Source organism: Chelonia mydas, chromosome 19 (genome assembly GCF_015237465.2).
Source record: "Chelonia mydas isolate rCheMyd1 chromosome 19, rCheMyd1.pri.v2, whole genome shotgun sequence".
Lineage (NCBI taxonomy): Eukaryota > Metazoa > Chordata > Testudines > Cheloniidae > Chelonia > Chelonia mydas.
This window is the reverse complement of record NC_051259.2, coordinates 15,660,943-15,786,766: the sequence shown is the minus strand read 5'-3', so window position 1 is coordinate 15,786,766 and position 125,824 is coordinate 15,660,943. Positions and strand designations below refer to the sequence as shown.

At 51.4% G+C, this 125,824-nt stretch overlaps 2 long non-coding RNA genes across 5 annotated transcripts; both read left to right on the top strand.

Moving 5' to 3' along the window:
• The first annotated feature begins 17,397 nt into the window (after positions 1-17,397).
• LOC122463334 lies at positions 17,398-20,844 on the top strand. Its single transcript, XR_006286595.1, has 3 exons — positions 17,398-17,495; positions 18,428-18,652; positions 20,505-20,844. It is a non-coding gene; the product is annotated as an uncharacterized LOC122463334 (long non-coding RNA).
• Positions 20,845-62,477: 41,633 nt separating this feature from the next.
• On the top strand, positions 62,478-125,472 carry LOC114020899. Of its 4 annotated transcripts, none has more exons than XR_006286598.1 (5): positions 106,359-106,549; positions 108,032-108,181; positions 118,135-118,336; positions 120,531-120,682; positions 121,670-125,472. It is a non-coding gene; the product is annotated as an uncharacterized LOC114020899 (long non-coding RNA). The 4 variants fall into 4 exon arrangements; XR_006286597.1 differs by having other exon boundaries at positions 108,024-108,181; XR_005222839.2 differs by lacking the exons at positions 106,359-106,549; positions 108,032-108,181 and adding an exon at positions 62,478-62,654.
• The last annotated feature ends 352 nt before the right edge of the window (positions 125,473-125,824 follow it).

Here is a 125,824-nt window from a genome sequence, read left to right as displayed (position 1 = left end):
GTAGAGGATGCTCCCTGCTCATGGGGTCTCAGCACCCAGGCTCCAGTCCAAGCCCAACCATCAACACTGTGATTTTGTAGCCCTGGAGCCAGAGTCCCGGGAGCCCAAGTCAGCTAGCCCAGGCCAGCCACCTGTGTTTTATTGCAGTGTAGACATACCCTGAGCACCCCCAGGCAGAGATGTTGATAATGTAGGTAACCAAAATTGCTTCCACTAATAAACAGCTCAGTTCCTTAAAATCTAGCCTAAAGCTCTCCTGAGTCTCAGTTTCCCCATTTTACCCATGAGTACAATGGGGAAAATACCTCAGAGAGGTGTTATAAGGCTTAACTGGTTAATGTTTATGAAGTGCTGCTGTTAAGGTGTTTAGGACTATGTCAGTCTTAACTACTGGTGTGTTATGAGTGGGGTTAAAACTCATTGGAACTGGTGGGCGGAAGAGCTGCCTTTCATCCAGAATAAATGTAAGAAGCAATTGAATTCCTTCATGGAATAGGTAGCTGAAATAATAGGGGCCCCTGCCCAAAACAAAGCCATGTGCAAGGCTAAACTAGGAGCCGAGCTAGGCAGCCCAAGGGGGTTCCACTGTGATCTGCTAACAAACGCTGGGGCAGGGGAGTGATTGGATTGGAGCAGTGTGTCTGTGTGTGAGAGAAAGAAAGAGAAGCAGCAAGAAGCAACACAGAAACAGACACCGAGAAGGAGCAGAATGCTAAGGAATAAACAGAAAAAGTGCTGGGAGCATGGCTCATAGAAAAAACCTAGAGAGAAAGCTTTGGGGCTGAGTGCTAGCTGAAAAGAGGCGTGGGACTCTGAACAAAGAAACCATCTTCTGTTTAATTCCTACTGTGCTCAGGAAAACAGGTCTTTGCACATTCTTTGTAAATAAACAAGATTGCATCAGAGAAATACCTGATTCATATCGTCCATTTCTCTTCCTAATGGAAACAACTCGCAAGGCCTCCAAAATTGGCAAACTGTTCCAATCAAAAAGGGGTAACAGTTAGTATGATGATGAGGTTGTTATGTGACCTAGTCAAATGAAGATTTCCACATTCTCCTCCATACTCTTAGGAAAGCAATGAAAGTACATGGAGAAACTCTAGGATGGGGAAACTCTGTAAGAGTTGGTTGTATGACTGATCCATGGAAAACTTCTCCCAAGGTAAGAACAGGCAGAGCCCTAAAGAAATGAGATCGCTGGGGAACAATGTACTCTAGGAAGATGGTTTCCCCATCTCCCTGTACAGTAGAATTAATTTCTTAGATATCCAAATGTGGCCACGATGTGTCCCAATGTAACTAAACAGCTTTAACCACAGAAGTATGGGTTTTCATGTGGCCTCTGCAGCTGAAAAAAAAAATCAGTGAAAAACTATCAATGAACAGCTCTCCTCCATGAATGGCTACAGCCCAGGAGAACATTTCTCTAGCCTGCCAAACAGACGAGGAATGCAATGAAACATCCAAAACTGTATCCTGGGGGACTGGATGAGGAATGTGGAGAACCAGCATGTAAAATGGACACCCTGTGAAATCTCAGGGACCTGTGGATTTTTCATAGGCATTTCCAGAATGGATAAGACCTGAGGTCCATTTAATTCAGCATCTTCTCTCCAACAGTGGCCAGCACCTGATGAAGGCAGAAGAAACGCCACCCGCTGGGTGACTTTGGGAAGTCATGTCCCCACCCTGTGCTTTAGTTTTCCCATCTGTGAAATGGCGCAAATGATACTGATGTCCTTTGTAAAGCGCTTTGAGATCTATGGATAAAAAGTACAGTATCAGAGCTAGGTGTTATTAGTCAGCTGTGGGATAATCAGTCCCCCGTGAAAGTCTCACCCTAGTCGCTATTACACTAGAAATCTGTAAATAATGCACACAAATACAGATACAGCATCTCTTTGGTTATGTTCTGCATAATACTGAGCATAAACTAAACGGCAAATACTGAAGCTTTTTATTTCTATTCTCTTGTTCAGACTGCCAGCCATCAAATAGGTTTGATTGTTGCTATGTCAGCAACTGACCTTCAGAGCGATGTTCATTATTTGTTTTGTGAACAAAGCATTTTATTCACCCGATTATAGACTATACAGACAAACTTTAGACACTCATCTTTTAAATTCTTGGCCTCAGCTTCTAGCTGCCCCTCTTACCCAGTACAAGGGCTTGAAAGGTTTCCATTTAAAAGGGTTTTAAAACCCTATTAAGTGTATTCCATGAAATCAATTCCCTGCAGTCCCTATTATCTGAGGCCTGAAGAAGTGGAACCCACTATATTTATATGGGGGTGTTTTACCCTTTTCCTGCACTGCCTGTGTTCACATTAGCTCTTATGTCAGGTGCAGATGCTAAGAAGGCCCCCATTCAGTGATGATTCCCACTGACAATTGCTTTTTGAGATCTGTCAGTTGTGCAGTTCTCAATCCATTTAACATGTGCTTAATTGATATTGTATCATGCTAACTTTTGTAATTAGAATGTCATGTGGCAGTAATTCAAACACCTTAGAAAAATCTAAGTATGTTACAGCTACACAGTTACATCTATCGGCCGAAACAGTAATCTCAAAGAATGCAATCACGTATGTTTGACAAGACTATTTTCCATAGAACCAGGTTGATGGGCTTTAATTCTTTAACAGTTCTTTGTCTATTTAGGTTGTAAACTCTTCAGGGCAGGGACCATCACTCACTGCCTGTCTATACAGCACCTAGCACAATGGGGCCCTGGTCTTGACTAGGGCCTCTATTGCTACTGCAATTCAAACAGTAATAAGAAGAAGCTAGGGTGGTTTGAAGCCAGAGGTCCTTTGTTAGGGAACTGGGAGCCCTATAAGCAGGTTCCTATTCCCAAGAATCTGGCGCAGTGTCTGCCTTAACTGATACTGGTGAATAATGAGCAGGTGTCAAAACAGGGGTAGGACTGATGGCTTCAGAGAAACCAGGAAGAATGGGGAGGAGAGGCGGATTCTGACAGCGCTAAACCCCTGGAAGCGCTGGGAGAAGAATGCAGACTCTGCTAATGGTGACTAATGAGAGTCACTCCGAGCAAGCTGGAAAACTGCTTTGTGCAAACAAAAACCTAGGAGCTGCAGTGTCCAGAGTTGTCTGATTAACAAAGAAGGAGACTCCAGAGTAATCCGCAAGATGAAATTCATGGAGGGGTAATAAAAAAATCTCACCTGAGGCAACAGATATATCTGAAGGTAAAAGCAGGGTGTTAAATGAGGCAGTATGTCCTACTGGACTGGGACTCTGCCACTGGCCAGCTGGGTGGCCTAGGGCATGTGAAGTCACTGCTCTGTGCCTCAGTTTTCCCACCTGTAAAAAGGGTATAATGATGGTGACCTCCTTTGTAAGGCACTTCGAGACCTACTGATGAAAAGGGCTATAAGCGTAGCATGTCCTGTTGAAATGCTAAACTGCAGCTCCCCCTTGAACTAGAGAGGAGAATCTGTGGCTTAAAAAAAAGTCACAGAGCTTAGAGATGGAAGAGCGATAAATCCTGTCTAGTCCGTGACTCTGCCAAAGCAGCACTGTTCCCTTTTGCACATTTACTTCAGTGCTCTCCACCAAACCAAACAAGATATGTACACAGCCCTTATTGCCTTCCTGCCGAGCATCGCCCAACGTCTATGACAGAGAGGAGGGTTTTACTAACCCCACTGTACAGATAGGAAACTGAGAGACAAAGTAACTTCCCTAAGGTCTCACAGTAACTCAGGGCAAAGTCAGAAATTCAGCTCAGGTCTCCTGCATTGCAAGGCACTGCCTTGCCTGCAAAAGCACCCGTCCTGCAGTCTTATTGAAAAATGGTTCTTCTGCCCCTTCCCTCCAGGCGACCATTCCACGCCCTGACAAATCTCACTGCCTGGGCTGTTTGCATGTTCATTATCTTAACTTTTCCCTTTCTTGGTGCCCCCCCAGCTCCTAGTTACACGCTCTTGCACTAGCCAGAATAACTCTTCTTCTCCCTCGACGTTCACACCCTTCAGGTCTTTGGTGGCTTTTAACATTCCCCACCCGCGCACCTCCTGTAACACCTCATTGCTCAGCCAAGCTAGACATGAATTTCTCCTTATAACCAGTCCCTTCACCACTTCCCCATATAATGTGTGCTGCTTTTCTCTAAACTCCCTCCATCAGAGTCTTCTGGCAGAGAGATGCCCAGACATAACTGATGGCCCCTGTTTGTCTAATTCAGCACTGCTCTGGCAGGAGAGTGCTCCAGCCTGGGGCTCCCTTGACCTTGGTGAGGGGGTTCCCATCTGCCAAAAGGAAACAGCTTAACTGTTACTGTCACCCACTCAGTAACGCTGCATCCCCAGGTGGGTCAGCAGCAGGAGGGATTTTACTTGGGACCTGTGAAATCACAGGGGTGGTGAAAGGGCCCTAAGGGAGTTAGGCACCCCACTGTAATGGAGTTTCAATGGGATTTGAGGTTCCTGACTCCCCTAGGTTCCTTAGGATACTGAAAAATCCCATACTGAAAAAAAAAGAGCCAGATTTTCAAAAGCACTCAGCAGCTCCCACTGGGACACTGAAAGCCCAGCCCTTTAAGTTAGGTGCCTAGAGGGGAGCAGGGGGGTCATTTGCTATGCGGAGGAAAGGGGCAGAAGTTGTCCCCACAACCTTAGTTTGCACCCCCCACCTCCCCATCCCCAACTTTTAAGCTGCGGCCTAAGGCAGCAGATTTCTGAGAACTGCCTCGGGCTGCCGATTTGGCCCAGCTGCCTCAAACCTCTACGTCCTAACCCAGCACCTTAACCGGCAGGCTGTACCGTGGGACATGCACGCACCCTGTTCTGCAGCTTGCAAAAGGAGGGCGTTTTCTCTAACATTCAGCTTAAATTTTCCTTTGTTTGCATCTAGGACAGGGGTCGGTAACCTTTCAGAAGTGGTGTGCTGAATCTTCATTTATTCACTTCAATTTAAGGTTTTGCGTGCCAGTCATACATTTTAACGTTTTGTAGAGGGTCTCTCTCTATAAGTCTATTAAACTATTAAACAAGGTTTTCAAAACATTTAAGAAGCTTCATTTAAAATTAAATTAAAATGCTGATCTTACGCTGCCGGCCCGCTCAGCCCGCTGCCAGCCTGGGGTTCCGTTCACCTAGGCCGGCAGCGGGCTGAGAGGGGCCCTGGCTGGCAAGGGGCCGGCAGCCAGAACCCCAGACTGGCAGCGTTCCCCAAACTGGGGTTCCATCTGGCGGCTCCTGCCAGCCAGGAGGAGGAGGGGGAGGGGCAGGACCCAGCACGTTGGGGGAAGAGGCAGGGGAGGGGGGAGAGGAGGAGGGGCAGGACCCCAGCAGGCTGGGGGAAGAGGCGGGGGAGGGGGGAGAGGAGGAGGGGCAGGACCCCAGTGGGGGAAGAGGCGCGGGAGGGGGAACTTGCCTGCCTTGCAGCAGCAGCCGGCAGGACCAAGCTTCTTCACCCTGCCCCGTGTGCCATTAAACATCGGCTCACGTGCTGTCTTGCCACCCGTGCCGTAGGGTGCCGACCCCGATCTAGGACCATGCTGAACAGCTTCTCTGTCTCCTCACAGGGAGTAAAGTCTTACTCGTGGCGTATGGTGCTACTCGGTGGGTGAAGTACGTCCCTCTGAAGAGGGCCAACACAAGGAACCGCTTAGCGCAATGCCTCCAAAGCGGTGCCTAGGCCTTGTGTGGGCTCTCTGCACAGTGGGGAATTTCATCCTTCGCTGGCCTGATTTTCAGAGGTGCTGAGCGCCCCCAGCTCCATCCAAAGTCAATGGGAGCTGCGGGTGCCCAGGCTATGGGAGTAAGAGTGACAGACTCTGACCCCGAAGCCAGAGGGGACGGGGCAGCTTTCTGCAGGGCTGTGGGGCCTCAAGAACCCTCCCTTTCTGATGCCCCGTTCCCATGTTCCGTTTGCTTTCTGGGAGCGAATTCCTCAGTCAAACAAAGTCTCTGACGCCCAAAATCTGGCTGGCTGGGAAACTGCTCTCAGCTGCAGTGTCTTGTTGCTCATTTACACTCCTCAGGAGTCTGGCTGAGCTCATTACTCACTGTCCAAAGATCTTCAGGTGGTTACTGAGCTAAATTTAAACCCACCAAACTTGCCCTGACTTTCCTGTGCAAAGTCTCTGGAAACTATTCAGGCTCAGGTTTCAGAGTAGCAGCTGTGTTAATCTGAATTCACAAAAAGAACAGGAGGACTTGTGGCACCTTAGAGACTAACCAATTTATTTGAGCATAAGCTTTCTTGAGCTACAGCTCACTTCATCGGATGCATTCAGTGGAAAATACAGTGAGGAGATTTATATACACACAGAACATGAAAAAATGGGTGTTACCATACACACTGTAAGGAGAGTGATCACTTAATGTGAGCCATTACCAGCAGGAGAGCGGGGTGGGGGCGGGGAACCTTTTGTAGTGATAATCAAGGTGGGCCATTTCCAGCAGTTGACAAGAACGTCTGTTCAGGCTCAGGAACCTAAAATGATGCCACTTCTTCAAGGCAAAGGCAGATGAACAAAACAGCCCTGAGTGAAGCCCTGTGAATTGTCCCCAGCTAAGGTGTGCTGGGCTGGTCTCACCTAAAACCCTCTGTCTCCATGCGCCGCCTCTTAGATCTTACAGCTCCCTCGGGGTCCCTTGCTCCTAGTTTATGTGGGTAGGGTGTTAATTCTGAGGGCTTGTCTCCATGGAAGTTGCCACAGTGGCATAGCTCCTCCGCGGCAGCAGCTCTGCCGTAGCAAGACACTAGCTACCCCAACAGCAGGGATTCTCCTGTTGGCGTAGCCTCCTCAAGAGGCAGTAGCTAGGTTGACTGAAGACTCCTACCATCGCCTAGTGCTGTCTGCACGGGGATTTAGGTCGGCATAATTACTCCACTCAGGGGTGTGGATTTTTCACACCATTGACTGAGGTAGTTAAACCAACCTAATTTTCTAGTGTAGACGAGGCCTCAAGTTCCAACTAAATCCAGAAACACTGCAGTTTAGTTCCTTTGAATGAGTCAGTCTTAGCATCTGGAACATCTTTTCACCCTATCATCTCTTTGGAAGACCTCCTCCCCCCTTCCCAGCCCCCTTGTCTCTTCCTCAGCTAGTATCTACGCTTTCACTCTGACACTCGGTTATTTATCCTCTGGGAAGCCCTTTTGCATGCATGTGCTATGAAAGACGTTATGCAAAATGAAGCAGGCTGGGAGAAGGCAAAGGAGCAATATGACTTTGGGAGTGAATAATGACTGTGATGAATTTGCTCTTTGTTAGCCAGTGCACCCAAATCAAAGACGCATGAGATTTTGAGCTGTGCATCCAGAGAAGCCTGGAGGATCTATAGGAACAAGAGTTTCCCTGACAGTACATAAGTCACTAGACAAGAGAGTGAGTCTAGTTCTGGCAAAAGGCACAAGTCCGGTCACAAGAAAAATGCTGAGACAGAGACAGAAGTGTTGAGTGCGGATGAGTTACAAACAAAGACCAGCCAGCCCTTGCCACTGTAAATGGGAGAAAAGGACACAAAGATGCCATGGAGACATGGAAAGGAAAGGGCTGGCCCGAGGCCAAGGAGCTCTTGGAGATATTAGGAAGAGGTCATGGACCAAAGGTGAAAGTGGGAGCGGTATCCAGGCAATGCTACTGGAATGTCTTTCCCTGCAGGCTTGTTGGGGTCTCAATGGAGCAAGCTATCCAAAGAGAGCACATCAATTCCAGGGGGAGGAAGCATTTGCGGGTCCCCTAGAAGAGGGGGCAGTCGTGCAGGGGAGCAGGCACTGGCTCTGCTGGGGGAGTTAAGATGCTGTAGATTTGTAAAGAGAGCAGCTGGTTGTTTTTTTTGCATTTTCATGTTTCTTTCTTCCTACCATAGGGGGCCTGATTCTGGTCTCCCTGACACTAGGGGATCAGCACTGTAACTCCAGGGACCTCAGTGGAGTCACTCCTGATTTACACCAGGGTCAGTGCGATCAGGATCAGGCCCACGTGTAAGTAGCAATGGCTTTGTTGTCAGGCATTGTACACACTCATCCTTTCCCAGCCTGACTGCACCAGCTTTCGGGATGGTCTCTCAGGAGGCCTTGGCATGACTAACTGGCGATGCAGCATCCTAATGGCATAATACTAATTATAGAAGCACTCGCCGCTTGTGAATTCCTTTGGAGGTGGGTTTCCATGGAGCCCCTCTCTGTGCAGGGACAGCTCCCTGTTTTCTGCCCTCTCTTACTCCAAGTACAATAGCAACCCTTTGCCTTGGTTTAGCGCCTGCCCTCCCTGTTCTTCACTACCAGCAAAGAGCCACATTTCACCACGCCACCCCGTTTTAGAGACGGGAAGCTGAAATACTGAGACTTCTCCCTTCCCACCCCGCCCAGGTCAGAGAGGCCATTGGCAGAGCCAGGAACAAAAGCCAGGCATCCTGGCTCCACCTTGTGCCCTAATCACTAGATCAGGGGTTCTCAACTTTCTTCTTTCTGAGGCCCTACCCCCAACATGCTATAAAAACTCCCACAGCCCAGTTGCACCACAACTGTTTCTCTGCATATCCAGTAGATAAAAGCCAGGGCCAGCATTACGGGGCAGCAAGCAGGGCAATTGCCCAGGGCCCCACGCCACAGGGGGCCCCGTGAAGCTAAGTTGCTCAGGCTTCAGCTTCAGCCCTGGGCAGTGAGGCTTAGGCTTCAGCTTTCTGCTCTGGGCCCCACCGAGTCTAAGGCCAGCCCCTCTCTGGTTTATTTTCATGGCCCCCCAGGGGCTCCCTGACCCCTGGTTGAGAACTGTTCCACTAGACCACGTTAAAAACAGTGTTCTGGCTACTGGGTCTCCTTTCTTACCCTTTGTCCTGATCTCCGGTTCATTCCCTGATGTAATGGAGCCACACAGCGATTGACTGCAATTAACTCAAGTTAGCAAACAGTGTGTCAGTGCTGGTCTGGCCACCACACAGACATTTGTTCCAGAACACACGGGTTTTTGCTTTGCTAGGCTGAGTCCGAGGGTAACTAGAGCTAATGTTAGCTATTAACTGGCAATCACCTAGTCTAGCTGCATTAAGTGAGATGGGTATTAGGCCCTATGTGTCTAACAATTGATTACCGACTTGGGATAACCAGTCACCCCTGCCAAATGGGGGCATGCTGCCTGGTGCTGAGAAGGAAAGTAATGACTGAACAATATGGCACATCAGGGAGGGCTCCCAGACACTCTATTCCTCGGGATCAGGGGCCACTGTTGGACATTTTGGCCTTTGAATACATTTAGCCTGCATCCAGCATCAGGCTTGTCCCTGGCTCAGGTCAGGGGTCAGACAGGAGTAAGGAAAGTGGTGGGACTCTACCTAAGAACCACCCATAACCTCACACTGCCCCCACAAACCCAGCTCACCTGGGTGGTTTTGCTAACCTGAGAGGAATTAAATCATTTATAGCAGGAAGGCCTAAGGGGGTAAGGGTCTGTTTCCACTGCAGTGGGGAGCAAGCCTCCCAGCCCGGGGTAGACAGATGCACACTAGTAGTGTGGATGTTCTGGATCAGGCTGGAGCTTGGGCTCTGACACCTACGTGGCCAGGGGGCTGGAGAGCCTGAGCTTCTGCCCAAGCTGGAACATCCATGTTCCTGTTTTTAGAGCACTAGCTCAAATCCCGCTAGCACAAATCTGTCTACCCAGGCTGGGAGACTTGCTTCCGCTGCAGTGGAGACAGACCCTGAAAGGCCCAACTCTCATTGAATTTCATTGGGATTTGGACACCCAGCTCCCTTCAGTCCTTTGAAAATCCCAGCCACCATGGGCATTGTTGACATGATGTGTGAGACTTAACTGGGGGCAATTCTCTGAGCTATTGTTTCAGGCTGTCTGCAGACTCAGGCAGATGGGCCTGCATTGGATCACATGTGGAATGTTTTCTTTGCAGTCATAAGGGCTGGAGGCTTAGGACCTGACGTGCCTCTCATTTACACTGGTGTAAATCAGGAGTAACTCCACTGAAGTCAATTGAGTTGCACTGATGTAAAATCAGTGTGAGTGAGGCTCTGAATTTTGGTTTTGGCTGTTGCAGACGCTGCCGGGAAGGCAGCCCACCAGGTACCAGCTCTCTCCCACACCTGCCTTAGGGGATGCATCAGATCCTCTTAATCCATTTGGCACTTGGCCAGAGCCTTGTTTCCAAAGTAAATCCAGATTTAAGAGGATTTGCCTGGCAATATGTCTGGATTCTAGAACTGCAGGAAACACCCCATCCCTACATACTTCATGTTGCCAAATGCCTCCAGCCAGGCATTGCTGAGAAGGCTCGGGTAATGGACAGGAAAGAGAAAGTGTTGCCTTCAATAGCTTTGGGGAGCATATTGCATAAGTGTCTGAAAGATCTATGTATGCAGCTCAAGGGGAGAGGGCTGCCATAGCTCCGCCAGGAACTAAGAACGGTGGAAGGTGATTCAGGAGAATCACTCAGGTTGTAAACACCTCCGGAGAGGTACCGCCTGGTGGGGTGTGGTGGGTGGGGGGGGGGCCTGCATACACTGGTTCATACTGGATTTTCCAGAGACCAACAGACCTCGAAAGGGCTTTTGGCATAAAAAATCTGGATTTACACTGCTTCAGGGACTTCTTTCTGATCCAGCAAACGGGCAGGGCCTCCAATCCAAGGGACCCACCCTTGCAGAAGGGTTGGAAAGTCTTTGGCCCACTAAGGCCCCATAAGGCTGATGGGTGACCTCTGGTGAGCATTTAACATGCATGTGGGAACTTGTATTGTTTTTATGTTTTCTTAGTGATGCTTTTGCCTTAAGAATAAAGGTGCTTGCTTGGAGGAGCTGGATGGTCATTTGTAACTGCCTGCAATACACGGGTACTAGCCCTTGGAGAGAAAGTAATGTGCAGGAACTGGCCTTTAGGCAACCTGGCTTGCTGGTGATATCACAGCGCAGGCGAGGAGCCACCCTTAACACCCCGCTGCCAGAAGGGAGAGAGACGCAGGTCTCCACCCAAGAGAAGCGATGCCTGGGAGCTGGCAACCTTAACTGGATGCCATCAAAGGACCATGGAGGGGAAATATGGGTGCATTTACCCTGAAACTGACCACCAGTTGGCTGGCCTGCTCTCAGGGAGCTGTCTCCTGCCTGGCTGGTGTCCCAGGCACCGAGGTGCAGGGCAGCTCCAGGTTGTCTGTGTGGAGCTGGAGAGTCATTTCAGGGCCTGCCTTCCTCTGGAGAAGCAGCATAGCTGCAGCTTTGCAGCACATCAACAATTTGCCTGGCACCTGGGATCTGGGAGCGTGCTCTGCTCAGCCGTTGGGCTGCAAAGAGTGCAGCCTGGGAGCTAGGGAGGGGAACTGATGCAGACTTGCCAGACACCCAGCCCAGCTCCTTAGTAGCAGCAGGCTGCTGCATGTGTTCAGAAGGGTGGTGAGGGGAAGGAATCTGGCTGGCTCGGGGGATTAGGAAATGGATACACCGAAACTTCCATCTCTAGGTCATTGCTCTGTATTGGACCTAGGTCAACAGAGGCTGAAAATTGTTGCTATGCTGACTACTCAGTGGTTTGTGGGCCCCAGACTACTGGGCCTTGCTCCAGGACCCGGCAGGCAGGGGCTCAGTTTGCAACACCCAGCTGGTGCTCATTGTCCCCTAGGCAGAAGGGCCAAGGGCTGTGTACACCATGGAGCCTGATCTCCCTCCCCCGGCATCTCTGCAGGGCAGGGCTGATGATACCCATTCCTGCAATATGGAGTATGGGTGATGCTTTCGCTGCTGTTTTCCTGCTCTGGGAATAGACAGAGGATTCCTCCCCAGGGCTGCTAATCCAACACCTTTCAGCAGCAATTAATTCACTGGCAGGGTGCGCACACCCACCCACCCACCCGCACACACACACCCACACACACACCCTACCTCCTCAGCCGTCCAAGTCCTTGGTATGAGAAAAAAGTTGGCTGGAAAGAAACGTCTGTGATAAACGATTCTTTCCTGCTGGAGTCAGTGTGAGAAACAACCCCGTAGGTGTGCAGGAGACTGGACAAGAAGACCTCTCGAGGTCCCTTCCAGTCCTATGATTCTATGATCGTAGGGGACAATGAGCATTCTTTGTAGATTGGATGGAGTTAGAGGGGACACAGCAGGAAGGGAACTTGCGGAAGAGCTGATTTCAGGAGCTATAGGCCAAATCCTACCTTGAGTTAGGCAACAGTAGATTCATAGATTCCCAGGCTAGAAGGAACCATTGTGGTCATCTAGTCTGACCTGTTATGGGCCATAGAACTTCCCCAAAATGACTCCAATTGCAGATCTATTGGGAAAGATCAAAATAAAACATAAGGAAACACGGTAAAGGGCTGGTTGTAAAGAGGATCATATTAGGATTATAGAGACTGATCTGTGCCCCCACACAGAGCATGTATTGGATTACAGTCCATGGGACTATCACCTGCTATCAGTTACAGGATCATGATCCTTACATTACAACAAGGCCAACGTAGGCTAAAATGTTAGTAAAATTTCTATAAGTGTACATTAACTGAGGGTATCACAGAACGTTTCAGAACTGCCATCACTGGAAATATTCAGGGCTGCACGAGGTGACTTTCTTTGTTCATTTAATGATAATAAAGTACTTAATTTCATAATTCAAACTTTTAATGCATCGGCTAACTCTTCCCAACCAAGTTATGTATGGTTCAGCAGGGGAGACTGAATTAGACATGAGAGGCAAAAAAAATTTCAGCTGAATAGAGCCAGTTAAAAAACAACTTATTGGAAAGAATATGTGCTCACCAATGAAAAATAATCCCCCTTATGATCATAGATCTATGACGGCTGTTAAACCCGGGAACGCTTGACGCTGCAGTACAAGCCTGAGCCACACTGTTGACTACATCTAATTTAATGGGGCGTACTGGGCACGACTAATTCACAATGTGCATTATGTGTGTCAGGGAGCCAAATGTTCCATTAGTGTTTTCAACGCTGGTATCTCTCAGGCATTGTAAGATGAGTACAGCGTGCACTTCATCAGCCTGGATACAATTTACTGATTGGGGCAGACATTGCCAAAAAATGGTCCGATCTGAGTCATTTCGCCCCACCCCCACCATTTGTAGAAGACGACGTTAGAACAAAAGGGATGACAAATTGCATTATTGAAATGAAAGTCAGATATGAAGCTCCACAAGAGGTTTAAATGTGAAGGGTTTAGTAAGAGCCTTGCACAAAGTCTGAGGGCTTGTCTACACCGAAAACACCACGGCTGCGCCGCTGCAGTGCGTCCGCGTAGACACTACCTATGTCCCATCGGCGTAGGCAATCCACCCCCCTGACAGGTGCTAGCTAGGTCAATAGAAAAATTCTTCCTTCAATCTAGCCCTGTCTACACGGGGTCACCTTAATTGCACTGCTCAGGGGGGGTGGATTTTTCACACCCCTGCCTGATGTAGTTAAACTGACCTAATTTTCTGGATGGGTGTCATTAATGACCCAGTTAAAGGACTTGGGTGGAGTAGCCAAGCTCCACAGAGGTGCGTCAGAACTGCCTCTGAAAAAGAAGAAAGGCCTTGCAAAGGAAAACGGGACAAACCCTGAGGCCTGCTCTATGCTAGAACATTAGGTTGGCTTAACTGCGTCACTCAGGGGTGTGAAAAATCCATGTGCCTGAGTGGCCTGGTTAAACTGACTGAAGTCCCCGTATAGAGAGTACTAAGGGCTTGGTTACACGTGCAAGTTAGAGCGCATTAAAGCAGCCCCGGGCGCCCTAGCTCACTACCTGTCCACACTGGCAAGGCACGTAGAGCGCTCTGACTCCACGGCTAGAGCGTCCTGGTGCTCCACCTCAGCGAGAGGATTAACACTTGTTATGCCTTGGCTGAAACGCCCGGGCGTCAGTGTGAACGAGGTGTTGCATTACTGTGCTCTGATCAGCTTCCAGGAACGTCCCATAATCCCTTTAAGTCAAGTGGCCACTCTTCTCATTGTTTTGGAATCGCTGCAGGAATGCGGATATGCCCTTTGAAAGCTCCATTTCTGACAGCCGGCTGCTTATCTGCTCTGGGACAAAGCAACCATTACTGTGGAATGCTGTGTGAGAGAGAGAGGCAGGGGGCAAGGAGGGTCTGCTGCTGTCTGAATTTACAAGACAGCATGCTGACTTGCTCTTGGCCTCCCCAAAAACCCACTCTCTCTCCCCCCACATACACACAACACACTCCCTGTCACACTCCACCCCCCCCGCCCATTTGAAAAGCACGTTGTAGCCACTTGCCTGCTGGGATAGCTACCACAATGCACTGCTCTCTGTGGCCATTGCAAGAGCTGCTAATGTGGCCACGCCAGTGCGCTTGTAGCTGTCAGTGTGGACAGATTGCAGTGCTTTCCCTACTGCGTTCTATGAAGGCTGGTTTAACTCAAAGCGCTCTACATCTGCAAGTGTAGCCATGCCCTAAGTCCCCATGTAGGCTAGCTATCACCTCTCAGCGAGGTGGATTACCTACGCCGATGGCAGGATCCCTCCTGCGACATAGATAGTTTCTACGCTGAAATGCTGCAGTGTTTTAAATGTAGACATACCCTGAGTGTAAACATGGTGCCAGTCTTCCAGACCCATAACTCTTAACTTTCTTGCCTTTGCCTTCCCACAGAAAGGTTGCTAAAGTAAATCCAGAGTGACTCCTCCTCAAAGATCCTTTTTCATGACATAGGCAAGTCCAAGGCCCTGCAACCTGATATTATAATGGATGGGCTCCCTGGGTTTCCCAGTTGTCACGGCAACTCCGAGCCCTTGTTGGGAATCAGCTCCATTGCATTCTTTAGCTTCTGCCTTGTCTTGGCTCTGATTCCATCTTGGGGCATCTATTTCACCTACCTGCGCTCAGCTGCCCGCAGCTTGAGCTGTTCTCATCAAACCCCATGGGACAGCTGCCCTCCCACACGGAACCCACCTGAAACCATTGGTCTGCCAAGCCTGAGGACCCCTGCAGCCTGCCGACTCAGCATGCCGAGTAATAGAACCAGAACAAGTTCTACATGGTTTTGAGAGGGACCCAGTTCTGGGCATGCAAATGGGCGGAGGGTGCACAGGTCTTTCCTCTCCCAGGTATCGGTGCAAGGTCAGCCGAATCGTGAGTGTTCATGCCCCTGATCACAGGATGCAGGGGATTGGGGCTTTGTCTTCACTGCACAGAGAGGTGTGTTCATACATTAAGATCACTGACTCAGTGTAAAAGCCTAGTGTAGACAAGTCTCTGTTGTTTTTACCCCTACGTTGCTAGTCCAGGTCGACCACAGGAGCCGGCCACGTGGATGAGCTCAACTAGGTTCATCGAGGTGTAAACTACCTGTGCTTTGTCTCCGCTAGGATTTTACATCCAGCGAGCTATCTTGATTTTAAAAAAACTCCTCTTTTTGCCCTGGAGATGTAGCCTGTTACAGCTGCCAGTGGTGATGTGTAGCGTGTGGGGCGTGGCTGGGTGAGGACACAGCTGTAATACAAAGTGGTGAAATGACTCACCCAAGGCCACAGAGTAAGTCAGTGGCAGAGACATGATGAGAGCTCAGGACTTCCTGGCTCACAGTCCCTGTTATTATTATTAATTATTTGCATGGTGGTAGCTGCTGACAGGTAGGCAACTGAAGCCTTTGTCATGTAGCTCTGGCGAAGACTGTTTCGCAGTGGTCCCCAAACTTTTCACCTTGTGCCCCACCTTGCCCCTGTCCATGCCCGCCCCCAGCTGGGACTGGGAGCAGAGCTGCGGCTCCAGGAGGGGGGACGTGGACAGGGTAAGGCAGCCAAGGCTGGGACAACAGATGGAGGCGGGTGTGTGGCCAGCATCCGGGAGCCCTGGGGATGGGACCAGCAGCCAGGGCCAGGGCAAGGAGCAGAGCTGGGTAGCACTCCCTCCCGCCCCCATGGCCCCAGTCCCAGCTGTACCCCCCCGCACATTTCTTCATGCCCCCCTAGGGGGGTGTGACCCATAGTTTGTGGACCTCTGCTTTTGCATATCTCCTGGATGGAAAAGACCACAAATGCCCATGTTAGAAATAGGATGGGAGAGAAGAGAGATTTCCCTGCTGTTGGAAATCAACAGTCGCAAACCCAGGCCCGCTAGGTTCATGGAGCTGGAACGCTTGAACCCTCCATGCAGCAGCCTGCTGGCCAGAGCTCTCCTGGGACCCACAAAGCCCAGCCCTAGCATGAGACTCCGCCCCTGAGGTCTGATTGGTGGAGTGCCGGAGCAGCTGATTGGCTCCCTGGCCCTACTTAAGCCAGCAGCAGGCCCAGGAAGCTGTCTGAACCAATGGCTCCACCCTGCTCTGGACTGTCTGCAGTGTGCTTCCTGCTCCCCATTCCCGCTTCTGCTGCCCCAGCTTGGTTTCCTGGCCTCTCACTTGTGGTTCCCGATCTCCAGTTTGTCTCCTGCCTCTCCTCCCAGTATCCTGACTCAGCCAACTCTTGACTCCTGTCTCGTGGCTGTGAACTTGGGCTCTGATGAGTCTGGCCGCCCAGCAACCCGGGCGGGATACTTACGTATGTTGGTCAGATCAGGCATAGAGATGGAAATAACCTAGAGAAAGTTGTCATGGTGGTGGGTCATTATATTAGGGGATGACACACCCCAGTGTGTTACACTCGAGTGCCCCAACCCTTTATCTTCCATACACCCGCAATGTACACTGATCCACTGCCTCCATGGAGACAGTGCACCCTCATTCACTGTTTCACCTCAGTTGAACCCTCTCCTTAGCACAAGGCACTTGGACAGTCTATAGTAAAACCAAACTGGAGTTTATTTTACAGAGCTTAGATACAAATTCAAATAAAAGCAAGTATAAAGGTTTGGGAGCATAAGGTTACAAGTAAAAGGAAAACATAAAACACAATGTAGATCCTATACTAATTAACAAGTTACTTTCCTGTCTAATAAGGTGTTTCTCCTTTTTAGAAATCCTGCATCTTGTCAGGGGGTTAGATTAGATGACCCTTGTTGTCCCTTCTAACCCTATGGTTCTATGATTCTCACCCAATGGTTAGTTCTTACAGCGCCTGTCCAGTTCAGAAAGACTGGACCCACCTTTCTGGAGACACCCCTGCTGGCAGAGTCTCTCCTCTGTAATGGATAAAATCTTGTGCCCTTTCCTGTTTTAATAGAGTTACAGACTATGTCTCTCACCCTATGGGTCCCCTACTTAGAGGTGTTTCTTGGGTTTCTTTTGTCTTTGTAAATCCCCAAGCCGGCACCTGGTCTAGACAGCAAACACAGAGCTGGCTCCGGGGATGTCCATAGTTCTCAGTGTTAACTGAGTTAGCCCCGAGATCCGCCTTGCCTCTGGGGACAGGTTTCACTTTGACAGTTTTGAAACCTAATATTCTACATTTGACTTATGTCGTAAGCTATTTCCCGGACAAATATCTTGCCATAACCATGATGATCACCTCATTTTTAGCTTTTGGCAGGGACCACACACAACCCCTTTGGGTGAAAAATGGAGAAGATGGTCAGACACGGATAATATACCTGCCTGGGTTTGGCTGCATCACAGGTACCTACCTCAAAGAGTTCATAATTGAAGGCAGTGGTTCCCAAACTTGGGACACCGCTTGTGCAGGGAAAGCCCCTGGCGGGCCCGGCCGGTTTGTTTACCTGCTGCGTCCGCAGGTTTGGCGGACCGCAGCTCCCACTGGCCGTGGTTCGCTGTGCACAGCCAGTGGGGGCTGTGGGAAGTGGCGCGGGCCGAGGGACGTACTGGCCGCTGCTTCCCGCAGCTCCCATTGGCCTGGAGCAGTGAATCGCGGCCATTGGGAGCCGCGATCCACCGAACCTGCGGACGTGGCAGGTAGACAAACCGGCCGGGCCCGCCAGGGGCTTTCCCTGCACAAGAGGTGTCCCAAGTTTGGGAATCACTTATCTAAGGATAAAACAAGAGACAACAGAAGGAGACAGACCAGTGGGGGAGCACAAGGAAACAGTGACACAGTACTGGCCAGTGTGATCGGCAGTGGTCTCCGAACACCGGCAATCCCACCATCATCAAGTTTGTTGGAGGCCTCACGGCCACGGAGATTTTTGAGGTGGGATTTGAAAGAGGACAGTGTGGTGGCTTTGAGGATGTTTATGGGGCAGCCTGGGAGAAAGCACAAAGGTGCTGGGGCTGGCATCATGGGATGATGGGAGGCAGGAGTTGACATCTCAACAGTGACTGAGAGATGATAGGTAGGGTGGGGATAGGCCACGGCGGGCTTTGAAAGAGAAGTCAAGTGTCTTGTGTTTGGTGCAATAGAGAAGGGGCAGCCAGTGGAGAGAAGCAAAGAGAAGGGTGATGTGTCATCAAAGCAACAGAATAGCGAAGTCCGGTGACCCCACCACCTCCCTTCTTGATGGTGCACAGTGTTACATGCTGCTCAGACAATGCACCAAACTTTTCCCACAGGATCAGACTGCTAACTAGCCTTTGTTGTGTTTCTTTCTCCTCAGTGTGAAGGGCATTTAGACTAAAGGAAAGGCAAGTAAACGAGTTTCTTCAGGAGAGAGCACGGTGTGTGTGTCCCCTCTGGAACAGGCTGCATCGGAACGGAACATGCAGCAGAGTCCCAGAAATGTAAAGGTGCAGTGCACAAAACCAGTTCCATTAGCAACAGATGCCATGACCTTCAGAGGCTTTGATGGGGGGCTGCAGCATCCTGGACTTTTCACGTGGTGGTGAGTCAAAGCTTTACGTGAGAGGGAGCACATTATATAACAGAGACACTCGCAGAAAATGTTGCATCTGTGCTAAATTTCCTGCCAGCCTTCATCCATTTGTGCTGTGAATGCTTGTGCAGCTGGGCTGAAGGAATGAATTATTCAGAGTAACCTGTGTGCTGAACCTGCTCCATGCTGAGGCTGTGTGAGAGAGATCACCAGACCAATGAGAGCAGGCAGCGATAGCTTGAGTGTCAGCGGCCTGAGAGCAGGAAAGGCAGGGAGGCAGAGGGTCGGGGCAGAGCAGGGCAAGCAGGATAGATGGCCCACAGGCAGCACCTATCTCATGGCCTTCTCTGCAGTTTCCCTCTGGAGTCAGGAGCATCCAGCCTGGAGATCTACGATTGGTGTTTGTATCATCACCCAAGCATTTATAATTCAGGGGATGAGATGAAATCTGATGCAGTAACCCACTTTGGAGCCCTAAATTGAGCTAACAGCGCAACATGTGGGCTTTAGATCAGTGGGGAACACAAGTAAAAATGCAAGGAGGAAAGAACTCAGCCGCTGGCTGGTTAGTCAATGGAGAATCCCATCCAGCAAGAACAGCTCCAGAAAGTCATGCTCTTGGTATTGAAATCAAACCAGCCATCCTACTCGAGATTTGTCCTAAACCCAAATGAAGACACCATGTTAGCTTAAGTGACTCAGTCCCAGGCACCCAGATGGTATCTGTGGTAAGAAATGCTTTCTACTATCCGTGGCTGCCTAGTAACCTGAACCCTTCCCTCTCTTGCGAGGATCTTGGCTCTGTGACCTACGTATTTATCTCCTCCTGGAAAATAGGTAGAAAACCATCCTGTCAGCATCATCTCCCCAGCGGAGGGTCAGAAGTCCCATTGCTAAAATTAGGCAAAGTACAAGAGGTCTGATCCCAGTGGGTACTGGCCCACTGAAGGCAAAAGAAAAATTATTCTTGACCTCAACAGGCTCTAGGAAATGCACCACAGGGAACCATCCTGCAGTACCAGGGATTAGAGACAGCTGAATTATTCATTGCTAATAAATTACCCCATGAATTTAGCCTTTTTCTCCGTGAATCATTCATGAGCCAACGGAGATCTTTGCAAACAGATTTATTATTCCTAAGGATTCACTGACTTGCTCATGCAAACAGGTAGCAGGTTGTGGTGTGTTTATCAATAGGTCACTTTGCCTATTTGCTGTGCATGGTGTGTGAACCGTCATCTAAGTCACGTGGTACTGTTACTGCTCAAAAGAAAAGGAGTACTTGTGGCACCTTAGAGACTAACCAGTTTATTTGAGCATGAGCTTTCGTGAGCTACAGCTCACTTCATCGGATGCATAGCATATCGTGGAAACTGCAGAAGACATTATATACACACAGAGACCATGAAACAAAACTTCCTTTTTTTTTGTTTCATGTTTCATGGTCTCTGTGTGTATATAATGTCTTCTGCAGTTTCCACGATATGCTATGCATCCGATGAAGTGAGCTGTAGCTCACGAAAGCTCATGCTCAAATAAACTGGTTAGTCTCTAAGGTGCCACAAGTACTCCTTTTCTTTTTACGAATACAGACTAACACGGCTGTTACTCTGAAACCTGTTACTGCTCAGTGACTGAGTGACAGAAGCTTTCAAAACAGGGGAATAATGGACAACAGATGGCAAATAAACAATAACACTCTGTGCACAAACACCCTTGTTCACCTGTGAATCCTGGGGTTCACCCAAAGAGCGATTGTTCCCCAAACACCCACTCACAAACAATGACTAACAGGAGTGTTATGTTCATGGCATACACACAGCGAAGTTAGAGTATTTTATGTTTTTATCTTTCTGGACAGTTGCAACGTAACACGACCTTTCCAGAACCTGAGCACACAAGAACCAAATACAGAGAGAGACAAAGCAGGCTGCACCCTAAGGCAAAGAGGCACCGCTGACCCCACCTTGCTGTAGGCTGGCTCTGCATACTGACTGACTTCACAAGGCCCAGATTGCACACTTTCATACAGACCTCCTAGCCTGCAAGCAGGATGGAGAAACCCCTTACAAACTTAGTGTTTCTGCAGCATTCAGCCAGCTGTAGCCAGGAGTGGGTCTGGAGCATATCGACAAGGGGATCTCAGACTTTGTCATAGTGTTGCCCACATGTCAGTAAAGATGTAAGCCTCATGAACCTAGCGTGGCTCTTTGTTCCCATCTCCTGGGCAGACCTTTGAAAGAGGATTAAGAGCGCTGAAAATTTTCAATCCAAACTTTTTTCCGTGGGGAACTGGGTTTTTGCCAAAACAAACATTTTTGCACAATATTTTCTGCTTTCTTGAAAATGTTTGAATTGTCATTGGGAAACCCCCAACATTTCAATGTATGTTTTTTTGACAAAAAGTACAAATTTTCCACTGGAAAAGTCTCCCTAGTTTCCAGCCCGTTCTCGTGGTGGGTGTCTGAAGGGACGTAGGGAGATCCTGCTGTTCATGATGTTTTAACATCACGATTGTTATCCCTTGGAGAGCAGAGCTGGTCTGCGTCCTGACCCAGCCACAGGGACGCTGCCCTCCTGGGGCATCTGGAGGGAGGAGAATTGTGAGCTCTCAGATGGGGCAAGGAATGGAAATTGTTAACACAAGCTCAGAAAATGGGGCCTTTCTGTACAATCTGCAGCCTCTTGTGATATGTCCAGAGCAGAGAGTTGGGCTAGTTGGCTGAAAACCACAAACACCAGGCCCTAACCAGTCATCCAGCGTGAGAGATAGAGTCCAAGCCCTAAAACCACGACCATCATGGGCAGTAGAATCTGGGTCTGTATCTTCTGTGGGCATCTATCTAAGGTCCGTATATGGCCTGATTACCTCACACTCCTTAATGTATTCATCTCCACAAAGCTCCCTGTCCCTGCCTCCCTGGGGAACAGAGGCACAGAGAGACTAAGGGCAGGTCTACACGCTGCACCAATGCAGCTGTGCCGCTGTAGCACTTAAGTGAAGACGTTCTTATGCTGACAGGAGAGCTTCTCCCAGCGACATAGCTCTGTCTACACGGCGGGTAGGTCGGTACAACTGCGTTGCTCGGGGTGTGGATTTTTCACACCCCTGAGCAATGTAATTATACCCATAGAGGTCTGTAGTATAACTTGGCCTTAGGTCACACAGGAAATCTGTGGCAGAACAGGGAACTGAACCCTGGTCTCCTAAGTCATAGGCTAGTGTCCTAACCACTGGGCATTGCTTCCGACCCACCTGAGAGTGCAGACGTACTGCAGCAGATCTTATTCCAGCCAGCAGAGGGCAGCAATGCACACAGGCTCCCCAGGCTGTTAGGGAGGGACAGACCCCTTAGTGCAAGCTGGATTCCCAGCGACATCTCCGGTCTTGCAGAGTCACAGGTGCTGGGAAGGGACCAGCCTTCGCCAGCCTTCTAGGCCCATCCCCAGCCAAGGCAGGACGGTTCCCTGCAGCATGTACTCCAGCCTTTTGTCCAGTCAAGTTTTAACTTCTCAAGCAACTGGGAGACGGTTTCACAGCCGAGCTCATCTCACTCCTCAGATGGGTTTCCACTGCTATTGGCCTTTTGCGTCATTCCCTCCCCTTGCGCCACCCTAACCAGCTCCTCACCTCCGGGACACGGCCAGTCCCCTCTGCTTTGCCCATGTACCCCAGCTCCCACCAGCCTCTCTTGGGAATGGAGGGATCAGCCAGCCGGCCTCTCTCTGACCTGCCTCCCTCCAGCCTCGCCGGCCAGGGATGTGTTTGTTTCCTATGGAGGTATTTGCCCAAGACAAAGGAGAGCTGGTAAAAATGGCATTCTGTGTTAGTGCCCATGGCTTCGTTCCCATAACCACCAGCGAGCGCTCCAGCTTAGGGGGAGCAGGGGTGGGCGCGGGGGCAAGGTGAAGCCCTGGGCACTGAGTGGGGAGAAATCTCCAGCCCCCGGCGCATTCATTCCCCCACTGTCATGGGGCAGGCTGGGTGGAGAAAGGGCCTGTCTGAACAGAGAAGGGTCCTTAGCTACCTGCTCCCCTCGTAGGCCTCACTCCAGCTGCTAGGCGGCCGTCACCTGGAGGCGACCCAGCAATGCTCTCAGAGTCTGCTGTGCTCCCCTGCTCTGCAGGGCCTGGTGCTTCTGCCCCTGTGCTCAGCACCTCCTCTGGGCTGGATCAAGCCCTCGAAGCCACGGCCCGATGCAAAGCGGGAGGCTGTTTGTCCCACGTCCTTTGATCTGGATTATTGCTCCAGCAGCATGAGCGCAATCAAAGCAGCATCCTACACCTGCCCAGTGCCTCCCCAGGGCTGGAGACCCACTGGGCACACAGGCAAAGCAGCTGGTGATTACAGACCTCTCCAGAGAGGTCCTTGTAGTTACCAGCATGCCAGGGAAAGGATCAGCTTCTTCAGGCAGCCCCCTGTGGTTCCCACAGCAGAATGGAGAGCCCTCAGCATGGGGCCTCTCCTAGGCAGGGCCAACTCCACATGAGCAGCAGGAAGAAGCCTAGCTCCTGCCTTCATGCTTGACAGGATGACATTAAGTGGAAGGGAAGGAGAGCAATTAGCTGGCAGCCCGCGCCTCGCTACTAGAAGCAGGTTGCTGCTTAGCAAATCGCAGAGGATTTAACTGGGGAGGCGATTAGAGAGACGTGACAGAGAGAGATGAAGCCAGGACTTGCCTAGAGTTTAGGGAACTTCTCTTCAGACTAAGTGGCTGAGTCACCGAGTGGGAGAAAGGCGTGGTCGCTGCTGGCATGTTGTGAGCTGTGATAGAAGTCCAGGGGTGAGGAGTGACGAGTGACTCCAGGTCTCTGGAGGTGTTAGTGGCAGGGGCTCCACAATCAGAGCAGGGTCTCTGGCTCAGGGTGTTCTACTCGGGAAAAGGTCAATGTACGGAAATCCCCTCCCAGCATGAGTCCATCTGCACAGCCACATCCTGCCACTGCTTGGATTTTAGTGTGTGGCTATTGGGGCAAATTCTGTGCCAACATGCACCTCGTGCGGCCTCCTGGAAGCAACCAGCAGCAATGGGGCTGTGAGTCAGGGGAGAACAGGGTCCACTGAGCTATAGATTTTGTTTTACCATGAAAAAGAAACTTGAGCTATATTTTGTTTTGATCGTGTTGCATATGCAGTGGACAGGGAACAACGTTTGGGGAGTGGAGGCCTATACTCCAGTTCATGCACCAAATCTATCATTTTCTATAGCACCAGAAAAACAAAAGTTTGCTTGGGTGAATCTGGTTAGTGGAACTGCTTCTAGCTGAGGGTTTAAGAATGAATTTACCTTCAGGTCTGTAATTTAGCTTCTTAGAGCCAAGCACGGCTTAGGGGTTGATCCTGCCACCAGCCCTGAGGCAGGGTCTTCTGTGGCTGTGAGGGGCACCCAGAAATTTGCAGAACTGATCCTTCCTTGCAAGGTGAGAGCTATGCACTGTAGTGTATGGAAAACTGCATTAAAAGGTGTAAGTTATTTAAAATCCTCAGGGGTTTCCTGGTCCTGCTTGCAGGCTAGGGGCCTCTGTAGGGAAGTGTGCCAAAAGTAGTCAGTTTGCAGACAACCAGCTTACAGCAAGGTAGATGAGTTGTGAAGATCTGCCTTAGGGAGCAGCCTGCTTTGTCTCTCTCTGATTTTGGTTCTTGTAAGTTACAGTTCTGGATTTTAAGAAATAAAGTCGTGTTACACTGCAACCTTCCAGCAGGAATACTCTATATTTTATAAGATGCATCTGAAGAAGTGGGGTTTTTACCCGCAAAAGCTTATGCCCAAATAAATCGGTTAGTCTTTAAGGTGCCACCAGACTCTTTGTTGTTTTTGTGGATACAGACTAACACGGCTACCCCCAATACTCTATATTTTATATCCTACTACTACGTGTTCATGTCAAAAACATAACATGAACTAGAGCTGGTCAAAAATTTTCAGAGGCAATGTTTTTCCATCAGGAAATGCCACCTTATCAAAATCAAAACCTCGTGGTGGAATGTGACAGTTCTGATGGAATTTCATTTTGAAAAATAAATCAAAGCCAAGCATTTAATGTCCATTCTGTATTTTCAAAGGGGAATCTGATTTTTGTATCACAATGACTTTTTATTTAGAAATTTATTTTATATTAAATTACAGATTATAATATACATTTTTCCAATAGCCGAATCAAAACAAAACATTTTAATTGACCCCAAATTATTTTTTTCCAGATTTTTAAAAATTCAACCTCAGAATGAAAACAAACCTCGAAATTGTGGAATTTCCCAGGAATTCTCTGGTTCCTGCTTAGCTCTGCTGTGCCCTGGGAACAAGGATCACCTCTCTGTCCTTGACCATGCCCTTTCTGAGAGGGCTTTTGAGCTTCAAACAGAAACAAGTGCCCTTGATTTTGATGCCAAGTGTCCCCACTACTGCATCTACCCAGTGTTGTATTCAATGACAAACCCTAACCTGGTGTATGTGATGCGGTTACTATACCTCTTGTGACTACACAACAATCCACTGCCCTGCCAGCCATTGTGGGAGCTGCTTGGGAACCTCCGTAAGTGCAGCTCAGTGGGGCAGGCTGGCACCAGAATTAATACCCATACTGGAAACAACACGTGCAAAGCCTGATTCTCTCCCTTCTCCAAGGTCTTGTGGGTAAAGCACAGGAGAAGGGCTTGGGAGACCTGGATTCTCCTCCTGGCTCTGCCATGGCCCATCTTATGTGACTTTGGCCAAGTCACTTACCCTCGCCGTGCCTCAGTTTCCCATCTGTCACATGCAGATAATAATGCTTGCCTGCCTCCCTGGGGTGCTGTGAGGCTGGAGAATGGCAGAGTGCTATATTAACGGGTCTAATTAAGGATGGATATTGGGGGATGGGGACTGAGTATGCCCATGACGCACTATAATAGGGGTGGCCAAACTGTGGCTTGCGAGCCACATGCAGTTCTTTTACAGTTAAAGTGCGGCTCGCGGAGCCCCGCACCCCACCCCCATTCTCTACCTACCAGATGCGGGGGAGGAGGAGCTCGGGGCTTCAGCCCTGTGGTGGGGCTAGGAGCTTCTGCCAGAGACGACTGGTTCCTGGTGAGAGTGGAGGGGCACAATTTAAAGGTTTGCCCCCACCAACAGCTTGAGTCACACACACCCAGACACCCCCCCTTACCCTTAGCAGCCCCTCCCTGCGGCTCCCAGTGGCAGTAGTAACGTGGAGAGGCAGCGGCAAACAGCTGGGAGCTGCAGGTTAAATTTGGCCACCCCTGCACCATAAAGTTAATGAGTGGGGGGACAGCATCAAAACTCTGGGTACAGGCCCTGTAGACCTTACTTGTCACTAGGGTTGACCTCTCAGGGTGTTTGTCCTGTGGGACAGGTTTGCCCCTCCCAAGACCCGCTGGGATATTTAGTGACATGCCTATCCTGCAGCAGTATGTCACACCCAGCCGGTGGCGTGGGCTGCTGCATCAAAACATGCTCCCCGGGGGGCGCCGCTCACAGGCCCCCAAAGGGACACCTGGCCCAGGAACCATGTCTCTGGGACATGGGGTCATTGACTTAAAACCCAGAGGATCCATGGAGATCTAACAGAGGTGGCAACTCTCCTGAGATGTGGGGCAGACCTTGGCACCAGCTTAGGACAGGAAGTGAAGAAGAGTGGTATATCCAGTGGGCATGCAGCATGAATGTACAGCAAATACGCAAAAATGGGAATTAATATCCCCTATGGAAAGGGCCACAGAGGGCTTCCTAGCCAGGCACTTACCCAGCCCTCATCACCAGAGTCTCCAAGCCCTTCCCAAGGATTTATGGATAGATCCTCCCTACCCCCCTATGGGGCAGGGCAGTGTCAACCTCCTCCGCTGTAGCTGGAGAGCCAAGGCCCAGCAGTGACTTGGCTGAGGCCATGCAGGGATCTGTGGCGGAGCAGGGAATTGAATCCAGCTTGAGAGGCAGCATGGTCTGGTTGCGAACGAGCGCTAGGCTGGGAGTAGAAATGGGAGGTATGGTCCCAGCTGGGGGGACCTGGGTGAATCATTCCACCTCTGGCATCTCTGTTTCCTCGCCCACCTTGCGTCTGTCTTGTTTGTGTGATCATAAGCTCCTGGGGGCAGGGAGGGACTATCTCTCGCTCTACCCCTGCCTGTACAGCACCTAGCACGACGTACTTGCTCTACCTGCCTATACTTAGCCACCAGACCATCCTTCCTCTCCTCTAATGAGCACCAGCTCCCAGAGCCGGAGTGTAATGTCTCAGCTACAAGCTGGCACCTACCGCAGCCCAGCGCACCCAGCAGGGCCCGGCTCTCTTATCTCCTCCCCGAACGCCATGCTCGAAGGAGCTGTTGTCATCATTTATGTGCTGGCATTTGGGGCTTTGTCCCAGGGTCCACGATTCCATTCAGCCACCTGCCGCCTCTGTGCCCAAGGAGCTGGAGAGCTTGTTGCTACCCTGGCTGCTGCAGGACCAATGATCTGAGGTGCTTCTACAGCCCCCATCACCACAGAGTCTGGTCAGCTCCCACTCTTTAATGTCCTTACCCTGACAACACCCCTGCAAGGTAGGGTGGAGCTATTGGCCCCATTGGACAGAGGGGAAACTGAGACACAGAGAGACTTGCCCAAGGCCACACAGGAAGTCTGTGGCAGAGCAGGGACTTGACCCCTTATCTCCCAAGAGTTAGGCTAGCGCCCCCACCACCAGCCCATCATCGACTTCACTCCTTGGCAGCCAAAGCCTCCCAGGGTCCTTCAGGCGACGGCACTGAGTTGTCCCTTCCGCCCAGGAGTCTGTAATAAACAACCATCTCCAGCTGATCGGGGCTTCTTACAATACGGGCTGGCACTGGCTGCTGTGAGAGCATTTTGACATGGGCAGACATGGCCTGCCGCTCTCATGTACCAGCTGCTGTATGGTTTTGTCTCTCCAAGGCTGGATTGTTGCTTGTGTCTGGCGCCCCGCAGGCCTCCCCTCCATCTCACACTGCAAAGAGGGAGCATGTTGCAAACCACTTTAGGTTCGTTTCCCCCTGGATTTATTGAGTGTATTGAGTCCCCTGCAGTGTTCCTGTACTCATCAGTAAATACACACAGCCGTCTGAAACCTTCCGCACACAGCGCTGAACTGGGGGGGAAAGCAAACAATAGCAGGTGACGTTCTGGGACGCACAGAGAATGGAACCGAGTAATGGCCAGGCCCAGAGGAACTCCTTCCCGTCTCTAAATCATCCGATGAAGTGAGCTGTAGCTCACAAAAGCTTATGCTCAAATAAATTTGTTAGTCTCTAAGGTGCCACAAGTCCTCCTTTTCTTTTTGTAAATCTTTTCACAGGCTCAGAGAGGGGAGCCAGGGTCAGGCAGCTTCAGAGCATAAACTGATCACCTGCAAGAGCCTGGAAGGATATTTTCCCCCACCTCACATCGCCCTGTCCTGCAATGGGCCATGGACCTGCCCCAGTCATGCACAGGCCCTGCATTGACTCTGGTCCTCACTGCCCCGGCCTCATGGTAGCGTGGTTGCCATGCCACTGTGCTCCCAGGGGCTCCCCTTGGTGTTTGCTGCCCAAGGCACACGGGGATAAGCTCAATACGACCTGGACCTATGTGATCTTGTCAATTCCAAGGAAGACAACGTCTTTCTCCCTCTGTGTGACACATGTTCTTCCCCCTAGCCAGGCCGAGTCTGCACCCATTCCCTCTGCATGGATCCCTGGAGAGGCCTCCATTGGGACCATGTTGCAGACAGAGGTTGACCCTTCCCCTTGCACCACTCTCAAAGGTATGAGCCAGGGCCATCTGATGAATGGACCTCGTCACTCTATAAAGCAGGGGGGCTGTGGACTGGTCTCTCAGTGCCCTAGGCCAACAATCAATGGGAAGGCGTATATCCCACTGCTTGGCAGCCAGCCCTGCAGGTCAAGCTAGGAAAGCATCCGATGGGCTCTGAAGGGAAAGGAGCTGCCAGGTCCAGGGGAACCGAAGGAGGTTTTCACATGAAGGGACAGGGCACTGGAGTCTTTATAAAAGACATTGTGGCCAGCTAACGAGAGAGAGAGAAGATGCAGCACCTGTTACCACAGTCAGGGATGTGTGTGTGATGGCCACTGTCTTGGCTGGCACGATGGATTGAACCGGGGACCTCCAGAGCTAAAAGCATTAGCTGCTATAGCTTAAACTAAAAGGCCACCTCTTGGTTGATGCTATAAAAAGCCTCATGTTCTCAGTGGCTTGAACCTGTATCTGAGTTATTGAACCTGTATCTCCTGAGTCCCAGTCCAGTGCCCTCTCCATAGGCTCCTCCCACTTCTCACTCTGCATTGTGTGGGTCTGGGAGCCTGGAAGCCAAATTCCTACATGCAGGAACAGGGGATGCTAGGGAGAGTTGTTTCCTAGAACAGAACCAAGCCTCTAGAGTGGGAAATATCAGCTTTGGAGTTTCCAGACTAAACAGTGAGTATTTCTATCCATTTCTATAAATATTTCTATAAAGGACCCAGGTGGGACAAGCTGAAGAGTCTGTCTGGACCCTCGTGAATTCTGGCTGATGCTAAGCACCTGTCATGAGATTTGCTGAACCGTCAGCTGCCTCGGTGAGTGTGGCATGCATCCCATGCTGACAGAGGCCGTGGCATGTCCCTCCCAGACCAGTGACAATGGTGGGTTGTTAGAATTTAATCGCCACCTCTTCACCCACCATGACCCAATGGGTTAGCTCCAGCCTAGGAGAACCAGTTTTCTCCTGACTTTCTGCAGGGGCTGGTGTTTGCAGAGTGGGAGAGCCCCAAACACAGAGCTACACACCCAAGGTCTTGATGCTTCTGAAAACCACGCAGGCTGAGTGAGTGGGGGAAGATTCACGGGAAGTTTTGGGATGAGGTGGGCATGCTTTCGTGGCAGAGGTGTCCTTTGTAACTGCAGACCAGCCGAGGCCAGAGGAGGCTAGCCAAGATATGAAAGAGAAGCCATGAGCTGCCGGGGAATGATCCTGGGGCCCCAAGAGGGCTCTGCACTAGCCCAAGCAGCTCTCCTGAGGCTGGGGAACACATGTAGGTGTGTTCGTTACTTTGTGGAGATCACTGTAGCTCTCGTACTGGAATGTGTTACCTAGGGAGGTGGTAGAATCTCCTTCCTTAGAAGTTTTTAAGGTCAGGCTTGACAAAGCCCTGGCTGGGATGATTTAATTGGGGATTGGTCCTGCTTTGAGCAGGGGGTTGGACTAGATGACCTCCTGAGGTCCCTTCCAACCCTGATATTCTATGATTCTATGATTCTATGAGGAGCACTGGGGTTTTGGATCCGTGTGTGAAGACTCACTGTCATGTGCCCCTGAAGAGCTGCAGTGTAAGCAAGCCGGCTCACCCCTTCGAAAGGGCTCTGGGGAGTGTGACAGAGCTGCTGGGGAGGCTTGGGGGAGATGACACTAATTTCAGGGCCTAGGTAACTGGATTGGGGGTGTTCCTAAGGTTTCTTGGGGCCATGGGTCACAGCAAGTGGAGGGCCCCTCCCCACCGCTTCCGCCTGCAGTCCCACCCTCTGTTCTGCCCCTTCCCGCCATGGCACTGCCCTGTTCCACCCGTGGTCTGCTCCATTCGGCCCCCACCCACGCACTGCGGCCCCGCAATCCCATTTGCTACTCTCTGTCTCCCTCCCACACTGTGGCCCCAAGACCAGAGATGCTCTGTTCCCCCCACCCCGCCCTGCCATGGCTCCGGGGCCACAGCGGGAAGTGAGAGCTCCTCCAGCCCCGAGGCTGCAGCCAGGGTCCTGGCACTGGGGCTTCCCCTGCCCCGCCCTGCCCACCCAGCGCTCCTGCCAGGGAGCAAGGTTGGGGTGTGGGGGGTGCCCATTTTTCCGAGGGCCCCGGGCACGGGCTCACTGAGTCAGAGTGTAAATTGGTGTAACTCACACAGGTGGGGCTAGAAGAGGCGTGCAGCAAGAATAGCAACTAACAGGACAGCCTGAGTGCGAGCAGATCAGCTCTGATTTAACTGACACCTCCCTCCATTTCACTTACCTCAGTTTAAATCCCCTTGTGCTCACTTCTGCACTGGTAGGGGGTGAAGTAGTTACAAGGGACTCGCTTTGTCAAAAAGAAGCACTGATTTGGGGGGTCTCGCTTGAGACATTTGGGGCCTGGTGTTCAGAGGTGCTGAGCACCTGCAGCTCCAGAGATAAAGGTGCTTCAGCAGCTCTGAAAACCAGGCCCAAGGTGGACATTAAAAAATTGAGACACCCCAAATCAACAGCCACTTTTGGGAATGGAGGCTCAGTGCAAGGCAGTCTCGCGTCCATCCCTTTACACATCATCTCTGACTTTGGCCTGCTCTTTGCGTCTCTACTTGCAGTACGTTGTTTTACTTGATGTTAGCAGAAGGTAACTATTTTTGCCTCTGTTTTCACCCATCTGATCTTGATTCTGATCCACTTACATTAAATGAAGAACAAAGTTCTTTCTAAAACTATTACCCAAAGCTAATGTTAATATTGGCTAGCCGTGGCTGCTGACCCAATGGTGAATACTCTCTATTTTCAAATGCTTCTCTAGCAATCTCATAATGGGGCAGCTATGTATCAGTATGAACATGGCATCTTTTAAAAAATTCATGTGGAGCAGAGGGTGATGGAATGTGATGTGAAACAGGGAGGCAAAAAGACCTTGCCTCTAGCATGCAGGAAACGAGTTCTAATTTGTCTCTTATCTATATCTGGGAAACTATTTGAAAATACAGACGGGCTGTAACCAGAACCTTCTCTGTGAATCCAAATTAGCCCATCCAAAGTGACCACTCTCCTTACAACGTGCATTAAAATCAAGGTGGGCCATTTCCAGCACAAATACAGGTTTTCTCACCCCCCCGCAAAAAGTGGTCACTTTGGATGGGCTATTACCAGCAGGAGAGTGAGTTTGTGTGTGTGGTTTTTGGAGAGGGGTGAGAGAACGTGGATTTGTGCTGGAAATGGCCCACCTTGATTATCATACACATTGGGAAGAGAGTGGTCACTTTGGATGGGCTATTACCAGCAGGAGAGTGAGTTGGGGGGGGGGGGGAGGCGGAGGGTGAGAAAACCTGGATTTGTGCTGGAAATGGCCCAACTTGATGATCACTTTAGATAAGCTATTACCAGCAGGAGAGTGGGGTGGGAGGAGGTATTGTTTCATGGTCTCTGTGTATATAATGTCTTCTGCAGTTTCCACAGTATACATCCGATGAAGTGAGCTGTAGCTCACGAAAGCTCATGCTCAAATAAATTGGTTAGTCTCTAAGGTGCCACAAGTACTCCTTTTCTTTTTGCGAATACAGACTATCACGGCTGTTACTCTGAAACCTGACATAGGAAAAAGATACATGAACCCTGGTGCAAGTAACACGGTGGCAGTGCAGATTGTTGTATATTTCAGAGGACTCTCCAGGACATAACTGTTAGCATAGAGGCTTGTTTGTTGGCCTGAAATAGAATTTGGGGGTTGATTTTTAATACTTTTATATTTTTACTACCATGTGTAAAGAACAATGAACAAAGCCATTATGTATTGCATTTTTTACAACCAGATGGGGCTTTTAGTACAATACGAAATAAACAAGGAATAGAGCTAAAAGTGTTACAGGGTATGGTAAAACTGTAATATACGAGCATACACTGCCTGGCTTCTTTTTGAAGCTAAGGTCAAGCAACCAGTTAGGCAGGGCAAGGGGGGCTGGGGCTGGGGGGCATATGACACATTAAAAGCCAAAGAAAATCCTGGCCTTGGCCAGAACAAACCTCACTTCTTATTCCTCCCACAGGATACAAAAGAGGTGGAAGGAAGACTCCAGACTCACAAACATCCAAAATGGAACATAACCATAAGTTGTAAGGGTGTGACTTGGGGCATGCATTGCAGGTATATTTGGGCCTGCTAAGAAGGAGGAGGTGCGACTAGGGAATGGGGACACAGGTAAGGCTCTGTGGCATCAGAGCTGGGAAGGGGGACATGGGGTAAAGGCTCTGCAGCATCAGAGCTGGGAATGGAACACCGGGAAACAGGCTCTGCCAGCGTGTAGAGCTATGGGCATGCGTGCTTGAAACTAACCCCAATAAACATCGCATTGCCTGCACTTCGGACTTCTGGTCTTCTGCTTTCTGTCTCCGTAACAGGAACCAGGGGAGGAGGTGAAGGGAAAGCCCTCTAACAATAACCAGCCAATTTAATAAGGTCAATATAACCAGTCTGAAAGATACCAAGGAAATACATAGTACCAAGCTGCATCTCTACAAAGATGAGTAAATCCTAACAAGATATGCATGTAGCCAAAACCACTGTGGGCAACATGTCTCATGTTCTGTAGAGGAGTTTTGTCAAACACTGGGGTCATATTGACCAAGAATTGAATGATTAAGTAGATTAAAAAGACATGCGTTGCACACAGAAGATTGCAACATTGAATCTGGAAACAGCATGGTGTCACACAAAAGATGAAATTTTATGTTTCCAATCCCATAGTGTCCAGTACCTTACGCTAGGAATATGAAACAGGAATGCTGGCACATTAAGTCAGAAGTGTTTCATCAAGGGCCCTTTTAAGCTTATCAACTGGCATAAGAGAATAAGGTCATGGGAAGAGATTGCACAAATAGTATCGAAGTGACACTTTTAAATGCACAGCTTTGCTCGTTAGCTCACATCTACTGTATATATTTAAGGCCCTTCATTTCTGGTTTTTATTTTTTTTTTAAATTTCCTGGGAATTTATCAGTGTTTATTTCAAAAAATGGGTGAAAATCAGGGCAAAAATTAACTTCACCGTTTTCTGGGTTAATACTGGGGAACAGAAGGACAGGAAAAAAAGCGACAAATAGAGAAAAGTAAGAGTTTATTGTTTGTAAAACCATTTTCTATAATGCCCATTACAAAAATGAACCTGTCTTTTAAACGAAACCAGCTTGACTGTTTGGGGCTTGCGCAGTTTCCCTCAGCACAAGGGGATTCAGGGTGAATTCCTGGGGAATGTAGGGTCACAGCAGGGTTTCAAAGTGTTTTTTTCTAAGGCTTTTTCCACTGTCTCAGGAAAGGCTCTTTCCAACTGCCCCAAATGGGTGGTTACTACCTGACGGACACCAGAGTCATAGACAAAAAACAGTAATTGTACAGAACCCGCAACCCCAAATCATCAGCTTTCCTGTCACAGAGGTGGGACACAGGGGCAGTGGCTTCCCCGCCTGGTGCTCCTGTCAGGGAGCAGGGTTGGGGCACAGGGGCACCCATTTTTCCGGGGTCCCGCAATTGGCTGGGGCCTCTGGGCATGGGCCTCGTCGGCCCAGTGGCTCGTCCGCCACTGCCTAGATCCCAAGGCCAGGAAAAGGGCCTGAATTCTGCCCAGCCCCAGCAGGCTAAAGCTGCAGGGGAAGGCAGCCCTTGGATCACCTTGCAGCAGTTTGGTGAGCATCCAGCAGGGGGAGCGCAACCCAGGTATTTCTCCCTTCCAAGCCCTGCTCTGATGCCAGGTGTTGGCCCATCCGAGGCCCAGGCAAACCCACAATGAGAGCAGGAGCCCATGGGCTGGTGACATAACTTTTAAGCCTCTCTTGTTCATTTCCCCTGGAAAGTGTCATGCTAACCCTCTGAGCACAGCTGAATATTCCAGGCCCATCCTGACCAAACGCCCACATGCCAGATGGAGCCAGGTACACACAGGTAGATGGCACCTGATGGGAGGGTCCAAGGAAGGGCAGGCAAAATACAAAATACCCCTTGTGGGAGTCCCAGGTACAGCCAGGTAGTGCTCACCTGCTGTCTGCTGCATGACCCACGCACACTCAAGTAGCTGCCAAATGGGTGCAGGCAGGTATAATGCTCCACAGTCCCTCAAGGTTCCCAGCTACACCCAGGCAATTCGCACCTGCTGGCGGTTCCAGGCACCTGCAGCCAGAGTTCCCCCGCTAGGTGCTGAAAATCCCAGGCACACCCTGGTATTTAACTCCTTTCAATGGAACATTAACGGAGCGACAGCAGCACAACCAGGGGACAGTCACAAAATGGTTAACAACACCCCCCATTCCCCCCCCCACACACACACACTCACTCACTCACTCACCCCCCCCCCCCCCCCCCCCCAGAATCTGCAGAAGTGTTGTCCCAAAGCCCAGTCACCCATGCGGATGGCACATGACAGGTCTGCCACAAATAGGCTCATGGCCTCAGTCTAGCCGAAAACATCCTTGTTTCAGAATCACCCAGCTTTGCCCGCACAGAATAAACCCAGCGAATTACCATGCTTTTGTGAGAAAGAAGCAATAACCTTTTATGAGTGTGTTTCAGGAACCAGCCCGATAACACAGGCAGGAATGCCTTTTTACACACAGCAAGACACAATGATTTATTTACGCCATACAGTTCACTGGGAAAATTTCCATCTCTATCTGACCCTCAAGGACAGCTCTTTGCCTGCTTTGCTTTATGCGCCCCATACACAGCTGGAGGCTCAGTAATACACACCCTCACGAAGCTGTATTTCGCCTCTCTGCAGGGCACTGAAAGCACACTCTTCTGTGCGGAAGTTCAATACATGGCTAATAAAATGCCTCCTTTACAATCACCCAGCACTGGGTCTATGCCAGTGCAATGTACTGTCCAGTGCACTGTCCAAACAACGTACTGTGCCCTGCAACCTGAGAGCCGGCCAGGCCCAGACAGAGCAGGCAGAGAAGCCCGCGATGCACAACAACAACGCAGGGAGTCCATGAAGCAGCACGGCACGGACAGGAGCATGAGCCACAAGTCCAACAGAGAAGCTGTAGGCAAGATCTGCAAGACCCAGGGATTTCCCTGCCGTGTATCAGCAAAAAGATCCATTCATCTCCCAAGAGATTCAGCTGCCTTGTTTCTACCTGTGTTTGTCAGCACTGGGTGGTGTCCCGAAAAAAAGGGGCTTTAATGGTTTAAGGTTGGTTTTCAAAATAGGAACTTGATTATTGATTATTATTACTCATTAATTACTGTGATGTAGCTTTATCCCCCAATAACGCTCAGCCTCAGCCTTCTTGGCCATGCCCATGGCTAATCTGGTATTGTCCCAGATTTAGTAACAGGAGATCACTTGTTTCCAGCATCCTCAGCCAGGAGAGCTGTAGCTAGCGATCTGACCTTGGCCATTGTTCACTGGCCAAGCTGGTGAGATCCCCAACTGCACTAACCCCATAACCCAGCAAGGCAGGTACAGAATTACACACGGTCTGATTCCTAATGCAGCAGATGCTGTGGAGAGGGGACTCCAGCAGGGGGGCTGAGAAAGGCAAGAGGAAGAACAGAAATTGTCCCATCCCGTCTCTTCTCTAATCTCTGTGGAGACGGAACTCCAACTCAGAGAAGGCACCTGCACTGCCCGGTGGGGCTGGAGGCTCCTTCCCCACCAGTTATGCTCCTGTTACTGACCAAGGGGGCATGATAGGCAGCTAGCAGTGTAATGTAGGGTTAAACACTGCTGGGCCAATCACGCTACGGGTACGCTGGTGCAAATCAGGAGTAACTCCATGGAGTCAGTGGAGCGATTGCTGATTTAAACCCAGTGTAACTCATAGTAGACTCCGGCCTTGTGTGCTTAATTTGCTTGGTAGTCATGTGCTCGGGACATGAATTTTTCCCCCTTCACTTCTTCCCCCATCTAAGCTAACACAGGCCCTGATTCAAAGCCAGCTAAAGTCAACTGGAGTCTTCCCATCGATTTTAGAGGGCTTTCTTTCAGGTCTGTGCAGGTTAGTACACAGGGGTCTCAGCAAAATATGTACTGCCCAGACAATGCACTGTCCAATGTACTGTCCAGACAATATACTGCCCAATGTACTTTGGGTACAAACTGTTACTGTTAAAGAAAAAAACCCAGCAAGGTGCCATTATCATGAAAAGGTGCACCTCTGTCACCCCCACCTCCCTGAGAAGGAGACCTCCAAGGAATACACCTGCCAGCACCCAAGCATTAATTCAAGACAGACAGTCCAGCAGCCTTGTTACAGGACAGACAGGCATCTCGGCAGCGATCCAGAGTGGAGTGTTGTTTCCTGGGAAATGCAGGTGCAGATGAATGGATCTGCGGATACATCGGGGGAAATCCCTGAGTCTTGCAAATCGTTCCTCCAGCTTCTCGGTTGGGCTTGTGGCTCACGCTCCTGTCTGTGCCGTGCTGCTCCATGGACCCACTGCTTTGTTGTTGTGCATCGTGGGCTTCTCTTCCCACTCTGCCTGGGCCTTCACGTCTCGCAGACTGCAGGGCAGGTCGCTAGCTGCCATCAATTAGTTTCCCACCAGGAAAGAAAAGGAGGACTTGTGGCACCTTAGAGACTAACCAATTTATTTGAGCATAAGCTTTCATAAGCTACAGCTCACTTCATCAGGGGCTCTTTTCTGCAGTGGTCTCAGATCCCAAGGACACAGAAATCTGGCCTCCCAGTGCTTGGTGGAGATCCCACTGTACTTAATATGGGCTGGAAGGGTGAGCATGGGGAAGTGCCTTAAAGACCACGTTCTTGTCATTCTCATACTCAACAGTGTGGCTTCACTTTGGTGCTGCAGCTGCTGAGGGTCTCCAGCCCATGAGGGGAAGGTGAGTAGCGATAAAGGAGAGAATCCAGGCTGGTGTGGGAAACACAAATGCAACGTTCCTGAGATTCCAAGTTTAAGGGCTCTTTTAAAGGGCTATCTACTCTGCCTTCCCTCTGACCTGAGGAAGACTTTGAGTCTGGGAATTAGTGTCTACTGAGCACCTCTGTAATAAATGGTAGGTGTTTTATAGGCCCAACAAAGAATATCTGTGTATTATGACGGCCTCTGGTTATGTGGAAGGGCAGCACAAAGGCCAGGATTAAAAATAAGAAATGGATTTCTGCAGCGAGGCCCTGGGCTGATATCTGGAATCAAAGTTCTCCCTAAACAGGATGTGTTTATTAAAGAAAACCACTTCAACTACAGATATAAACAACCAGTGTTCCACACTTCTCAAGTTCCAGCTTTGTCTTCCTTATTTACCAGGGAACTCCACCAGCCCTCCAAGGTGCACCTCTTTACAGCTCACAGTGACATCTAGTGACTGAACATGGACTGCAAGTAAACATATCTTTACAGACCGTGTAATTTTCTGCACCCTTGGCCATATCACAAATATCAGTGCTATCTGGTCTCCCAGTCCAGCATGCTGTGCGCAGCAGGCAAACTACCCATGCCTGATCAGTACCACTGGCCTGATCAGTCTCAGCACAGGAGCCATGGGCTGACTGGACCATGGACACTTCTTAATCCTAGGGCTAAGCACTCCAGGTGGAGCAATCTTGGAAAGGGGTGGGGACTCAGTCTGTTCTGAGAGGTTTGCTATTTGGGGCTGTCATTCCAGGACCCTTTTCCAGCTATGGATTCATTCTCGCTCTCTCTCGCTCTCATTATATATACAGTGAAATGGCCCAATCAAGAATTGACACCAAGCAAAATACTGCCATTTTTATAGACCAAATGGGATCCCCCCTTTGTGTTCTCACGAGAAGTCCCAGGGCAAATGCTGAACATTTCATTTGTCACAATGGGCTAAGACACGATTTCTTCTCACCAATGGCCAGAGGGAATAGTTTTTGCAGCTCCCTGCTGCAGCCGCAAGGGGTTACTGTGTGATAACACAGAGGGAATCCCAAACCCTACTCTGCCCTTTAAGCCATCTTTAGCATAAGATTGAAACCGACCAATTCACTGGCAGCCAAGTTGCCTACGGTGGCTCCCAGCTGCCTTAATATTTCCCTGCCAATTCAGGACAGGCTGCTATTTGTCTTTCTCATGATCACCCCCAGCTGCAGTGACTGGCGGTGGACTGGAACCTGTGGGAGGAATTTCTGCAGTGTCACACCAGCTGCTGGTCCTATTATAGAATGGAAGAATTGTGTGTCTATATTTGATTTCTTTTTCAAGGCAGAGGAATCTCCGAGGCCAGAGAGAGGAAGTGGGGAGGGAACGTGGGGGAGACAATGACCTAGCGACACACTTGAGACATGACTCGTGATGCAGGGTCCCAGCACACCGCAAGGGGAAACGTGGTTCTTTTTTTAGAGCCATGAATAATGGAAGTGTTGCACTTCGAGAATTCCCCAGTACCAGCTACAGGAGCAAACGAGACAGGAGCTGTCAGCCCTGTTCTCTCTTGGCAGTTCATGGGATGACACAACTGTCACTTCTATGGGGCTGAGCAGGCATCACTGGGACTGACAAAGGAAGTCAGCAAAAGTGGAGCAGAGTGATCTGGCTTCTGAAGATAATGAGATGCTCCCTGGGAATGGAGGATATGGGACCTGTTGCCTTCAGATTCTCCTTTTCTCCTGAAAGAAGTTTTGACTTGGGCCCGAGCAATCCTGGGGCCCTATGCAGCCCCCCCGCAGGGGGAGCGGGTGGGCTGACCCCAGGCCTCCGTGGGGCGGGGCAGGGCTGGCTTGGGGGGTAGGGGGAACCACCCCCCAGCACTCACCAGCGGCAGGGCTGAGGCCGGGTTGCTGCACTCCCGCTGCCGGTGAATGCAGGCCCAGCCCGCTGCAGAGCTCAGGGGAGTGGGGGCGGGGCTGGGGCGGGGAAGGGGTGGGGCTGGGGCCTGGGGAAGAGCTGGAGCAGGGGCTGGAGCAGCACGCAGCTGCTCAGGGCACCAAGAAATGTGGTGCCCCAAATTTCCTGGTGCCCTACTCAGCTGCGTACTTTGCGTATGGGTAAGGATGGCCCTGGACTTGGGCTCCTGTGACCTGAGGTGCCCAGGGCAGCCCACACTGAAAACACCAAGGTCAGGGCAGGCTGCAAAAAGGAGAGCAGATTCCCCCAAAACTATTGTTTAACACTGTAGTTAGATGCACCAACCAGTCACAAACTGTGCTCCTGATCCCCGCCCCATCGGTTACCAAGGAGCTGAAAAAAAAAGAAATCTCACAGCCCCTTTTATTGCATTCCAGTTCTCTGGCTCCCAATCACCACATAGATCCAGTAAAGTGAGAAGTTATTTAAAACTCGATTCGCTGTACAAAATGTTCTTCTGATCCCCAAAGGGCCAGCCACATTACCAGAGCAAAATTTTTTATTAAAGTTAATGTTAAAATGATCTAATATACAGGTTTAAGGAAAGAGTGTCTGTACATCTGGGTGTGATGTTTAAATCATCCAAAAGTACAAAGTTTGGTTTAAGAGTCATAAACTACATCATCTTGATCTCCTTGATTGATTGGTCCTTCAGCCCTCATATAGATTGCACCAATCACAACACATCTTCCATTCTTCCCTTAGCCTGGCCTTCCTTCTCCATTTTATCATGCCTTTTCATGATAAAATCTTCCCATCTCTTTGGAGGTCGGCTGAGTAGTCGTTTCAGTTCCCGTGGGTCCCACTCGGCGACAGCTGTAGTCCATCGATTTTCAGTGAGGCTAGCTATATGCCCGGCCAATTGTATTTTACTGTACCTGCTTTCAACAATAACGTCCTGTGCTCCACTCTGCTGTCTGGTCACTGCATTGGGGACTCGGTCACAAATTCTTCTTTCCATTGCCCTCTCCATGACAAAGAGTTGTTTCTCTTCTATCGTCGTCAGCGCCCATGTTTTGCTGCTGTACAGCATTGCTGGAAGTACTGTTGAGTTGAAGAGGTTGGTGCATGTTGCCTTTTGATTTTTCCTTAGAAGACATCCTTGACAGAATTGAAAGTGCGCCAACCAGCTTGCGTTCTTCACAAGAGTTCGCCTTCCTGATCGTGGTGCATGTTCATTTCTTGGCCCAAATAGACACGTTTTTCCATTTCTTCTATTTGTTCTCCCTTGACTATTAAACTGCATATAGTACATACAATCCATCAGAGAAGTATTTCAGCTATTTTCCTGACTTTGCTTCTCAGTGGCACTCCAGCTCATGTCTCCTGATACTGCCCATGTCGGGTGATGTGTTCTAAAGAGTTTGGATCTTACCCAAAATACCACACTGCCAGCCAATTCTTTAGTATCTGAAACTAAAGGTTTATTATAAAAGAAAAGAAAGACAATTGTTAAATGGTCAAATGACTTCAGAGTCCATGTATCAGGTTCTTAGCAGCATTGGTGAGTTTGCTGGCTTGTAAAGTCCCTCTGGAACGCACCCAAAGCTTGGATGGGTCTGTCAGTCCTTTGTTCAAAGCTTCAGTGTGTAGAGAAGTTAGTCCAGAGGCGAGGAGCAGGATTGAAGACAAAATGGAGAAGATGCAGTTGCCTTTTTATATCCTTTGCCATGTGGCTTGTACATCCTTTGTGCCAAACACAAGCTCACAGCACATAGGCATGGAAAAGCGCTTGGAGTTCCCTGTGCACAGACATGTCCCTACCTGTCCTGCTGACTCACAGGAGTAGCCCCTGGCTTTTCTCAATGGATTCCTTGTACAGCTGATTGCCCTGGATTGGCCATTAAGCAGGCTGGATAGTGCTGATGCCAGTCTGTCTGGGGGTGTCACCCAGAAACACAGCAGATATATCACACCTATTTATAACTCACGATGTAGAGAGGATACATACGTATAAACAAGATTATCATACTTAGCAAATCGAAACTTTTCCACTAATACCTTACACGGCATATCTTGTAAGATTGCGGTTGAGCAAACGCTATTAGCCAGGACAGGCAGGGATGGTGTCCCTAGCCTCTGTCTGCCAGAGGCTGGGAATGGGTGACAGGGGATGGATCACTTGATGATTCCCTGTTCTGTTCATTCCCTCTGGGGCACCTGGCACTGGTCACTGTTGAAAGACAGGATACTGGGCTAGATGGACGTTTGGTCTGACCCAGTAGGGCCACTCTTATGTTCTTATGTTCTTCATTGCAATTTTAGTATCAATAATATATTAAATGGTCACCCATATTCCATACAGCGTCACAGCTCCCGCATCTGAATTTACACTGCAATCAATAGCATTACACCAGGGATGGATTGGGCCCATTGTCAGGAGAGACAAGCAGATGATTTATTCTCCAAATTTTACTTCTTTTTCTGTTGATGAATTGTCCCTGAGAGTCATACAATTTTCTCCAATTTCCTTGTCATTCGGAATTGTTCCCTGAGCAACTTCAGCAGATAGATGATTCTCTGGCTGTCGGTTGTGTGTAATTTGGATTTTTTTTATGAGTATCAATCTCTGTCAATTACACCACCCCCAGCAGGGTAGGACAATGATCACCCTAATTCTGTATTTGATACTCAAGCTGGGTTGGTTGGTTTACACTGAATCCTGTGCTTACACTCTGCTCCCGGAATGATCCTAGCTCGTAGAATCAGTTTCCTAGAGCAAACTCCCGGGCATGTGAATTCAACATGGACTTTCTATGAATATTCTCTACTATTTGTTTAAAACTCACACTTCCTGTCAGCAACTAGAGTATTCAGCAACAGCAAACACAGCAGGAGCATGCACACAGATAAATGACAGGTTTCAGAGTAGCAGCCGTGTTAGTCTGTATCCGCAAAAGAAAAGGAGGACTTGTGGCACCTTAGAGACTAACCAATTTATTTGAGCATAAGCTTCGTGAGCTACAGCTCACTTCATCGGAGTGTAGCTCACGAAAGCTTATGCTCAAATAAATTGGTTAGTCTCTAAGGTGCCACAAGTCTTCCTTTTCTTTTACAGATAAATTACTCATCATTCAGCCGCATCCAAGGGAGACCAGGGCCCTGTTGTGCCAGGCACTGCACAAACACATAGTGAGAGACCGCCCCTGTCCCCGTAGAGCTTACAGTCCAAATAGACCACACAGACCATATATACATTTTACAGATGGGGAATTGGGGGTCAGAGAGATCAGGTGACTTTGCCCAAGGTCAGACAGGCATTCTGCAGCAAAGCCAGGAACTGAACCCATCTCTCCTCAAGCCCAGGCTAGTGCCTGGCCCACAGGCCCATCCTTCTTCTCTTAAGAGAGAGATCATGTTTAAAAAGTTGACCACAGAATCCTGGGAAATTGGCTGCCACCTCTGTGTCACTCCCGACCACAGGGAGCAGCTTCCTCCTTTCCCATGGGGTGCTCCACCCCCGCTCCACCCCAGTCCCTGCCCCCACTCCACCCCTTCCCCCAAACCCCCTCCCCTGCCCCGCCTCTTCCCATCCCTGCTCCGCCCCAGGCCATGCCCCCACTCCCCCCAAGGCCCCACCCTGCCCCGCCTCTTCGGCCCGCCTCTTCCCTGCCTCTTCTTGCCCAGTTCTGCCCCCTCCCCTGAGCACGCCCTGTTCCTGCTCCCCACTCCCCCACCAGTGCCTCCTGCATGCCGTGGAACAGCTGATCCATGGCAGGCGGGAGGCACTGGGAGAAAGGGGAGGAATTGATCGGTGAGGCCACCGGTGCATGGTAAGCTCTGGGGTGGGGGAGCTGGCTGCAGGTGGGTGCTAATTTTTTTCTGTGGGTGCTCCAGCCCTGGAGCACCCATGGAGTCAGTGCCTATGCTCCCAATGGTGACCCAAGAGTGTGAGTACCAACCTTAGGGCAGACTGTTAAAAACCAGGGCACAAAGCCCAAGTTGGCTGTGAATTCTAAACTTAGATTTCACCAAACTCTTCAGGCACTTTATCAGTCTTAATCCAGAGTCACAGACTGTCCTCGTAGGTACTGCAGTCTGTGAGGCCCCCCTCGTGAGCGCCACTCTGTGACAGATGGCCCCTTACACCAAGAATGTGCCACAAGTACTCCTTTTCTTTTTGTGAATACAGACTAACACGGCTGTTACTCTGAAACCTAGCAATATCCAGGTCACTCCTAATTACGGTTGTCAACATTGTATTTCACCCCACCTCCCGATATTATTATCAGCCTCATTCTTAAATAATAAGAATTATTATCAGCAACTCCCGATCTTGTTGGTACAGAGATGAAAAAATAAGGGATGTCTCTTGTAATAAGGGGCTGTTGGCAGCCCTACTCCTAACCCCAAAGGACCAGTCGTTTACCTCAGGGCAATTGTGCCTTAGGTCTCACACCAAGGACAATGCTTGTAGCCAGTCCCATAGTAACTATATGAAGATTTATGAAACAGGAAAAGGAAATTAGAGCGTTAGTTACAAGGTGAAAGCAAGCGAATTATGGACACACAAATCAGTTACACTCTTAGGTTTCAAAAAGTAATATAGGTTTCCATACTCAGCAAGCTCAATTTGTCCTTTAGGACTAACCCAGGCTAAGCACCTGGGGATCACTTGCTTACGCCTAGAAACACCCTGCCCTCCCAGAGTCCAGCCAGCACTGCATCCTAGTTCCTTTGGCTTTGGGGTTTTTAACCCCCACTCCTGCCATGTGCTCTCAGCTGCCAAACTCAGCTGCTGGGAGGAGTCCACTGGCATGACTCACCGTCACAGGGTGTGGAGCAGAACAACAATAAGAGTCTTTAGTCCTTGTGTTGACCGTTTCTCAATCCAGGGGTAGGAAGTTCCCAGCTGTAAGATCCAACCAGAGCCTGTCTGGAAACGACGGGTCTCCTCTTTTGGGTGAGGTGTAACAGGTCCTGGAGAAGAGCAGCTCTTCATACCAACTGACCCTCTCCTGCATGGCGATTCATACGGCCACAGAGGCTCCCAGTACAACCACTTAGATAGTGCCTGGCCATATGGCACACGGATAGAGCAAGTGAGATTCATGCAGGCTGCATCCAATAGAGTCCAAACACTAAACACTTTCTTACCATGCCAGTCCCTATTTTATCATTATTAACCCCCAAGTGAGCCAGCCGATCCAGCCATGCATCAGTTAGTGTCCACTTGAGACATGAGGAGCATGACAAGAGTAGGCACATGGCCTGCCAACATCACAGACTCTACCCAGCTCTGACCACTAGCCGTGGGACTCGGGTTGCATCTTTCTAACAAATATGGACTGGTCCCTAGAGGACCAGGGGAATTTTCCTGGCTATGTGTAATGAAGGCAGGCTCGTGGAAAGATATCTGGGCACTAGCAGTTTTCTAGCCTGTTAATTTTTCAGCCATGCCACTTAATTATTATTCCTTTTGGACAAATGGTTAATGAGCCATGGGAATCCAATTAGATTTCTTCTTCTGGCCCACTTGGCATTTGACAACATTCATTTCTGTTTAAAAACAAAAACAAGAGCAGGAGTGTCGAGACAACTAGACTGGTGTCTCTAGAACGACTTCCCGCTGCTGGTGAAACAGGAGAAAAGCCAGACTCCAAAGGGAAGGGGCTCATGTGTTTCATAAGACTCCTCTCTCCCCCACCTCCACCCCTCAATAAAACCTCAATATGATCCTCCTAGGTTCCCTTCAGATCCCATCTGCTCATATTAATATTGAGTAGCACAAGCAAATCCCAAAGCCCCATAAAGGGGTCAAATCCCGATTGCTCTCTATGCAAGAGTCACTTTGCTCCGTCCCCAGATCTGCTGTGTACTGCATAAGCGTGAGTCACCCACTTGGCTCTCCTTAGCCACACAGCTTTATTATTAAGTACCGCATCTAGCTAATGATCAAGCCACATTTGTGTCTGTGGAGTTGTAGCTGCTAATGAACTCCACACTCCAAACACTTCCCAGAAGTAAACAGCAGCCAGGGTTAAAAGAACAAGCACATCGTAGCAACAGTAGCAGAGCCACTGGGACGTGCCGGAGCAAGAGATGGGGTCTGTGTGCAGAGTCTATTTCAAAATAGAGGGAGAGCTGATGAGGCAGCGAGGATGCTCCCGATGGTGCAGAAGAGGGTTCTGCGTGGATGGGGGTAAGATTGCAGGGATGCCTAGAGAGTGCTGGATAAGAGGAGTGGAGAGAGACCAGGGCTGTGAGCTGAATTGGAGCCTGCCTGCGAAGGGCACTTCTGACAGCACAGGGGACTCTGGGGAGATGGGGACTGGAACTGCGAGGATGTAGAAGGAGAGTCCAGGAGGAAATATGAGGGAGGGAGTCAGGCAGCAAGAGGAGAAGGGAAGCTCAGGGCGACCGATTGCACTGGGCTGCTGGGGCAAGGCGGGAAATTGGAGCCGGAGGCGAGGAAGGTGAGAGAGGAGGCGTCACTGTGATTAAAGGGCCTGACGGAGAAGACCTTGTGCCTGAAAGGGGGCAAAGTGGCTATGCCATGCTTTGCAGGGGACGGTGACTCCATCTCCTGTCACCAACCAGAGGCTCCAGCATTCACCCAGTGGAGGCTGTGGCGTTTCTCGCCCCGCGCGGCCCTGCTGAGCAGCTTCTGCTTAGCGCGTGGCTATATTTAGCTCCCTGTAAAAGGGGTTAGCGAGCTGTGCTGGAGCCGGTGGCACAGCTAAGGCAGCCGGGGATCAAAACAAACCAACCCAAACGCCAAGAGCTTTGAGCAAATCCCTCTGGCTGTTTGAGATGGGAACGGGCTGAGCTGGAGCAGGACCCGGCTCAGAGAGAAGGTCTCTGGTACCACGCTTTCTGCTCACTCTTACAGAGCAGAATCTGTGAATCGCAAAGCAGGGATAGACATTAAAAAGCATCATACAGGTGGGAAACTGAGGCACATGGTGGGGCGGTGACTCTCTGCCAGGATGCCAGTGACAGAGCCAGAAATGGACCCTGGTATCCTGAGTCCCAGCTCACTGGCCCATGCTGCCTCCTCAGCACTTTCATAGGAGCAGGGCTCGTCCCTGGGCAGGTTTCCTTCTTCTCAGGCATTTGCCACCAGACTTTGGAAACCCAGAAACCTCCCTGCCAGCCGACCGTGACCCATCAGTGCAGCCAGCCCTTGGCTCGTTTGCAGCCTGGCCCCTCTTCTCTGAGAGGGGCTGGGGGAGAGATTTGCTCAGGCCTAATTTTAAACCCTGACATGGAGCTGAACTTGGCAGATCTGACCCGGCCCAAGCAGGTCGAGTCTTTTTCGCTCCCAGCCCAGGTCTGAGTCAGCACCGCTGCCTCCTGCCCATGGGGCAAGTGTATTGGCAGCCGCATGCCCTGTCCCTGTTGGCTGCTGCCACCGTGGCGCAGAGCGAGAGGCGCTGCAACCGCTCAGCTGAGCACGCTCTCTCTGCAGGAGCAAACACACCGAGCGCAGCGTGGGGTGGTGGCCACCAGGAGCAGAGCATGCAGCTGCCACTGCGCCAACCCCACGGGCAGGAGGGGCAGAGCCAACCCCTCCCCCCCAGCCCCAAAGGGCCTGGCTATTTGCCTACCCAACCCACCACTTGTAGGCAGATCGTAGGGCTGCCGGCAGGCAGGGTATCTGTGTAGTCACATACCCGCGCTGCTTTCTGCCCCAGCGGGGCAGAAAGCCAGGGGGCAGCGATCAATCTATTGCAGATACTTACACTGCCTTCATCACCATCCTATGTGACAAGTTTAAATGCATGTATGTCCCCAGCACCCCTGCACGGCAGGGCAGTGATCCCCACTGGGCAGATGGGACGTGAGACCGAGAGAAACTAATTGACTTACCCAAAGCCACAGAGGAATTCTGAGGCATGGCTTGGAATTGAGCCTCGTGCCTCTGAGTCCCAGGTGAGCACCCTCACCACTGGGCCAGCTGACTTCGATGGGCTCTAGCATGCAGGGCTTGCAGCATCCCTGAACACAGCCCTGGCGTAGCCTGCCCACGCCATACGGCAGAACTGACAGGCCCTCTGCCATAGATAGATTCACAGGCACCGATATGGCAAATGTCGCCATAGGCTCCCTGCATGGCCCGGAGGAGTGGAAAGCTAACGTGTGCAACCACGCCTGCCTGTGGGGTCCCTCCCAACCCAGGGCCCCTGGAACAGGGAGCAGGATTTTGCCCCCTCACGACACTGCAGTAAAGCAATAACAGCACTTCCACTGTTTGCAGCTGTTTCTCTTTGTCTCTAGACATGGGCTTAGGGCTGAGTTGAAAGTTTGTGCCCCTGAGGTCACCCCGGAAGTGATGGGCTTTGGGAAGCTTCATAAAAAGCCACCCAGCTGCCTGGGAGTTATCGGAGCATGAATGACAGATATTTTGTTTTTGCCCATTGAGACATTTTTCAGATGCTTTATTGCACTCAGTTAAATCACAATAGCTTAAAAAAAAAAAAAAAAAAAGACTTCAAACTTAAGGCCAAATCTTGCAGCTCTTCCTTATCCCAGCAAAATGAGAGCCAGGCAAATCCTGCCAAAAAAAAAAAAAAAATTCCAAACGCCTCCTTGGACATTTTGAAATGAATTCACGTCCCCTGGGTCTGGGACAGGTTTGCTGTTCATTTCTTGCAATTGTAAACCAGTCTGGCAGGAAGCAGCAAGTGAGCAGTGATAATTGGAGTGTATTAATGGAAAATAAATTCCAGAATCATTCATGCAAATATTTGCATTGATTTGAATTGTTACACTTGTCCAATCAGGGAGCAGAAATATGCCATGTGACTTATGTCCACTGAAAGCTGGTCTAGTGGGGAATGCTGAATGTTCCAAACAGCACGCAGAGAGAACCATTTGAGAGCATCCTGGGCACTGAAATACATTTGCATAAGAAGTTTGGGTGGGATTTTACAAAACCCTAAGGGATTCAGGAGCACATGTCCCATTGAACTGTAGGGATGTGTGTCTTCAATGGTGCTTGTGCTCCTAAGTCCCTTAGATACTTTTGGGGAAAAAGCTATGGTCAATTAATAATTTCAAAGATGCAGATGTGTGGAATTTGGGTCCCCTTAATGGGCAATTTATGAACAGAAGAAAGAGCTAAATTCTATAAATAATTTGTTTGTTGTGAGTAACTTCTAGCCAAAACCCACACTGAGCAAACGCAGAAGGATTTAGCCTTTGGCAGCATAGTTGTCAGACCCCTAGCTCAGCCTTTCCTAGGTGTGGCCTTCCCTGTAGCATTTCCTATTTAAGCCTTGTGTTGTGGACATTGTCAGCCCTAGAGCTGAGTGAAAATCGGAATTTCCATCCCAGGGGAAATTCCAATAGTCCAGGGTGTTGGTTCTTTAGTCCCAGGGGTTTAAAGAGTTACATTTGTCATAGACTGGAAAGTTCTGAAAAATTTCAATTCAGAAAAGGTGAGATTTTCCATTTTGGGTCTATTCAACATTAAAGTGTATTTCCCTGTTATGGAAGATTGCCTCATGGGAGGTGTAGTTCAGGAAGCAGGTGCCCCTATTCCCTCCTATGGCCAGGCTCCCTAACTGGACTACATCTCCCATGATGCACCTGCAACCATCGGACTCCCTTATGAATCATGCCACTTGGTCAGAGGGGAGACTGCTTGGCATCGTACTGACCAAATATTTTGTTTGGGTTTTTCTTGGCAGAAAACTGAGACATTTTGGCAAAATCTAATTTTTTCCAGGGAAATTTTGATTTTTCAGAAACTGCATTTCCTGTCAAAAAATCACTCCGACTAAAAATTGCCAGCCAGCTGCACTCAGACGAGGAAGCACGTGGCTGTTTGGCCATTACTGGAAGCCAGCCTGGTTGCTTTGTAAAGAGCAGACGGAGCTACATGCAACTGCTTCATTTCCACCTCAGAAGGACGCAGCAGACTATAAAGGCTCCCGTGTGCCTCAGTGTGTCTGCAAGTGGGGAGCAGAATCTCTCCAACCCACGGAAGCCTCAAGGAGGAAAAGGCCACTGCATAATTGATGTGTCCTGACTTTTCAGCGAGAAGGACCATGAAGACACCTTAGATTCAGATGCCTGAATGGTCACATCCATCTAACTTGACCCCAAGTATCCAGTAAAGAAGGGGCAGAGAAGATCACTCAGATATTGGCCTGTCCTGCCAGGGAAGGTGCACTAGAGTTCTGTGCGATACTCCATCTCCATCTAATACCAGATCGTGCCCTATGATACATTTGCTAGTATTGTGCCCAGTCTAGTTTTAAATGACACATACAATGAGGTTCCCACCACTTCCTTTGGAAGGCAATTCTGTGGCCTCAGAGGTCTTACGGTCAGGATGGCTCTCCTGAGATTTATGTAATTATCTACTTATCAAAGGTATCTATATGGCCCCCATTACAGTGGGAACTGGAGGACTCACAATCTTTAATGTGTTTAGCCTCACAGCCCCCTAGGAGGCAGGGCAGGGCTATTTTCCCCGTCGTAGGGATGGGGAACTGAGGCATGGAGACACTGAAGGACTTGCCCAGGATCACACAGGAAGCCTACAGCCGGGAACCGAACAGTGGTCTCTGAGGACTCAGCCTTGCACCCTAGCCACTGGACCAGCTTATTTTCACACTAAACTTTCCTGTGGCTCCTAGTTCTACCCCCCGAGACCCACCCTCAATGGCTCTTCTCCCTCCTTTGCACTGACAGCCTTCATATACTTGTGGATCATTGCCCAGGCTCCCATTAGGCTGGAGATACATCACCCACGATCCACCACGTGCTTGGCCACAGAGGGAAGCCTGCACTGCATCAGACTTGGGACTAAATCTCCCTCCCTCCCCACACCTAATGTCGGGGTTTGGGACGACTGACTCCTTTTCCCCACTAACAGCCTTTGGGTTCTAGACCTGCAGCTGCAGCTGACGGCACACAACGCTCTCACCCTTGAGGTGGTCCAGCAGTTCACAGGTGACTCTAGAATGCACCTCCAAGAGCCCATCTGCTTCGTAGCCCCCTGCAGAGGAAAAGCACAGCATATGGGGCTTGCAGCGTCTGGCCACTGGTCCTCCAGGCAGCACCAAAATCAGCTTGACTGTGGAGACGAAGCTGGGTGGAGGAGCAATGTCACCGCGAGAGCGAGGTGCAGCGGACAGCTGAGCCCAGCAGACCTGCGCTACAGAGGGTCAAGCTGTATATTTTTCATGACCTCCTTGCACAAATGTGATAAAGCGGCTTAGCAGCATTCGAAGAAGCAAAGTGGTGATCTTGTTTCAATCAGATATAAGACTCTCCTGACCCCATTTCCCTGAGACGCTGACCCCTTTTCCTCCAGGCAAAATAAGATTTAAAGCGAGGGTTAGTCTACAGGCAGGTTACGCGCTGGCAGTGACTAGCTTGGATCACCAGTGTAAGCAGTGCTGGGGCCACTGTGCCCTGTGCCGTGATCATTTGCCTATCAATTCCCGGCCAACTGGAAGTGCTTCTAGAAATAAGCAATTTGCATCAATTATTATTAATCATAATTATATTAGCATAGCACCAAGGAGCACTAGTCCTGGACCCCGTTGTGCTAGATGCTGCGCACAAACAGAACAGAAAGAGGGCTCCTGCCCCAAGGAGCTTACAGTGGTGCTGAGTTTTCGGTTGCTTGCTTGTAAGATCAGAGGGGATGGTGCATTTTAAAAAATGAGCAAACTGAGCACTGAGTCCGAAGTCTGTGATTTGCTCACAAAGCAATTTACAGTGAATTTAGTGTTAGTGGATGGAGCCATGTTGATAGCCCTGGACAGCAAAGGCCTGTGGTTAGCTTCAGAACAGGTAGGTCACACTCAAAGGCAGGGTAAGTGCTCCTCACATACTGCACCCATCCCCCTTCAGTGCACCTGACTAGTCCTCCCCCTACAGCTACTGCATCAAGGACAGAGGGAGAGAGAGAGGTTATCTGAATGTCAGCATCTTCATGCCGTTTTTCAAACAATGTTTGTAGGTCCCTCTTTAGGTAAAAGGGATGGTAAGATTGTAGATAATGATGCGCCAAAGGCAGAAGCATTCCAAGACTGTTTCTGGTCTGTGCTTGGAAGGACGCTGGATGATGTATTCCCATTTACAGTGATAATTACTTAGATTCTGAGCTCTTGTCTTTTTGTTCTGTGTGTGCACAGCCCTAGCACAAAGAGGTCCTGGCCCACAGCTGGGGCGCCGAGGTGCTATGGTAATGCAAGCAATAAGCAAGAAGACCCAAAGAAGAGCTCTGTGTAGCTTGAAAACTTGTCTCTTCCACCAGCAGAAGTTATCCAAGACAAGATATTATGTCACCCACCTTGTCTCTAACAATAATCATGGCATATGTTTCATTCCAACAGTGATTAGGGAGGGTGTTAAACACCAACTGCTTTGGTTACATACTTTTATAGCTACACAATTGGATAATTTGTACCCAAGAGTTTTAAAAGACTTGGCTGAGGAGCTAACTGAGCCATTGTTATTTAACAAATCTTGGAATACTGAGGAAATTCCAGAGGACTAAATAAATATGTGTAGTGATGTACAGAAGACTGCAGTAAAAGAATGACATAAAATAGCTGAGGGAGCACCATTGCAGACCTTTTGTGCTATGTAGATAAAAAAGGCCTCAGTCCTCTGGATTGCAGAGTTCCTCTTTGCATGATTGGGATTAACTAAAAATAGAACTAAATAAAACCCAGGTGGCGCCTGTACAGAAAACAAGATGCTTATTGAGACACTGGCTATAAAATTCCTGATTTTTGCAGCCCTTATAGACTCTGGGGACTGCTACTATTAGTAAATGCAACTCTACGTGAGCAAAGGCCGCAGAATTAGCCTCTACAATCCCACACTTATAGAGGGGAAGGAATGCAATGTTGTGGTTAGACAGGAGATATCCATCTGAGCCACCAACTCACTGTGTGAACTTGGGGATGTCCTAGAACCTTTTTGAGCCTCAGTTTACCCCTCCCCTGCACTGCAGGATTACAAAGGAATTATGATCCTAAAGTATCTTACGTGCAATTTCCAGCAGTTTATCAAACAGCCCCGTGCTGGGCAGCATTAGCCCATCATACAGCTCCACAGGTAAATCCCATACCAGACTCTCCAGTGTGTTCTGGCCCCTTTGCACTGGTGGTGGAAGCAGCCCAAAATGGCCAGCCTGGGCAGAATGGGTGTATTCCACTCCTGCACCACCCCACACCCTAGATCCAGATCAAGCTTCACGACAACTATCCCCAGCTGGCATAGCATCCCTTGGCATCACAGGCAGCTGGCGTAGATTAGAACAGCTCCCAAGCTGTCCTAGCCTGGAGGCAGATCCCCCACCCCCACCCGAGGACCAGGGCGCTGTAACAGTTTCCATGATGCGCCCCTCCCCGCCACTTCTGGCCCAAGTGGAAACTTGGCACCACGGAGAATCTGCGCCCCAGGGACCAACTCTCCTCTCGCTGACACTTGTGTAACTCCATTGACTTCTGCGGAGATGGCCTGATTCAGAGCAGTGCCAGCAGGCCCTGTTTCCTCTGCACAGATCTCTTGTGAGGGGTGGAGTCTCCTTCATCCTGCCCCCTCCTTCTGCAGCACCTCCATCCAACCTGTTACTTCCCTGGTCTGCATATGGGTTGACCCTGAGCAGCGCCGGATGGCGTGGTGACATCTCCCTTCAGTTGCGTGGAGCACGGGGGGTAATAACCATGGTGCCTCATACGTGTCAGAACAGCTCAGGCATTGTGCGTTATAAATACACACGGCGGACGTCGCTTCCTCTCCCGCTGAGCCGCAGGGAAGAGGGGCAGGGGCAGTGAGACAATATCGAACGAGGAGCTAAGAATAGCACATGGAAATACGTCCCTCCGCAGAACGCTGTCAGAATGCGCCTCTCCTCGCGGCTGAATGAGCAGAGAGGATAAACATGCCCTCCCGCGGACCAGCAGGTGAAAACACGCTGCAGGCCCTATGGGGCTCCTGCCCGTTTGCCAGCCTTTGATTCTGTACCTCAGAACACTCCCTTGTCTACGGCCGAGCTTGGAAGAACCAAAGGATGGCAAAGAGAGACTCACAGGCAGAGAATGCCCTCTGGCGAAGCGCTCGATTGGGCCGCTCCCCTGTTGGAGCAGAACAGCCCAGTGCTTTCTGGCTGGGACGCCTTCCTACCAGCCTTCATGGCCATCTTTGATGACCCGCATCGCATTTGCTCTACAGAGGCTCCCTCCGGAGGCTTTGCCAGCATAAGGGCCGGGCCAGCCACCTCCTACAGCACCCACCTCTGACGGCTTGTAGATGATATTGAGTGGAATGAGGCAGCCCAACTGAACCAATTCCACTGGGTCTCCATGATGAGGTAAAAGACGAGCTAGCCCGCATCGAAAACCTCACCCACCTAGGCACCTTCACCTTGACTATCGGCTGCGTGAATGAAAGGAGAAAAGAGGCATGCCCCAAAATCTCCATGCTTGCCCGCCATGCCAAGGCCTGTAGAACCAAGCTCTGAACCCACGCAGGTCAACCTGGGCCGCCAATGTCTGACCCCGGAGGAGACAGAGTGTTGATGACAGCTGAACTACGAGGGACCAGGAAACGCCCTTGCCTCCTGCCCAGCTTGGAAGAACTCAGGAAACAGACCTGACCAGGCCCAGCAGGGGCCCTACCAGAGCTCCATGCTCTGGAACTGCCCCCCCTGCACTGCAGTAGACCCTGACCTGGGAACCATGGTACCTCCCAACATTTCCAGTGCTTCTGCAGTTGCAGGTCTTGGGGCAGGCACAGCAGATCCTCCCCGCCCAACTAGCAATGATGGACTCTGGGGCTGCTGCCAGCTTTATAGATGCTAAGGCAGCCAAAACCCTGCAGATCCCCCTCAGGCTGAAACCTGCCCTGGACCTGTTGGAGACGATTGATGGGTCACCCCTATCACTGGGACTGGTGAGTCAGGAGAGCATCCCCTTAGACGCTGTAGCGGAAGGGCACTAAGAAGCAATGTGCTTCCATGCGATCTGCTCCCCGTTCTTCCCAATAATTCTCAGCATTCCTTGGCTGGAACATATCTCCTGGTGACAGAGGAACAGTAGCTTCTCCTCTGAACACTGTCAGAAAGTCTGCTGCCAACAAAGCAACCAACCCCCAAGTGACCCGCATCAGGGGCCCCAGGATGGGAGGACAGAAGCAGAACCCTGGACAGGAGGGACTAGCCAGGTAGGAGCAGCTCCAGGCCAGAATCTCAGTCACCCAGCAAGTATCGCAACTGCCTGGATGTGTTCAAGAAGAAGAATTCAGATTCACTATTCCCACACCGAGACTATGACTTCCCGACAGACCTACAGCCTGGGGCAAAGGTGCCCTATGGATGGATATATTCCATGTCTCAAACAGAACTGGAGGTGCTACATGGATATATCCAGGAAAACCTCACCAAGGGCTTCATTTGGTGATCTACTTTTTCAGTGGGGGCACCAGTCTTCTTTGTGAAGAAGGAAGACAGGTCACTAAGGCTCTGCGTAGGCTATTGTGCATTGAAGTAAGTGACTCTATGTAACTGCTACTCCCTCATTCTGGAATTGCTGGACCTCCTGAGGACAGCCAGGATCTTCATGAAATTAGATCTTTGGGGGCATACAATTTAGTGCGCATAAGGCCTGGGGATGAGGAAGACTGCTTTTTGTACACAATGTGGGCACTCTGAACACCTGGTGATGCCATGTGGCTTGACCAACAACCCTGCGACTTTTCAACATTTTGTAAATGATGCATTCAGAGATATCCTGGATCAATACACGATTATCTACCTTGACAACATACTGATATTTTCTGAGAACCTGGAGCAGCACTACCACCATGTCTGGTACATCCTGGGGAGACTATGGAAGCGTGGAAAAATGCACCTTCAACCAGGCCACCATTGAATTTTTGGGGTACATCATCTCCATGGAGGGAATCCAGATGGAGCAGCAGAAGGCAGAAGCCATCCGTAACTAGACAGCACAACAGACCCTATGGGATCTTCAGTGCTTTGTGAATTGTTATAGGAGATTCATCACTGACTTCTCTCAATTAATAACCCCCCTGACTTCTCTCCTTGGTAAAGCTGTGTGATTGGCTTGGTTGCCCAAAGCACAGCTTGCTTTTGACCAGCTAAAGGCTGCCTTCACCACAGCCCCAATCCTGGCACACCCTAACCTGACTCGTCTGTTTATAGTGGATGCAGATGCATCCAATGTGGCCCTAGGGGTGGTACTCTCGCAGCCAGAGCTGACTGGTACCTGTTGATAGTGTGTGTGGGGGGATAATTTAAAGGTTCCCCCCCCAACAGCTTGAGTCATGCCCATGGGTGGCGTGTGAACTGCTTGCTGGGGGAGGCTAGCCCCCTGCCCTGCCCCTTCTGCCCAAGGCCCCACCCCTTCTGCCTGAGCGCTGAACCAGAGGCAGCTAAGGTGCGCCTTGTTCTTTTCTCAATTTGAGTTCACAATTACCTTTCTCCCAGGAAGGTGAAATGGGAAAGCTGATGCTCTATTGTGGAAGAGGGAATACTACCAGGGCAGCAAAGAACTGACATCTGAGCCCCCCTTCTTCTTCAAGCCTGGGAACTTTGTCAATGCCACAATCCAGTGAGACCTGCTTTCCCTCAGCCGGTCCATCTTGAGAGGAGACGCACTAGCCCAAGGGATACAGCCCCTGCCACTGGGGGCTAAGATGTACCGTTCCATGCAGGATGGGGTAATGTACTTTGATGAGCACGTAGCTGTTCCCCCAGGGTGCCCCTGACTGCAGGTGCTACGGCTGTGCCATGCTGCGCCATTGATGGGGCACTTTGGCCACTGGAAGACCTCCTGCATGGTTTCCTGCTTTTTCTGGTGACCCACATGTGGGCTGAGGTCCTAGCATTCCTGTGAGTGCTGTACCAAGATGTACCAAGATGCCCCAAATCAAACCCCTTGGCACCTTAGTACCCCTGGAAACTCTGGCTATGCCTTCGTCCTCCATCATTCTAGACTTTGTCATGGACCTCCCATCATCAGATGGCCATACTGTAGTCTTGATGGTTGTGGACCACCTGACCTAAATGGCCCATTTCATCCCCTGCAACCAGCTGTCGTCTGCCAAGAATACTGCCCAATTCCTACTGCACACTGTGGCCCCGCTCCATGGACTCCCAGACCACGTAGTTTCCGATTGAAGCCCCAATTCACCTCTCCCTTCTGATGTGAAACATTCAGGCTACTGGACATCTGGATATCCACCTCCATCACATACCACCTGCCAAACGGACAAACAGAATGGGTGAACCAAGTACTGAAACAGCACTTGAGCTGCTTTGTAAATTATCATCAAGACAGCTGGTCCATGCTCCTGCCATGTGCAGTTTTCCTACAATAACACCGACCATGCCTCTACAGATAGGAGCCCCTCCTTCGCTAATTATAGGTTCCACCCCCATTTCCATAGAATCATAGAATCATAGAATATCAGGGTTGGAAGGGACCTCAGGAGGTCATCTAGTCCAACCCCCTGCTCAAAGCAGGACTGATCCCCGACTAAATCATCCCAGCCAGGGCTTTGTCAAGCCTGACCTTAAAAACTTCTAAGGAAGGAGATTCCACCACCTCCCTAGGTAACGCATTCCAGTGTTTCACCACCCTCCTAGTGAAAAAGTTTTTCCTAATATCCAACCTAAATCTCCCCCACTGCAACTTGAGACCATTACTCCTTGTTCTGTCATCTGCTACCACTGAGAACAGTCTAGAGCCATTCTCTTTGGAACCCCCTTTCAGGTAGTTGAAAGCAGCTATCAAATCCCCCCTCATTCTTCTCTTCTGCAGACTAAACAATCCCAGTTCCCTCAGCCTCTCCTCATAACTCATGTGTTCCAGTCCCCTAATCATTTTTGTTGCCCTCTGCTGGACTCTTTCCACTTTTTCCACATCCTTCTTGTAGTGTGGGGCCCAAAACTGGACACAGTACTCCAGATGAGGCCTCACCAGTGTCGAATAGAGGGGGACGATCACGTCCCTCAGTCTGCTGGCAATGCCCCTACTTATACATCCCAAAATGCCATTGGCCTTCTTGGCGTTACCAGCAGCCTCCCCAAACCTTGCCACCACCGACTGGGTCCAACAGATGCACCTTACTCAGGAAGAACTCAAGAACCACCTACTAGAGGCAAAGAAGCCCTACAACAGGTGACATCGGCGACAAGAAGATCTGCCATTTATGGTAGGCCAGAAAGCATAGCTCCCTGCCAAACACCTCCACACCAAGCAACCTTCCTGCAACTCGGGCCACCAGTTCCTGGGACCTTTTCTGCTATGCTAGCAGATTAACCCAGTTACATTCAAACTCCAGCTTCCTCTGTCTCTCAAAATACACCCATTTTTCCCCCTGTTTCCCTTCTGAAGCCCTACATGGAGAACTCTTTCCCTGACCACACTACACCACTGCCTCCACCAGCTGAAATCCAGGGCCACAAGGAATATGAAATGCATGCCATCCTCCCTTCTGGACATCTGCGCTACCTGGTGGATTGGGAAGGTTATGGCCCTGAAGAGGCCTCCCATGTTCACACCCCTCACGGGGTGGAGGAATTCCACAAGGGTCACCCAGATGGGCACCACCCCAAAGGGGGGCCTGCAGTAAGAGCCTGCAGGGGTAGAACCTGGGACCATAGGGGTTCTGATGACTCCACATCACCACAGAGGCTTAGGTTGGCCTTCTGCTGGAGGACCCTGTGAGGCTGGGCCCAGCAGGACGTACTGCCCAGCAGGACCCGAGTGGCAGCTCCTCGCAGCCTGGCAGTGGTACTTAAGCCAGAAAGCCATGACAGGGAGCCGACTGAGCAACAATACAGACTGCCTGCCTGCATGTGAGAGATCCCAGACTGGCTTCTGACCCTGCCTCCCTCCTGATGCCTGACTCTTGGTTTGCCCTCTGGCCTGTCTTGGACTCTGACGCTCTGGTACCCGACTCCCACTCTGACCACTAGGTCTGACTGCCCATGACATGCTTGTGATAACGAGCGTCGAGAAGGGTTCAATGCTCTGCTGAGCCACAACCTCCTTAGGTGAGTCATGTAAGGTTTGTCTACACTGCAAAGAGAGACCCACGGCAGCAAGTCTTAGAGCGCAGGTCAGCTGATGAGGGCTAAAAATAGCATGGTATACCTGTTGTCTTATCTATGTGGAGTGCAAGCTCTTGGAGGAAAGGGTTGTTTGTGCCGCGCTGCGCCTGATCTCAGGTGGCTGCTACCTTCACGCAACTAACATCATGCTTCATGGCATAAACTGATCACTGCAAGGCCCAGGAAGGAATTCCGCACCTCTAGGTGCAACACTGTTCTTCCATCTCCACTGACTGGGAACCTAAGCCCACATCTCTTCCTCAGGAGAGTCACCTTTACCCATACAATGGTCCCACTGAAGTCAATGGGCCGATTCTCGCACACAAGGGTTTTCAGGATCTGTGCTTAGATCCTCTGATGTCACTTACATGCATCTGTCCTCTTCATTAGAAGCCTTGCGACATCAGACAGTCCTAGTATGTAGAGGGGCCTCTTCTAGTCTGTGCTCAGCCAACGTAGGACGGTCCCATAAAAAAACCTTTGTATCGCCAGCAATCGGGCTGCTGTTGCATTTTCCTTGGTGGGCTAATCACAAAAGCCAATCCACATTATTGTTTGCAAAGATTCCCTGATTGAAAGGCTACATTTTGCTTTGCCCAATTCCACTCTGGTCACCCTTACATCAGCCACTGTGTGGAGAAACCGTTTAGTGTGACGGGGCAGAGACTCCACTTCATCCCCAGCACATAAGGGGTTAACAGCAGTTTCCTTCCCCCTCTGCTCGCCTAGGTGTCCAGAGGAAGCGTGGCTGGTGAGACAGAGGATGGAGAATACCAGGGCTCTCTTGCCTGCCTGGCCCCTGAGTCCAAGCTCGGTGGCTATAACGTCCACACTGCTATTCTCAGCACTCTGGCTCAAGCTGAGTTACTGCAAGCCTATCTCTCCAGGCTGGGACTCACGCCCACCAGCGGCAGTGTAGATTTACCTTTACAGGCTTAGAATGTAAGACTCAGCCCAGGAGTAGACGGATTCGTGGGCGGAGTGCAGGGGAAACAAAACTTTTCTGGATTGAATCCTGATTCCTGAACAGGCTGTTTGTTCCTTATACACCAAACCAGCCCAGGCCGTGAATGAAGCAGGCTTCCTTAGAAACACAGCTCTGTTCAATGACCCAAAGAAAGAGACCAGAGCCCGCGATTGCCTGGTGTACCAGGAGTAGGGTGACTACCTTTTCAAAAGGCAGAAGCAGGACGCATGCAGGAGCCCCACCCCCCTCCATGACTCTGCCCCTGCTCCTCTTCTCCTCAAGGCCCTGCCCTCTGGCCAGGCCAGAAGTCGGAGCCGGGCTGTGGCAAGAGCTGCCAGGGAGTCCAGGCTGCAGTGGGGAGTCCGGACCCTCCACCTACCCTGGGTGGGGTGCCAGGGTGCCTAAGAGCAGCCCCAGCCCATGTCCAGAGCATGCCACCCAAGGCAGGGGGAGTGTCCTGGAGTCTGGGGCTCCCCCAGGGACCCGGGCTCCTTGGGTAGCTCTTAACATGGCCCAGCCTGGTTTGGCTAAAGCCCCCCACCAGGAAAAGACTGACGCTACCCCTGAGCCTCGGGCAGGCACAGAGTGGTGCCACTGGGAATCCGGGGCAAATACTGTCCTGGGACCGGCACTTGAACTCTGCATTTCGGGACTGTCCCACCCAGTTTGGGACAGGTGGTCACCCTCAGGAGGAAGGAAGAATTTCCGGTCCAAGGCACAAAGCAGAAGAAGCAATTAGCCCAACAGCAACTGCTAACTTCTTCCAGCAGAAGACAGGAATTAGCAGGAAAATTGGTTCTGCATTTTCACCAGTAGGTGGCACTAGCAAGTTCTACACTGCATTAAACTGGAAAGACTGTTGAACAATAAGCAGGGCCTTGTGCCCCAAGCGATGGGTGCGGCGGCTTGTCATGTCCCGCAGCCCCGGGGATAAGGCTGGACCAGCTCAGGCAGCTTCATTTGTGTTTATCATTCATTTCACTTCCTGCATCTCCCCCACTCGCAGCCCTGAAGAGGAAGGTTTCAGATCAATCAGAAGATTGCTGAGATTGGCCTTTTGTAGCCACCCGTCCTGGAGCCCTCTCTATGCATAACACTACGCGAGGAGACTGGGGCTTGAACCAGGCATCTCCACTCCGAAGAGCAGGAGCTGTTACCACTTGAGCTAAAGGAATAGCTTCTCTAGCTAGTAGCAGTGGTAGACTTGTATGTGGGACAGCCACTAGCAGGGACCACAAAATACACACAGTTGGCTCTTAGGTTTTGTACAATCTTGTTTGGATGAACTGGCGATGTTGGGCGTAGCTGGAGCTAACTTCATGTTCCTTGGGGGCAGTGCCAGGATAAAAATAATTTTAATAAACAACACAGAGGCAAGTTCCTCACCCGTGTCACTAATAACCCCATTTGACATTAGAGCTGAGTGGTAAAGCTCTCTCACACACACACACACACACACACACACACAGCACCAGTTCTCATTTACACCACACACGGCCTGTTCTGCTGGCAAAGTCGAAACAAACTGAAATCTCACAAGTTTAAGAACAATCCTTCCCCTCCTGCACTGGGTGTTCCCTGTCCAGCTTCCAAGCTGGAGGGTCCTGGCTCTCCCTACACAGCTAGCACCATGAAGTAAAAATAGATCAGCAGCATTCTCCCTGCAGCGAGGAAATACCCCCCACTTCCACCCACGTTTGTCATGGAAGAGACCATTGTACCCCATCCCTTTCCCAACATGCCCGGAGGTGCAGGCCTGCAGAGCCAGGTGGAACCTTAGGACTCCATTTCTCAGGATTCCTTCTGAGAGGCGAAAAAGGGGAGCCTTGTCTTGCCTGAGCTTTGCCCACCCCACTCTGCCTTGCCTCCAGCGTGGGCCCTGGCTGTCGACAGAGTCGGTGGCCTGGGTTCTTCCAGTTCAGTACAATGAACCGTTATTGGTGTGATAAGAGGATGGACTTCAGGTGAAGGCACTGGACTGGGACTCAGGAGACTTGGATTCAATTGGCTCTGCCACAGCCTCCCTGTGTGACCTTGGGGAAGGCCCTTAAGCTTTCCATGCTCAGCTCACCATCTGTGAGAAGGGATAACAATGCTGCCTGCCACCCTCTCTCTGTCTTGTCTGCTTAGGCCCCAGTTCAACAGACTCTTACACATGTGTGCTTAAATTTCCTCCTGTGAGTCGGTGCAGGATTGGGGCCGTAGACTGTAAATTTCTGGCGGGGCAGGGACTGTCCCGTATGATGTTTGTAAAGTATCTGGTTCAGCAGGGCCTTGGTTTCTTTTGGGCCCTCGACATGCAGCTGTGACACAAATCACACATAATAATCGATGTCTAAACAGGGGTTTCATAGATTCATACTGGCCAGAAAGGACTGCTACATTATCTAGCCTGCCCTCCTGTATAACCTAGGCCAGAGAATTACCGCTTACTCCTGTCATGAGCCCAGTAATTGTGTCTGGATAAAGTGTATCTCCCAGAAAGGTGTCCGGTCTTGATGGGGAGATTTCAAGAGCTGGAGAATCCATCATCCCCATGGCAGTTTGTTCCAAGGCTCAGTCGCTCTCCCTGTTAAACAAGTAGGAAACCACTTCTGAACATTTTGGCTTAGTTTTTAATTTTTTTAATTTATTGACGACATCTAAAGTGTGGGCCCAAATGCGCTGCTTTTCAGTCCCGGGAAATGTGAATTTCCTGGCTTCCACGGGCTTCAGCCAACAATTTTATTTTCCTGTCACCCCTGCACGCGGGTCGCTACCCCTGGAGCCTCGGAATGTCATGGATGCTCGGTGGAATTTCCGTTCCTTTGAGAACCGTTTGGATGGCGGGGGTCCGGGGGCGGGGGGAAATCCCCAGGCTGTAGCAGCAGCAGAAATGGGTGTCTCAATAGAAATGTCAAACAAACAAAAAATTATTTGTTGATGGGGGAAAAAACAAACCCAACAACCCACCACCCAGAGAAAGGCGGCGGCTCCCGTTGCATGCACAGCACTGCCAGAAATGCTAATCCACATCTTTGGCACTGCTCAGCAGCGCTGACTGAGGAGGCAGCCAAGGGGGGACTTGGGGGGATTCCTAAGGGGGGCTCAGGGGCTTCTTTACAGGGGACTTGTCTGGAAATAGCGGCCCTGATCTCTGACCCTCAGACAGGCTGGGACAGAGAAGAGGTGCCCCTGTGTTTGGCACAGGGATGGAGAGCAAGGTTAATTGCAGGGACTCTCCCCCTGCAGAATGAATGGTATGTCTCTCAGGCAGGCAGCTGGTACCCCAATGCATTGTGAGTGCAGTTCAGCTAGACAAGGAGATGTCTTAGTGGCTGTGCTGGTCCAGGGACTTTACTTGGGTTTCCTGCAGCTCCTGGCTCCTTGGGCAGCAGCTGGCTTCTGCATTTCACCCCCTTATGGTTCAGCAGCAGGATCAGCCCCTCCATTTCTCCCTACTGCATTTGGTAAGTGTTGGGGCTCTGGCTTGCTCTGGCTGGGGAGCTGCTGGGATTAAGGGAGAATGAGGAAGGGGAGGAGTATTGAGGGGTGGGATAGGCATTGTTCCAGGCTGTCATAGCGTGCCCCGGTCAATTTCACACACAGGGGAGGGAGGTCTTTGCCCCCTAAAGGGGCTTGTAGGCAGCATGCTGCCGGCTTGGGGGAATAAAGGGCAAAGGAGGATGAAGAAGCAGAGGGAGAGAGATGTCAGGACATGGCTGACTCCAGATGGATGGGGGGTGGGGGTGGTAGGACATGTGTTTGAAATGCAGGGAAATCAAACTTTCCAGTGGGTTAAAATCACAGAGTGCTGATGATGCTTCCATCTTTGTGAGTATGTAGGACTGATGCCCAGACACTACGTTCACCCAGGGGTTACAAATACCCTGGACCCAGGGAGAGGTAATTAACAATCGTCAGGGAGTAAGGGGTCGCAAATGCAAAACTTCTCCAGGGACATGGCTGGTATTTCTTGTAATCTCTAATCTAAGTGGTGCCAGCAGCAGTGGTGGGTGTTGGACAGAACCAGGGCATGCCAGCGTTATGGCCGGGAGTGTTCTGTTCAGTAGCTGAATAATCCCTGGTGTCTGTGCTGCTGTTTTTGTGATTATTACACCTGGCTTGGAAGGCGGCTCCAGAAGTGTGGTCCCAGCTTGCAGGTCAGGATGTGAGGATGAGTTAAGCTGGGGGATCTGGTGTCATGGAGCTGAGAACAGGCTGAGTGATTCCTTTCGACACACAAATATACTGTATATGATTAAAAAGTATTACAAATGAGCAACTAAGCCCCCAAACACTAAACATTCACTCCAGATCCCTATCACTCCAACCCCCCATCTCTATCTTCCAAGGTACTTGTAACCCCCACCCATGATCCCTATACTCCACCTCCCCCCCTGGTCCTAGTTTCTCATTACCCCAGAAATCACACCCTATCTCCCAAGGCCTGCTATTTCCTGCCCATGGATCTCATATCCATCCTATCCTAGTTCCCCATCACCCCTACAACTACACCCCTATCACCCAAGGCCCGATGATTCCCAATCCTGGTCCCCATCAACCCCAAACCCACACCCCTATCACCCAGGCTCCATCCCAAATTCCCATACTCACCCCATCACCTTACCCCCACTGCAGGTCACCATGCCCACCCACTCCTATCTCCCCATCACCCCCAAACCCATACCTCTATTGCCCTCATGGCCCCCACCCTCAGAGTCCTCACCCCAGGTCCACCCTAGCCTTTCTGTCCCAGGCTTCCAGAAGGAAATCAGATTTCAACAGCTGTGGGAACAGAAATGGCTCCAGCAGTGCTGAGCTGTGTGTTGAGATGAGAGCTTGAATTCAGGGGGCTTGCCGGTCACGCCCAGACCTCCTAGCTAAAAAGCAGCCCAGGGGTGTGTGGTTCCTGAAGCTAAGCCCTGCCTGTTGGTAAATAGCACAAGCATTCCTGGCTTCTTGCCTTTCTTCACAGGCGCTCTGGGAGCTGCGTGTGGAGGATGAGGCTACACAGAAATGATCGTTCCCTTTCCAGACACTCACGGTTTCACCAGGGCAACGGCCCCTGTGCTGCCCTTGCCACTTGATTGCAGCAGGTTTCCCCGGGAATACCCCGTCTCCAAGCCCCTGGCACACTGGCCCAGCCCGTGCCCTCTGGCCACATGGAAATCTTCCAGACAGGAAGGCAAAGCAAAGAGGTCCAGTGTGTGGGGTTCCCCTTCCATCACCCCCTTGGGGGAGGTGGGTGCCTTGCCTCCTCTCATCGCCCCCGGAGTGGGCAGGGGGTGTGACCGTGTGAACCTAGTGTGGCTCTTGGGGCACTGAGCTGGGATATTCACGCAGCTGCCCAGAGCCCCTGCATTGCTTTCCAGGAGCTGCCGTTCTCTGCTAGCGCTGCTCCCACGGGCTGCCCCGAACCCTCCAGCGCAGCGGGGGAAGCGCTTGGTGTAATACTGATGGGTCCAGCCTGACCTTACATGTGGACATCCCCGGAGGTTTCCGGGGGTTCGTGTGATCCTAGATGGAGAATGGCGACGCCCCACGGCTCTGCCCTGCACCACCTCCCCCAGCCCCTGAGCTCCAGATGTAAGGAAGGGCCTTTCAGAGAGCTGGGGGTGGGGTGAGAATTGCGCTCAGGCTCAGCCCCTCCCTTCCCTGCCAATCAAAAAGTTCCGTGATTTCCCCATCCCCTGCTGGATTTTCTAAAGGCCACGGTCTGGCCCACGGCTTGGAGCTGAAGGACACAATGATATGCAGGAATCGTTTCCACCAGCCGCTGAAATGCAGCTGTCGCTGGGGTGGAGTGCGGCAGCTGTTGAACAGCAGTTTAGGTCAGGCAGGGGCGATGAAACCCAGCAGGGCTTGGTATAAATGGCGGGAGTGATGCAGCAGAGGAAGAGATGGGCTCATCCCCCCACCCAGCAGGAAGACTCACGCATGGCCGGTGCTATTTCTGCTGCCATAAAAGCCCTGTCTCCCCCCCCCCCCGCCACCCGCAACCTCCACCCAGCAAGTCCATCTGATAAACCGGGACCCGAAGCTGCCCTTAAATGCAAGTGGCCCAGGCAGGCCTACGGTCTTGCTCGGCTGCTAACCGCGCTCTGAGGTCTCGCACTTGCCGATGTCCCTGGAGGTGGATGGCGAAAGGTGGCATGCGGCAGAGGGATAAGAAAGGTGTGAAGAAACCTTGTGCCTGGGACTCTGGGGGCAGGAGCAGGAGATGGGAGGCTGAGGAGGATGTGAGGTGGCAACAGCAGACTGAGCTGTTTTCCTCAAGCCCCTGCCTTTAACTTCACAGCCTCCTACTATGTGCCAGGGCAGCCACTTAATGAGATAAGGGGTGGGCCTCGAGGTGCTGTCGTCGCGGTGCTCAGGACTGTTCCTAACTAAGACCCGTCTACTGGGGATGGAATTCAAAGCTCAGCCGTTCAGAGGCACATTTCCTCCTTGGCTGGTAGCTTTCACGAGCCCCGATGGGCCGGATGCTGTTGTTAGTTACTCTGGCTCTATGCCAGCATCACACGGCAGTTTGGCCCTTAATTTCAGGTCTCCCACGAGCATGCAAAACGCTGCTAACTTGGACCCACTTACACTGTCTTGGAATTGGGCCCTGTGACTCTGTCTGAGCTGAGGCTGGGATATTAGCTGGAGGGGGACAGATGGGGTGCCCTGGAAAAGGGCAGCAATGTAATGTATGTGGGAGGGCGGGGTCTCTGATCGCTCCAGGAGAGGAACCCAGAATCTGGACCCACTGTGTGATCACAGCCAGTGTCCCCAGGAAGAGCCATTCGGAACTGATGAGTTACCTAGTGCCCGGGTCCCACCAGTAAACAGCATGGGCGGGCGTGGGGGAGTGTGGAATAATAGAGAAGAGGATGGGAGGCCATGACGGGACGCACCCAGTTCATTGCCATATGCTTGACGTCCAATTGCTGCTGAAATTCTCCTGCCAGGATTAAACTCGTAAAAAATACTAGCTGCTTCTGAGGAGCCCCAAGCTAGGATCCAAGCGTCCTGATTCCCCTGCTCTGCCCTCTAAAGCTCAGCGCCTCCTGGAGCACCTTGATCTAGTCTGCCTTGCTCCCCGACAGGTGCTGTGGGCTCCTTCTTTGGGTCCTGGCTTTGTTTAATCAGTGGCTTGGGTCCCAAAATGCTCAAGTGCTGCCTCTGAGCCAGGAAGCTACAATCATAGGCCCAATCCCATACACACGCCAGGCTTTATTCTCTTTTCTGGGGGGTCTGTTGGGTCGGCGGAGCCTTGTGGAATAGCAGGGAAGGCGCTGTAATATCTGTCTGGAGTGGATGGCTCATATGTCAGGGAATCCCAGAGATGCTCACAGCCTTTAAGGGGGAGGAAACAGCTGGAGGCTCAGACAGGCCTGGGCAGGCGGGTCATTCCCTCCCGTGGGGAGAGAGACACACGTGTAAGACCTTGGAAAATTTCCACCCTCCTTCCTGGAAGGGAAGCGGTCACATCGGTCACATCGCACAGGAGAAAATCTGCTGAGTGCAAAGGGCCCCAGAGGGGGAGGGATGACAAACAGCAGCACGCTCTGCTTCTGATGAGAGACTCCCAGGGGAGTCCCTGAGACACCAGCTGTAGGCACGTGGCCCAGGAAGCCATCCACTGGCTCCGGTCCCCAAAGGAATTAGCTGGGAGTTTGCATATGTTCAGCCACGGCGGCAAATTGAGTCACTTCCCCCCTGACGTCTGGGTTTTTATTTCCTGGAGGGTGTTTGTGACTCTGAACAAAGGCTCTGAGGGGGCCGGCACCAGGCGAGATAGGGGATTGGTTACTGGGTGGGGAGTAGCAGAGGTGGAAGAGGAAGGGATTGGCTGTGAGGGGAGGCCCGGGAAGGAAGTGGTTGCTTATTGGATGGGAAGCAGTTGGTTCTATGTTGGAGGAACAGAGAGTCTGGTTCGTTGGGGGGTGGGGCTGGAGAGGAGTGGGTATTGGGAGGAGGCGTGTCACTGGGAGGTGGAGCCAGAGGTGACAGGTTAAGTGACTTGCCCAAGGTCCCACAGGGAGTCTGTGGCTGAGTCGGGAGCAGACCCTGGTGCCCAGGCCTGTGCACTAACCGCACCTCTCCTGGTGCACCCTGGTCCTGACCCCCTTGTCTCAGATCACCAGACTCAAGCGCAGGAGACACACGGCTGAGAGGAATTCATCAGTGGTGCCTCTCTGCGTCACCCTCACTGCTGCGGCGCAGTAACTGTCCTAGCCAAGGACAGCCAGCCAGAGCCCTCTCCAGAACTCATGGTGCTGCTCCTGAGCCAGCCAGAAGGTGCTCCCGTGAGCTTCCCTGGGCAGCCTGTCTCTTGCAGATGGGTGGGGGGCCTGCTACCTTTGTAAGCAGCGCTCTGCATTTATTGCAAAATCCGTGCACTCAAAGTGGGTCACCGCCTGCCTGAGTTGCAGCCCAAAAGCCAGCTCCCTGCCCTGTAGATCACTGTTTCTCAACCAGGAGTCCAGGGCCCCCTCGGGGGCAGCGAGCAGGTTTCAGAGGGGCCGCCAAGCAGGGCCAGCATTAGATATGCTGGGGCCCAGGGCAGAAAGCTGAAGCCGCACTGCATGGGGCGGAAGCCCAGAGCCTTGCCACCTGGGGCTGAAGCCAAAGCCTGAGCAATGTAGTTTCATGGGAGCCCCTGTGGCGTGGGGCCCCAGGCAACTGCCCAGCTTGCTACCCCCTGACCTAACGCTGGCCCTGACTTTTATATGCAGAAAACCAGCTGTTGTGGCCCAGGTGGGCCGTGGAGTTTTTATGGCATGTTGGGGGGGCCTCAGAAAGGAAAAGCTTGAGAACCTCTGCTACGGATAACTCCAGCTCCACTGCGGGCCTAGGCAGGGAACCTGCCTCCTTTTGACCTTTGTTCTCTCCGGGAGCAGTGTCTTTCCTAGCCCCCAATAACAGAACACATCCAACCCCTCATCTCTGTCAGCAGCACATTTCTGGCTGATACCTCGGCATAATGGAGCCCCTGCTCAGAAGCCTGGACGGGGGAGGAAGAGTGTGGCAACCCAGGGTGTGGCTTGTACACACCAGGGTGTGGATCATACACACAGGGCACAGCATGGCATGGGGTTTGGTAGTGTTTGCAGTAGATCGGTCTCCCCCTAATGATGATTAATTAGGACTTCTGGGCCCTGCAGAAATGTGCTAGGTGCTTTACAGGGCAGATCCACAAAGGTATTTAGGCCCCTAACTCCCCTTGGTTTCAAATCCCTAAGGACCTTTGTGGATCTGGGCCGCCCGCCCCGGCCAGCCTCGCTGTGCAGTGAGGACGTGGCAGCTAGTGCAGGGAAGCCTGTCGGTAAATCCAGGTGTTGTGCTGCGGCCTTGGCCAGTAGGAGCCTGGCTTTGAGTCCCAGCTCCCATCTCTCCCTCACGGGGCTGGGAGCCCTGGTGGAGGGGAGCAAGCGCCCTCCCCCCCCCAGCCTGTTTATTGGTAACGGGCTGCACTGTACTGTTGGAGGAGACGCAGGTGGGATTCTGGTGCCCAGGCTGGCAGGGCCCTGGGGGCTGCAGAAGGCTGCTGTTACTGTGCTGGCAGACAGGTGTGTTGGAGTGGGGGGTGGGCAGCGCGCCCAGCCTGTGGAGGAGGCTTTGTGCCGGCTGTTTAAGGAGCAACGCTGACGGGGTCTGGCCTGTGCAGCTAGTGGGGCGGGGGGTGGGGGGGGGTGATCCTGGACAATGGGTGGTGGAGTAAAGCCAGGGCCTGGTGGGAGTGGGAGATCCTTGGACCTGGACAGAGAAGTAGAGGAACCTCCCCTTCACAGATCCTCAAAATGATCCAGGCCCATGCAGTCTATAGTTGAGTCCATTCGTTAGCTGCTGCGTTCAGTTCCCGAGCTCCCCTCCTGGGGCTTGGGAGCCGGGTCAGCCCGGGCAGCAGCCCTGAGCTGCGATGGAGAGCGAGGGCCAGGCTGGCGGTGGGGACGCCAGGCGTCGTCTCTCGTTCCCCAGGACATCATGAGCAGACCGCAGCGCTCTCGCAGGAGAGGAGGGCTTGGCTGGAGATGTAATTGTCGGCCGGGCTCTGTATCCGCCACACAGTGCTGTCCCTGACGGGGATGGTGAGGCAGTCGAGCCAGTGGAGTCTCAGGGAGCGGAATCTGTTGAGAATAAAATCAGGCCACAAACCCAGCTCCAAGCATCTGAGCTAAAAGGACTGTGGCAACCAGATCAAAGAGGCATCAAGATCAAAGCTGGGCAGTGCGGCATAGTAGGAGGAACTGGAGGTGGGGAGTGCGGGCACTATAGCCCTGTGTGACTGGAAGGGAAGGGGGGTCTCATGACTGAAGCCCTGGCTTCGAATCTTCTCGTGACTCTAACATAGGCTTCCTCTGCAGCCGTGGCCGAGAAGCCCTAAGGGTTGTTGCGCTTTAGGAGGTGCCGGCTGGAGGAGTTCGGCACCGAGACGCCATTTTCAGGATTTGTGGAGCCCTTGTGCCAGCGTGGCATTCCCCGCGCAGCACGTCAGGGTGCGCTCCTCAGCACGGAACCGTTGCCCTGCAGACGGCGGCCAGCGGGGGCCTGAACCGCGCTGAGCCTCTGACTGAGGCACCAGATTCTGGGTTTTTCCCCAAACGTTTCCTAGCTCTCCGCTGCTCAGCACAGGCTCCAGGACTGAGCCCTGCAGTCTAGAGGAAAGGGGTGGTCTCCAGCCGCGAGCCACACCCAAGGGCACTCTGCCTTCTCCAGCTGCTGAAGAGCCGCTTGGGCAGGAAGGGAGCCTGCAGCCAGTCAAGACTGAAGCGGATTTAGAACATGAAATTGTGGGTGACACGTGTATTACATAAAAGAATAGTTTGTGCAGTCATCAAAGCAGCTAATAAAGGCTACTATTAGATCAGCTGCCTTGCAACTGAGACACTTCATAGGAGAAGGTTCTATTTACCTTCAGGGGCTATCAGAGCAAATCTAGATTTCACCTGTGTGTGTCCCCCACGGTCTGAGTGTGTGGAGGGGCTGACATCTCTGTACGTGTCTATGTGTGTCTGTCTCTCCCCCTCCCCCCACCCCCCATTATCGAGGGAAAGAATCCAAGGGCAGTAACGAAAGTTGACAGCAAACAAAAATCACCCAAGAAGCATGTAATCGTGAAGAATAACTGTGATTTTCAAACCAGACAAGGGGAAAACTCATCCCTGCTGCCAGCCATCAAGGTCAGTGGGAGGTTCAGCTGGTTGAGCCTCAGCTGACTTTGGGCCGTGGGCTCATTACTGTGATGGTGTAGATCTCTTAGGTGATCAGCAAGCAGGAGTGAGAGAGAGGAGAAGAGAGAGGGAGGGAGTGGGAGAGGTTTGGCTGTGAGGGGAGAGAGCAAAGGAGCTGAGTCTGGCATCTCATCTACCCTATGCTAGTGGGAGAACCTGGGACAGGAGTGGGGGACAATGAATCCCTCTGCTGTGTTCAGGGTCACACCCCTACATGGGGCACTGGAGATGGGCAGCCATGGCTCCCTGGATATATTCATTCTCTACATGTAATGTTATTCTGCACTGTTAAGCAGTCCCTGAGTTCCACCTCGGAAGTAGCTACATTTCAGAGACAGAAGAAGCGATTTTCTGTATCTACTGCATACTGTTTAGAAAGTGCTTTGGGCTCCTTCAGGACTGGAAGGTGCTATAGAAATGTGAGTTTCTGTTCTATAGAAGGGAGAACTTTTATAAAGTCCTCATCTCCTCTCTAACATCCATCCATCTCCATCAGTGTCAGTGGGCCAGATACTGCAGAGGCTTTCAGAGTGCGTCTAAGGGATGGTGGCACGTGAACAGGACACTTGGAGTCAGCTTGCTCAGCTCTTAAAGGCTGGCCTGTGAGTGCACATCCTATGGGGGAGGGGGGCAGATGCTGACACCTGTTTGGGGACTGTGGCTTAATGGATAAATGCCACCTCTGAGGTACAAACCCTGCAGCTACTTCAAAAAAGGGACCATTCTGGAAAGCCTGGACAGGTGGCAAACCTAATGAACACGACAGCTGGAGAGAACACAGGCCATGTGCAGCTATTAGGACACATGGGATTTCCTGGGGCTCCATGATCTTCCTCGGGGCAGTAGAAGGGAAGTGACAGGTGAAAGCACACGCCCCACTGGTTAACTCAGGAAAGGGTTTCTGCCTGGCAGATAGACGTGTTCCACGCCCTGAGGCAGTGCGGGGCCAGGAGGGTGGAAGTCACCCCAGAGATCACAAGTGTTGCTAGGCTGCACAAGCCTTCCGTGCCTCATTATAGCAAGAGCCAGGTTGTGGAGGAGAGATGCTGAGAGGGATTTGGCCCTGGGGGAGCAGGACGAGCTGGCTAGGAGTAGGGGGCTATCTGGGACTGCATGCAAATACAGTTGCTCTAGGTGTATCCCCCCCCCAGCCAAAAATCTCCCAGGGGCCTCCTTTTTCTAGGAACGATGCCTCGGACAAGGCCTATGTAGCTCAGAAAGGATGAGATTTAACATTTGCTCCCAGTCCCTAAGCCTGTTTCTCTGCGGCTTCCTGACCCAAGAGAGTCGAATCCAGATCCTCAGCTGGTGTAAATCAGTGAAGCTCCTTTGAAGCCAGTAGACCTACCGCAATTTATACCGGCGGAGGAACTGGCCCTAAGGCTGTGGCGTTCAATGATTGGCTCAGGCCCAGTTCCAGTCAGGTTGCAGTGGGGACTGAGGCAGGAACTCCACTGCCCGCCCTTGATCCTTCGTTGCTCAATGATTGCGGTAGTTGCACTGGGCTGGGATTTTTTAAAAGGGCTAAAGGAGGAACCCAACTCTGAAAAATCCCAACCTTAGTCTTTGCTCATCAGCTGAGATCTGGGGGTTAACATCCCAGCAAGAACCAAGGGAGCCATTTTCAAGCCGCGGCTGTCCAGGAAGGATGAGAAGGAGACACCAGTCACCCCACAGGAATTATTAAACATAAAGCTCCTCCCCCAGCCCATGCACGTCTTGTCATCGGAGCACCAGGAACTATGTAATCCTTTCCGCTATGGAAGAAGAGGAGTTTGGAAAGAGGGCCTGGGTCCTCGAATGGGGAAGGTTATTAGAGATTGCAAAATTTCCTCTAAATTGACACCCCCGTCTTCCGGGTCTCCCTGCCCAACCATCCCCTCAGTGGATGTAAATCAGCACAGTTCCATTGATTTCAGGGCCAAGACCTGCTGAGGATGTAGCCTGTTGTCTTGTAGGGTATGTCTACAGTGCACTCAGGTGTGACTGCAGCAAGGGCAGACAGACCCTCGCTAGATTTACCTACCATAGTACGGCTGAAATTAGCTGTGCAGATGCAGCAGTGCGGGCTTCAACGTGGATTGTACAAGCCCCCGGGGACCTACTTGCATTGCTGAAGCCTGCTACTCTGCTATTCTTAGCCATGCTAGCGTGAGTGAAGCGAGCGCAGGTATGGGCTACCTGAGCTCCCATCACACCTTGGATGTAATGTAGCTCTACACGGAGTTTACAGTCTAAGAACATTTGTGCGTGCACATATGCAGTGTGGTATTCATGAGTGTCGGCATGTCCTTGTGGGAGTGCAAGCATACATGGGTGTTTGCCTGTGTGCACAAGTACATGTGTGTGTGCATACCTGTATTTGTGTATGTGCTCGTTTATGTGTGTGTGGAGTGCTATGTTGCATTGCGCAGACGTGTTTGTGTGCATGTGTTTTCATGTGTGCTAGTTTAAACATTGCTTGTGTTTGTACACTTCTTTGTTTTGCATAGGTGTGCATGTGTCACTGTGCAGATACACTTTACACGTGGACATGCTGAGGTTTGGGGTGTGTATATTTGTGTGTGTGTAAATATAGCTAAGTTTTTGTGCAGTGGGGATGTATGTATATTAATAGATATGAACATCTGAGTTTTTTAGCTGTGTGTGTATCTTTGTGTGTGTAGGCTGTGAATGCCTCTGTGTGTGTGTGTGTGTGTGTATTTGCATGTGTATATGCCTGAGAGGTTAGTAGCTTGTTCTTTGCTCTAAAGACCCGTCCGATGTGTTCAGCACGGGGTGCCCTACATGGAGCATCCAGGGGACAGCTGCCCAGGCTGCTTTCGCTCAGGAAATGCTCAGGTGTGGCCATTACCTCTCCCTCATCACCCCCATGCAGCACCCCCACGCAATCCGGCAGAGTCATTTTGCCTTGCAGGGCTTAATAATCTCTCATTTCCCCACAATAAACAGCAGTTCCCCGAACACTGCTGGTGACTTCTCTCAGTGCTCCCAGACTGTGATGGCTGTGGTGGGTCCAATTAGCATGCGTGCTGGCAGGCAGGAGTGCTGCTGGAATGGCTAACATGGAGCAATACAAGCAGCTGGCAATTACAGAGTTGTTCGCTATGGAGCGTTTGCTGGGGCTGTGTCCAGTCCATGTTTGAACATCCCAAGTGATGGGGCCGTGGGTCCTTTTCTTGAGATGACGTCACACCCACTAAGATCTCACTGCCAGAGTGGTTTTCCTGATATTCAGTCTAGATTGTATCATTCCGAAAAGAATCTTTTCTTCATGGCAATCCCATCGTTTCTGGAAACGCTGTACCTGGTGTGGTCACCTGTGGCACCTACAGTAACAAGAACTGAGAGATGTTAGCAGAAAATCTGTCCCCAATCTAGATTTCCAATTTATTTCCTTTGGACATTTAGCAGTGCTTTGTGGCACTGTTTCTCTAGTTAGGGCATAGTTAGGGCAAGAATCATAGAATCATAGAATCATAGAATATCCGGGTTGGAAGGGACCTCAGGAGGTCATCTAGTCCAACCCCCTGCTCAAAGCAGGACCAATCCCCAAGGGTCGTGGTGGGTTCTCCATCAGTGACAATTGTTAAATCAAGACTGGATGTTTTTCTAAAAGATCCGCTCTAGGAATTATTCTGGGGCAGGTCTCTGGCCTGTCATGTACAGGAGTCATGCTAGAGGATCACAATGGTCCTTCCTGGGCTTGGAATCCCTGAATCTTCCATAATAAGTAAAGTTTCTAGTTTCCTGATTTCCCAAAGCACTGAGCCCTCAGTAGCGTCCATGGCAATTACCTGCAGCAGGACAGTCGGGACATCAGTGGGAATGAGCCAGGGCAGTACACCCAGGTTGGTGACATCCATTGACTTCAGTGGGAGTTACTCATCTCTGGAAGGAGAGTCAGGAACAGGCCCCGGACTTTGGTTGTTCCAAAGAGGAGCCTCTGCTCAGGTTTTACTCTGAGCCCAGTACATGCTGGGAGTTTTGTCAGTGCTGGGAGGTTACCCAGGCTGTGCAGACACGACCGATAACGCTCATGCTTGAACCTCCCTGTGAAGTCAGTGCTTTGGTTTGAGGAGCTCCCAATGTCAGGAAACACTGCCCTTGGGCAGCTCACATAAAGCATAGCCTTCAATTTCTCCGTCTGTAAAATTAGAGTAGCATGTATCTGTGCCCCCATTATGATGCCCTGTTTTCAGTTGCTTATAACTTGGCCAAACTTTAAGTATTCAGGCTGAAATTCCCCTCTGCCTCTGGTTGAATTTTGTTGGAAAATTCAGCAAAAATGGCTTAGCAACTTCCGAGAATGAGCGTAAGGAAAAATACGTTGTTTGGTCCATGTTAAAATTCTTCTTTTGTTGAAAAGCTCTAGTACGGGCTTGACATTGGGACGGGGGTAGGGTGGGGGGCAGGTGGAAAAGGTCACCTGATGTCAGGGATGTGCCTTTCGCTGTTCCTGTGAAAAACTACCCAAATTTGGCCACATTATAAACCTTTTTTAAAATCAGTGTGCACATGCTCAGTAGAGACTTGTTAGAGTCTGGCTGCTAAATTCTCTGAAGATCCCAGCTGCACCAGGCCAGGGCTGCAGGGGCTACAAGGGATTTTGCTTGCAGTTGCTGCTTCTGGCTGCTCTGGGCCAGGGTGGGGACAGGCACAGAAACTGAGAGCAGGGCGACTGTCTCTCCTGGGCTCGTGATGCCCTCTGTGTTCGCACCCAGGAAGCATGGAGGAGGAAACAGCCTGACATAAACACAGATGGGACAAGAGCTAGACCTAGAGATTGGGGGAGGGAATAGATTGGGACAAGGATGGAGAGACAGGAGCTGGAGGGGAGACTGGGGAGGGATGTCAGGGTTTCAGGGGAGACTTGGACAAGGAGCTAGGGAAGTGGGGGAGAGACAGGATGGGCACAGGGACAGCTTGGAGGGAGTGGGGCAGAAGGTTTCTTGGGGTTTCAGATTGGGAGGAACAGAGGCAAAAGGGTCTGTGACCACTAGACACATTCCTCTCTTGAGCCTGAAATGGAACCCAAGACTCCCGAGTTTCACCATTCCTCTGCTGTCAGCAAATATCTATGAAGCCCACGGACAAAGCGTGTGCATCATCGCCCTCTAGTGGCTGGTCTGCTTAGAGGATGACAAACTACTACTGGGGTCAGTTACTCCGTTAGCACGGGTGGCATAGGAATAGTTGGTGCTCATAAGGACTGCATGGGGCGAAAGGATGCTGTCACGGTTAAGGCAGTTGAATGCTGCCCTGGATTCTATCCCTGCCTCTGCCACAGAGTTCCCATGGAATGCTGGGGAAGTTACTGCTCCTCATTTTCCAGGTGCCTCACTTGCGAGCCTGGGGTCTGGTTTGCAGCAGTGCTGAGCACTCACAGCTGCAGCTAAGGTCAGTCAGAGCCGTGCTTTATCAACAGCTATCGAAGGCTAAGGACTGGGAAAAAAATCGGCTTAGCTATCTCAATCTGGGCACCCAAAAGCAGTGGACATTAATCTCTGGGCCTCAGCTCCTCATCTGCAAAATGGGGATAATACCCTGGCTCAGCCCCACAGAAAAGTCCCCGAGGAGCTTAATGATTCTGTATTCAGAGCAGGGTTTGAATAGTGTGCAGTTAATGAGGCCTGGGCCACACACTGACCAATTAGGATAAAACAAAATATTAACTAGCTGCCATCCTCCCTGTGCACTGAGTGAGAAAATGAGAAAAGCTCTGTGGAAAAACTTGTATGTGCCCATGTAACTAAGGTGTGTATTATATAATGCATATGTAACACCGACAGCCTCCAGTTATTGAAGGGCAGGATTGAACCGGGGATCTCTGGGGCTTAGTGCATGAGCCTCTACCGCATGAGCTAAAAGCCAACTGGCTGCTAGCTAAGGCTGTAGAGCAGACTCATTTTATCTCTCTCTCCAAGTGGTCTCGGTGCCACTAGATGGGCCAGAGCACCACACCCGGGAGGTGTGGGGGTTACATGTGGGCACAAGGAGGCTTAATTGACTTTGCAGCCATCATGTTCTTTTAAAGTAGTTTTTTGTTTGTAACTGTTATGAAAATGGAGGGCAGAGCCTTTTCCTCTCAAGGTCACCATCTGATCCCACACAGCAACATGGGAAAGGTTGCCTGTTGCTAGGGTGATGAGCATGGTATCTGTACTTTGGGAGATAGAGAGATTGCCTCATTAAAGAGCAAATCCAGACTCATTCTAGTACCTTTTCCCTTTGTCCCTGAAATTCTCGGAGAAGCTGAAAGAGTTAGAGGCCAGAGAATGTGTAAGCCAGTGTCGTTGTTACTCTAAAGCAGTGCTTGTCAATCTGTGGTCCGTGGGCCCCCGGGGCTCTGCAGACTGTCGAGGGGTCTGCGAAAAGTTGTTGTTACCATAGAACACTGGTCTTCTTCCTAAAAAGAAAAGAAGGACTTGTGGCACCTTAGAGACTAACAAATTTATTTGGGCATAAGCTTTCATGAGCTACAGCTCACTTCATCGGATGCATTCAGTGGAAAATACAGTGGGGAGATTTATATACACACAGAACATGAAACAATGGGTGTTCCCATACACGCTGTAAGGAGAGTGATCACTTAAGGTGAGCTATTAGCAGGAGGAGAGCGGGGTGGGGGGGAACCTTTTGTAGTGATAATCAAGGTGGGCCATTTCCAGCAGTTGACAAGAACGTCTGAGGAACAGTGGGGGGTTGGAGGGGGGGAATAAACATGGGGTGTCAAATAATAAAATAAAATAATAATAATAATAATGTCAAATAAACATTGTTTCATGTTCTCTGTGTATATAAATCTCCCCACTGTATTTTCCACTGAATGCATCCGATGAAGTGAGCTGTAGCTCACAAAAGCTTATGCTCAAATAAATTGGTTAGTCTCTAAGGTGCCACAAGTCCTCCTTTTCTTTTTGCGAATACAGACTAACACGGCTGCTACTCTGAAACCTGTCATTATGCAAGGCACTGAATTTAGCTGTATGGAGTGGAAATCTATCAACTGCATGAAAAAACTCGTACAGATACAGACAGACATCATCTTCCTTTTCAAATGCAAACAGATGGACATCATACTAAAAGGACTGAAGGTAAAAAATCCATTACAATCTACATACTACACAGACTATGCTGACAGCTTGTGCCACACGCTCTCAAAGAAACTGCGGAACCACCTGATCAACATCCTCTACAGCAAACGGGGAAAGATTAAGAGTGAGCTCTCAAAACTGGATACTCTCATAAAAAACCAACCTTCCACACAAACTTCCTCGTGGCTGGACTTTACAAAAACTAGACAAGCCATTTACAACACACACTTTGCTTCTCTACAAAAGAAAAAGGACACTAAACTATCTAAACTACTACATGCCACAAGGGGCCACAACTGTGATTCCCTTAACCCACCCAGCAATATTGTTAATCTATCCAACTATACTTGTGAGCAGAGTCAGGATGAGCTCCATCCTGACATCTGGTGGTAAGGTGTGGCAAGTTGTGGAAAAGAACTTCAGGGACTGATCTCATTTGCATAGGCACACCCAACCCGCCTAGAATGAGGCCATAGCTGCCCAAATGGTCAGTTTGGCTGCTGTGGGATCCCCAGTGTCTCTGTTATTGGGGCAGGAAGAATAAATTGTTATTACCCTGATTATGGGAACTGTGCTCGGAACTGTACTGGGCCTTTTGTTATGATGGAGGGACTCACCATCAACTAAGTAGCACTCGCTGAGCAAGGGTCATGGGTTCCAAAACTGTGTGAATTGAGAGAGGTTGGGGATAAGTATTAATACTTGGTGGCATGGGCCCCCTTGGTGAGGGCCTTACATGCTAATTGCACTTCCTCCTCTCTCCACTGTGGAATATCAGAGCTACTTCTGATTCCATTAGCAGGCTGCTGTGCTCATTTTGGGCTAATAGTGCACCAGCACTGAGGCTCCCCTACTACAAGCTGAATTCACCTAAGAGCTGAACTCAGTGAGTGTTGTGTTAAGTAGTGGGGGAGCATGAAGATATATTGTAGAGCAGTTTGTGGGACGGCTGGAGTGCCTTGTGGACAGGCTGGTGGAGCAGTTCATAGGACAGCGGGAGCTGCTTGTGGAGCGGAGCAGTTCGTGGCCCGGCTGGTGGAGCAATTTGTGGGATGGCAGGAGCTGCTTATGGGCCGCGGAGCGGAGCCGAGCGAAGCAGTTTGTAGGGGTGGCTGGCGGAGCGGAGCAAAGGCCTATGGAGCTGTGGGGCGGTCAGCTTCAGATCATGTAAGGTGCCCCTTACCTCTCCCCCCCCCCCCCGCCATCTCCACCCAGGTTGGGAGGTAAAACTTTGCAGATAAACTTTCGAACTCTGGGGCTGCCCTGACCAGGGACAGAGACTTTTGGGTCATTGGACTTTTGGGACTTTGGGTTATTTGGGGTTGCTGGACTCAAGAACCAAAGGGAAAGGGCATGCCCCAATTTGCTTGGGGTGGTTTTTTTGCTCATGGGTTGTGTTACGAATCCTGTTGGTGGTGTTTCCCCAGCATAATGCCACATTGTTTCTCTCTGTTATTAAAAGACTTTTTGCTACACTCAGACTATGTGCTTGCGAGAGGGGAAGTATTGCCTCTTGGAGGCGCCCAGCGGGGGTAGTATATATTTGTCCCAGGTCACTGGGTGGGGGCTCTAGCCGATTTGCATTGTGTTATTAGAATGAATCCCTTAGATATTGAACCCGGCCCTTGTTGCTGCCAACTCTGATGGGCAGAAGGGTTACATACTCTTAGCCCAGCAGAAGAATCTGTCCTATCTCGGGGCCTCTCCTTCTGCCCCTCCACCCCCACGAACAGGATACAGTTCTGTGGTGACCTAGAATCCTATTTTCGATGTCTCCGACTCAAGGAAATATTTCCAACACACCTCTGAACAACATACTAACCCACAGAGACCTTCCTCCCAAGACTACAAAAAGAAGGATTCTGGGTGGACTCCTCCTGAAGGTCGAAACAGCAGACTGGACTTCTACATAGAGTGCTTCCGCCGACGTGCACAGGCTGAAATTGTGGAAACGCAGCATCACTTGCCCCATAACCTCAGCCGTGCAGAACACAATGCCATCCACAGCCTCAGAAACAACTCTGACCTCATAATCAAAAAGGCTGACAAAGGAGGTGCTGTCGTCATCATGAATAGGTCGGAATATGAACAAGAGGCTGCTCGGCAGCTCTCCAACACCACTTTCTACAAGCCATTACCCTCTGATCCCACTGAGGGTTACCAAAAGAAACTACAGCATTTGCTCAAGAAACTCCCTGAAAAAGCACAAGAACAAATCCGCACTGACACACCCCTGGAACCCCGACCTGGGATATTCTATCTACTACCCAAGATCCATAAACCTGGAAATCCTGGGCGCCCCATCATATCAGGCATCGGCACCCTGACAGCACGATTGTCTGGCTATGTAGACTCCCTCTTCAGGCCCTATGCTACCAGCACTCCCAGCTACCTTCAAGACACCACTGACTTCCTGAGGAAACTACAGTCCATTGGTGATCTTCCTGAAAACACCATCCTGGCCACTATGGATGTAGAAGCCCTCTACACCAACATTCCACATAAAGATGGACTACAAGCCGTGAGGAACAGTATCCCCGATAATGTCACGGCAAACCTGGTGGCTGAACTTTGTGACTTTGTCCTCACCCATAACTATTTCACATTTGGGGACAATGTATACTTTCAAATCAGCGGCACTGCTATGGGTACCCGCATGGCCCCACAGTATGCCAACATTTTTATGGCTGACTTAGAACAACGCTTCCTCAGCTCTTGTCCCCTAATGCCCCTACTCTACTTGCTCTATATTGATGACATCTTCAGCATCTGGACCCATGGAAAAGAAGCCCTTGAGGAATTCCACCATGATTTCAACAATTTCCATCCCACCATCCATCTCAGCCTGGACCAGTTCACACAAGAGATCCACTTCCTTGACACTATGGTGCTCATAAGCGATGGTCACATATACACCACCCTATACCGGAAACCTACTGACCGCTATTCCTACCTGCATGCCTCTAGCTTTCATCCAGACCACACCACACGATCCATTGTCTACAGCCAAGCTCTACGATACAACCAAATTTGCTCCAACCCCTCAGACAAACACCTACAAGATCTCTATCAAGCATTCTTAGAACTACAATACCCACCTGCTGAAGTGAAGAAACAGATTGACAGAGCCAGAAGAGTACCCAGAAGTCACCTACTACAGGACAGGCCCAACAAAGAAAATAACAGAACGCCACTAGCCATCACCTTCAGGCCCCAACTAAAACCCCTCCAACGTATCATTAAGGATCTACAACCTATCCTGAAGGTTGACCCATCACTCTCACGGATCTTGGGAGACAGGCCAGTCCTTGCTTACAGACAGCCCCCCAACCTGAAGCAAATACTCACCAGCAACCACACACCATACAACAGAACCACTAACCCAGGAACCTATCCTTGCAACAAAGCCCGTTGCCAACTGTGCCCACATATCTATTCAGGGGACACCATCACAGGGCCTGATAACGTCAGCCACACTATCAGAGGCTTGTTCACCTGCACATCTACCAATGTGATATATGCCATTATGTGCCAGCAATGCCCCTCTGCCATTTACATTGGTCAAACTGGACAGTCTCTACGTAAAAGAATAAATGGACACAAATCAGATGTCAAGAATTATAACATTCAAAAACCAGTCAGAGAACACTTCAATCTCTTTGGTCACTCGATTACAGACCTAAAAGTTGCAATTCTTCAACAAGAAAACTTCAAAAACAGACTCCAACGAGAGACTGCTGAATTGGAATTAATTTACAAACTGGGTACAATTAATTTAGGCTTGAATAGAGACTGGGAGTGGATGAGTCATTACACAAAGTAAACTATTTCCCCATGTTTATTCCCCCCCTCTCCCCTCCCACTGTTCCTCAGATGTTCTTGTCAACTGCTGGAAATGGCCCACCTTGATTATCACTACAAAAGTTTTCCCCCCTCCCCCCACCCCCGCTCTCCTGGTGGTAATAGCTCACCTTAAGTGATCACTCTCGTTACAGTGTGTATGGTAACACCCATTGTTTCATGTTCTCTGTGTATATAAATCTCCTCACTGTATTTTCCACTGAATGCATCCGATGAAGTGAGCTGTGGCTCACGAAAGCTTATGCTCAAATAAATTTGTTAGTCTCTAAGGTGCCTCAAGTACTCCTTTTCTTTATACCTTAGACTGTGTCTACACTTGGAGCTGGGCCTGTGATATGCAGCTCATGTAGATGTACCCATACAGTGTAGCCAGGGGAGCCCGGGCGGTGGCTTGGGCTAGCCGTCCTTGTACATACCCGGGGGTTGGGGCAGGTTACAGGTATGTAGTTGAGCTGTAGCCCAAGCAACCTGTGCTCCCACAGCCAGCCTGTTGTTTTTAGCGGTACATCGACACGAGCTGGGAATCACACCCCCAGCGCCCAGCACAAACGTGGCCCGAGAGAGGCAGTGAGGAAACAGCGTCTCGCCAGCCAAGCCAGAAAGAACCACTTAGGTCCCCGCTGCGACCTTGTTACCGCAACAGTAACACGATCAGAGAGACGCCTGGTCCGCTGGCCCGGCACCTTTCTTCAGGGCTGGATTCACGGTAAGGAGGAAACATTTACTCTGGTTGAAACGTTAAATCTAGGCCTGGGGAATGTCAGTCGCTCTGACTGAATGACAGTCAGTTCCCATCAAGTGTTCAGGCCAGTTCTAATGTAAACGAAGCAGACAACTGGAGCAACAGGCTCCGCAGCTGCCCGTCCAGTGCCAGACTAGAGCCACCCATGGTGTTTTTTAACACAGCTTTTGTCAAAACTGTGATTGCTCACCAATGGTGTCTCTCTTGGTCACTCTCTCACACCCACGTGCATGCACTGCCCACAGAGTGCAGACCTACAGAGACGTGTACACACACAGGTACACACATGCTGTTCGGACACATGCATTTAGTCCAGGTACTGTGCACATGGAGTACAGGCACGCACATCTGCACAGCTGCATATGTACGCCAACAGACCCCAGTCGTTGGCGGGCAGGATCGAACCAGGGACCTTTGGAGCTTAGTGCATGAGCCTCTACCACATGAGCTAAAAGATAGCTGGCTGTTAGCTAAGGCTATAGAGCAGACTCCTCTCGCTCTGTGCGGTCTTGCTGCCACTGAATGGGACAGAACACCACACCCAGAAGGTGTGTGGGTTACACATACAGTATAGAAGCCTACAGATCTACCGTCCCCACACATGCTTACAGATCAGACACATGCAAAGTCTGGCACACAGCTATGCACACAGAGCTCACAACTGCATGTGCACACCACCACTTATCACATGCAAAACCAGCCTCACAAGCATATACGGGTGTACACAAACACATTCACATACACTGAGCCAGCTCCTCAATGGAGCTGTGCTGATTTACACCCGCTGAGGATCTTCCTGCCCAGCCAGACATGGCCACGCTCACAGCTGTGTTCCATGCGTGAGGGGGAAGCTCATGCAGGAATTGCTGTAGGGAGTCAAGGGGAGAAGAAACCATTTTGTCCCTGCAGCGCCTGCAGGGGCTTGGAGAAAGGGGCGTTTCTCCCGCACCCCAGGCACTAAGCCACCCATGCTGGTCACAGCTTCACTGCCGTTGTTACTCTAGCTAGGTTAAAGCTGACTCTGGATGTCTATGCGTGCTGCCGTCTCACTTCTCAATTGCAGGGTAAACAGACCTTCAGAGAGTTCCTAGCCAGCCGAAGGGGCTGGATTGACAACCCGAGTCAGTGACTCCCTTTAGCTATCTGCAGAACAGGGATGCTCTGGGTAGCTCTAGGATGCACTTCCTACATCCGCACTGCTTGACCTTGGTCAGGAGAGACTGTGCTCAGGGTGGGAGTCACCGTGGCCCTTCCACCCCATGTCCTCTCTGCTCAGATTGACACATAAGGTGCTGCTAACACTGGTGACCTCCACCAGCTCCTCTCTCACAAGCCACCAGGCCTCAGAGAGCAACAGCTTCCAACATCTACTGTTTGGGGCTGGCTTTGAACCAATGACCTATTGGCAACAGCTTCCACAGCATAAGGCCAGTTCCCTAAACTGTGCTGTCCTGTTCCTGGGCTAACGTTCCTTTCAGGGACGATGGACAGGTCTGGTAGGAAGGAACAGGATAGGCCTCCAGGAAACAGTGGGTTTCCCACTATTTCCTCCCTGGTTCCCCCAAAGCTCTCAGGGCTCTAGCATCTCATTGCAGGGTACCAGTGAGTCCTATTGAGGTCAGTAAATGTTGCTTGTACCCTTTGGTGGGAGGATTGGGCCTCAGTGGGTATCCAGGATCTGGATCAGGCCCTTCGCTCCTGCTTCACTTAGGGTGAGATTCAGAGAGGCAACACGAGCCCTGCACCAAAACCCGGTGGGCTGAAGTGGGTCTTAGGTGATGTCTAGGCCTGGTAAATTTCACCCCCAGGGAGTGGTTCCTTTGTATTACTTGTTTAGGTAATGGTAGTACTTTCCAGTCACACTGTTCCCTGAGCCATCCTGCGTCTTCTTTGCATGCACTGTGTTGGTCACTTGTGCACGCGTCTGGTGAATTAAATGTATCTGTAGCTGTGCGTGCAAATTAAGTGTGCACTGACATCCCCTAACCTGTCTGGAAAATAAGGATCCAGTTTATTGAAGTGTTAAAGGCAATTAAAGTTTGGCGATGAGCTCAGGTGATGGACACCCATGTGAACATTTTAACCCTTTATTCCCAGTGGCCCTGCCCTCTGAGGTGGGTTCTGAATCAGATGCTTCTTTCTTTGTTTCCCTTTATGAAGATTAATAAAAAAGGGCACCAATCTGAAACCCTAGGACCCCGGATGTAAATGACACCCCCTCACACACACATGCACAGATAACTAGCAGCTTAATCTCTCCCCCAGCTGACAATACGCCACCCCCAGTAAAACTCTCTCCCTCACACTGCCCTGGGTTCCCAGCACCCTCCTCCCCTGCTGCAAAAGCCCAGGGAACCAGCTGAATCTTGCAGAGTGTCATGAAGCTCCACAGAGTGGGGTGGGCAAGGATGGGGCTGCAGCTGAGTTCTGTCCTCCCCAGCATCTCTGCTGATCACTGCTATGGCATCATGGCCAGGGAGAGAGCCCCCCCCCCCCCCCCCATTCCCCTTCCCCCCAGAGAGAAGCATTTGCCTCCTGGTCTTTCCCTGCCTTGGATGTGCTGGCAGCTGGTTTCAGACCAAGCCTGGTTTGCAGGAGGGACTTTCCGACAGCCTGCGCCTGAAGCACAAACCCGGTTAGTTCACATGTTGTCAGTGATCATTTTTCTACAGCGTTTGCTTGTTCTCCAGTAGATTTGTAGATAAACAAGACGCTTGGCGCTTTCCCCAGCACCACGTCCCTTCCCACACACCCCTGTTGGGAAGTCAGAGAACGCTGAGTTGAGGCAGCATGTTTGCTTCCATTTTTTTCTGCTCTGTTTCTAGCAAGCCCCCGGGAAGCTGGTTATTTTCTCTCTCCATCTTCCTGACAGCACACGCGAGGCTTGCTTCTAGGGGGCTCTTCACAGACACACGTTTGTTCAGAACAGTTGGCAGGCTGCTTATGCCACAGGACTGGGTGTACTGGTTTGCTATTGTAGTATAGCACAGAAGCACTGGACTGCTCATGCTGGCTTGTTATTGTAGGGTAGCTCCGAAGCACTGGGCTGTTTGCAGGGCTGCTGGCACTGACTGTTTGAAAAATAGACCTTCATATCCTTTGTTTTCATGTCACCTAGAAAGAACCAAACAGGCTCTGCAAACAGATGCAAGAGACCAGAAAGGCTGGTCCAGCTCTGGGCTTCCAGACCTTGATCCTTCCAAACCACAGTAAGACATTCAAGAGCATTAGCCCCAGTAATAAACACACCAGGGTCTCTCCCCAAACCTCAGGTGCCTTCTTCTTATGTGCTCTCTCAGCTCCTCAGACTCCTGGCTTGTGGTTAATTATCACCATCTGCTCTGTCAGTCTCCAGGGGCTGGCTGGTTTGTTGGGTGGTTGTTTGTCTGGGATTAAATGAACTCCACTGGGTGTTCTTGTTTGTGAGACCTCCCTGCTTTTTTTTCTGGTGTTGACTGCGCTGTGTCTCCATTCTAATATGGAGGCAGCTGTCGCCATCCTATTCGGCAACCCTCATCCTTGTTCGCCTTTGCAGTGACAGCTCTTTAGATAAAATCCTTGAGCCCTTTTATTTTTAATTCTGATTGTTGCCTCTCAGTGATATCAAAAGTTTCACATCTAGTTTTCCTTGGTTATGTTGGGGAATTCACTGGAGGGCTCATCTCCTGCGGATGGACCTGGGTGTTGAATTTTTAACAGAGAGAGCCTTTCTCCAAAGAGTTTCTCAGGCATCTGATGGGTGCTGACAAAAAAAACAAACAAGAATCTCAAACAGTCTGAATGAAATTTGCCCTCTTAATTAATCTAGTTTTACTCACTTAAAACTGCAAAGTCCTGGGTAAGTCCCAAAGAGACTTAATGTGTGCTTAAAGTTAAGCATATGCAATCTGCTGTCATAAATCCCCTAGTCCCTGAACATGAACACGCCACGTGCCCTGTAGGGAGAATTCTATTGAATGGCATCGAGTTCCTGGTCAAGAGGGCAGGTGGAACACTAAAGCTCCAGGCAGCGTGGCCTACGCCCATGGTTTTATTGAGACTCTCACAATATTCAGTGATTTTCCTAAAGCCCTGCCTACTGGAGTGGTGCGATGATGGGAGAATCTCAGCTTTCATTTAAAAAAAAAAAAGTAAATTTCCCATCCTCATGGTTGCAGAGTAAACCTGAAAACGTGACCCGCAAAGGCTATGACATTAGAAGACCAATAAAAAGAACCCCGACGTTACTGGTTTTAAAAGCTGCATCATCTTTAAGCCAATCGCACAGTTTTGTGGGGACTGAGTTATTGTTTTTTGATCATGGGGGTTGGCAATACAGGCAGTTCTCCTGTCTGCCACAGTGTCTGCTGGAGAAACCAGGCTAGAGAGACCTGCATTTGTAATGTAAAAAAACAAACAGAATTTTTTTTTTAAATACGTTTCAAATTTCTTTGGATATAGTGAGGAAATAAAGGGGGCAAGCCTAGTGTTTTCCCTTGCGTCCCAGCTGAGGCGAAGACGGGTTCACTTGATAGTGCTGACTCATCCTTGCTGTGGAGCGTGGCTGTGCTCCACCCCAGAGCTGAGCGACATGATCCAGTATACAGACTACATGCCTTTGGGGTGGAAGATGCTATATTAGGCCTTACCTAAAGAGCTCTTCACACTACAGTCTTTGATCAAGCATAACCCCCCCCCACACACACCAGGACTCCTCACAGTGGGTGTGTCTTGTTTTGTCCCCCCCCACTTAGCAGGGCTGTACGGCTGTTACTGGGTTCTACGCTGGTGAATAGGGACCCCTGACTGTGGGTGTCCAGCCACACAAGCCATCTCAGAGGTTCCCAAGGAACTAGTACATTGAGACAGGTCAGAGATGAGAGGGCAGACGAGTCTGTAGGACGCAGGGACACCCAGCCACCCGCACCTTCTCAGTCACAGCTCTGTGAGCCTGATCCTTTGCCCCTTGGAGTTGTGGGGGAGCAGCACTGCTGCGAACTCCAGATAAGACTGAAGCCTCTGTCTCAATTCCCGCATCTCTCATGCCATGCAAGGAATGGGATGGCATTTCGGGGAAGCCGTTTCCTGGTTTCAGGGCACACCCTGCATGAACAAATGTAGCAGTTCTGCACTGTGTTCCCCATCACAGATGCTTGCAAAGCCCGATGAGAGATCAGCTCATGCCCCCCACAGCGTAGAATTGTTCCCAGCGGGGACTTTCCACTGCTTTGTTCAGAGTTTTAAGTGGCTCCAGCAATAGGGCTGTCATGGTTGCAGGCTGGCTGCCCCTCTGGCCTCTCGCAATGCACACCTCAGGTGTCAGGCCTTGTGTCTTTACCTCTCCTGGGGGTGGGATCACACAGTTCCCCCACTCTGAGACCAGGCCCTGGGCTCCAGCACCTTGCAGATCAACAGTGCTTAGCCAGCAGGTCCGACTGGGTTCAGCACCGGTGGGTCTTCCCTTCGGGAGTGGTGACCAGTGGTGGGCAGTGACCAGTCAGCCTCCTTACACCACCATGCTGTTTACTCTTAATAGAGGGAATAAAGCATAACATGAGAGAGAAAGGATTGAAAACAGCAAACCGGCTGTACGCAGAGCTACCCATAGAGCCCTGCAAATCTGCGGATATCCTAGGGTTGCCAACTTTCTAATTGCACAAAACCGAACACCTTTGCCCCACCTGCTTTGCCAAGGCTCTGCCCCTGCCCCATCCCTTCTCTGAGGCCCTCCGTCGCTCGCTCTCCCCCACCCTCACTCACTTTCGCTGGGCTGGGGTAGGGACTTGGGGTGCAGGAGGGGGTGAGGGCTCCAGCTAGGGGTGCGGGCTCTGGACTGGGGCCAGAAATGAGGGGTTCAGGGTGCAGGAGGGTGCTCTGGGCTGGGGCAGGGGGTTGGGGTGCGGGAGGGGGTGAGGGCGCCAGCTGGGTGTGCGGGGAGCTCACTCAGTGGGTTGGTGTTTATGGGGTGTCACTGCAGAGTTTCTTTCTTGCAGTCCAATAGCCCTGGCTTGTGGGCTTCCTGTTCATAGGGCGGGTGAAATCCCAGCCGTCACAAACCAACTCTAATGCCTCTTCGCCCCAATTTAAAATCCGTTAGCGAGATTCTGGCATGGCCGCATGCTCTGATTAGAACAGGGGCATTTTGGAGTGAAGTGAGCAGCTTGCTAAGAAAGCCAGATGGGCTCTGCCTGGAAAAACCGAGGAAAATGAAATATGAGAGAGTGAGAGAGAGTTAAAATAACATTAGGAAAACCGGGAGTGAGTCTAACACAGTCACCTCCAGCCTTGGCCCATTAAGCCTTGATAACATTGGAGACTCTCAGAATAGGCTGTGGGGTCCCACCATGTAATGCACCAATTCCGGGCCTGATCCTGCCAGCTGCTGAGCCCCTCCTGGGAGCTGCTGTGGGTCTTCAGCTTCCTACGAAGCTGCCAGGAGTTGGAACTGCTTAGGAAGGCTCTTTGCATGTGTAAAGGAATGTCGCTGGTCTTTAGTGGCCATCCCGTGGAAAGTCTATGAGGCTTAGCTAGCTAAGGGAGCTCTCCCTTGGCTCGCAGGTTGAGAGTGTTTGAAGCTGAAGGCTCAAGGTTCTAGTCCTAGCTCCCCAATAACAGATCTCACCTCCCCATCTTGTCTGTCTAGTATCTTGGGACTTACACAGCTACAACACCACTGCACACAGATCGTCATTGTGTCTTACCTGCAGGAATGGATCTGTACCACAACCCTCACTCGCTGAGAGGCTCAGCCCTGGCAGATCCTCAGCTGTGACTGTGTTTTCTGGCTTTGGGAGACAGTGAACATACAGGAGGGTTTGGTGGAGGAGGTTTGAATAATAAGAAAAGCTGTGACAGCTTCCACTAGCGAAGCCTTCAGACCTCCTAGGAGTGGGCAGTATTAGGCAAGGGGTTTGGGCTAGGGGCTGGGAAATCAGCTGTAAGGGATATAAAAGGCTGGAGTTGAAATGGATTCTCTACTGGGGCCTTTTCTCACAGGTGCCATGTTTAAACCTTTGCCCAGTTTCCTGGCTGCGACCATGTCTGTTTGGAACCAGGAAACAAAGGCGCTTCTACGCGAGGAATCCTAGGCCAATCCCATCCCGGGGGGTAACTCCAGTGATGTCAGTGAAGTTACAGCTGGGTTGAATTTGGCCCATTGAGACTAGAGAGCCAGAAATGAGTATCAGCTGGGAATACACTGCCAACCTAAGGGGAGCAGGACAGCAAAGAGTGGTTACCTATTGTCATCATAATACCAGCACTTCCTGCTTTATTTGATTGGATTGTAACTCCTCTGCACTAAGAGGAGCCCAGCCAGTCCCTGGGTGTCCTGATCAGTCTTTTACAAGCCCTAATGCTGAGCTGTCTGGGGGATAGCAGCTTGGCTGACCGGGCAGCTAAAGAGCAGGTAATGTTTCAGAAAAGCGGGACCTCGAACAAATGGGAAACAATTTGGTCTAGCGTTTTAGAAAACTTTGCTTAATCCCTTATGGCTGGAAACTGAGATGTCGTTCTCCTTTCTCCTCCCCGTCCCCCTCCCTTCCCTAGCTGGCACAGCGGGCGGTGAGTTAGAATTCAGGTGCCACTTACACTCAGGCTGATAACCTGCCCACTCTGCAGTGAGGACACAGCCTAAACAACTTGAGTGCTGATAGTCCTCCAGTGCCTTCCCACAGTTCCCCCGTGTGCCCAGAAGGACAGACAAGGTTTCTCACAGTTCACTGGGAGAGATTCAGAGCGGCTCAGCGTAATGCAGTGGTAAGCACCATGGGATGTGTCCCCTCAACGCCAGCCACACACACGGGGAAACGCAGCACAGAGGACACAGTCGCACAAGGCAGAGTTTTGCAACATGGCTGCTCACACTCAGCCTGTCTAACTCAAGCAGTGAGACCCGGGTGCTGATCACCTGGGCTAACTCTGCAGTGAAGAGATTTTAACTGAATGAAATGTGCCAATGACTAATACAATCAGTGTAGTGACACTTGTGCTATTTATTTTCATATTAAATTCCATTTATTTTACTCTCAGTTTTCAACGGACCACAGATTTCTGGCGGCCCCTGGATAACTGCCTTGTAAAAGCTGTCCGGGGTTAAAGCTGGAGGTTTTGGCAGCCGTGTAGGGGAGAGTTGAGACATTTGGCCATTGTGAAGAAGTGGGAGGGATTTGGGGTAATCACATGCACTGGATGTTTCCGCTAAAACAAGCAACAGTGAACTAGTTAATGGTGCTGATGTTTCAGTTGTTGGTAGGTTTCAGAGTTAACAACCTATTGTTATGAACAAAGAGGTTCACACCTCTCTTTGAGCTATTGTTTGAGGCTGTGTGCAGACCAGGAGCACATCATGGCATTTGTGCACTCTTGTTTAGTGGACGGAAGGTTTCCTTCACAACCAAAACGGTTAGAAGCCTTTTATTTATAAGTGAAAGCTGGGAATCTGCAGGAGTTTCTCTGCTGTGGACTCGCAGAGCAGCCAGGCAGCCTGGACGGAGCACCAACGCTCTCCCATGCTGTGACATTACCCAGCATACCATCTGGACTATTTAACAGCTATGTCATCTTAATTCTCTGCCCTTGGGCTATGTCTACACTACACAGCTTTTAATAACATGGCTGTGCCGTGCTGCTAAAAGGCGCACAGTATAGCTGCCGTTTGTCGTCAGGAGACAGCTCTCCTGCCGACAAAAAACTTCCACCCCCAACGAGCGGCGTTAGCATTGATGGCATGAAAGTGCTCCCGCCAACAGTGCAGGAGGCACCGGTGGGGGAGGAGCGGGAGCAGGAAGAGGCGGGGGAGGGGCAGAACAGGGCAGGAAGGGATGGCGGGGCCTGGGGTAGAGCAGGAGTCAAGCACACCCCAGGAACTGGGGAAGTCGGTGCCTCTGTTACAAGCTCATAGAAAGTCAGTCATTTCATCAAAAGAAATTGTTATCCCAAATGGAGATTCCCCACACACTTTCATCCAAGCACACTGGTTAAGTTAAAACAATAAGATATCTTTAACTACAGAAAGATAGATTTTAAGTGATTACAAGTAACGACACATAGAAGTCAGGATTCAATGTCTTTCAAGCATTGTAGCTGCCATGAGTAGAGATTGGGAGGGAGAGACAGGTGAGATGGAGGCCACTGTCTCTCATTTTTATACCCCTCTCCCCTCTTTGAGGACAACCCTCCTGCTGTCTCTTGTAGACGTGAGGTCTGAACCGTCCCTGTGATGGCTGCTTAAGCAGGTGATAATTTTTTAACACCTGACTGGGTGTTGATCTGTCCTTTATCTCTGAAAATTAGTTCAGGCCTACTTTTCTTAACCTTGGAGCATGTTATAACAATGTTATACACTATCATCTTGTAACTTTACATAAAATACTGATTCACCTATTTTATCTGGACAATAATGTTCAGCCGATTACAAGTTTTCAAATGATACCTCACAAGGCATACTTTGTACAAAATTTATCGTAGGCTTGTAAAAGTGGTGAACATAATAGCAGAGACTGTCACAAATGCACTCCCATGCAAATCCAGTCACGGCCCAGAAGTGCAGCCAATCAGTCTACTTGTGTTATATGAGCTGAGTGACTGACAGGGCTGCCAATCAAATACTTTTCACTCCTCTAAATTTTCAAATAAAAGCAGGCACTGCTGGAAGTAATGCTGCATGAATTGCCTCCCCCTGCAGGGGATGCTGTGGAATACATGGCAAACCACAGATAGGGTCCTTCTCTCAGTCTCAACGTGAGCTAACATTCACTTCAGTGAGCTTACTCTTCATTGACCCCAGAATCAGGCCCCATGGCAGCAAACAGGATTCTCTCTAGACTTGCTTTTCTGCCCTGCCCAGCATAGATGGGCCAGGGGGAGCGGCAGGCAGCGTCCAGCCCCACCCCTCGGCTGGTGCTGGGCTAGTCATTTAATTATTTGCAATTGTGTATTAATGAAACCAAACTCCGGCAAGCCAGACTCTGTGGTGCAAGGGTCACAGTGCCAGGTGTTCCTGTGACATCATTAGATTTACTGCCTTGTGTTTATGGTGCGCAGGGATCTGCAAGTGATTGTTTATGGCCCCGAGGATGAGGGAAGTGTGACTGTTGTTTCCCATTTCATGGTGTTTGAGACACAGCAGGTTTTCAGAAGTGACCTGTTTGGGGTACATTAGGTTTCGGGAGCCCGGTCTCAGCCAGCTTGGACCTGATTCCCAGAGGTGCTGAGCAGCTGCAGCTCCCATTGGCTTCAGCACTTCTGAAAATCCAACCCAGAGGATCTGAGCTTAGGTCCCCAGAACTAGAGACCACGTTGGGAATGTTTTAGTCTAAGCAACTTGACCATGACAGCACATCAGTGGCAGAGCCAGGGAAAGAACCACAGAGTCCTCAGTTCTGGTCTATACAGAGAGCTTCTGATTTCATGTTTTAACTAATCAAAGATCCCTGGTACATCCCTGGTCACGGAGTCACTGGGCGATGCTCTGGAACTACTCCATATGAAGCCAGTCAGGACTCTGGGGGAGCCTCCTCTCTCTGAGCAGACTGTCTCCAGGGCAAGAAGCTTACACAACTTCGACCTTCCTGGGTCTGACTTCAGAACATTCAGCATCCCCTTCCTCCCTGTGCACTTCCTGCAGCGAGTCCACCCGGGTGGTGCTCCTAGGGAAGCCAGAGGGCCCTGCACCCCAACTCCGCAGTCAAACGTGACTCTCAGCCAGCCAGTAAAACAGAAGGTTTATTATTCAACAGGAACACAGTGTAGAACAGAGCTTGTTAGCACAGAAATCAGTGACTTTCAGCCAAGTCCATCTTGGGGAGTCCTGGGCCAGATGCCTGGACTCCCCCTCTTCCAGTCCCCCACAGCAGACTGCCAGCTTCCATTGACCTGACCTCAGACACCCCCGTTGCTCCTCCTCCTTGTCCTTGTCTCTTCTCCCTTCTGGGGCAAAAAGTCACCTGGGTCTCAGGTTACGAAGGGCACTGGTCATAGCATACGTGCAGGCAGCCTCACCTGCCCCAGAGGCCTCAGCCAAAGTCACACACCCCTATTCCCACCACCGAGGTATTGGTGCAGCACACAGGGAAACTGAGGCACATACAGTATTCATGCAAAACAGTAAAACTCACATAGGCTCAACAGGAAGACTCATACACAACATAACAAGGGAATATCCCCACGTCGTCACCCCCTCCCCAAAATAAACAGCGTTTCTCCGGTAAACATTAGAAAAACACTGGAGGGGGTGACTCAGTTTGTGCTGACTTCACCCCTTTCCCAGAGCAGTTTGTTTATGCAGGCGATGCCTCTGCTCCTTGGCTCATATCAAAGGGCTTGGCTACACAGAGCAGTGATCAGGCTATGGGGGTGTGGTTTCTAAAGTGCACGGAAGTATTGCACATTTATTGGTCCATGTAGACCCTGCTGGGGTGCGTTAACGTTAGGGTGGTTTGAAACAACATTGTGTTAAAGCTCACGAACACTAAACCAGCGGTTCAGTAACAAGGATACAAAGCTGCAGCTAACATGTACACCATTCTTATACATATAATAATTAAAGCACTTCCTATTTAGACAAGAATTTGGGGAAGTACCTGATAAAAATCTTCTCATACAGGATCAAAGAGAAAGCCCCAGAAAACCCTGATATTCGGACATCTACATAGAACTTTAAAATTACTAAAAATAATCCCCCGAAATGAAATTAATAAACCCTGAAAACCAGAAGCCCTTTGTGTGTATTACACTGCGGCGGAAGTTAGGGCAGGTGAGAGCTGAGGGGTTCCTGGCCCCCACGGCCATGCCTCGTGTACTAGACAGCTTTGTCCCTCTCATACAGACTCCATGCACTCCAGTGCATTTCACTAGCTCTATTTTTACCACACCCTCAAATATCCTCATTAGAGGGATTTTCTCAAGAAACACTTCCTTGTGACCCTGGAAGCCTGGTGAAGCAGAGGCTGCACTAAGCCTACAGGAAATCAACCCTGCTTACAAAGCCCAGAAATGAACCCGCTGCCTGGTAGGAGTGGAAGCCCACTTGGCTGGCCCCAATCCCAGGGGCTCCAGCAGCCACCCAGTGCATTGGCTTTGCTGCAGGCTGTATTTATTCAGATTTATGCAACACAATTAGCTCTCATTAAGCAGCCCCTGTTTCCTTGACCTGTTCTGGATTAGACTGCAAGCTGTGGGGATCCACCAGGCGCTTTCTTAGTCCAGGGATTAACCTCCGCAATGGAAGTGCAGCACCTGGGAGCTGAGCGTGTTTGTGTGTCAGGGACAGGGCATGCTGCACAGGGAGAGCGGACAGAGGGGATGGTGACGCTGCAGCCACAGGTGTCGCGGCAGCATGTCTCGACCTACCCAAGCTGGCTCTGAACTAGCTCAGCTAACAAGAGTGGTGAACCCGCGGCAACATGGGCAGCATCCCAGACTGCCGGTGCTGCTGTGGCTTCCCTGCTGTTGTTACTTGAGCCAGCTAAATCCAAGCTAGCTCGGGCGTGGCAGCGCGTGCTGCAGTCACACCTTTGATGGCAGGGGAGACATACCCTGCCTTGGCTATCCATCCCCAGGGTCGGATGCCTTAGAAGGAGATGCTGTAGCTGACAGCTAGTGGATCTTAGAGAGCAGCCCTTTCCTCTGTGGGGATGGGGAAATTCTGCAGCAGGTGTGCACGCGGCCTGCAGCACCAGCAGGCTCTGTCTGTCCTTCACTGTATTCGTTCGCTTTCCTATGGCCCCCGTTGTGCTTCACAGCCTGACCCTCACAGCAGCTCCGTCAGCAAGGTGAATCTTTTCATCCCCGTCTTGCGGGTGGGGAACTGAGCCCCAAAGGGTGAAATTCACTCCAGCCACAAGGATCCACTTCCTAGCCCAGGCCAGCAGGTGAAATCCCCCTTCTCCTCCCCCACAACCCCTCCTCCCCGCAAGCCACCTCCAGCCTGATTTCCAAATGTGCTGGGCACCGACAGCTCCCATGCAGCTTTCCGTTGAGCTGTGGGGGCTTAACACCTTGAAACTCCAGCCGTAGACCCCTTGAGTGCGGTGTTATTCTGGCTCTCTCCTGAAGCTTCTCATCCAGCGAGCCAGACGGGTTGTTTTCCACACTGTACGCGTCTTGGTTGGGGAGACAGATTGGGAGCAGCAGGGAGAGCCAAGAAGATGGGGCTGGGGTCGTTCTCCTCCCTAAGCAGCCCAGCGGCCTCATTGGCTGGGCTGTTCTGCCTTTATCCCTGCCATAGAGACGAGGGGAATAAAGGAAGCCCAATTATTATGGAAGGGAGAAAAATGTCCTCATCTCTGAATCTCACCGTCCTGATCCCTGTCGTCAAAGGGATAACCAAGCTCCCGGGAGCGCTCTCGTAGGAGGCAGCAGTGGAAGCAGCTTGGGATTTGATCCAGTGTGTTCACAAGGACTTGGAAGGACGCGTGTTAGCTCCAGGACATTTTGAGGGGGGCAAGGAGCAAGATAGCATCAATTACATCCTGCAAATGAAAAGAGTCGCTTGTATAGGTCTTGTGCTTGACCCACAGCCTGAAGGAGGCAACGGTCCTGCTCTATTGACATGGTGATTAAAGAAGAATCTTCTGCCCCCAGGGACTGAGCTTTATTAGCTCTGCTTATAGAGTGAGCAGGCTTTGTGTGTCATCCGAATAACATACCCCACCAGGCACCAAGACAATAAGGGGAATTTACTTGGAAGCAGCTGATGAACAGGCATTCTGGGGATACACTAGCTGGGAAAGCCCAGGGCTTTGCGAGCACACAGCACAGGCCCTATGGGCGAGGTTTGGATCTCTAATTCTAGTATAAAGAAAAGGAGGACTTGTGGCACCTTAGAGACTAACCAATTTATTTGAGCATAAGCTTTCGTGAGCTACAGCTCACTTCATCAGATGATCCAATGAAGTGAGCTGTAGCTCACGAAAGCTTATGCTCAAATAAATTGGTTAGTCTCTAAGGTGCCACAAGTCCTCCTTTTCTGTTTGCGAACACAGACTAACACGGCTGCTACTCTGAAACCTGTCTAATTCTAGTATGACTCCACATTACCCAGTGACACAGCTGGGCAGGGACTGGACTTTCCATTCTACAGGAAATTCTGATATTTCAGAATTTGTTTTCATTACAGATTGGAGCAAAAAGCAAAAACTTTGAAAGTTTCTGTGGAACAAAAATTCTGAAATTTTTTTATTTGGAACCATCCAAACATTTAGGTTCAATCAAGTTAAAACATTGCTGTTTTAGTGTTGAAACATAATATAATCTATTTAAATTAATATTTACTATACTATGAATCAAAATGCCATGAAATGAGAGTCAAAAGAAAATGCTGTTTTTACCTTATCGAAATGAAACATTTTGACATCAATTCAGTTTTTCCTATTGAAAATTTTGTTGAAATTAGACACATTCCTACAAAATGTTTCCATTTTGATGAAACTGCTTTTCCAATGCAAAACTATTCTGTCAAGAAAATTTTGACCAGCTCTGCGCAGTGCGATTTCCCCACCAGACAGTATGAGAACAATAGGAGCACTCAGTTTGAAAAGACAGCACATTTTAAACAGACAAACAAGAAATCAAGGTAGCACACAAACTGGTGGAACTCCCTGCTGCAGAGGGAGGAAGACAACAGCAGGGACCCGATGATTGTCTGACCCTCTCTGCTAAGATTATGAGAGGTGAGGGTGACTTCCTGCTTCAGGGTACCAGCTGATGCCTTCCAGGGGTCAGGAAAGGAACTAACCTTCCATTTGCTACTGTCACTTGACTGGGATGTGGGCAGTCATGCCTCATAGCTGGAGCAGGAGTCAGTAGCCAGGAGTCAGAGGCCAGAACCAAAATCAGAACTGGGTTACATGGAGAAAGGCGAGGCAAGGCAAGGCAGTGCTGGAACAAGGAGGCACAGAAGCTATCTCAGGGAAGCTGGGGGCAAATGCTTTGAGTAACCACTGAACTACTGCTGGTGCTGACTTTAAGAGCTGGTCTGCTGACTTTTCCAACTAGTCAGGGGGTGTAACTAATTAGGCAGCCTACTACAGGCCAGCCATGCTTGTTAGGTTGCTTGGAGACTGACTCTCCTGCAAGCCCTGCTTCCTGACAGCTGCCCTGTATAATTGGTCAAGTCCACTACTAAGGGTTTTCAGCTTCCACCACACCTCCAGGCATTGGTCGCTGCTGGAGGCAAGGTCCAGACTGGATGGCCCTGGGCCGTGGACCAATGTACTGTCTGTTGGCAAAGATCTCTCAAATACAGATTAGGCTCCAAATCTGACTAACCTTGAAATTATTCTCATCTGTTGGGAAATGACTTCTTTATTCAAGTTGTTAAACAGAAATAAAATCTTTTCCACCCATCAGCGTAGAAATTTAAAGGAAACAAAACAAGCACAGTTTATGTAGGACCTATGCAAACATATTGTTTTGGTTTCCCCTGCTGGTTTGTTTAGCAACAGTCAGCTAGCCAACATTAAGCCTGGGTCTCCCTTGTCCTGCACCTGGTATCATGGCTGACCGCTGTGCTGGGGGGGTGAGCCCGTTGCCAGTGCTGAGCGGAGGCAATTGGCGATGCAAGGCAGTAAACAGAAAATCCAGGAATGAATGATCACGTTTCTGCTGCTTCACTTCCCCTTTAATATGCTTCAGCATCTTTGGAAAGGAAAAGTAGCCCCCCCTCTCCTGCCTTGCTGCCCTGAGACAGCGCACAGGCCCTTGCTGTGATTCACAGAAGGGTTTCATGGCCAGAAGGTACAAAATAGCCCCCAGGAGAGGAGCCAGAGGCACTTGCCAAAGTGCCGGTGAATCCAGACGACCTTTCAGCTCATTTATCAAAGCTCCTGCTGTCATCCCTTGCAGTCTGCGAGACAGCAGTCGATCGCCGGGAGAGGCCGGGCGGCAGGAGCCAGAGCAGGGTCTGGGCCAGTCCTGCTCCTCCCAAATGGTGTGGAGCCAATCTTGCGTCGGATGGAGGAGAAGCACTAACTAAAGCCAAGAGCGGTGTGGCAGGTTCCCCAGCCACAGCTCTGAGGCACGTCTGCACTCCTGGGCCCTCACCAGCTCCCCCTCCGTCCTGACGCTAGGGTTGCCGACTTCCTAATTCCAAAAAACCGAACACCCTTGCCCCGCCCACTGCCCCACCCCTTCCCTGAGGCCTCGCCCCTGTCCTGCCCCTTCCCGAGGCCCCGCACCCCGCTCACTCCATCCCGCCTCCCTCCGTCGCTTGCTCTCCCCCACCTATGCTCACGTGCTCATTGGCCCAAACAGGCGTATTTATTGTTTTGACAGATGTATTATGCTCAGTTCAGGTTTTATTTGTTACAGGATGCTAGAGCTGGCAGCAAAATAGTCAAAAAGGGTAATTTTTAAAAAAATGAAATTTCACCAAGGTTTTCATGATTCTTTCCCTCCCCTCTTCCCATTTTTCATAACCAGCTCCATATTTTTTGTTCACTAAAGTTATTGTAATTTTATGTGTGGAATTAGGACCACACCTTATCACAGCTGCAATGGGTCAATTAAAGGCCCACTCCTGAAGCCCAAATACAAATCCATAGAGCACAACCACAGAAATGCACCTGTCCAGATACCTATATAATTAAATCTGTAGAAACTGACTCCCGCACCTACATGCGAATACACACGTGTATTCATGTGTACACATCTATCGTGCACTAACACATATACGTCCACATTATTTATTATTACAATTGTTGTTTAGTGCCTAGAGACCCCAACTAAGATCCAGGCTCCAGGGTGGTCGGTGCTGGACATACACATAAAAAGAGAGAGTCTGCAACAAAGAGTTTATAATGTAGCTAGACAAAGGTGGGGAGAAATGTCTGATACATCGGCTCTTATGCAATTACTAGTCAAAAACATTCACTTTTTAAGAAATAATGCATTTCTCTTAGAGTTCCCTTCTCTTTTAAAAACTTGTTATGAAATGAATACACACATTTTATGTCATCAATTTTTTGGTGCACGAGCCAGCAAAAGAAATAGAAGTCAAAGCGTTAGGCTGCAAATTTTATTCACACAGGTATACACACATGCGGCAATACACACACCTCCCTACACAAAGACACACAGTCTCTTACACACATACAATGCCTGCATGCACACACTTGCCCACACAGAAACACTTTTTTATACACTTTTCCAGGGGCTGCCTGTTTTTTTATATTTGTTTTGTTTGGTTTTGCTTAGTTTTAGGCAGTTTGACTCTGCAACATACTGGAAAAAAAAGGGGGTGGTACTCTCTCAAGCTCCACCCACAACTCAGGCTCTACCAACATCTCAAGCTCTGCTAACTTGTCGCTCCAGAATGGGACGCCGCTCAGTAGATTGCGCGGATTGCCATAATGCTAGGTTCATCTCTCCCCTTCCTTGTATGCTTTGATCAGCAGCGAAACATTTAAATTTGCATAATTAGGCTTCACAGTCACTGCCCCATTGAGATGAATGGAGGAAGTTCACACTTTCGTTGGAGGTATTGGTTCAGGCTGTCTGCAAACTCAGGCAAGCACCACTGAATTGCATTATACAAAGTTCCAATACTGCAGAATTTATGTGCAGCTGGAAGCAAACAGAGACTTAATATTTGTAATGAAGGTTTAAACTGCAGAGCACAAGCTGTCTGCTCCCAGAGGAAAGCACTGGCTCACCGAGACACTGCAAACCAGCCCGGTCCAACTCTGGCCTGCCCCAGCCAGCCAACATGTATCAGAACAAGCATGGTGAAAGTCAACTTTGAACCTCCTTTTAACAGGTTCTCAAACACCCCTCCCTTTAAACAGGGAACTGGGCCTTTCCTAGCTATATCTGCATCCGCAGGTGGGGACAGAGAATGGAATGAGAGGCAACCTAGGAGATTCTTGCAAGATAAGTTTGAGTCCTGGCTGGTGGCCCTCAAGCTGTGACACCAGCCCGATTTTTTATTTATTTATTTATTTATTTTACTGAAAGGCTTCCCTGGGCACAGAGCAGCCTCCAGGCAACTGAACCAGCCCAAGAAAGGCCGACAAAGGTGGAGTGTGCATTGTACCCTGGATTAGCCGTCCACTGCTTTAACCACTCAACCACCTTGCCACACAAAAGGGGCCATTTGGCTACTAAGCAGGGACTCTGCATGGCCGTGCAGTGGGGAGGGTGGGGGGACACATCTGTGTGCAAAGCCAAGTGCGTGAGGACCAGATTGAGACCTCGCAGCCGCCAGGCCCTGCTCCTGGACGGTTGCTATGGAAACACACTGGGGGTTGCCTAGGGCCCCAAGATCTGTGCTGAACTCTCCATTGTGCTGTCACGCCGGGAGGTTTGAGCGTCAGGGCGATTGGACCTGGCTGGGCGACTCCTAGGACAGGATTATACAGGCCAATGGCACAGGAGGAGCCTCTTTCCTGGGGTGGCATTTGTTGATTGTGGCTGGGTTTATTGTCTAGGCCATAAAACAGATACTTCCCCAAGGTCGTGCAGTGGTTTAGTGCAAGGTAAAACCTAGGCTTTGTCTACACTGGCACTTTTGTCACTCCACCTTTTGTCACTCAGGAATGTGACCCCCCCCCCCCCCGAACGACAAAAGTTTTAGCGACGAAAAGCGCAGTATGTTCAGCACTTCATTGGCGAGAGCCGTTAGAGGTGGTTTAATTTTGCCGCCGGGAGAGAGCGGCCAAACAGCGCTCCTTACAATGGCGCGGCTGCAGCAACGCCCTTGTAAGGTGCGCAGTGTAGACATAGCCTAAGGAACTTAAAGAGCCACTGTGGAGCCCAGCCGGTGACCAGAGCAATACACCAGCTGCTAGTGTAAAGAGAGCTGGCACCTGGCAGGAAAGCACCAATGTGAACAGCGGGGCACACACATGCACTTAGATGCACATCAGCGCACCTCCATACACTCACACACAAGCACCATGGACACGTGTACTGCACATACATGCACACACACATATGTAAGCAGTATGCCCCTGGGCACGCATACACTGTGCCCTCTCCAGTTTGACTGTGCACACTGGCACAATTCTGCTTTCATAGAATCATAGGGCCAGAAGGGACCACAAGGGTCATGTAGTCTAACCGCCGAGTGCTTTAGTTTATCCCAGGCTCCTGGATTTATTCCTGTCCACATTGGGGTGAGTCACTGAGGACCTGATCCTGTACTCCCTTGCACACACAAGATTCCCACCGACGGGCCTTTGCCTTGCTGTGTCTCAGTTTCCCCATCAATAAAGGGCCCACTGACACCATCTGGAAAGCAGAAAAACATTCAGATCCAGGTCTGGCACATCTGCTTTCCTCCCTGCTAGAGGTTGCTTGTCAGACAATTTCTTCCATTAGGGTTGGACCAGATGACCTCCTGAGGTCTCTTCCAACCCTAATTTTCTATGCCCTAGTCTACACTAGGACTTTAGGTCGAATTTAGCAGCATTAAATCAATGTAAACCTGCACCCGTCCACACGATGAAGCCCTTATTTCGACTTAAAGAGCTCTTAAAATCGATTTCCGTACACCACCCCTGACAAGTGGATTAGCGCTTAAATTGGCCTTGCCGGGTCGAATTTGGGGTACTGTGGACACAATTCGACGGTATTGGCCTCCGGGAGCTATCCCAGAGTGCTCCATTGTGACTGCTCTGGACAGCACTCTCAACTCAGGTGCACTGGCCAAGTAGACAGGAAAAGAACCGCGAACTTTTGAATCTCATTTCCTGTTTGGCCAGCGTAGCAAGCTGCAGGTGACCATGCAGAGCTTATCAGCAGAGGTGACCATGATGGAGTCCCAGAATCACAAAAGAGCTCCAGCATGGACTGAACGGGAGGTACGGGATCTGATCGCTGTATGGGGAGAGGAATCCGTTATATCAGAACTCCGTTCCAGTTTTCAAAATGCCAAAACCTTTGTCAAAATCTCCCAGGGCATGAAGGACAGAGGCCATAACAGGGACCCGAAGCAGTGCCGCGTGAAACTTAAGGAGCTGAGGCAAGCCTCCCAGAAAACCAGAGGAGCGAACGGCCGCTCCGGGTCAGAGCCCCAAACATGCCGCTTCTATGATGAGCTGCATGCCATTTTAGGGGGTTCAGCCACCATTACCCCAGCCAGGTTGTTTGACTCCTTCAATGGAGATGGAGGCAACACGGAAGCAGGTTTTGGGGACGAAGAAGATGATGATGATGAGGAGGAGGTTGTAGATAGCTCACAGCAAGCAAGCGGAGAAATCGGTTTTCCCGACAGCCAGAAACTGTTTCTCACCCTGCACCTGGAGCCAGTACCCCCTGAACCCACCCAAGGCTGCCTCCTGGACCCGGCAGGCGGAGAAGGGACCTCCGGTGAGTGTACCTTTTAAAATACTATACATGGTTTAAAAGCAAGCATGTGAAAGGATTAATTTGCCCTGGCATTCGCGGCTCTCCTGGATGTACTCCCAAAGCCTTTGCAAAAGGTTTCTGGGGAGGGCAGCCTTATTGCGTCCTTCATGGTAGGACACTTTACCACTCCAGGCCCGTAACACGTACTCGGGAATCATCGTACAACAAAGCATTGCAGTGTATGTTTGCTGACGTTCAAACAACATCCGTTCTTTATATCTCTGTGTTATCCTCAGGAGAGTGAGATATCATTCATGGTCTCCTGGTTGAAATAGGGTGCTTTTCTTCAGGGGACATTCAGAGGAGCCCGTTCCTGCTGAGCTGTTTGCCTGTGGCTGAACAGAAATGTTTCCCGCTGTTAGCCACGGGGAGGGGGGAGGGTTGAGGGGGTAGCCACGCGGTGGGGGGAGGCAAAATGCGACCTTGTAACGAAAGCACATGTGCTATGTATGTAATGTTAACAGCAAGGTTTACCCTGAAAGACTGTAGCCACTGTTTTATAAAATGTGTCTTTTTAAATACCGCTGTCCCTTTTTTTTTCTCCACCAGCTGCATGTGTTTCAATGGTCACAGGATCTTCTCCTTCCCAGAGGCTAGTGAAGATTAGAAAGAAAAAAAAACGCACTCGTGATGAAATGTTCTCTGAGCTCATGCTGTCCTCCCACACTGACAGAGCACAGACGAATGCGTGGAGGCAAATAATGTCAGAGTGCAGGAAAGCACAAAATGACCGGGAGGAGAGGTGGCGGGCTGAAGAGAGTAAGTGGCGGGCTGAAGACAGGGCTGAAGCTCAAATATGGCGGCAGCGTGATGAGAGGAGGCAGGATTCAATGCTGAGGCTGCTGGAGGACCAAACCAGTATGCTCCAGTGTATGGCTGAGCTGGAGCAAAGGCAGCTGGAGCACAGACTGCCACTACAGCCCCTGCATAACCAACTGCCCTCCTCCCCAAGTTCCATAGCCTCCACACCCAGACGCCCAAGAATGCGGTGGGGGGGCCACCAGCCAACCAGCCACTCCGCCACAGAGGATTGCCCAAAAAAAAGAAGGCTGGCAGTCAATAAATTTTAAAGTTGTAAACTTTTAAAGTGCTGTGTGGCATTTTCCTTCCCTCCTCCACCACCCCTCCTGGGCTACCTTGGTAGTTGTCCCCCTATTTGTGTGATGAATGAATAAAGAATGCATGAATGTGAAGCAACAATGACTTTATTGCCTCTGCAAGCAATGATTAAAGGGAGGAGGGGAGGGTGGTTAGCTTGCAGGGAAGTAGAGTGAACCAAGGGGCGGGGGGTTTCATCAAGGAGAAACAAAGAGAACTTTCACACCGTAGCCTGGCCAGTCATGAAACTGGTTTTCAAAGCTACTCTGATGCATACCACGGCCTCCTGTGCTCTTCTAACCGCCCTGGTGTCTGGCTGCGCATAACCAGCAGCCAGGCGATTTGCCTCAACCTCCCACCCCGCCATAAACGTCTCCCCCTTACTCTCACAGATATTGTGGAGCACACAGCAAGCAGTAATAACAGTGGGAATATTGGTTTCACTGTGGTCTAAGCGAGTCAGTAAACTGCGCCAGCGAGCCTTTAAACGTCCAAATGCACATTCTACCACCATTCTGCACTTACTCAGCCTATAGTTGAACAGCTCCTGACTACTGTCCAGGCTGCCTGTGTACGGCTTCATGAGCCATGGCATTAAGGGGTAGGCGGGGTCCTCAAGGATACATATAGGCATTTCAACGTCCCCAACAGTTATTTTCTGGTCTGGGAATAAAGGCCCTTCCTGCAGCTTTTGAAACAGACCAGAGTTCCTGAAGATGCGAGCGTCATGTACCTTTCCCGGCCATCCCACGTTGATGTTGGTGAAACGTCCCTTGTGATCCACCAGAGCTTGCAGCACTATTGAAAAGTACCCCTTGCGGTTTATGTACTCACTGGCTTAGTGCTCCGTTGCCAAGATAGGGATATGGGTTCCGTCTATGGCCCCACCACAGTTAGGGAATCCCATTGCAGCAAAGCCATCCACTATGACCTGCACATTTCCCAGGGTCACTACCCTTGATATCAGCAGATCTTTGATTGCGTGGGCTACTTGCATCACAGCAGCCCCAACAGTAGATTTGCCCACTCCAAATTGATTCCCAACTGACCGGTAGCGGTCTGGCGTTGCAAGCTTCCACAGGGCTATCGCCACTCGCTTCTCAACTGTGAGGGCTGCTCTCATTTTGATATTCTGGCGCTTCAGGGCAGGGGAAAGCAAGTCACAAAGTTCCATGAAAGTGCCCTTATGCATGCGAAAGTTTCGCAGCCACTGGGAATCGTCCCAGACCTGCAACACTATGCGGTCCCACCAGTCTGTGCTTGTTTCCCGAGCCCAGAATCGGCGTTCCACAGCATGAACCTGCCCCATTAGCACCATGATGCATGCATTGGCAGGGCCCATGCTTTCAGAGAAGTCCGTGTCCATGTCCTGATCACTCACGTGACCGCGCTGACATTGCCTCCTCGCCCGGTATCGCTCTGCCAGGTTCCGGTGCTGCATATACTGCTGGATAATGCGTGTGGTGTTTAATGTGCTCCTAATTGCCAAAGTGAGCTAAGCGGCCTCCATGCTTGCCTTGGTATGGCGTCCGCACAGAAAAAAGGCGCGGAACGATTGTCTGCCGTTGCTCTGACGCAGGGAGGGGCGACTGACGACATGGCTTACAGGGTTGGCTTCAGGGAGCTAAAATCAACAAAGGGGGTGGCTTTACATCAAGGAGTATTTCAGGCAGGACTTCACGGAGGGTTCCAATAAGAAATGGTGCACCTAAGTTATTGTTCTTATTGGAACAAGGAGGTTAGTCTGGCCTCTGATTGATACATGGCTAGATTTACCTCACTGCACCTTCTCTGTGAGTGACTGCAGTGTGACTTAGAGGAATGAGTCCCCTAGATGGGGGGTGGAGGGGGGGAAGCAAATGAGTACAAAACAAATCTGGTCTATTTCTTGTTTTGATCCACTCCATCTATCTTTTACATCTTTGGCTAGCAGCAGACGGTGCAGAAGGACTGCATGCCATCCACATCTCATGACTGCCCGGCAGAAGATGATGCAATAGGACTGCTAGCAATCTGTATCGCCTGCCTGTTCACCATAAGACGGTTCAATAGGACTGACTGCAGGACTAAAGAGAATGACCTGGTCAAGTCACTCCAAATTTAGTCCCTGCGTCCATGTGTGGCCAGGAGCACCTCGGACATGACAATGACGGCTACCAGTCGTACTGTACCATCTGCTGCCACAAGGCAAGGGGTTGATGCTGCTGTGTAGCAATGCAGTACCACGTCTGCCAGCACCCAGGAGACATAGGGTGACGGTTACCTGAGCGGGCTCCATGTTTGCCGTAGTATGGCGTCTGCACAGGTAACTCAGGAAAAAAGGCGCAAAACCATTGTCTGCCCTTGCTTTCACGGAGGGAGGGAGGGAACGGGGGCCTGACGATATGTACCCAGAACCACCCGCGACAATGTTTTAGCCCCATCAGGCATTGGGATCTCAACCCAGAATTCCAATGGGCAGCGGAGACTGCGGGAACTGTGGGATGGCTACCCACAGTGCAACACTCCGGAAGTCGACCCTTGCCTCGGTACTGTGGAAGCACTCCGCCGAGTTAATGCACTTAATGCACCTAGAGCATTTTCTGTGGGGACACACACACTCGAATATATAAAACCGATTTCTAAAAAACCGACTTCTATAAATTCGACCTAATTCCGTAGTGTAGACATACCCTGTGATTTTTGGTGGGTGGTTGCTCGATATTGCACTTGCTGAAAGGCTAAGGCAGAGAGTGGTTTTAGTTCCTCCAAGGGAGGTGTGACACTGACATGCTGCTCCAGGCAGCGATTCAGCCCCTGGGTTAATCATTGACTCCTCCCTTCTCTCTTCTCCCTCTCACGCCTGAGCTCACTTTTATTCCTGCCAGGACAGAGCCTCTGCTCGCTTCCCACGGGTTTATTTCCGTCTGACCAGATGGCAGATGCAGCATTCAAGGACTTCAGAACCTTTGATTTCATTGCTTAAAAAGTAACATCAAAGCACATGGGCAGCTCTGCCTGAAAGCGGGAAATTCTGGGTGAGTTGGTAATTTTTGTCTGCTCGGCCCAGGGCTGTGTTTTGGGAGAGTTACACTAGCACAGGACAGGGAAGGGTGCCAGCACTGTATTCAGTCACCTTGACCCGGGGGACATGCTTGCTGCTCATATGCCTGGCCTAAATTTCTCTCTGTACCTCCCACCCTAGCCCTAATCCCCCCAAGACTGGCTGGAGCTCATTGTTTCCAGCCCAAGTAGCAGTGGCTGTTTGTTTTCTTGCTGTTTGTTAATTGCAGGGTGTCAGGCATGTGCCAGGCTGAACAGGCAGGGAGGGGCCTTTTGTTTCATGGAGTTCCCCTTCCTCTCGGATCTCTGTCCTGGGCAAGGTTTGGAGTCCTTCTGGTGCCAGCCCAGGGGCTCTGTATTCGACAACTTTGCTCAGTGCTAACAAATTCTGGGAAATTTCATTTCACTCCCCCTGCCAGAATTCCCCCGAGAGGGGATACTTCCCCACTCTCCCTCCTAGAGCCTGGGGTGCCGAGCTCCATGGCAGTGGAGAGGACTCAGCACCTCACAGGATTGGGCCCCGACCTGATGTGTGGCGTAGCTGCCGGATGTTAAACAGCTGCTGCCACGTTCCCCAGCCGGAAGGAGCTGGAGGTAGCATGCCCTGTAGGGCTGCCCGGGATGGGGGAGGTCATTGTCCAGAGAGGGATCGGGCCACACCAAAAGCCAAGCAACTGGGATTAAACATTCTCTGTCACATCAGTGGCACCTCCATCCGTCCCATCCTCCTGCACCCCTGCCCGGACAGCTGGCTCTGTGTGGCTGAGACCCTACTTGGGAAGTGCCACCTGGCGCTTATATCTGCAAAGCAAGAAGGGGGGAGAGATTTCTCCTGAAAACCCTTGGCACCTCCCCCAGGCAGCTGGGTGTGCCTGGCGTAAAGAGCAGGAAGAGTTCCTGCCCTCTTCCAGGCACTGTCTGTCTCTTGCTATGTAACACCTGTGAGCAGAGATAGGACAAAAGGGTCTCACAGCAATAGCTTTAAAGGCCCCGCACTCACCAAGGAATAGCAGCAGCCAGTTCCTCTTCCTGCTCTTCCTTTGTTTTGTGACTAGAAAATCGCCACTCTCTTTGCCATATTTGAATATTAATGGATTCATTATGTGATTGTTGGAGCTAGCTGAGCAGCAGCAGCCCAGTAGCTCTCTGGCCAAGTAAAGTAAGTTTCTAGCCAAAGTAGGCTAGTGATTAAACAAGAGGCTGTGAGCCAGGACCCCTGGGTTCTACTCCTAGTTCTACCACTAACTGCCTGTATAACGTTTGGCAAATCGAATCCCCCTCTCTGGGTCTCAAATTTCCTTCTTTTGGGGTCATTCACTTACCAGCCTCTAAGGGAAGTTCAAGGCTTAATCCACTGCTGTTTGCAAGTTACTTTGAGATCTCTGCAGCCAAGTATTGTTATTTTAATGGGATCACTGGATACTGACCTTCTCTTTTCTCCTCTATGAGTAACTCAGGCTCAGCCAGCCGGTCTCTCTCCCTCCCTGGCGACCTGCTCTGTGTACGCTGTTCATAGTGAAAGCAATTCCCACTTTGCTTCTGATTTGATCCCAAGTGACTGTTTCCCCAGCCCAGGCTCCAGCAGCTGACGCAGAGGGATTTGCAGGGTAAGGGATGGAAAATCACCTTCAAATAACATTTGCTAAACTCTGAGTAGACAGGGAGGGAAAGGACTGACTTGGGTCACCTCGGGCTGCATGATGCAGTTTCACTGCAAAACTGACCTCACAACCCCTATAAGGTTCCCTCTGCCAAATTTAGAATCTGCCAACCAAAGAGGGCCAGATTTTGCGCTCAGGTACACCCGTTTAGATCAGGACTATCTGCACTAAGACAATTAGCAACACTGCCGTAGAACTGGTGTGAGAGCAGCAGTATTACCAACTTCAAGAGATCAAAAATCAGGAGGCAGACCCCCCAAAATTATGAGACTGGCCCAAAAAACCATGAGGGTTTTTTTTTAATCAAATCTTTTTTTTTTCAGTCTGTCCTTTGACTTTATCAGTCCCCTCTTTATTCCTGTGCCAGTGTTCGGGAGAGAAGTTCAGGTTGAAAAGGCAACCTTTAAAGCGCACAGAAATGCACGTCTCTCCCTGGCTGGTGTGGTGGAGACTCCACATACCTTGTCTTCAGCCCCGAGATAGGGGAACTGCCAGCTATTCCTTCACTTCTTGCCTTCTCCCTGCCCTGGGACATAATGACACCACTTCCCTGACTCCCCATTCCTCTGCCCGGGTCCCACAGCACCACTTCCTCAACTCCCCTCCCCCACCTTCTGCTGCCCCAGACCCTCTCTCTGCTCTGGGGCCACATGTGAAGGCATGGTCCAGTGGCAGGCCCAGAGGCTCTTACGCAGAGCTCTGCCCAGCCCTGAAAAGCACCAGATCAGAGGAGATCACGACAGCTCCTTCTGCAGTCGTCAAAATCCTGTGACTTGAGATCAGCTCGAAAGAGTTGGTGTGATGCTCGGACACTGCCTTTTCCCCATCCCTTCCCCACCAGCACCCAAGCTGGGGGAGCTGCCATCTGATCCCTCCATCGCCCACTCATCACTGTCATTTGCACCCCCTCAGCCTTCCCTGTCCCCTTATCCCCCCACATCCTCAGCCTTCTGCTATACCCCCACATATCTCTGCACCCCCTTGGCCTTCCCTCTGTCCCCAGACAAACTCCTGGCCTCATCGGCACAACCTCCCACCCCCCTCAGCTCTCCCCCTGCCCAGGACCGGCTCCAGGCACCAGCAAAGCAGGCACGTGTTTGGGGCAGCGCAGCTCCGGGGGCGGCTTTCCGGCCACCCTTGGGCACTTGCGCTCTCGGAGCTTGGGGCGGCAAAAAACCTAGAGCCTCCCCATGCCCCTTACAACCCCATCTGCCTCCCTCCTGCTCCCATGCACCCCTTCATACCCCAAGCCTCCCCTTGTCCCCCCACATCCCCTAAGCCTTCCCCTTGCCCCATCCCTCTGCCCCCCCATCCCTCTGCACCCCCCTCAGCCTCCTCCTTGCCCCCACATCCCTTGCACCCCTCTTGGCCTCTCCCCGTTTCCCTCCCCCTATTGCCTGTACCCCCTAAATCTACCTCCTGCTCCCCCTCACTCTCCCCATCCCCTTTTCACAGGGTCTCTCCTGCTCCCCACAGTCCATGGATCCCACCAGCCCCTGACTCATTGAGTGGCAGCTATTTGGTCTCTGGGCATGGTGTCAATCTCACTGAAACCAGCAGGAGGCAGCAGCCATCTTTGCTAAGGGCAGGTGCATTCCCGATGGATCTAGACTGTGGGGAAATGGCAGCCGTCGTGCTGGTAATGGGAGATGGCGGCCATTTTGAATAAGGGAAGAATTGTGAGTTGGGGCCTTTCATTATGTTTTCATGAGACAGGTTAACTCTCCCCTCTCCAAATCACTAGAGTTGTGGTCAGATTGTGGGAGACGGGCAGACTGGATCAGAATCTGGTCCCGGGGTTCCGGTACAGACCTTGGATCCTTGGGGCCCGATTCTCCATTGCCCCGCTCCTTGCAGGGTGAATTGCACCAGCTGGCGCAGCGTGTGAAATGCTGCCCTCAGCGGAAGGGTGGCAGCCTTTTGCACTGGTGTAATGGCAACAGGAGGTGTGGAGCGACAGAGGGTTGGGCAGCAGCAGGCCTCAGCGTGATGTTTATTTTATTCCCTGCGTCCTAGAAGCAGAGCATGAAGGCCTCCCAAGCAAGGACTGTTATTCTTCCTATAGTGCAGCCCTGCCGGGCGGTTGGAGATACATGCTATAGAGGTTGTTGTTGTCTTTAATGTAATTTCCTTTGGAAAACAAGGGTGTGAATTAAAGGGGAAATCTGAGGCTGTGTCATCTCCCCAGTGATAAGGAAAAGGGAACAGAGGTTGCCAGCTGGCAGGGAGGCAGATGCAGCCTGCAGCCACTTGCTGAAATATTGTCATGCTAGGACAGCAGCTGCTTATCTCTGCTGCATTTAAAGGGACAGCTACAAGAAAGAAAAAATAAAGCAAGCTGAGAAAGGGTGCTACACAAGGGTGATGCTGCAGGGACAAGGGTCGGTAGGGAGTGGTGGCTGTATGCAGGGGACTGGCTTCCTGCCTTTGGAAGGGCAAGAGATGTCGCTGGGAAGACGTGCTCAGGTTTTCAAGGTCGGGTGTTTGAAACGGCTGTGGCTTTTTGTTGACACTGTTTCTCTGCAATAAAAATAGGCGGTTTTGTCATCACCTGCTTTGGGCATGCAGAACCCAGACCTTGCCCCCAGTAGCAGAGAAGATGTCTTGGGAAACTGAGAAACATTTCACAAAGGGCCATACTTTGAGTTAGCAAGTTACAGAGGCTGCATCAAAGCCAACTGCCACCTCCAGTGATTACTTTCACCACACTAACAGCGAGAGGACCCACTGCATTAGGTGCTGTACATACACCAAGTGAATGACAATCCCTGCCCCACAGAGCTTACAGTCTAAATAGACAAGGCAGAAGTTTTATCCCCGTAGGGAACTGTGGCAGAGATTAAGTGACTTGGCCAAGGTCACACAGGGGTGAGGAAGAAGTCAGTGGCAGCACCAGGACCTGAATCCAGCATTGCTGAGTCCCAGTTCCGTACCTTAACCACAGGATCATCCCTGTCTGCACACTGAGTTACCTGACTCTGCAAGTACAGCTGGTAGTGATGGAGAAGAATGTCTATACAAGTGTCTCCTGGCTATTGTGTCCTGTGAGTGTCCTGTTGTGCCAGTCTTCAGTTAGGATCAAGTCATTTTATACCAGAAACGGAGCAATAACCAGTTCTGAGCAGATTCTATGTAGAGAAAAAGCGATATTTGGGTGTATATTGTAATCAGCAGTTCAATCCATGACTGCCCAGGCCACGGAGACCCCGGACAGAGACACTAGGCAGCACAGGCCGGGTCAGTCAATATGGAGTCGAGAGCACCACGGGGTCTCTCTGTGGCCAGCAGCCTCAATAATGAATCCCCTTGAGAGATGTTATAGCCGAGTGCTGGTTCTTCTCTGCCTCTGGAGGGAAATTACGTCCGTCTTGTAAAGCAGAAGGTTTTGTTCCCCAAATGTTGTGGCCTGGGAAGTTTCTTGAGCCGTGTTGACTCTGTAAAGGCAGTTCTGGAAGGAGACTGAGGGTATGTCTACACTCCAAGTGCTCCGCTGAGGCTACTCCACTGTAGTGTAGACACTTACTACAGTGACAGAAGGGGTTTTCCCTGTCGATGCAGTAAATCCATCCCCTCCAGAGGCAGTAGCCAGGTCGATAGAAGAATTCTTCTGCCAGCCCAACTGTGTCTCCAGTTTGAGGAACCTGGACGGGATGGGGCTGTGCGTTGGGGTTCAGGGCTGGTCTACATTTTTCACAGCTCTGAGCAATGTAGCTAGGTCGACCTATGTTTTAGGTGTAGACCAGGCCTGAGCCCCAGCGCACAGCCCCATCCAGTCCAGGTGCCTTTCGTGAGTGAGTCCATGGCTCTGCTCCTTCTCCGCTCCACTCCTCATCTGACAGCACAGTGACAGCAGACTGTCAGGGCGCTTTGGGAGCACTGCGGGCAGCCTGTCTGGAGTGAGCAATGGGTCCTGGGGGGCCCAACCTGCCTGCCCTGCCCTGCCCTTAGGACTCTGAAAATTGTGGGGGGCTTGAGTGATGCCCTTGAATTCCTATAGTACCTAAGAGCCCCTACCAGAAGAGGGTCCCCTTTGTGCTGGGCACACACACACACAGTCATAGCAGTGCAGGGCAGGAAGGGACCTTGAGAGGTCATCCCTGCACAGAGGCAGGACCAGGTAAACCTAGACCATCTCTGACAGGACTTTGTCCAACCTGTTCTTAAAACCCTCCAAGGATGGGTTAGTTCAGCCTCCCTGGGGAACCTGCTCCTGTGCTGAACTAGCCTCAAAGTTAGACCATTTTTCCTAACCTCCAATCGGAATCTCCCTTGGTACAAACCCAGCCGATTCCTTCTTGTCCTAGAAGAATGTAAGGCACCCAGTGACAGACAGCAAACAGGCCATTGCCAGAGCTGCTTATTCGCACACCCTGCCAGCCTCCCCTCAGATAACAGCCCTGCCCCCTCCTATGCCCTAAGTCCAACTACCAATGCCCCTGGTCAGCCAGTGCTCATCCACTTCCCATCCCACCTCCCCAGGCCCCACAGTAGAGGAGTGAGCCTGGCTCTCGGTGGGGACTGCTTCATTCCACAATTTCAGCTCAGCATTAATGGCACAAAGCTGCTGAGCAATGCAGCCAGCCAGTGTGCTGAGCCCAGGGCCCAAGGACAGCTCTGCGGTCACAAAGCAGCTTGCCAGCCCATTGCCCGCATAGCAAAGCCCTGTGCCCAGGGCAGCTCTCACAAGGAACCTGACAATAGCAAAGCAGGGGCTGCATCAGTCTGACTGCCCATTTAAGTGTGGAGCTAGGTTCACCCTGACTGCAGGTGATCGATCAAACCTTCAGCGTGACGAGTGTCTGCGTTGCTGGGCATCCCGGTGCCAGCAGCAGCTGGGGCAGCAGGGCTGGGGATGGTAAATTAATGAATCTGCCACCTTTATCTATTTCACTATATGTTCTGCTCTAAGAGGGCTCGTTTTCTTTCATGCTACCACTGGGTAATTACCAGCATGGCGCTGATGGTGCCCCTTATCCTAATGAAGTGAGCATCCTTTCCAGACACTCTACATGGGGCCGGTTCCAGCTCGCTACCCCCACAGGCTCATTGCATGGGCACTAGAGAAGGAGACAGCTTGGGGGCTGGATGCGGGGCCGGCAGGGTATTGCATGAATCTTTGTTCCTCAAACACTCATGCATGCAGAGATGTCCTTGTGCTCTTCAGGACAGAGCGGTTATCATTTAATGCCACTGACAATGAGGATGGAGGGATGGAGTTGGCCATGTTCCCCTGGAGACACCTAGGTACATTGAGGGAAATGCCACAAGGGCCCTGCAGAGACTGGGGAATTAAAGACAGTCCTTTTATATGAGGCTGTTGTGCAGTGTCCCATAAGTTCTGCTAGGGCACAGGAAGGCAGTGTTGCCAATTCACCTGATGCTATCACAAGTCTTGTGATATCTGGTTTATTTCTTAAAGCCCCAGCTCCTGGAGTCATGTGATTACACGAGAAGCTCAGCTTTCATTTTTTTAAAAAGGAAGTTTCTAGCCCCCATGTTGGTGGAGAAAACCTTGAAAACGTGACACGAGTGTGTCCACAAAGCTCCAAAACCAGATGGCAAAGATTTACTATGTAATCCAATCTCATGTTTATGATTTGGGAACTTGTGGGGCTTGATGGTACCAGGAAGACCATTTTCCAACAGTCTCTTGGACACGCCCCAAACAAACCACCTCTCTGAAATGGTTTTTAAAGACAATGGAGAAGGAGCAGTGAGTTGCCCTGGCAGCTCGAGAGACTGACTGTCCTGCTTGGAGAATGGCCTCTTCTCACTCAGCAGAGCTGCCCCCCATGCATGTCCAGAGGCAGCACTTCAGGGACCAATGTTGGTGTTCACAGCTTTCGTCCCCATTCCCCCCTGGGGGACGGAGCTGGATTGGGGGTGAGACTCGCCCGCTCTCAGCAGCGTTGTGCCCCAAGGCCCGGTAGCAGGACCGGTGAGGAAGGTTCTGCAGTTGCACGGGCAGCTGCGAGCTCTGCAAGTACGAAGCTGCCTGCACCCCAGGGGTATGTGCGTGGGGCGACTAGTCCGTGCCGCTGCTGCTGTCACCTGTCCACTATTTTTAGCCTGCCTGCTCACGAGCTGGGAGTCACACGCCGAGCTCGTCGTGTCCACAGAGCCTTAGAGAAACCTTTGGCCCCATGTGAGTCTAGTGGCAGGTCTAAATGTAGCACTTCATAGCACAGGAGATGGAAAGTTTGGATCATTAAAGCCTGGTGCATGGTTAGCAGTCAGCCTCATCGTCTGCCCTGTCGCAATCTCCCTGATGCTACAGGGGGCTGCTAAGAAGAGGGATTTAAAGGAGGAAAGCAAAGGTACTTGGCATGAGGTGGTTGCAGACTCCCCTCCATTATCAGGGTCCGGCACCCAATACCTGATCAGAGCCAGCTTCCAAGCAGCAACCACACAAAGGATCCGATGCTGTGAAACTGACAGTGGGTTTGGACCATGTGGGCTGCTGCTATCCCATACAGGCCTTGTGCTGTGTTATTTCCTGCAGATGCCCTTTAGTACCTGGCAATGTACGTGAGTGGATCTTGCCCTCAGTCCCTGCAGCTGTAACATGGGGAGAGGAGCACTGCCTCACCTTATGTCGGTACTGGGACACTCTAATTCAGGAATGTTTATGTGGTGCTTTGAGATCCTCAGATTGGAGGGAACTGGGTACTTTCTTATGCACCAGCAGCTCTGACTGGTCCAGGTCACACTGAGAAATCTCCCCCCAACCCCCAAGTAGTCGTTTGTGCTCAAGAGCCTCTGACTTTACAATTTGGGGTCTGGGTGAAGGCTGGCTCCCTGCACTCTCTCTGGTAGCCACCACGCAACATGGCCCCGCGACACTGTCCCCTTTCAGCATGCCCACTGGCTGGGTCATGACCTGCGTTCCAGGAGGGAGCCAGACAGCAGCATCGCCTGCAGTCAGAACAGGAGAGGAAAGGAACACCCCCTCCTGTGGGCTGTGGCCCTTTGGTCTGGTTTCAGTGTTGGGTGTCGTGTGCGGGGGCTGGAGGGGGTGGTGGCCAGTGAGATACAGGAGGTATGACCGGATGATCTGGTGCCTTTCGGGCATTAAACTGTGTGACTCTCTGGGTACATCTACACTGAGATTAGACACTCGCAGCTGGCCCAGGCCAGCTGACGGGGGCTAAGGGGCTGGTTAATTGCGGTGTAGACGGGCTTGGGCTGGAGCCCAGGCTCTAGGAGCCTGAGAGAGGGGAGGGCCCCAGAGCTTGAACTGCAGCCTGAGCCTGAAGAGCAACACCACAGTGAAACAGAGCCTTAGCCTGAGCCCCGTTAGCCTGAATCAGCTGGCAGGGGCCAGCCACGGGTATGTAATCGCAATGTAGGCGTTCCCTCAGACTCCTTACCTGGAGAATGGGAAGGGGAACAGCCGGCAGCCCAGTGAGTCTGGCTGGCTCTGATTAGCACTGTCACTGTTATTGGTGCGGGAAGCCAGAATAACACAGACCCCGTCTCGTCTCTCCCTCGACACTGGGCATATGACATAAAGGCCTGTTCTACTGCGCCGTATTGCTCGGGGCGCTTGCCTTTGGGAAGATTAATGCCGTTGGGCAGAAAGGCCGTTGCCGATATTTCCATTCCTGGCCCAGGGAGCAGGCCAGCACCCGCTGCCCAGAAAGCACGCAGTGCACAGGGCCGGCTCTAGGTTTTTTCCACCCCAAGCTCAGGTGGGGCTGGGGCTCGCGGGTGGCACTGGAAGCGGTGGGAGTGAGGTCCCCTTCTCCCAGCGCCTGCAGGGGCTTTCCTGCTCCCCCACCCGGCCACGCAGAGAAGCCCCGAGTTAAGGGGTGGCACAAGGCCGCGCAGCAGCCGGTGCGCAGATGAGGCAGCGCAGCCCTGGCTCCCCGGCAGGACTCGCCCTCTCCTCCCCAGGGAGCGGCTGGGCCCTGGCAGCTCAGCATCCCGGGGCTGGGGCTTCCCCGTCCTGCTACAGCCAGGGGTGCGGCGCCCTCACCCCGTCTAAATGGCGCGGCTCCGAGAGCGCAACTGCCCCGAAAAAAAAGGTGGCCGGAACGCCGCCCCTGGAAACGTGCCGGCCCCAGCACGTGCCCGCTTTGCTGGTGCCTAGAGCCGGTCCTGGCAGTGAATTAGCAGCCTGATGCTCTTCAGCAGGGGGGCCGTGAAGGCAGTGAGCTGGGAGTGCATCTCCCTGTGATTAGCTTTGGCTAGAGGAGTTTTGAGCCCCACGTTGTTATTTGTCTGGTGGGGTGTCTAGATACCCCCATTAGGAATCAGGCCCCATTGTGCTAGACACCACACACACGTAAGGAAACAATGCGCTGAGCCTCCCTCTGGATTTCATTTAACACCCAGGATGCTGGGGCACTGTGAGTTCAGGGCTTGCTGACCCAGCCTGTGCCCATGCATGAGGCTGTCACGGTAAGACTGTGCCGTGGTCATTTTCAGGGGTGCTGCGGTTATCTGAATAGATTTAGGGGACGAGGAACCAGGGCGATGTCAGACTCTTCCTGGTGGTGGGGCTGTGGTGGGCTAGAGAGAAAACTGGGGACAGGGACTGCACTATACATCTCGTGGGCACACATACAGGAACACTGAGGCTTGCTTGTCCCCCACACAGGGCCCGGGAGGAGCAGGAGGGCTCTGACCCCTCACTGCCTCTTTGTGGGAAGGGCCCTGGAGCCACCCTCGGCTTGAGGTCAGCCCCGCACCCCTCACATTGCCCACCGCCCCGCGGCATAGCTCTGCTCAGCGCCTGGCGAGCCCACCACTAGCAGCCCGTGGACAGCCACAGCGGCAGGACCAGACCCTTTGCAGGGTCCGCTGGTGCCTGCCTGCCCTGCTCACAGCAGCAGCATCCCCTGCACTCCCAATTTGGCTGCAGACCCCTGTCCCTGTGCCACCCCCATGGTGTGCAGTGCCCTGCACCAGGCTGCACATTATCGCTCCACCGTGTGTCAGTCCCCTCCTTGCATGGTCCGGGACTTCTCCCGCACCCACACTTCCTCTGTTTGGGGCTCTTTGCCCCTCATCCATGCCCCCCTTCCTCTAACCATGCCCTCCTTACCTTGTTGGTGATCCCCCCCTCCCCAATGCAGCCTCCCCCCACTGTGATCCCTTCCCCATGCAAGTTCCTCTTCCCTTGTTCTATGACCCCCTCCCCTAACCAAGCCCCACCTTCCCCTCTGTGATCTTCCTCCCCCAGGCATGCTCCCCCGTCAGTGATCCCCCCTCCCCTATTGATGCTCCCCTTCCCCTGTCTGTGATCCCCCTCCCCCATCTGTGATCCCCTTCCTTAGGCACCCCCGTCTCTCTCCCTGCATGCTTCCTCCCTGGTTTGTTGTTATTTCCATGTCCCCACCCCTTTGCATGCTCCACAGGCCACCCTTATTTCTGTGCTGCTGCTGGCCGCGGCGCTGCCTTCAGAGCTGGGAGCCCGGCCAGAGTCGCCGCTCTCCGCCCCCGGCTCTGCAGGCAGCGCCAGCTACCGCACAGAAGTAAGGGTGGGGATGCCGTACCTTGCCACCCTTACGCAGGCGTAACGTTTGAACTTTGCGCTGGGAGGGGTGGCTACAGGGTCCCCCCCAGTGCCACCCCTGCGGGGAAGAGAAATTGGCCCACTGTGGCTAGCACCCAGTGCCCATTTGGGTGGAGCCCACTTCATGCTTGCCAAAGGGCTGGGGGTGCAGAGTTTATACTGCAGGAACAGTTCTAGGATCTTATATAGCGTGTGAAGCCTATAGGAAATAGTCATTTCTTGCCCCTTGAATGTGGGCATGGTAGAGAGAGACCAGGCTGCAGGAGCTGGGGGAGTTAATCGTGGAGGACATTGGGGCAGCTCTGTCTGGGAGCTGCCGCTGGGTTGCCCATGGGCATCCCCAGGACAGCTCTGAGGGTTTCACTCTCTCTTTGCACAGGCCGTGCTGCGTCGCTCTGTGGGCAAAGGCTAGTCACGCTGGGACCGAGCCCCGGTCTGAGCCCCAGATTCTCTTGGTGAAATCGCTCCCCAGCCTGGAGGACGTCTGGAGGGGGAGACCCCACCCCAGGGAGCCTACCCCAGGCAAGCAGGGTCCCTGGGAACTCGGAGAGCCAGAGCCAGCCCCTTTTGGAAGGCTGCAGGTAAGGCTGCGCCTCTGCTCCTGTTCCCTCTGGGCTTGGCTGAGTGTCATCCACGTACCATGCACCAGGACAGAGACAGGGCTGCTGGCAATGGCGGGTCGCTGGAGATGGTCAACTGGAGGCTGTGATTACCCCCAAGGGAAACCTGCAGGGTGCAGAACCAGAGGGGAGATGAAGCCTGGTTCAGTGGGTGCCCTATTCCCATTGCCCTTTCCAACAGTGCAGAGAGGGTTGCCCTGAAGCTGACTGCTTGCACACAAGATGCCCAGGAGCCCTGGTCCACCCTGACCCATCCACTCCCCTCCTGGAGGCTCTGCACACCCCACGAGAACCTTCAGCCCAACCAAACCCAAAGAGAAAAGTCCCAGGCCAAGCTGGGCTGGCCCAGTTCCTTGTGGGCAGGAGGCCCCATCAGAGAAACCACCCCCCACTGGCACTCGCTGGGCCACTTGTCGGGCGTCTGAGCAGAGAGGCCGAGGAGTGGCTGGGCCAAGGAGGCTGACCTGCCCTCTTCCCCTACCAGGGATGAGGCACTTTGGCAGAGCACGTGGGGAAAGCTTGGACTGCTCCCCTGCCGTCCCTGCCCCCAGAGTACCTGCACCACACCCCGAGTCCTAGGGCGGTCACCTCCAAGGCACAGAAAAACCGGCTGGTCTGTGGGCGGGGCCACATTCCGGGGGAGGCAGGGTTGGTCTGTGGGTGGGGCCAGGACCCAGGACTGGGGGGAACCATAGGGAGGGCCTACTTGAGGCTTGGAGGGATTCGAGGCAGGATTAGGGCTAGGCTTCCCCAACAGCTGGTGGCTGCTGCAGGCGTGCAGAGCAGGACCTGGGCGCCAGCGGTCCCAGCCATGCGGCTGGCACAGTGTGTACAGTGGGGGGGCTGAGAGCCATTGAACCAAACTGAACCCTGATTAGGATGGAAACCACTTCAAGCCAGGGGGTGCGACAGCCCCCCCAGCACCCCGAGTTCCAGCCCCTATGGCCATGTGTGGCCGGTAGCTAAGATCAGCCAGCAAAAACACTGGCATATTTTACTTCTGACCAGAAAGCAGCAAGACACTAGAAACACCAGCCAGGTGGCAGCTCTCCTACCACCAAAGTCCCGTAAAGCGACTGAAGACAGGAAATGGGGTAGGGAGGAAACCCAGGTCAGTATCCCACCAGGAAAGATCAGAAGCCCAGGTTACCCACCGTCCAGTCCTGTCCCCCTCCTGTACCGAGTCACAGAGGAGGTAAATGTGTTGTAGCCCCAGCTACAGAGCCAGGCTCTTTAGTTCAAGCTATGGATCCCCTGCCTCCTGCCTCTGGAGCTCCCCAGCGCAATCCCTGATGCCAGCCCCACTGGCTGCTGTCACTGCCCCCCAGTGCCCCTGCCAGGCAGGGCTCTGCACTCCAGCTCCCGTGTCCCGGAGTCATTCCCAGGGCCAGCGAGTGAGTGTCACAGACAAACGGCCTGGATGGGCCAAGGCCTGGTGCTGGGGGTACTGCCAGCTCAAGGACGCCCCGTACCGTCCCCTCCCAGGAGCCCCTGCCTCCCCCACCCTGCTCCTCCCCCTGTCGCAGCAGCCCCAAGAGGACCTGGGTGTTTAAAAAACCCACTGCCAATGCAAAGTATTTCTACAGAATCCTAGACGTTGGTGGTGCAGATTAAAGTAAAAGTATGATCCCTGCCCCCAAGAGGCTTACAGTCCAGGTTAAATGTAGCGCAGAATGGGGCCAGTAGATGCTGGGTATAGTACGGCTGCACTCGCAGACGTGACGTGCGTGGTAGTTACAAAATGGCGTGTGCACATCTGACTGGGAGGGCTGGTCCCAGCCAAGGGGAAAAAGCCAGCACGTTATATCTTTTCCCCAGCAACCAGCAAGGCAGCACCAAACCCAGCCAGGTGGCCAGCCTAGGCATGGGGGTGTGGGGAAGACAGGATTTCTCTGCCTCCATTAGGGTGACCAGATGTCCCGATTTTATAGGGACAGTCCCGATTTTGGGGTCTTTTTCTTATATAGGCTCCTATTACCCCCCACCCCCATCCCGATTTTTCACACTTGCTGTCTGGTCACCCTAGCCTCCATCCTGGTTTCAGTCCCTCTCCCCACCATGTGCTCTGCTCCAAAGGCTCTGAGCTCCCCAGTCAGGCCCCTGGGGTGGGATGGGGAAGCAGGAGATTCTAGCCTGACCTGGGTGTGCCTTCTAGGGGAAGCATGACTGAGGTGGAGCCTGTGCTGGACTTTGCATCCTCCGGGAGGACTGGTCGCAGGAACGCCCTCCCTGACATTCTGGGCTCGCCGGCCGGCGTCAGCCCCTCCGACCTGCCTCTGAAACTAGCTGAAATGTCTCTAAGCTCAGGTATGTACCAGACAGCAGGTCTGGCCCTGCCTGATGGGCCCTGCTCTGCCCTGTGTCCCCCAGAGAATCTGGTCCTGTGGCCACTGGGCCACTGGAGACAGAGGGCAAGTGTGCCCTGCAGAAGGGTCACACTGCCTAGAAGCATGGGCTAGTGGTTACAGCAGGGAACTGAGAGACTCTCATCACTTCCTCTCTGCGCCTCTAATTCCCCATCTGGAACAATGGGGATTGTTATGTGTTATTACTCTGATAGGCATCTCTCTAGTGTGAGTATCGTTATTTATCAGTTGTGTTACCACAGCGCTTGGGAGCCCTAGTCACAGACCAGGCTGCATGGTGCTAGGCGCTGTACAGACGCAGAACGGACAGATGGTCCCTGCCCCAAAGAGCTGACACCGAGCAGTGTCATGGCCACGGCATGCGGGTGTCCTGCCAGAGCACACAGACAGCCTTTGCCTAGCGCTTTTTGCCCTGTTCCAGCACGAGGGGGGTCTTGCCTGATGGCTAGTTCCTGGGAGGTCATTGCCTTGAACAATACGTTTGGCACTCTTGGCAGTCTCTGAATAAGCCAAGGATATGGTCCCTTCAAGGTCTGAGGGTTGGGTCACTCGGGGGCTGGGAGAAGTGGGGCTGGCCCGGGACAAAGGTACTGGGGGAGTGGGCTGGACTGCTGGGGCTGCCTATGAGCTGGGGGGCAGGGGCAGTGCGGCCACCCAAGGACAGGGGATCTGGAGGGAATGGGGCTGTCTGTGGGCAAAAGTGCTGGGGGAGTGGCTCTGGCTGTGAGCAGTGGGGCTGGCTGGGGGCTGGGAAGCTGGAGGGAATGGGTCTCGCTGAGGCTGGGAGTGGGGCGCCAGGGGGCTACAGGTAGCGGGGGTTGGCTGGTGGAAAGGAGAGTGGGGAGGACTGTGCTGTACCCGTTTGTGGACAGAGAATTGTGCTTTCCAGGGCTTTTCACTGCACTTGCCTCCATTGCTCTCTCCACAGACAGATCCCAGGAAATGCAGTCCCCCTCCACAGAGGTGCCCCCGCAGCAGCCCCAAAGCCCAGAACTGAAGGACACGTCTTAACACCGTTAAGACCATTTCTGACCAGCAGGGAAAGGAGAGACTGTCGAGCATCAACACAGCTTGACTGGTGGGGCCTGGAGTTTGCTGGGTTTTCCTTGGTGCTATGCAGCAAGAACATCTTGTGTTCCTTGGAGCGGGGGAGTAGAGGAACCTCCGAGGGGGAATAAGCAACCACGTGTCCCACGTGTCTGGCAAAGCTGGGGAAAACCCCTGCGGGGAAATGTTTCTTTGGTGGCATCTAAGGACACAGACTTAGGAACCAAGGGCGTTTGTTTGGGGGTATTTTCTCGTCTTCACACCCAAACAGCTGAGCGGTGCTGACACCCGCGATGTCTCTGTGCTAGGAGCGTGACGAGCAACCAAGGGTTGTTCTTAGCTGAGTACGTTCGTTCACTGTGATGTTCTGGGGCACAATTTCCTTGTCTTTTCTTTTGTAATAGATGATCCAGTATCCTTATTCAGGCCTTCTGAGAAGCCTGGGGCAGATGGCGCAGTGGGGGTCCGTAGGACATTCTCCTCTCTGGCACCCAAAGATGAAGCCCTTGTCTGGCAAACAGAAGCGAGTCCCTTCCCAGGCTGGGTCCTGCTTATGCTGGGACCCAGTGTGACCCCTGCAACTTGTGAGATAAAGCTCCCTTGAGCCCTGGCTCCCTTTAAGAGCTTGCCAACCAAACGGGATGAAGTTTGGCAGTTTCACCAAAGTCTCAAAGCAGCCAGCAGGCCACACCGGGGCGTCAGTGATGCCAGTCCACGGAGCTTATTGTCACTGGTGAGCCGGGCTCAGCCCAGGCCCCCGGGCTTGCCTGGATCCCCGCCCCCCATGCAACACCCCCTGCCCCGGGTTGTGGTTAGGGTCCAGGGCACTGGACATACTGTGCACACTACCTCCCCCGAGGACTGGCCTTCAGGGGCAGGGCTGGCTCTGCCCCCAAGCCATGGCTGCCGCCTGCACTGATCAGCAGTATCCGCCCTCTGTACGAGGGCTCTGCAGGGAGAGAAGCGGGGTCAGTGAGTTTCACAGCAAACCCCAGAGGGGGCTGCCCCCCACCCAACAGCAGAGAACCCGAGGCCGAGGATTTTGTGGCCTAAACACAGGCTCTGTCTAACCGGCAGCACTTGACCCTCTGCAGGGAGACCGGTGCGTTACGCAGGGAGAGCTGTAGCCCCAAGTTCCCATCCCTTACCGGCCGGGATGGCAGGGAACCAGCCGCAGGTGGTACCAGGTGCTACTCAGGTTTTTGGGGGCATTTAATGTTTGCTTTTCACTACGGGTGTAGAGGGACACCCCCACCCCCACCCCCACCCACCGTGCCTGGATCCTCCCTGCCTCCGCGAGGAGGAAAATATAAAGGAAACCTAGTGGTTTGGCTCAGATATACTGTGGCACTTTAGCGAATGCTGCCATGGCCACACGGGGCAGGGTTCTGGATTGATAGAGGGGTCCCTCCTGCCCTCCTGCAATGGTCCCCCCAAAGGGGAGCTCTGGGACAGAGAACCCTGGTGTTCTGCTCGACATGGCCTCTCTCTTACTGTTCCTGTTGTTTGAATTGCAGCAGTGCCTAGGAGCCCCCGTCACAGACCCAGGCCCCACTGGGCTGGGCGCTGTGCAGACACAACGGAGACACTCCGAGCCCTGAAGATCAGATGTGCAATGTGCCATGCCCCAGGCTGCATGAGAGCTCATGCTAGGTTTCCCCCCAGCACTCACTGTGGCCACCTGGCTCGCGGGAGACGAGTGCTATGAATCCAGCAGGACTCACGGCCACTGGCCTCGCGTCCAGCCTTGGGCACACAGGAGCCAGGAGAATAGCCATAGGCATGGGAAGACTCTGCAATGATTCCCTCTGGGGAGCGAATTAGTTTAGATTCAGGCCTCCCGCTCCCACTTGTGTCCCTGGGTTCCCTAACTCCTCATTAAAGTGGGCACTCTGTGCTGCCAGCCCCTCCACGGTGCCTCCAGCCATGGTCTCTGGTTTGGGTGCTCAGGGAACTACAGAGGCCCATGTGGATTTTGTTGTCCTTTCCCTGGGGGCTAGGCGCATCACTTTTGTTGGCCTTTCACCTTCTGCCAGTGCAAAGACGCAGGAGTCTAAGGCTGCCCCCAGTCTCTGAGAATGCAGAACTGCTGCCCAGGTTTCTTATTGACCCTCCTGGGCTCCCAGACCCAGCAAACTGATGTGAAGAGCACTCCTTCCCCAGCTGTCACTCTAAGGTCAGGTCTCCAACGTGGTGTTTCTGGAGCGGTAGCTCCTGCCTTGGCACTGGGAAGTTCCTTCTGGGAGAGGACTGAGCCATGCAGGGGCTCTGGTCTCCCAGCTGTGGAATCAGGGTAGATCTCAGTGCCCAGGCAGGACTGGGGTCATCATAATACAGCTACAATGCAGAAACACATCGGTGTCGCAAGGAACAAGATGCTTCTAATAAACCTGGAAGGACTTTGTGCTGCATAGTAATACCAGCCCTTTGCCATTCTCCAGCACCTTCCATCTGAGGACCTCAAAGTCCTATACAAAAAGATCACATGTACCCAAAGATACAACCCAACCCTGGTTATTGACAGGAATGAATATATCGCTGGTCCAAGGTACTTGCTACACCCTGTGTTGGGCATTTTAAAAAAAACCCTACAGCTCCATTGATACACATAACAACTCCTAAAGGCTTGACATAGACTTAAGAAATTCATTTCTCACAAACTACCTAGGGGACAAACTTCCTGCCATTAAAAAAGCTGGTATTCTCAGCTTTCCAGGGGTATAAAGCACTAATTTATAATCATCAAAGGTCATTTTATCAGATCTTTTAAAATCACACCACGCCGATTACCATCTTGCTCCCCCCACGCTTGCATTCCAGTGTGTTTTGGTAGCTGCCATCTCAAGAACTACTTGAGACAGAAACTGATGCTGCCTGTCCTCTTGAGTGGAAGATTGGGAATCTCAGATTTCAAAGGGGATAAAACATCAACCTCTAACTTGAAATACCAGCTGCTAAAATCACCCTGGAATGACCGTCACAAACGTGCTTTGTGGATGGGACCAATATAAATGGTTTCAGGACCAATCTGATTTTTCTAAGCACTGATCCTGTGCTGAATTTGCAAAACATCCGTCTGCCCATTTATTTCTGGAAGGCTCAGGCCTAGATTCTGATCTCAGTGACTACCAGGATAAATCTGTAGTAAATCCATTTCAGTGAATGGAGTTATTCCAATTTTACACCAGTGGAAATGAGACCAGACTCTGACCCCCCATGGCTAAATAATGCTTGTACAAGGATACTGGATTTAGCATCATTCCTAACATGTAAACAAGAGGTATCCTGGATTTAATGTCTGTGTAATGTGTCTGTGTGGGTGTGTGTTGGATGTGTATAGTGTGTACATGCTGCTTCCTGGAGCATCTGAGCACAGCTGGGAACAGAGCGAATGTGGAGACTGGTTTGTGGTGGACACTTGGGACCAGGGATTGGGGCTGGGAGGAAGGACTGAGGACTGGGACTTCCAAAGGAAAATTTCAGAGGGGCACATGCCCCCAGCGCCCAAACTGTCAGATCGCCTTGGTTTTGACTTGGTGGCTGTCAGGAATTGAGATGGGGCTGGGAGTGCAGTGAACACGGGGTTCTTTTTTTAAGGGAGCAGTGTGCATCTCTGGGAGAGTCCTGAGCTGCTCCCACCTGGGGACTTGTTTGGGTAATAAATTGTGAGTATTTTCCTGTGCATCCCTATGCAGCGTGTGGCTCTTTGGTTGCAGGGGTGTAGCCACGGGGGGAGGGCTGTCCAGGAGAGAGCGGGACTTTCCAAACTAAATCCCTCTCTCTGGTTTGCAAAGGGGCCTGTGAGGTGCATAGGGAGCTAAACTGCCTGCAGGGTGTGTACGTTTGTGTAGGGGGAGGTGTTGCAAGGTGGGAGGATTCTGGGGTGAAGATCTCCAGGGCTGCAACACATCTGTGCTCACTGTCGGAAAGAGCTAGCGATCAGCAGGGGAGGGGATAAGGATGTGATATTAGCGAGAGAAGCAGGTAGCTCATTTGGGGAGAGCCATTCAAAGAGGGATTGGACATTTATATGGCT